Below are 121896 nucleotides of genomic sequence, written 5' to 3'. Positions count from 1 at the left end.
CAGAATAACCATTCTTGCTCTGCTACCTTTTGTTTTTAATATTCTCGGTAATCCTACTTTTTTCATAGTATTTCTTTATTGCAAGTTATTAAAGTTATAAACTGACCAATCACATTCCTCAATGAAAGTATGTGGTGCCCAATGACCACCACCTTGAAACGTTTCATTGATAGATTCTCCCGAGCTCACTTTCACTGGAAGGGATGTGGACTTCCAACAAGCTCACTACTGATTGGCGACAGTAGTTGCCATAGAAACGTTGACTCAGACCAATTCTGACAAATCACTACTTACTGACGTCATCAGCCTCCAAATGGGGCCGCCTATATTGCAGAGAAATGGGAACTGAATTGACTTCATTTCGTTGGAGCCAGAAGTAAGTAGTTTTCATGGGTGACACTCGTTCAGTCCAGCTCTCTTATAGGGTCAATGCTTCCAAATGAACAAAATGTTTGAGGAGTTGCAGTTCAAAACAGACTTGGATTGCACAGCATGTACAAGTAAATACTTTTCACCTCTTTGCACGAGTTCAAGTTATAGAAAGATAATAACTTGTGCTCACAGGAGGCATAACTTATGTGGACAACTTATTATGTTGTTTGCACAAGATCCATATTCCATAGCCTACGAACAAGATAAAAAATAATCATTTTGTTGAACTATTACTAGATACAAAAAAACACACCCTCACAGCTTTGATGCTAATGCCCTGCATGCTTCAACTTGTTTGCAGAAAAAAAAACCATTATCTGCCTCCATTGTTTTAAAATAATGTTTTTTTTACATCCTGGCCAAAGTTATCCTTGTACGCACAAGTTTGTCTTGTGTTTTTTTCAAATATGCTTTTTTAAGTCCATCCATGGGCTGCATTAAAGATAAATAAAACTTTAATTTATCCCGCAACGGGGACATTAATTTGTTACCATTGCTTAAAAAAAGAAGATAATAATTATAATTAAAAAAACAAAAACGGATAATAAATGGCACTAAAAAAAAAAAGTATAACGTAATGAAGTGTCCAGTTTCAATGCAGGCATTGTAGACATACTACAATGTATTTGCAATCCTTTAAGAGGTTAAGGTTATTTTGCATCATAAACCTGATAAAGTTTTCCTTTCAGACTTTAGACTGTCAGGGGCAAATCTTGCATAAAACACAGACTGAAGTGTTTGCGCTGTATTAAGTTTGCAAGCATGTAGAATTTGTTGTATCGAGTTTTATCTTGAAAATTTGCCAGGAGTTAGAAGTTTGTTTGTGGAAAAGTTTTTAAGCTTAGATTCAGGAATTTAGCTAATTTTCCTTCGAGAAGATTTAATACTTCTCCTATTGTGATTAATTTCCCCACAAATTTAGTGTCAGAAAGGGATTGAGTATGTGCGATCAGTAGAAAGTGGGGCATCAGCAGTCAGCTGCATTTGGATTATAAGTCAACATGCTTTTAGCTGCACTACCTGCTGAATCAGCTGTTTCTTGGAGAGGACAGTAAATGATCTTAATCCTGTATATCCAGGTAACCTTCTCTGCAGCAGGGATGAGAATGTTTTTCTCTTTTATCACTGTTGGATGCAACATTTATCTGCTCCCAGGTTGTGAGGAAAATCTTGTTTTAGTGTCGCAAAATTACATGTTTGGGAACATTCTGCAGAGTAGCCTCTCCTACCTATGGTTGTTCTGAATTAAGCTTTAGAAAAGGATGTGACAGCTTGCAGCACCGGTACTAGAGGAGGAGAAGACAAAGCACTCTGTACTCTGAAGCTGTGTGTGATTAATGACAGAGGTGTGTGTTGCACTGGGCACCCTCAGAGCAGCTACAGATCAGTCTTCCTGTAAGACAAATCTGACACTCACCAACCCGTAGCCTCACCTGCAACCCCCTCACCACCATGAAACCCTCAGCTCTTTACAGCCAAGTGCACCCAGCACGACATTGCACTCATAAATCATCTGAAACAAAGCATGTTTAATCTGTGACGCGCAGGCCTGACACGCAAATTTATTACTTGTTGTAGGGAAAAACTGCATGTGTCCCACTGAGTTGAGCCTCTGTTTACCTTTGAGAAACGGGGAAAATACTGGAGAGACAAAGTGTGCAACAAAGAAAGCTGATGATGGCAATGTCTTCCAGGGAAATTCAGGAGACAAAGGCGTGCTTTACTCAACCGTCTCGCTGCCTTTTCATGGGGGGATGACATGCTCGCGCAACTTTTCTCGACTGCCCTTGCCAAAAAAGATTTACGGATTTTTCTCAAGCCCATTTGTACAACATGAATACCAAATTGTATCTTGTGGATTAGAACTGGATAGCTGCTCTATGCCTGATGTGAGTCATAATGCTTAAGTAGAAGTGAGTGCCTACCACCTTCATCTGCAGGAAAGGGTAGGATTTTACAAATCAGCTCTGCATTGTTGGGGCTTTGTGAGGGTTTTGCATCTGTGCTCAGTGTTCACAGGCTGCAGCCCAATTGACTACAATGAACAACGTTTCAAAACATAACAGCAACAAAGAAAAAATAAAGATTTTTTATGGGTAAATGACTCATGCATTTACATCTCAAACATGCATTAATATTTAATGGGAAAACTGACGATGAATAGTTTGTGACTTCAAAAAAATCATTATCGAACTGGTTACATTTGTTAATTATTCCTGGAATTGTTTAATTGTATTCTTTTTGATTCACATTAATTTGTTTGAAAGAAGATTCTTCTTTGATTGTTTATATAAATGATAAGTAATCTTTCTATCTGATTTTCTCCATATTGTTTTATATTGTAATAGCCTAACAAAACTTTCACTGTCTTTTTAAATCCTAAATGCTAAATTAAATGCAAAATGTTGAAATATTGCCCAAGTGTTATAGAGCCATGTCCAACCCTGTCCCTGCTTGACATTTTCTCAGACTGTAACTTGAAGCTTTTACAAATATTTACCTTAACAAGGACTGTAGATGTAGTTCTTGCAGACTCTATGCTTTAATTTTATCCAAGCTTGGAAAAAATTCTGATGGAATTTAAAAAAAAAATAGCCCAATGGAGGAGGGATTTAAACGTGTTTGCCTTGTCAGCAATAACCAGTATTGTTCTGTAATTATTGATTTTGAACCAACCGGTCATTGTGACATAATAAAGAAAAGCAGTAAACTGCAACAAAATTGGTTGATAAATGCAATTTGAATGAAAAATAAAAGAATCTTGATTTAAGAGAATGTGTGTAGAAGTGCAGGCAAAATCATCACTTAAAGTTTAAAAAAGACATCACTTGTTTTTTTCAAATACTTTGGATATGTCATCAACATATAAATACAAATGATTATTTCATTTTGTGTATGTAACTCAAAAGTCAAAACTGTCATTGTCTGTTTTTAAGCCATATCAAGGGTTTTCTAAACATTGAATTGGTGCTTGAAAAAAATAAAACCTGAACAATGTTATGTTCCCATCTGCATATAGGTTAATGCAAAAGAGAACTTGGTAAACGGAAAATAACTGACTGATTTCTCTCGCACGTTCCCTTCCGCAGGCTCTCTTAAACCACTCTGTCCTCAGCATGTCTTTTCACTGTGAATGGTGAGAATGAGAAGTGGTGGCACCTGCTCAACCACTTTGGCAATGTCAGAAACTCACACGTACACAGACACATTCAGACACATTTTTGCATATGATGCAGCCATCATGTCAGAAGATCTGTGAAACTAGCCAAAAGTGAAAAGCCTAAGTGTAACATGATGGTTTAATATCAAATAACACCCAACAGGATCTAATGCAAAGCTAAAGAACTGCAGCTGAATGTTGATGCTTTTTGGTGTTGTAATAGATATAAGAAAAGAAACAAAAACATGCATTTATAAGACTTACTGCCACTTTGAAGAATTCACATTTAAGTTTTGGATTTTTGAAGATTTAAACATACTTACCTCATACAGAAACATCAGAAACTGAATCATTTTTGTCTTTCCGAGTAATTAATTCAATCATTCTTGAAATCCGGAAGAAAATGAATAATTGTGAGTGTGGTTGAATCCTGACCTTGTTCAATTTTTAATGAGCTCACTTCATCGGAAGCTACATTTATAAATGAAGTTACAGCACTGATAATTAAAGAACCTTTGTGGTGATCTGGAGCTCAGTACATCTGCTTGAAAAAAACAAAAAGACTCAGGCAAACAAGATTGCATGGATCTGTGGATGTTTGGGTGACTCCTCTTCACAGATGTAGACGTCTTCTAAACGCAGATAGCAACCTATAGGAGACTGTAATCTCAGGGGAGATTTTCACCATTAGGACTTTTGCCTTAGGAAGAACACAGATGCTCCGCAAAATCACAGCAAAAAAAGTTTTGGAGAAGCTTTATTCATGAAAAGAAAGTATCATGATCTGTCTGGCTTCTGGCTTTGTATTGATTTTCAACAAAATTCTGTGTCTGAAGTTGACTTTTAGTTTAGAACTATTCTGCATCACTATGCTTACCAAGGAAATGCTTATAACAAACTCTTTACCCAGGAAAAGGTTATGTTTTCACTATTAGAGAAGCAAGTCTATTGCATTTTCTAATATTCTTTTAAGTTCTCCAATTCCATTAATAAATACTTTTTTTGGTAATATATCTGCTTTATTCTGACTGCTACTAGTACATTTCCTTTTTAAATAAAATACTTGTTATCTAAAATTTCACACTGATAATTACCAGAGCTGATACAAGCTGCATGCATTCTCAGAGTACGGTATGTACAACAGATGGAGAATGAAATTAAGGCTTTTCTACTTTATTGAACATTTAATAATGAAATTTTATTTTAAATGTCAAATGGATCTCAGAAAAATTGGGCACCTTTTCTAATACATTTGTAATTTTCTTATTTTCATATTTTAAGTAATATTCTCCATTTTAGATTGAAACCTTATATTTAACTTGCCTATATGATAAAATTGAACTTATGGCATGTTTGTTTTTTTTAATTAGAGACGGAGAGTGTCTGGGTCTATTTATGGTGTGGTGCAAAGTTGGAAATGCCAGCTGTCAGCTCGGCTTCAAAGCCCTGCTGGAACAAATAATTATTTGGCACTTTCCTGTAGCTGGTTCAAACGCTTTTCTGTCTGTCTCAAACAAATCCGAACAGAGAACATCATTTTTAAACATTTCTTAAAAAGTTTTACCTTAAGACTATTTGTTTGAATCCGAAACCTTTTTCTTTGTATTGACAAAAAAAGAAATTATGAACTACTTTTTACCCTTTCGAGTGAGAAAAAAAAATCTTCAGCACCTTCTAGAGTTATGACTGACAGCTGTGGCTGGTCTGGAGAGCCCTGAGCCAAGTCACATACCCGACATGTCAATGTCCATCTGGGGTCCCACTCTTCAAATCACTGCCCCCCTTACTCCCCAGTCTCACCCTCCATTTTCTGCCCACACAAAGACCGAGGGATAAGAGCAGGGCAGGGTGAGAAGACAGGCCTCTTAAGGCTTGAGGGCAGCAAAGCCAGCTGGTCTGGCTTTGAAGTAACTCAATGGGCAAAGTGATGAGAGCAGAAGAAGAAACAGAAAGAATCACTGAAGGAGCTACAAGGTGTATTAAGGAAAGTTAATATAATTGAAGGTTTTCCAACTGGGGGAAAAGGTTAAGATCACACAAGCAGGTTCTTTGCAGGTATCGCTGCGACATCAGGTGAGACACACCCTTCATCACTTAACTCTGAGACTGAAAGATTATGTAAAAAAATGACATTACAGTTCTCGTATTTTTGTTCAACATGTTGTGGTTTTAAGTTGACCATCCATGTAATCAGTGTATTTGCAGCAACATTTTTTTTAAATTAAAGATTTGATCATTTCTGTAATTACATTTAAAGAAGGTTAAAAAGTAGATATTAACTAGTGTTTTCCTGTTATACAATTAGGCATTTTTTTTTACCCTCTTTTGTCTTTTGGGTTTCATGAAAACAATTTTCTGAATTTATTTAAGATTTTAAAATCTATGTGTATTAGCACCAATCGAAAATAAAGCACTGGCATGTAGAGGAGAGAATGGACAGAGCATTGTGAAAAATATGGGGTCATAAGGAATTTGTCATAGTGCACTTCTAAAAAGATTTTTTTTAGATGTTATTCTTTACTTTTTTGAGAAATGGTGGTACATTTCTCAAAAAAGGTGGTACATGTATTCACAATTTTAGTAAATGCTTTGAGATACTGCAGATGCAACAGTATGGTAGCAGTTGCATCAGTTGTGATAGTGATTTAAATTAATTGTGAATTAAAGTATACATTTTGAGTATTTTTTTAGGGTCAGGTAAATAAACAATAAAGGGTTGTGGACATATTCGGTGTGCAGAGCCATGAAGAAGAAGAGATGCCAAAGACTTTTTCTTTCAGGACTGGAGCAAACTGGTGAGAAAGATAGCACAGATCACTGGGGACAAAGCTGAGCTAGTCCCATACAAAATGATCTCACTGCTGCCTGTTTCATCACAAGTTATTTGAAAACAATACAATGACACAGGATGGCAGAACAGTAAGGTTCAGCAAACATCAGGTTTCCTTTAGACCTCGGGCAATAATTCTGTGTTCAGTAATTTTAAACTGTGGTGTCTTTTATTTGCGAAATAAATCTTAAAATAATGGTAAATAATCAAACCGAATGTGAAAAAATTACTCACCCTGAAAATCTGATATGGATTTTTATAAAAATGGTCCTTGAAGCATGTTTTGCATTTCATTTTTTTAAAAATAAATTTCATTGTTTAATGCCTTGAGGTGTCCCTATTTTTTAACAGAAGTTTTACAAATAAATTCATTTAGACTGAAAACATTTTGGACTAAACCAGACTTGTTAAAACGGTTGCTGAGATCTTAATTTTCCCACAGCCCTAGCAAAAATGTAGCACACATAAAATTGAATTTGTTAGTGTGGGAAGAAAGCTAATTGAATACTCTTTAAACTAAGTTGGAACATTTAAGTTACAATAAAAAGATAGTACATAAAATGTAAACTCTACGTACACTGCCTCACTTTTAGTTTAGACTAAGTATACTATTTATACACTTCAACCGACTACTGTTTGCCAAAAGCAAGCAACATCTTTACCTTTACCTAAGCAGTTAACTGTCATGATTCACAATGATTCTTATTTTTGTCAGACAAATATTATTGTATTCATTTTTTCACTGAATAAAAAAAATGAATGAATATTATTTTAAATTCATTAAATTACTTTAGTATATCTATTGACTAATATGCCTGCCTCAGGCAAATGGTATATGTCTGTTGTAAACATCTGGGGCTTCTTTTTATACTGCTGTCTTTAAACCTATTATCTGCACGTTGATTTACCAAACTGGGTAACACTGTATTGTAAAATGATTAAAGTTTCTCATAGTTTTAATTGAAATTAAAGGAAAGGGGCATGTCAGCTCAGTTTCAAACGTAGTCCCTTTAAAAAATAAAAAAAAGTTTATGAACAACCATTATATCCCTCCGTCTACCGCCACATGCCAGCCGAACCGACCAACCATCATTAGTCCCGTCTCTCTTCTCCAATTGGCTGCTTGACAGACGCTTTGGATTTTGATTGGTCGACTTGGCTGTCCTTCAAACCGAATTCCACTGGTGTTGTTCCTGGAGCTATGACGTCAGTCGCTGCTGTGAGTGAAGTGGCAGCAGCTATAGCTCCCAAGTGCGTTGAGAAAGTTGCGGGTGAAACGCAAAAGTTGGTTGCGAACGAAGTTAAAAAAAAAAGAGTCATCAGCGGATTTTTGTTAACTGTTTACGATGTTTATGAAGAGTTGCCGCACCGACGGCAGCTTTTATGGTGGCATGAACACAGTTACAGTTTCTTAAACCTCGCCTCTAATCCGTTTAAGTAAGTGTCTCTCGTCCGCTGCGTACCACTTTCTGTCATCCCCCCGTGTTGTTACAGCAAATATGAGATTTTCCTTGTGTGTGAGGCATGTTTTGACTGTGCGTGAGAGGAGGAGGAGGAGGAGGAGGAGGAGGATGAGGAGGAGAGGGAGGGGTGGAGTAGAAGGAGAGGCAGCTCGTCAGATTGGGGAGGAGTCTCACACTGACAAGAGGGAGATTGGCTTTTCTGAGTTTGTCAGCTCCCCCTAAAATAGCAGCCGGCGCGTAAATGTGATCCGAAATTACGTTTATCCACTGGAGTCACCGATATAGAGTGTCTATATTCAGCGACTGGCCCGGGAGTAAAGGTGAGTAACGGAAATAGCAACAATGTTGTGGAGTGCGGCAGCGGCACTGCTGTGTGTGTTAAGCTACAGTTACTGAGGGGAGGAAAGCACAAGAGGGAGACCCGGAGTGGATGTGGGGAGGCATCGTTTACCCTCCACACGAGGCTTTAGGAGTGCACCACGTTAAGCTCGCGTAGTCAGTGACATGAAAGTCGAGCGGCGGCGGCTTCTCAGTGAGCCGTCGGTGCCATAAAATGCCCCGGAGCCGGGTTAAAGGGTGCAGTCAGGGCAGGCGCGCGCTGTTGATATCTGTCAGTTGTGAAAGTTTTTCTCGGGATTTTTAGCGCTCGTGCCGGCTGTGAAGAAGTTGCACGCGGATTGTAAAGCCACCACCAGAAAAAAGTCCACAAAATAAAAGCTCAAGCTGTAAAACAGACGCGTCTTTGAGGCAAACCAGTAATCAGCGTTTATAAACACTGGAATCACTCTTGGCTCACTCTCGCTGTGACAGTATCATGCTGGTTGTCAGCTGTTCGAATTACCGTCAATTGCACGTTTTGGAGCTTCTTAAGTCTTTAAAAACACATTTTAAAAAGTGTGATAGAGCTAAAATAATAACATAATTGTAACCAGAACAAGAATATTTTTTCTGAATTGCCTTTTTTAAACCAACATTTTATTATTAAAACATGTTTAATGGCTTTAATAAGATAAACTAAGTGCAGTGAAGCGAGATGCTTTAGAAGTTACCCCCATCTTGTCTTCTGGCCGCATAGAAGATGGCTTAAACTTCTTGAGTTTTAATAATGAAAGCGTCTGGCAGCGTGACACTGCAAAGTAAAAGCTGAAAATATGGGTCTAAGCGCTTGGAAGAGAGGATCTTTACTGTCATGTGTGTGTGAGACCTTAAAGTGTGTTTGACCTTAAGGAGTAGGAATTGGTTGACAGTGAGCTGATTTGATTTAAAAAAAATTGAATTTTATTTTGATAGGCCAACTTTATTGGTATCACCAAAGACAACTTTCCCATTAACCTGAAAAAGGGGCCCATTTTAATTTCACATGTAAGCTAGAGCGTAAATGCAGTTATTACCATTTTCATGGATGTCTTTGATGTTGCAGTTTATAAAGTTTTGTCAGTTTGAAATTTGCTTTTTAATACCGAAAATATAAAAACATGTCCAGTCAGAAGAACATAAAATGTTGCGATCCCAGGCTCTTGCTGCATTATTAAAGCAAACTTTTCATTTTATCCTGCTTTATATCTCACCTTTTTTCCTTATGGCATGCGCTTTATTGTACCAGCTTGTTGCCAATGATTTCCAAAGCAAAGCATTAAAGCACCATCCAATCTGCAGTCATTAGCTCCTGTGCTGCCCCGGGCCTTGCCAGTAATGGCCCTTGTTGCTCATGATCTACATCACATGTCCAATGAGTAGATGAGACTTTTTTTTTGCTGCGCTGAAATGAATATCATGTTAACAATTTATTTTATATATTATTCATGATAATGAATATAAAGGCACTGATGGAAATTGTCAGAGGTGTCTTCCTCATTCATGCTGTGATCTGTTGTTCAAACCTCCAAGACCCCTTTTACAAAAAACGCACAGAGAGGTTTGATTATAGGACTGTTAGATTACATCCTGCATCATTTAATCAAGGATGAGATGACAACATAATATTGCATGATAGATCGCAGATGAGCGCTGCTGCTTATGAAGCATTTAGCCTTGTTAGAAGTAGTTCTTCTTTTATTTTTTGCCTCTGCAAACATGCTTGTTAATGTCGTGGCCCAAGTTCTGGGTGGAAAAGAGGGGAGCATGAAAAGGAGCACTGGTGTGAGGACTGGGCAGCTGCAGCATCTTTTGCTGCACTTCTCATCCCACTTCATTCTCAGCGTCTCAGCCTCTCCTTCCAGGAGAAATGTGGAGTGTGTGGGCGAGTCGGATCTGCAATTAACGCCGGTTGTCAGAAAGAGAATGCTGGCGTTTACACGATGCCTCTGAATCACAGAGCGAAAGTCTTTTTCCTCCACTCTCCTCCTCCCAGGACATCTTTTCCAAAGAGGACAAAACACCAGAGATCTGAAAGCCAAGGATGCTATGAGTGCACAATAGGAGATAGATGCAGAACATTCTGGTCCAATAAAGAGGATAGTGTTTCTGTGATTGTTTGGTAAGCCAAGAAGCTCTTTTATGCTCGACATTGACATAGCCGTAAAACAATTCCAGATCTTATCTTAGCGTACAAGACATTATGTTTGTTTAATATATTGGCATGTTTGACTTTCGCTGTTTTTTTCCCTGAAGCCTGTAGTGATATCAATGAAATTGAGCCGTCAATTGCTCCACATAAACAAAGTCATTTGAACTAAATTATAAACTTTAGTTAAAACGTCGTAGAATGCCACTTCAACCACATCCATTACACTGATTATAGCGTCCATCCATCCATTGTTTTGTTTTTCTTTTGTGATTATCATAATTAATATTGTCTGGAAAATCTCTGGCCTAAATCTCTTGCAAACTGTCAGAAGTGTGACGCTGGTCTTCACTGTTTGTTTAACTTGAGCGTCTTTGTAACATGAATCACTGTTTATTGGAGCTCCATCATCAACATGGAGATTTCATCGTTCCCCTGTGAGATCTAGAGGTTATGTGCAGAATCTCAAGCCTGGCAGATAATGCTTCAGACCACAGTTAACTGTAGACTGTTCCTTGTAAATGAAAGGGAAAATCGCCACTAATACGGTCCTCGACCAGCAATTACTGTTCTTTTTATTTATTTATGTTCATGTCCGATTTGCATGATTTCAAAATAAAATCCTTTTTCCCTCCTCTTGAGTTTAATAGGTTCGACAATTAAGATATCCTGAATGGTTCTCTTTTACTCGCCCTGTTTGTTTACTGCAAGGCGGCAATTGGTTAATTTCCCAACCTTTATTTGTTCTATATGTTGGACATTCATGAGCCCATTTTCAAATTGACATTAACTTGCAGAAAATTTAGCCTCACGGGGGGGGTTGGGGGGCAGTCCATACTTGAGTAAACTTAAAAAACTGAAATGTAATTTAGAATTAAAATAAACTATTCAAAAATACAATAATTCAAAAACAAGAACACCTGCTCAGTCAGAGCCCAAATCTCTTGTCCAAGTTATCAGTCATTTAAAAAAAAAATCTCTTTAACAGCTTGATATAACCTCAAAGGGTGAGAGCTTTGATAAGGCAGTGTTTGTATAGCAAAACAGCCAGCAGTGACCTTTCAACTGTCCTGCCCTTGACTGAGACCTATGGTGGTAAGCCACCGTGTTCGGCTCACTCAGCACATGTGCTGCTGAGCAGGGCAGAGCAGCTTAAAGCTGCTGCGTCTTTTCCTCTCTCATGCTCTTTCAGACAAGTGCCGTCGGGAGTTTTTTCTCCCACTCCTCAAAGCGGATCCTAAATCCTAAAAATTCATTCATTCTTATTCCTTTTCTTTGCTTTTGTAAAGTTTTGGTTCTGAAAGTTCAATTGGTATGCACATTGTGGGATTTTGTTGACATACACTATTAAGGATGCGTTTCATTTTACCAAGAGTTCGATTCACATCGTAATTTGGGGTGGCTGATAAAGTCGATATTGGTTCATTTTGAACCACCCGATTTGATCCGATTCACTGACCTAAACTGGATCCAGGACCTCTTTAGCCAAAAAGTCCACCAGTGTGACTCAGAGATACCTGCGTACTGAACAGTGCAGGTAAAGTTTTCCACATTCCTTGTAATCCTTGCAAGATAATCAAGTGCACTTAAATATGTGAACAAACAAACAAGTCAACAAGAATTAATGGCAAATCTGTTCACATTTTAGTATCATAAAGCTCAGCCCACTGTTGTTTTTCCACATTAAAATAATACAAACGGAACATTATTAGAAACGTTCTACCACACAGTATGGTCACACGTCATTGTAAAACTCAGTATTTCCACACACTGGACTTTAATGATGGCATGATCATTTTTTGCTGCCATCACAAGTGTGTTTTCCGCTGTGATGACACATTTACGTTATAACAAAATAAATCTACCATGCCTCAATCCAAATGGTATTTTCCAAGATTGATTATAATCCATTTATTTAATTCTGAAATGATTTTAGAATAATATGCATCAATTCAATTAACAACTTGCCTCAGACGGATCAATCTGGTTGGATCGTAGGAATATAAATTAAGTTGGTTAATCATTACACCCCATACACTATAGAAGCCTCCAATATAGCAAATATAGCGAGTTTCCAGGACTTTTATGTGGTCTTCTTCTCATTGTTTGGGCTGCTGGACTGTTAAACAGAGAAAAAGAGTAATGGAATTTAAAATAAAATAAAAAGTTATGTGTGACTTTGACTGAGGCTCACTGGCTTTTTCAGTGAATGTCACCAGAAGCGGACATTTCCTCAGGATTTCTGGTATTTTGCTGTACATTTTGGCTACCAGATTATGAAATTGAGTTTGGTTCAAAGCAAAGCAGAAGTTAAGAAAGATGTATCTTTGCTGAGTTGCACTTTAACTGCATTTTAATGAGACTTTGCAAAAAAAAAACATAAATCAAAGGAATATATTAGAATATAATTTAGAAGATCAAAAGATCCCTCATGATTGCTAATACACCTCCTTGTATTCAGTTCCCGATGCTTTACTCTTGATAAAAACAACAACTTCTCACTTGGAACTTTGTGTGGAGTCAATTATGTGGAAGCGTCGTGAAATAATAATTGAGCTGTGGGTTTCATAAACTTCACTGAGGCTATGTGTGTTCTGTGAGACAACTTTTGTATACTTTGTTGTTGCAAAATGCAAGAACGGATTGTGTGCAGTTGGTTGCGATTTGTTGCAACCTCGATCACCACTGGGTTTAACCTTCTCATTATACTGCTCAAGATAGCAAAAGGTTTATTGCATGTAAAAGTGGTTTTATCAGTAGCCCGTGTGGTAAATAACAGTAGTGAGACATGGGTGCCGCAGCTCATGCATCAAGCATATGGAGTAAAGCCACAGCAGCTCCTGAGAAAAACAGTTGAACCTCTTGCAACTGGAACGTCATTGTGGCTACATGACCTACAGGAAGGAGGCCTGGCCTGTGATATCCTTGTTTTTCGGTCGCGTCTGAGAAGCCTTGTGAATTAGCACAGCTGGGAGTTGGGTAGGGGGTGCGTGGGTGGGGGGTGATTTATGCTATTATTTCAAAGCGTGCATCGGTCCCATGAACTAGGAAGGGAAGTGACCCCAGCCTCGCTCAGCTCTCTGGTAGCCTCTCCGGTCCACATCAGAGCTATCACCAACAGCTGAAATTTGTTTTCCTGCCTTCTGTTTACGCCTCACTGTTGCAGCATGAGCACATCAACGCCTCACACACCAGTTTCTAAATAGTTTTTCAATAGTCACCATACAGTTACTTGTTTGTAGATAAAGAATGATAAGAGTTACTCTCTGACATTCCCCACTTCAGATTAAGTGTTGAATTTCTGTCCACTTATTTTTTCTTTCTTGCTGAATCATTATCTAAACTAATATTACTTTATTAAAGTTTCTGCTAAATGTAACCTATATGAACGCATACCCAAATCCTTGTCAGAGCTTCTGTCTCTGTAGCCTGACTGTGATTGCAATGGAGTCTGCACATCGTGCATGCGTTTGCCTTTCCGTCTTCTCATTCCTCGTTTTCCTCTGCATGCTGTAAGCTGCAGATCCTCAGTTAAAAGGCTGAAACGTTTCCACAGGTAAACTGTTGCTGTCCGACATTCACGTAAGGCTGTCCTTTACTGTGGTTCCCTCAACCTCTGCTTCAGCTATACCAGGGGTTCTCACAGTGGGATCATTAATCATCAACCAATGAACATGGGGCTCAGGACCGAAGGCTAAGAGCTATCAGAAGCTGGAATTCAGGCCAAGAGTCTATCCAAGAATCAAAAAACACAAAGGTTCTTACAGAGACACACAGCAGTAGCATATGTGGGGATTTTCTCTGATTTTCCTTTTCCCTGTCTGTCTTACTCTATCAGCGTTCATATGACAGCTAACAAAGCTAAAACAACAGCTCTGTAGTTATGGAGATGCACCAAGAATATTTTTACTCACTAAATTCCTTTCATTGATGCCAATCCAGTTCTAATAGAGTAAAACAATCTCTTTCTCTCTCAGATAAATCAATTTCCTTAAAAGAACTAACACATTTTTAGTGATAATCATCCTTTCAAAGACAATAAGGTTAAAATGCAGTTTCATTTAGTCTTTATTCATAAATGTGGCATTAACTGAATAAGCAAAGTGAAAAATAATTAAATTAGTTAGTAAAAATAATACTACCCTTGGTTTAAAAATAAGCCATAAAAGAAAATACATACAGTACCTGTAGGTTATGTATTTCCATTTTTTCCTGACGATTTTTTAAAGTTGCAGCATTCAAAGAGTGAAAAACATGAAGTCCTAACATTAAGCCTTGTGGAGTTCCATTATTTTTTTATATATATAGATGAAAAGTTAACAATGTCAAAAGTTTGGATCAAGTTACATTTGTAAAAAATGTTCTGCTGATTTAGAACATTTTAAACGTCTACAACATTATAGGATGTTTCTTAAATTTCCTTGTATAACAGGCAAAGAGATTTTTTTTTAAATGTTGTTGGACCTACATTTTTCTTTGCAGTCGTGCCTCTTTGTTGTGATTGGAACACTGATTGATAAAGTTAAAATGTTCAATAAAAGTTAAAGACACATTTCTTAATAGGGATTTATAAGGAGTGAAAAAAACAGCATTTTATTATTTTTTAAAGTGTATCCAATCTTCTTTTACAGGATTTTACATATTTGAAAGGACTTGAAATGGTTTTGAAATCACTTTCAATTTGGAAATCAAGTATCTCAGCTTCAATTAAACAGGATTAGTTTCTGCGTCAGAAACAGAGACGGCTATTTTCTTTTACTTTTGATTGTCATAAACCCTTTTTTGCCACCACAAACCTCCCTATCTATTTACATCCTCTTACTGTACTTCGTCTTTTAGTCTAAGGAAAAATGTGTAGATTATTCTAAACTTGAAGCAATGATTTTATAAAGAAGAAAACAAAATTGAGGCAAAAACATTGTCAGTAACAAAACAAGCAAGGCCTTTTTGCTGTTGTTATGACTCATGGCCATCCTCTTTGCTCAGATTGCATAAACCATTTATGTAATGGAACACTGTGCCAAAGAGGCATCGAGTGGAAGATAAAAATGGGAAGAAAAAAGAAAATCAAATATTTATTTTAAGCTTTTTAAAAAATGTTTACCCATAAAGCGGAGATGCGCTTGCTAACGGAAAGCATCTATACTCTTCAGCTGTATAGACCACTATGGTTTGTGTAGCAACAACTTTTTTAAATAAACGAGGAGAAAAAAAAAAGAGGAAGATATGAAATTCCAATCCGGGTTCTCAGTGTTTAGGATGGGTAAATGTGCTGCTGCTGAGACATTATGCATAACATCAATGATATCCTCGCACTCAGGATTCCCCCTGGAGGAAGATCTTGGTTCATCTTTGCTGTGTAGCATTTCTTATTTGCACTTAGTACAACATCAAAAGACTGCCACAACACTCAACACAGACTGTATGTTCCTCAGGGATAAAGGGACCACAGGTCTCCAAGGGGTTGGCATTAATATTGTTCCCTGGTGAAAGGTCCGCCTTGTGATCGACAACCATGCAAATGGACACGTGCCATCATCCCATCTTGCTGCACACTAATTTCATGTAAATGTATAAACCTCTAGGACCATGCATGCATTAGCTTATATTTGCACATGGTGCTTTGTGTTCCTGCAGACAGTTGGCAGGGAAAACTGAGAGAAACATGCTGGAGAAACTGATGAAATGGTAAAAAAGGAAGAAATTGTTTAGATGTTTCGAATACAGCAATTAGTTACAGCAAAAAGTGTGTCACAGGCAGTGTTCATTATGATTAAGAAAGCGTAACACATATGTTGTTCTGTGTCAAGATATGACCTGTTGAAGTGACACACTGTCAAGGAATTTCAGCAACCATGGCTTCTGCTTCTAGATGTACATTTATAAACCAATATGAGGCAAAGTTAGCTACAAGTCTGTGCTTTGCTGAAATAAAATGGCTGAAAGTAAATATCTTTAAAATCCAGACTTCAGTTTTAGAGGTTTGGTTTTTTAGGTTCATGTTGTGATGCAAAAAAGCACACCTGACGTTAGGATATACAATTGTTTATAATTCAAGCTCAGATTCCTCTGTAAAATCTTGCAAAATGTCAATGGTTAAGCACACAAATAATTTAACCCCCCCCCCCCCCCAGCTTTTTTGATTTTGTAAATAAAAAAAAAACTAACTTTTTCAACTAGAAACAAAAAGAAAATATCTAATTAATATTTAGATATTTGTCCTATACTAATTAGAGGTTAGATTTCTATCCAACAATGCCAACATTCCATTGTTTTGAAGGAAATAAGCTAATGGCAGATCGATTTAAAACTACGGGTATGTTAAAATGCCCTTTTTGTGGTTTGATGCAAATTTTAAATATGTGCATATTTGTTTTAAAAATAATCACCCTAATAAAAAACAGAAAAATAATGTATAAAACAAATTATTTAAGAAAACATTTTTACTCTGTCACTATTGAGTTTAGCTGACAACTTTATATAAAGTACATAATAAATAATAAAAATTAAAAATTTTAAGTTTTAATAACTGTATCTAGAACAGAAATAAACTAGCCAAAAATGCTAAAAGTAAAACGGATAAATTTGTTTCACACTTGAATTAAAAATAAAATAAAATATATATATATATATATATATATATATATATATATATATATATATATATATATATATATATATATATATATATATATATTAGACAGTGTCAGTGTTATTGTTTCTTTTTTTTCACCACCAGAGCACTCAAAGTTGCCCCAGAGAAAACATAATTTGCAGGTTAAGCAACAAGATGTTACATCTGCAACAAACCCGCTACCAAAAACAAGAGCTTGATGATAAAGATCGATATCCCTTCAGGGGTCTCCACAGCAAATCAGCTTTCACTGACAGGTGGTTTGGCACGCGAACGGAAATGGTGTTTTTTGGTATTTGTAATTTGTTTCTGATTATGGAGGACATCTATAAAGAAAACTATGGCTAAAACTGTTTGAGTATTTCTTGTATAAAATCGTGGTGCATAAGCAGATGAAAAAAATGTTGTTTGAATAAGCTTGTAGTTACGTAGAAACAAGAGTAGAGGAGAGAGTAGAGAATACTTTATTAATCTGCTTAAACTACTATGGACAGACAACAAGCTTCCTGCTCCACTCCATTCTGATGCATCCACGTGTAGACAAATATCCATGTACGTCTTCCTTTTCCTCGTCTGAGCTGGCATCTCGCTGAAAACTGTACGGCTGCAGAGCTCAAATATTGATTGCCAATTTTGTTGCAACACTGATGTTAGCTTGGGTTTGTGAGGGGTTGCAAGCTAGCAGGAGAGAATGTAAACATAGGGATGATGGGAAATTAGCGTAGACTTGATTCCCGCCAACAGTCCCTCCCACAACTCAGTGGGAAGTTTTTGACAAACTACTGTAACTATACTGAAACTATGTCCTAAAAAATGACCAATTTTTTTTATGATTTTTGCCTAAAAACGGCATAATCATAATTCAAAGACCACTGGAAACACTTTTAAAATAGATCAAAAGTTGATTGGAGAGGGACTTAAAAGAACATGCTTCCTAACTCTGCTTGGATGTTGGAGAAGTTCAAACTGTTTTATTTTTAAAAGTTTCACTTACTTACTTGAAGGGGATTTACCTTGAGGAAGAGAGTAGATCTTCTACATGAAATGGATATAACTGTTAGGTGAGGGTCATCTCTTTATCCTTGAGAAACCGAGAATCCATTCATTGGCTGGGCTTGAAAACCTGACTGACGCAAATGGATCATTGGGAATAGAAGTGTCCCAGCAGTAATTATGTTACAACTCTGCTACCGCACACTACCACAGAGGTGGAATGGGATGAGCACGAGGTGCTTCTTTTTAGTCTGGTTTCACTTATATTCTCCTACATAGTTAACACAATTACGCTACCTTGCGCCTTTAAGTGTCCTTCCCTTACTTTTCTGTCTCTCTTTGTATCTTTGGTACCTTAAATCGAAACAGCTGAATTGCGAAGGACAGTTTCTGATTCATCCTTCTCTGCTTGTCACATTCCTTTGGTGAATGACTCTTACAAAATAAGAGCAAGTTGGTAACGGACCAGGTTAACTATTTGTCACTATTGTCTCCCTGGCCTCTAGGTCTCCGCTGCTTTTACCTTGAAGGTAAAGCAAAAAAGTCTGTTTCTTTTTCTTTTTTTTTTGCTATCCAGGGCTCTGTGGCACTAAGTCAGTTTAAAAAGAGACATGAAATTAATGTAATGTCAATGGCGTTTTCTCGTGAAACCCCCAAGGCACTTAGTCAAAGTCACCTTGTATAGTCCTCTCATCCGCTGACAGTACTGTGAGAGTGAGAGGGAGGATGTCTGTCTGGTTAGGCTGTCAGCATACGATGGCTCCTCGGTTGTTGGTTGTTATATCCACTCATTGTCATTCATATTTTCAAGATTGAATACGGTTGTTATCTGAAGCAGCGACATCATTTCCTTTCAGTCCACTCCATTGTGTGCTCCATATTTTGTCAAACATTTCTTTTTCTGTGAGATTGAGTTCATCCTGTGGGGTTTTCTTTTCTTTTGATGTCATTTTGGAGGTGATAAGTAGCTTTCTGTCTCCTGGTCGCTGTCTTACACCCCCCCCCCCCCCCCACCCCCCACACACACACCACCACCCGTCCAAGCAAGGTGTTAGTAGCATGGAGGATTGTTTGAACTTGTACTGATCCAATGTGGGATTACAGCTGGGTCATTGGAGAGTTGGACTGAGCTTTCAGTCAACAAGGCAAATTAACCACTTGGTGTCTGCTTGGCTGCCGTTTCAGTCCAGTCTCTCCCTGCTGGCTTTACGGCTGTCCCTACTGTATAGATTGGCACTACTGTTTAAAAACAGTTGTTTTTTTTTTTTGTTACTGACTGATTTGTGTGTTGTTAATAACCTAATTTAAGAAACTCTAAATATTGCAGTCTGGAGGTCTTTATTATATTCATTGTTTTTTTATTATTATATTATTAATATTTTTTTAATTCACCTACATTTACATCATTGACTATGTAAGAGACCTCCCCCGCCGATATTCCAAATACTAATTACCTGCTGGTCCTAAAAGTCCAAAATCTCATTCCTTTTTTTTTTGTTTTCCAGCGAATGTTCAAAGGGTTTGATTGACATTCTCTCAAACCTGCTTTCAGTGGAAGGGGTGTGGTCTTCTAAGATGATCACTCCTGATTGGAGAAAGGGGTTGCTATAGAAATGTGGACTCGGACCGACTCGGACCAATTACTGTTACAGACAATTTGTGGTTCCAACATGGTGACAGCCATACTGTGAAAAAATGGTGACTGAATTTTCCTCATTTTGTTGGAACCTGAAGCAAGTCATTTTCTATGGTTGACTCACTTGGTCCAAATGTCTTGTACAGTCAGAAGTCCTCAGCTTCTTCTGTTTGGAAAGTGGCACTCCAAGCAATGTTTCACAAAAAAAAAAGAAGTGTCTCTAAATCTCCAGGTCTTGCAAGTTGCACCTTTTCATTCTCAAAGCCTCCCATTTCACTTTTTTGTTCACATACCCTTGGAATAGCTCTTATTAATTATGTCTCATTAGTTGCCTTGGAAACTGAGGTGAGGTAACCTCCATCATGAGTTCACAAATGTAAAAATAAAATAAATCTTGTATTAAAAAAAGCAGGCAAAAGCCTTAGAAAGAAGGTTGTGGGATAAAGAAAAAGAAAAGAAGAAAGTGGTTGTTGAGGGATCAGCCGTGTGTCAGATTAGCATCAGGAGACATGAACACTAGTGATTCTGCAAGGCCCCCAATCCTGCCTTTTACTGCTGGAGAGGGAGATAAGCGCACCCTCACAAAAGAGTAGAGGGAGAGAGCAGGAGATGGCTGGCTCTTCTCCACTCCCCTCAGGCCAAGAGCCCCATTTACAGGTACAGCACCTCCTGATCAAAGCAAGAACAAAGAAGTGAATGTTCTTTTCCTGCTGCAATGGTGTTAAAGCTCCACTGAAACAAATCTGCAAAGCTATGGATTATGACTGCATCATTTTATGTCTTTATTCAGCCAGGAGGCTAATCATGATGAAGCCTCAGCTGCGACACTTTAACTTTGAAACACATAAGAGTGCGGAAATGGCTGCTTGGTTGTCAAAGCACTTCAGATTTGTACAGTTTTGATGCATTTCAAATAAGTGCTTCAGCCATCATCACGTTACTTTTACAGTCTTTTAGTTACTTTTTAAGGACTGTGATTTAACATAAAGTATCTTGGCACATGCTGTCTGGCCTGCGCAATGACCCATACAGTAAACAAAGTCAGTAGACAGAGAAAGCCCGTTTGATTTGAGCTGTTGTTGTTTAGTCTCTGACTTGCATACAGGATGGTAATAAATGGACGGATCAGAGGGGAGGGGTGTCCCCTAGGTGGTTCCCTCCCTTTCTTCCTCTTCGCCAAGTCTCCCAGTCTCCTGCTGACTCCCCCCCGTAGAGGGCATACAGAAGGGTCCTGAATAACAGGAAGTGGGGGGCAGGAAGTTGAGTTTTGTCTGCCCACGGTCTGTGGTAGGATACTGAGGCACACTCTGTTATGCACAGGAAATGCAACTGTCACAACTGTGCTCAAGACCTTGGAAGCTGTCCGTTATGTTCAAAGAAGTTAAAGGCATGTTGTAGGAATTCTCAAGTCACTTCTCCGTTTTTTAATTTTTATAATAGAATCTTATTTTTTCTATTAGATGCTGACACAAAGGTATGCATTTACTGCCATAGTTTTAGATTTTGGATGAATAACAAACCTTTTTGCTCATTAAGTTACAGCACCAAAAGAAGTGCTTAAATCTATTATTATTGACACTGTCTATTTAGGCTGCAGTTGAGAGAGTTGTAGTTTAACCCTTGTTGTGCTATCTTAGATGACCCCATCCTTACATTGACGTGTTCTCCCTACCATGACAAAGGTGGATAAAGGTAAAAAGATTTCATGTAATCCATGGACACCAGTGAGGATCACAAATCATTGAAGAAAAAATGTTCAGCGCACTGTCTAGTGTGTCTAGATGACCCAACTCCCAAAGTTAAAGTGCCTAGGATATCACTAGGGTTAAATTGTGAAAGGACAGACATCAAAGGAGCGTCGAAGAGAATGTGGAGGAACCAGTAATTACCGTGGAATTGGGTATGCTCTATTGATTGTGAAAGCATCAGGCCTCCCTGTATCTCAGTGGTCCCTGTTAAAAGACGAGGCAAAGTGGCACCCCCTTTACTCCAACCTGTCCCTCATTTGGCCATGCAGGGTGAATGCGGCAAACTAATCTAAAGTCCAAGTGTGTTAAACAGCTGGTACACTCCAATAAGACCTGGGCTTCATGTGGTAGACATGTCTTATTGACTTTCTGTCAAGCAGATGTGACTGTTTCTTTGGTGACGTATTCTCTACATCGATCTGTGTTAAAAATGTTTGGTAAGCATTGTTCAGAAGTGTTGGAATGGTTAATTTGAAAGTGGGGCCGGTTTGTTGTATCAAGGTCTTTTAAATGTGAAACGCCATTGGGGCTGCTGTAGCTTAGTGAAAAGAGTATTTGTCCTTCAATCGGGGGATTGATGGGGTGATCCCCAACCAGTTTTTTTAAGTATCCTTGGGAAAAAAAAACAGTAATTCCCTTGTTCTTCTGGCAATAGGATACAGTGATCTTTCAAATTTTCAAGATACAGCTAAATGTATGCCACTCAACATCAATCTACAACCTAAAGCTTTTCTATGTGTGAACCAAACCTCCACATTTTGTTTCCAAATTTTTAGCCATTCCACAAGTACCAAATATTATTACAGCTCCTCAAATGGCCACTTGGGGCTGGCTTAAAAAAAGAAAATACATTTTTTATTAAAAAAGTTAATTTCTTTTTATTGCCTATAAAAGTTATACACACTAAGTACAGTTAGGAGTTAGAGGGAACTGAAGCTGTTTTTTTTACCAGCACCAGCAAGACCAGCCATAACCATTAGATCCTCTGCTTGGACGGTGTATGTTTTAACATTGAGACTAACCATCACTCTTTTAACACACACCCGTGGCCAATTTAGAGTCACCAATGAATCCAGCATGCATGATGTAAGGAGTAAAATACATTTAATGACAGACAGAAAAAGCGTAAAAAAGTTGTTTAAAAACCAAATTGGTAAATTTCCTTAATGCATGAAATGCGTGCTATATTCTGTATGAACAAGAAGCAGTGCTACAACCATAAACCGATAATTCATAAATTTTTAATTTTTGGCATTTTTTTGAAAATGTTAGTACCGTAGGTATACATTGTAATAAAAACAAAGAGCTCCTTCGAATTGGCTTCTTGACAAATTGTCTTCTCTGAAACTTAAAGGGCCTATGTCATACAAAATTCACATTTTTGTATACAAAATCACATTTTTGTATGATATACGAAAAGAAACCCTAAAGCGGTATTTTTAACCTGGTCACACCGTATTCCTCTAAAAATCTTCGCTCTGACCACCAGCCCCTCCCAACCCACGAAAACGACCGGATTACCACGAGCTGACGGAGAACAGCCCCTTCCAGGAAGAGTCTGCACTGCCAGTACCGCCCCCAGACTAACACAAACACCCTCTTTCTCCACTAAAATCCACTTTCATTTTATATGCACAAAATGCACATCCATCTTTACAAAAGTTTGGATGTCCTCCAGAATTTTTGCCAGACACAGGAATAGACACAGGGTGGTTGATCAGACTTGGCATAAAACCCATCTTGGGTTTTTATCTTCAGGTTTTGTCTCATCTAACATTATTCAAGTCTTAACTTTTGTTTGTTATAGGTTCTTCTCAGTTGAAATTTGTCTCAACGTCTCTGTAGAGTTTCAGTTATTTTGTTTTTGGACTGATATAAAAAAATGGTGTTATTATTCCCTTAATACTAAACAATTCTTAGTTCATTTTAGGTGCTATCTTGGCAGTAATTAAATATCTGCACTTTCTTCCCATCAACCTCTCTGTTTCTTATAAACGCATACACACTCACATGCACCAAAAGCACATGACTTGGGCCATTTAACTTAAACATGTCATGCCAAATATGTACCCTGTTACAGTGCAGACATTGTTCTCCTTTGTAATCTAAATTTTACTGATGTGTTTACCTGAGAAGAGTTGGTCAAATGAAATTTTCTGCACACTGAGAATGCATTACCATAACTCTGGAAAATCATACTACCAAGAATTGTGATATCAAAAGGATTGCTCAAGAGATTCTATTATGTTTTAACTCATGTCAGCAGATGGGGGATTTTCTTTCTTTGAATTAAACAAATTTGTTCACAAAAAAGATGAACAAACTGAAGACTATGTGCAAGTACTCTTTACAGTCGTGTTTGTCTGTCAAGTTTATCACCCGTCTGTTTAGCAGCAAACGGTGAATCAAAACTCTGAAACTGGCATTGTGTCATTACTTTTAGCTTGCAAAAATCCTTATTCCCCTATGAAAACCTATCTTTTTAAAAGTATATGCAGCTCTAAGGTAAAGCTACAAGAACACCAAAGTATGTCATCGGGTTATGAGATTTTCTTCCCCTTTAATTTGGGTTCAAACAGTTACTCTTTTGGCTTCAACGACTGCATGTGGGTACTTAGCAAGGTGATCTCAGTCGAGTTTGGCTGTTGCGGAGCCCCAATTCAGACAGCCAGACACCATAATGCCAGTCCATCTGTAACCCATAATAACTGTGTGCCACAGGAACTTGTCATTTTTGTTTCACTGCCAAACTCTGTCCCTGGCTTCCTGGCCCCATAACTGCTGACTGCATGTAATGGCCTGAGCTGTTAACCTTTTAACATTTGTTCTCATACTGTAAGGAAAATGCAGTTGTTTAGACATCTGCTGTTTGCTGGTAAGTGATGGATGTGCCTCAAGAGAGGGGTCTATATCTCTTTTAGCGCAGAAGCAGAGATAGCAAAATCAGAGTGAGATTTTCCCTGGGGCACCACTGGTGTGAACTACTGGTCGAGTTACACACCTATGAGTGAATTTTATCCCCAATTCTCTTTATCCTTCCTAAATTATGTTTCAGCCCAGAAGGCTGTGAGTAGCTAAGGCATTTTGTTGAATCATTTTAAAGCAAAGCTGCTCTATAACTATGTTTAATGTTTGGAGTTTTTGTATTTTTCAACATAGAGCTGATATGCCTTGCCAACCAAAAAGCTGCAGTTTTGTGTCAACGGTCCTAGGGACACTCTCCCAGCAGCTTTAGGTTATCAATATGACTTTTGGCAAATTCTAGTATTGTTTTTAATGTTTTGCTATTGAACTATTATCTCCCATAAAGTTCAAAACATTGTCACCTGATGGTGAAATCTGACACTGATGTACCGGTTCTTTGACCTTGGAGATCACCTTCATTGTCTTTGAGGTTGTTCTGGCCTCTTTTGTTACGATTTTATTTATTTTTTATCAGTTTTCTCTCTGCCGCTGCATCCAAAGAGGTTGGTTACAGTCATGTGGACAGTAAACCACTGAAAAAAATGTTAAACTGTCATAACAGGAACACCAAACCGCTTGGAGATGGTCCCATAGACTTTGTCAAGCTTGGCTGTGATTTTCTGTGATTCACCTGGGATGCTAATTAGAGGGAACACCTCAGTTTAACAAATCCTTGCACCTCAGTGATCATTTTTACTCATTTTCTTTGGATAAGACTTTTACTGGTGGACTTTTTGTACTTTTCTATTTACTACTTAATTTTTCAGTTTCTTGCTATTTGAGATTATAAATTATAATAACCACAATACATTATATAACAAAATGAGACTGCATCTATTAACCTCAAAAGTTTTGACATGTAATTTAATTCTTGCTTAACCAGTTGCCACCCAGGCCAGAAAAGTACAGTATATGCTTTTCATACCATCCGAAGTATTTGTCCTCCAAGATAGCCTGTAGTAGGTGAATTGATTTCTAAAATCTAAACTTAATTCTTTAAGTATCAAGCATGGTAATTGGATTATTTAACTTTCTGAATAGGAAAATATTCATACATGTGCACATTTGAAAATATGATATTCTTAGAATACAATGTTTACTTTATATCATTCTTAAAATTTATAATCTTCTCAATAATCCACAACTTGTTTTGAACAGGTTTTCTAGATGTAGCTCTTGCAGTGTTATATTTAGCATTTTTTTTTTTTTTGTATTTATTCATTCTGCTGTACATTAAAGCAGTGCAGATTACAGTTTTCATGCAAATTCTTTTCAGCGGGTGGTTGTGTAGTCTGTTTGCTTTGAATGTGGAATGAAATACTTATGCTGCACATGTTTACAAATGTATACGGTCTAAGTTGACCTTGCCATTCTTGCGTATGCCAGGCATTAATGCAAGCAGAAGTAAAACTGTAAATTGACTTAAGGCCTGTATAGCATTTGCTCTTTATAGAAAAATTTAAATCTGAGTGCTACGGACTTTAGCTGAGGGTCAAGCACAGCAGTAAATGAGATAATAGCATATGGGTCTCATAGTTTCTAAATGTGCTTGAGGACACAAAACAGAGGCGTTCTGTGATTTTAAAGTACTTACTTACTTGCCAAGTTGACGTTTCTTTTTCTCTTTTTTTCTTTCAGATTGTAGTGTGCTCTGGTGAACGGCAAAGACTGTACAGAGAGGACTCAAGGAAAGTACACGAGAAGAGAGACTGTTGCACAATGTGCTAGAGGAGTGGGTGAAGAAAACGTGTTGTTGTGATAAAGGAAAGGTGTCTGAGCGACAAGAAAAGACACAGCCATGGGGCGGAAGAAGATACAGATCACTAGGATCATGGATGAAAGGAACAGGCAGGTGAGTGGAACAAAAACTACGTCTCAGTTATATGTACAGTATTTTTCATTAGAAAAATTCCCTTCAAGTGAAATGTTAGCCTGATCTAATCAAGAAAACCATTAGTCTTCTTTCAAACAATGATGTTTAAACAAAAGGCAAGCAAAGTTTGACATCTTAGACCCTTAAAATTAGATTCTGTGTTCTGCAATGGATACATGGATAAACACCTTAGACCAAGATTACAGTCTGCTAAAACCGATTCAAGTAAAATAAAAAAATGTGGTCTAAAGAGAGCTGTTAAAGGTTCTTTGTGAAGGAGAACTGCAGCCTTTTTTAGACCGCCGACTCATTTAGGCTTCTCATTCAGAGATAGATGGGTTATGGGCATCTCATTCCAATCTTAAACGACGTCTACACTGTAATCTTTAATAGAGAGAATGCTGGTATATCAAATAAATTATTTTCACGATCAAACAATATTAATATGTCCCTTGCCCATGGTACTGTTTTAAGTGGCAGTTGAAAATAAAAACTTGTTTTTTTCTAAATATTTTGAAGGAGTAAGACGTTTAATAATGACTACAGCCAATGCTCCCAAATAGAGCCTATATTCCCATAAATTGTGTAACAATCGTCTTTAGCTGTGCTTAAGTCACAGTCATCCTCTGTTTTCTTTATTTTCTTGGACCAGAGTTCAGCAGATGTCACAGTGTGCATAGATCTAAACACCCAAACCTCCCCTCCCGGAGTTCCGTCCAGCTGAACAGAGACCGTGACATTTCATTGTCAGTGCGGTCATATTTACAGACATGATTCCCTTGCCACCCTGCAATTTCAACCAGAGAACTTGATGAGGCAGCAGGACCGGCACTGGGCTGCAGTGGGGGCCTCACGGTGTGGGAGGGAAATGTGGGTAACAGAGCTCAACTGGCTGTCTGGACCTCCCCACTCTGCTGGCCTGGCAGCATGGCTGTGCCCCTTTTTCTATATCCCCGCATGTTTGCAGCTGTTTAGTTGTAATTAGACGCAGCCACTCGGAGAAAGCAACCTCTCATTTGCAGGGTGGGTCAGAAGGACATGCAGCACCCTTGTTTGCCTTGGCTGCATTGGTCTTGGCTGGCCATGAAGACAAGTTTGAGACAAAAATAACACACTTGGATTTGTACAACATCATGGCTATGCTCTTGTGGTATATAGTAAGAATGACATTAATTGTGACCTATTGTTTTTTTAAGAATTATGCTAATTAGTAAATGTCTCTTGTTGGCAAAAACTCACATATTTAGCACAGCCTCAATCATTTAATGTATTTCATGGTAATGTACAGCCTGCACTCTGAGTGTGTTGCTGTGTGTTAATGTGAGGACAGCAGTTCAGTCAAGTGCAGAATGAAAATCCTCACTGTGACCCAATTATCAGTGTTACACCTAGCTCTGGTTGGCATCCAAATAGGGGGACAGGAGAGAAATCATTCTTGGCTCATTGCACCCAAGCTTTACATCGTGAATTGTGACATGATTAGGAAAAAAAAAGCAAAACTTTTTCAAATGTTCAATCTTTACATTGTAAGTGGTAAATGGGGGAGGAGAGGGCATTTTCTCAAATGGTTCCTTGATAAAGACAAAATGCAGTAAGGGACTTAGACTATTATTAATGCGTTCCTCAAAAGTGGTGTTTTCATCAGATTTTAAATATCTCACTGTAATTTGTGAGAAAGTTTATCAGCTGAATGCAGGCATTTCAAGCCTCATTGTTGGTTTTTCGCCGGCTCAGCAGAAAGTCTGCAGCGACAATAAGGTTGTGTGCCAAAGTAAAGCTTTGGTATAAAGTGATGCATATGTCTGTATCGTTCTCTCTGGGAGCTGTGAAGCATACAGTGGCATATCCCTGGGGCACACTAACCATGGGGGAATAGCCATTAGCATATGGTCTTCATTGTGTGAAGACAATTTGAGTCTTTGTGGCTTTGTGCCGTTAGCTTTCCATGCTTCAGCACTTAAATGAGTCCTTAAGTGGGCTAATTACATGGTATTGTTGTACAGGATGTTTTGGGGGGACAACAGGGGCTCCCTCATATTATCACTTCAAGTGTTTAGGAGGACTATTAACCTCTCAGAATTTAAAATAATGTGGCTTAAAGGCTCTGGATGTTTGTAGTTTATCAGTTTGTTGTGAAGGATTGACAGTCAACCGTGTAATCACTTTTTTTGTCTTAGGTGTTCTAGACACAACTAGAAAGATTGCTGTAAAAAATGCACGTTGTTATGCAGTTTTGTGTGGTGTTTTGGAGCTCATTTAATGGTGATGCTGAGAGTTAATACTTAAGTGCAGCAGAGGTCCTGTCATACATGCTGTAAGACCTTAAAGAGCCACTTACGCTGGGCATAAGTGACAGTCCTACGTCGCAGCATCAGTCATCAACCACAATGACCTTGCTGATTGCAAGTGAATGCTAAATTACAGCTGGAATACAGAGCAATGCACAGATCTCATAGTTTACTTCACTCACAGCAGTTATTACCTTCTGAGAGTCAGATACACAATTAACAGCCATACATGAAAGTGTGCTCAGTTTTCATCGTCTCAATGACATGCGGTACTATCAAACTTTGGTTGTTGGTTGGCTGTGTTTTTAAGAGCTTGTTTTGGCCTATGTCAGTCAAAAGTTCAGCAGGATTATCCATTTCTTGACCAAAGTATGTTGGGCTCCACTATAATAAGTGGCAATATGCCTCCTTTTAGACTACCAGTAGTGGGCTTTTTCCAAATTAACCTAATGCATTACGTACAGGTCCAAAGAATTGACATCCAGTTTAGCTGGAAGCAAATTGGTGCCTTGTCTTTTGTCAAATGGGAATGCAATTACAGCTCTGTTCATTTCCTGTTCTCTTTTTTGTCACACAACTCCTAACAGTTGGGTTTTGTTCTGGTAGTAAACATTTTGACAGTCCCTCTGGAAGGTCTTTTGTTCATTCTGGAATAAAGACCATGTAGTGCTTTGTCATACACCTGGGTTTCACTGCCAGATTCCTAAAGCGATTGTTTTTAGATGTAAAAGTCCATGAATAGATTTCATTTAGGATTTCATATGATTCCATTCATAATTGAAGAATTTTTCATGTTCCCATTCAAAGACAATTAAACCAAAAACCATTGGTTTGAAACTAAACAAATACAGAATTTTCATTGAAAACTTATTACATTGAAAACCATCAAGAGAAAGCTGTTTTAAGGCCCGTTCACACCGGGACGAGTTTAACGCCTCATGACTAAACAAAGGGCACCAATGAGAGCGTGCACACCGACGCGAAAAAACGCCACGCGTCAAAGCGTCAAAAAAAAAAAAACGCCTTGGGTTCGTTTTTTTTTTTTTTGACGCCTCGCGTCGAAATCTATTCGACCAATGAGAATGGCGCTTTTGCACACGTGTCTGGAGCTTCTGAAGTTACAGTAAAACACAACTTGGGGGCGCTCAAACACAAAACTGCCTTGCTGAGCACACATACCAGCGAAGAAGATAGACGCCAAGTAACGTCTACACTGCCGCGAAGAAATAATGACGGACATTCTAAAATATCCCCGAACCAAGTACCAGTTGGAGCTACTGGTGCTTGAAATATTCATGTTTTCTTTGTATTATTCTGACAAGCGCGTAAATACTTGCTCTCTTCTTCTGAGTGAAAAGCGACTTTAACAAGCGTAAAGTTGCGCAGCGCCACCTTGTGTACAGGAGTATTTCTGTTTACATTAAGCGCCATCTAATGTCAGGGAATGAAATTGCATGTTCACTCGGCTCATCGTCAGCGAAAATCGCCTGGGTGTGAACACAGAAACGTGGCGAAAAACGCTGGCAAATAACGCCTGGCGAATATTCGTCCCGGTGTGTACGGGCCTTTGGCCTAAAGACATGGCTACAAGGCAAAGGAAAATTGATCAATAGATAAAAAAAAAATAATAATGAATAAAAAAGAAAAAATTATATAGTGCATCGTGGAAAAAAAAAAAAGATTCCGATTGGATAATAACGTTTTTTAAACCCAGCCCTATGAGAACTTTACCTAGTTCAGATTTAGTTAAATAGTAGGAATTAAAGGATCATTATCTGAGCACTAGATGGACTTTTTGATGGGAGTTTTTTTGATAGGAATAAACTTTTGATCATTTTTTTGTGATTTTAGTGGGGATGCTGCACATTTTAAGAAATAATAAAACCAGGAAATTGGAAGAAGTGTTATTAGCTAAAAGGCTAAAAAATGTCTTGGGCCTAAAAGCGGCTTCTTAAAGATGTGAAGACACTCTTTAACATACGATAGTCCGATTTATGGACTAGCAGGACTAGTTGGGTTTTCCTTTATCTTTATTTCTTTTCTAGTCAGTGATTGATTTGGAAAATATTGCTCTCAGATGGAAAGCGGGTGTAACTGTGAAACACCTTTTGAACTGAGTCTGCAGGACTTTCCTACTGTGAACATGGATTTAGTTTGATTGTGCCTTTTGTGAAAAATAAAAGTTTTTATTTTTTTATTTTGACCTTTGACATTCAGAATCCTTTTAAAAATAAGTGAGAAGGGAGAGTACTAAGAACGAAGAGTCAAGGATGCACATTAGTCTTGTTAGTTAGTGTGGACTTGTGTAAAACCTAGTGAGCGGTGTCTAGTGATGTCCTGTGGATGCCATTAAGCTGCCACATGGGGGGTAATTGTCCAAGTCATTAAAAGTTTGACTATTTTGCTGCTGGTGGAAGGTTGCTCACTGTTGCTGTGCTTATTTTTTTGATTTTGCCTCACCGAGTCAGATGCCCGCAGGCACATGCAGAGCAGCTCCCTCTCACTCAATCTCCAGGGAGGAACAAGTCACATACGTCCCTCTTCTCAGCTTTTAGTCATTACACAAGGTATAAGTGGTTATTTCTGTAAAAAAACAACAACAAACAAACAAAAAAAAAAAGATATACGTTGTATGAAAGGTGACACCCACATCATTAATAGTCAATTACAGGCAATTATGCACCTTTACGGTAAATATATTTTATTCTATTAGTGAAGCTCAAGTCTCACTTATTTAAAGCCTATTTCTTATATCTTATTTGTCATTTCTCATTATCTTTCCCGATTATATAGGGAGTGGGAGATGTGAAAGAAGTGGGGGGTTGTGTACAGGGATGGGGGCTCTATTTTTATTGTTATTTATTTATTTTTGTGCTTGTTTATTTTAATTTTTATGCTTTTTTTATATTATTTTTTTTGCTTTGTTTTAATGTAAAGCACTTTGTGTTATACTTTTATGAGAAAAGTGCTTTATAAATAAAGTTTGATTGATTGATTGATAAAGTGAATGTACACAGCTCATTATTACTTGCATATTTTTCATTCAGCTGTTTCGATTGTGAGTCCATATTGTGTTTATGTGTGATATTGGATCATTTAGAATGTGGGTGCTTGCCTTTATTGGAAAAGAAAATGTTTGGATTTTTCAGGCCTTCTTTTCTGATCTGCTGCACTATTTCATCTAAGTCTGTTTTCTGTTTCCTCTGGAATATTTCCCAGATCCTGCTGCAGTATCGTAGTCTGGCATGCCACTCTCATTAGTAAACAGAATGGAGACAATAAGCAGTCCCAGCCATTGTAGGTTTCAAGGTCAATACCACCTGCTGGTCAGGGCCCCTGGGCCCCTTATTCACCCACATCAAGATCCCGAGGCTGTCCTCTCTCCAAGACAAAGCTGATCCGTGCAGACAGTCGTGGTGGCCCTAGCTTGTCTCTTACGCCAGTGTACCCTGGCTCTGCTGGAGCCAGGGCAGCAGCTACAGGGCCTGGGTCACTCTGCCAGCTGGTGCCAGATCTCACTGTCTCTCAAACCCACTCTCGTGTCTGCCACAGGGCCCATCAGAGGTGACACAGGGTTCTAATAAGGCTGCGAGGGCATCGCCCCCTCTGTAGGTGTAAGTGACTGAGGCATCTCCTTCCATGTCCCAGTCGCAGCTGCACTCTCCATCCCAGATGTCTTGTTTAACATCACGGCACTCTCGCTGGAGGATAGACATTGATAGACCTCTTTGATTGACGTGTCAACTTTGTGTCGCCATGTTTGTCTGGGTTTGTTGTAGCTTATGTTGTCATACGTGCACTCCATCTTTTTCTGCTGAAAGGAGGGTCTGTCCAACAGGTCGGACACAGGCTTGTGTGTCTGTGCAAAAGATGTAAGAAGGTTTATTTCAAGATGCATGGTGCAATTTTACAAAACCACAGAAGCTGGAATTTGATCCACCCAGTTTTCATGGAACAAAAACACTTTCAATTTTGCGTTGATATACCAGCACACATACTCTATGGTTATTTTATGTCCACGCGTTGCTGATTAGCCTGACATGTGTAGTCTAACTTATTTTTTAATACAAAGCTTAAGACTTCAACAATTTTTCCCCCGTGAAGTGACCTTTTTTATGTCAGTCCGTGACAAAACTGTCCTACATTAAACCGGTCCATGGCCTGAAAAAGGTTGGGGACCACTGGTCTAGAATGCATAGACGCAACCATTCATGAATTCAAAGGCAAAAGATCGATTGTGATTGGCTGAGAAGAAATGTAGCTATTGGTTCAAAGTGAGGGCTTAACTGGTAATGTTGCATAGTGACATAAAAACCCAGCGTACCTGTGGAAGTGAGGCAGATCTCCCTTTTTATACTACATTCTCACCGGGCATGTGTTGCCCGCTCAAGAATACGGCATATGTGGTTTCATGACCGCGCATTAAGCTCGTTGTGTTCACACCAGACAAGCAGGGAGCAGTAGGGAGGGGCTTCTTCTTCTTTTCCTTTTTCTACACTTTACTAGCGCTTGTCCGCCACCTACAGTTGGAGAAGGCTTGTGTGAAATGTGCAAATGGTGGAAATCTTGTGAATCTTGCTCCAGGCTTTTTCTTTCACAGCTCAATTCGGATATAGGAAAGGCTTGGTGTCAAAGAACTCCTGCTGGGTGGAAAAACCGCAGTTGATCACTTTTCAACCAGTTGTCACTTCCGTGTTTAGAAAGGACAACATGCATACATCACTACCACATCCGAGTCCCTGATTGGTCAAAGTTCAACTGTTTGACTTTCAAGAAGTCAAAAGTTCAGCTCGTTGAACTTTCAGCGTGCGTTTAATGAATGTGGGGTTTGTACGGACTTAGAAACTTGAACAGGGATGTATGAATGCAAGGGTTTTGAATGCGGAAGCCCGAAACACGGGTTCACTGGTGTTTACATAGACTTATTATTCAAAGTTGCAGCTTGAACGTGAGTTGCCGCGGCCGATGTGAGTCTAACTGGAAAACTGGGCCAAAGCTTTAATACCATTGGTTTTAAATTTACAAACACACAGAATTCATGCTGAATATTGTCACCGTGTACACATTCTAATGTTTTGACTTCAAATCACATGTAGTCATGAAGACAGACTTTACCTGTGGGATAGCTCAAGTTTTTAAAACCACACGTGTCTTTGTGGGTCTTTTTGGCTCTGTGAACTTTAAAAAAAAAAAAAAAAACGACACCCCCTACTTGACCTCAAGGATGTCTGTGGTTTTCTACTGTTGCCTCAGTCATCGTGGGTGAAATTTGCCCACGATGACTGAGGCAAAAGTATTTTATTTCATACATGATCTAAATCTGCTGAAATTCTTAAACCGAGGCACTAAATGGAGACAGATTAAGTCAAATTAGTATGCAAGTAAATAGAGTAAGTAAATGAATGGAAAAAAAAAAGCTTTTTAAAAAAAATTCGTTTTCACTTTTATTGTTGTCGTGAACAGAAGCTCTTTTTGCAGAGGTAGTTTGTCTAGATGAGGCAAGGAACAAGTCTCAGCGCTGCTGCTGAGGTTGGATTGAGGTGATGCCTGGGTCAGCAGATCTGTACTCAGCACTCTGCCACGCATCCAGGTGGATCAAAGTCCTCACTCAGCATCTCACCCCGGGCTTCCTGCTGAAAGGTGACATCTCCACGGCTTAACGTCAACATTCATCTGCTAAAGAGCATACAATTTGTTAATCGTTTCCTCCATAGTCTCTGCTTTCCAGCTGGTTAGGCAAACAAACAAATATGCGAGGTGAAAGAGGGAGTGGGGCCGCTTTTGTTTTCTGTCAGAAGAGTAGTGCTGTGAGTATACTACAGGTGAAGACGGACCATGAGTAGATCAAAAAAACTAATCTGGCATGCCACCATCAGAGAAAAAATAAATTAAAAAAACAGTTTTTTTTTCCTTTTTATGTTGTGTTTAAAAATCTAATTTTACAATTTAGTCAGTCACATATTTACAGTAAGAGCAGCAGTAATACTCCTTTGTATTTACCTACTGAAAGGAAGTTTTGAAATCCATTTATCGCTTCTAGATCGACCCCATTTGCTTTTGCAGTCACATGTACTACGAAAGGCATATGATTGTTCTTCCTTATAACTGTTGAAATGAGGGTATAGCCTCAAGCTGTGACCAATTAAAGTTGAACAAAGCCAGCTCATCTGCTCAACCTCTCTGTTAGTAGGTCAGTGAATCTGATGGAGAATACAGACCCACACTGATCCTTGTATTCCTCTGCAGAACAGCTCCCATAGACGCACTACTTTCCCCAGAAGTCATTTAAAAAAACCAAAGAAGAAAATAACTGTTTCCTCACCCTCGCTTTTCGTGAACTGTTTTGGGTTTGACAAATGAGTGTAGCTTACTGTAAGGAGGTGGTGTAACATAAGGACATATGTGAATGGGTTGGAGGCAACCACAGAGATCGAGCTGCAGAGATACAAGACAGGGAGTCACTTTGCAGAGAGGCTTGCTTTACCATTGGAGTGATGTATGACCTGTAGTCCCATCTGAGGGCTCATGTTACCCGGCTTATGCTGCACTACACTGATAGCTTTCCGCACATGGAGTCAGGGGCTACAATAATGTATGAACCCCTAATGTTGCCAAAGCTCTGAGTCAGCTCACTGAATCTCACCTCTCTTACCCTGACCTCTGGTCCGATAACTCGACGCTTCAGTCGTTCAGACGTGCACTCTGCTATTGGAAACTTAAAAAAAAAAGAGATGAGTGTGGTTTTGTTACCTTGCTGAAAGCTGTCATGTTGTTATTACAAATTTGGTCATCCAAAAGTCCAGTTTTGGATCCCTACATTGTTTTTTTTTAAATGCGGCTTGGATTCATACAAGACAAATTAAATTGGCATTGTTGCACACTAATCTTTTTTTTTAGTACGTGGTATTTCTATGACTCTACAGGGTTTGCTCCCTATACCATGGTTCACCTTACGCTGCCTCTGGGATTTTTTTACCTGCAATACTTGCTTGCTTTTTTTTCTTCCATTTTTTAGCACACCGTCTTCTACGTCCTGATTGGCTGTTGACTTTGCCAATCAATCTCCTCCAAGTTGTGTCTCCCGTACGGAATGCAGTTTGCCACATTTACAAGAATCTTACATCGCGAGCCAATCCCTGTTTTCATTCCATAATACTGGACTTATTTTTCTGCGACGGTTTGATCTTTGAGAGTTTTAAGAAGAGAAAAAAGTCAAAATGTTGTATAAATGTGAATAAAGTGTACAATGAGGTCTAGATAAATAACCCCACTTTGCAGATTTTACCTATGGTGGGTTATTTTTAGAACTTAACCCTTTGCGATATACAAAGGAACACTTTAGAGTATTTTTGATTGAAATGCTGAAACACTTTTTTTTGCTTTTGACAATACATAATTTCTGTGGAAAAATAAACATCGCATGCCACAATAAATTATCAAAAAAGTCAACGTAAACATTTAATAGTGGCTTTAATTCTGCATTAATTTAAAGTCACTCTAATGACCGAAGTGTTTTCCTCTGGTGAATGGTCTCGTTTTCTGTCTTCCTCAGGTTACCTTCACAAAGAGGAAGTTTGGTTTGATGAAAAAGGCCTATGAACTGAGCGTACTTTGCGACTGCGAGATAGCCCTCATCATTTTCAACAGCTCTAACAAACTGTTCCAGTACGCCAGCACAGACATGGACAAAGTGTTGCTGAAATACACAGAGTACAACGAGCCTCATGAGAGCAGAACCAACTCTGACATTGTAGAGGTGAGTGAGCCTTGCTTTTTTTTTAATGATTTATTACACAAAATCTAGAGTTTCTTCAAACCATTAGGATTTAGCCCCCTCCATTTATTTTAGTGCTGGAGTCAGGCCATTGAGTACACTCGTTTTGCAACAATGGCGAGCTTGCCTTGAAATTCTGAAAAAGTGAATGCAAAGTTGGGAAAAATTAACAGTTTCCCTCTTGTCAACACGCTGATAGGGCACAGGAGGTCTGCACTCTGTGATAAGTCCAACTTCTCCCCTCTTCATCAACTGCCATGGAAAACCTCTCTGTGGACAAACACACACACACAGTTGCTGCAAAACCCCCCCAGTACTGACCTTATTTCCCATAGATAGAGTACCTGCAGCTCAACCAAGTCTGGCTACCGGTACTCTGCAGCACACACAGTTAGCTTGGCTACTCCTGCAGTATTTTTCTCTGAGAATACAGTCTACATTCCATACAGCGCTATAAAAAGCTCAACAAGCACATGGGTTTTTCTGGCAGCTCCGGCTTACCCAGGGACTCGCAGAAGAGGGAGCCACTTGTTATGCCAGTGTTCAAATTTGTCTGCCAAAAGTGTAAAAGCCAAAGTAAATGAGAATGATTACGGATGCATCCCGTTCCAAACATCTTGCATGGCACATGTGTGGTTTCTTTTCTTTCTGGAAATAAACACACACTCTAAGAGGCTGGTGTCTTTATCTAGACCTAATTTATACATGTATGTCAATGTCTTTGATAAAATTGTGACAGTCGGAAAGAAATTCGGATTTAATCCTTTATGATTATATTAAATGCACTCAGATTATAGAGTAGGATACTTTCTTTTATACCACCCAAGCTGCTTCATTCTTCTCTCTTTTTTTTTTTATTGGCACCTGCCCACTACACTTCCATAATTTTTATTACCGCACCACAATTACAAGATGTTAAGAGCTTCAAATGGGTAAGACTGAGGAAATTCGACAGTCCTCGCTTTGAAAAATACTTTCACTTGGTGAAATTGCATGCAGCATAAAGGAGTCAGCTGTGGCCCATTATCTTTTATTTATGCTGTTTCAGCTTGTGAATAACCTGCTTGGCGGAGGTGCAGAAGAGTGTTCTGGCATCCTCATGCAGTCACTCCTCCATCAGGGGCCCTCAAAGCAGAGCAAGGGTTCACCTGCATAAAAGATACATGGATACATTCCTTACATAACGGTGACCACAAACTTTGTTTTTTGCTGCACCTCTGAAAAGATGTCTTATTTCAAACAAGACCAGCTGCACTGTCAGAGTGAGGGAGTCTTCCTCTGCCTGGATGACGACTTGAACTTGAGGCTCCTCTGTCACATATATGGCAAAGGATAGTCATTCCTGGTTTAAAAGAAGTCTTTCTGCTGGTGATGCAGTGGGAAAAAAAAGGTTTCAGTACTTCATCCAAAGAAAATATACTTTTCAGCTGTTAGTAGAGATGTCCCGATCCGATCACATGATTGGAAATTGACCCAGATTACTGGTACCTAGTTTCAGACTCCATTGGAATCAGGTGTTACATCCCGATCAGGAATCGGATATTTATTTTGTTATTACTTTGATCAGTGCTGTTTTTTTCCAAGTTTATATTTAGAGATTAAAAACTCGACTAGAAGTCTGCATATCATGAACGAATCATTACAATTTATTTGCCGTAAAACGCAAGAGAACACGGCCCTCGTTTAAGCTGGAGGTGCATAAAAACAGTTCCGAAAAGTTAACAAGATAATTCGGACTTGCGTAAATCCATAGCTCTTTTAATAAAAGTTCAAAACCAACAGCAAGTGTCTCTATTGGTTTGTCTTGAAATGCTGCCAACAGAGAGATGGCTGCTGTGGCACCGTCTACAAAGTGCAAGTTCTGGTAAAAAGGGATTAAAAAAATCCATTATTATTATTATTCTTTAAAAATTTTATTTCAAAAAACAAATTACAAAATGAAAATAAACACAAGAGTTAAAAATAGACAGATTAATCAAAACAATGTGCTTGAAAAGGAGTGGGGAGAAGAAAAATCTTCCCACCCCTTTTTTACAACACCTTAAGTTGTGCATATTATGGTTTCTGAGACATATATTATGGCTCTAAAACAAGCCAAACTAATAAATGATTACAGTGATATGAGCTAGTCATGAATACTCATCATCATAATTATGCTGGAACAATGGTTTTAAAAGAAAGTCATCAATAATTTTTAGGAATTTTAAATGGAGATATGAATTATACCCGAACAAAAAGTTGTGAATAACTACAGTCACCAGACTTTCTCACATGACTATCATCTGTTTTAACTATTTTTTTGTTGCTGATAGTTTCACTATTTAAGCTACTAAAGTTAGTAAAATAAAAACAACCTGGATATAATAGTTCTTATTTTTTAAATGTGTTACTAAAGTATCAGATTGGAACTACTACACACAATCCGTTGTCTTGGATTCAGATCGGGGTTAAAAAAATAAAAAACCCCGATCTGGACATGCCTAGCTGTTAGGTAAATGGAAGGGATCCATTATTAAATATGTGTTGATATCCAATTCACAGATAATATTTTACTTGTAAAGGATGTGCTGCATCAATGAAATACCAGAAATATCACACATCTGTACACTAATGACCGGAAGGTTGTGGCCTCTGGACTTCTGAGGATAAATACGCTTTGAAGTCCAAATTAGACGACTTTAAAGCGTAGGAGCAAAAGGGTTTGCCATGGCCCTAATTTCACAAAAAAATATATTAAAAAATAAAATAAATAAAAATCAAAGGCTAGACCTCTAATAAACAGTAAAAGCATATGACCACAAGATATCAGTGGAACTACAAAGGCAGGACTCTGACAAAAATATTTCCGTTAGTAAGCTTTTACTGTACCAAGATCTAAATATGTAAAGGAAGCTTATTTCTTTTAGGTTTGCCTCCTATCCTTTTATTAGTTGAAACACGCTATTATAAAAGCAATATTTGATCTGTACTTAGGTCCTTGTTGGAAATAAAAATGAATATCACCTAAAAAACATTTTATCAATTTACTTTTGTCTGTGAACCACGTAGTACCATGTCAGGTCAGTGGCCTCCAGCTTATTTCCCCTTCAATGCTATGGGCTGCAGTAGCAGAACAACATGTACAAACCGCTCAAATAACAATGTTGTCCCAAATCACTTGACCAGCATCCTTGCAAATATGACAAACACTCCTCTGTCTGCTAGGTATGTGGTCAAGGTTCAGAAAAGGATAAACACTCAACGCAGTGCGCTTTAGTGATCCCTGTGATAATCTGTAGAAGCTATGATTGCCTTCTCTAGGTAGAAGTTTATAGTCTTGGTTACCTATTTTGACAATTAGTTCTTAAATCTATTTGCTCTTCCAAAGCTCTACAGATCTGTGCATACTTTAACAAGGAGCAGATGTATCATGGGAAGAACCCACTTCTCCCTCATTTCTTTCGTGAAATGAGCCTCACATGAGGTCACTTATGCTGGACACTTATCTAAATTTTTAAATTGTGTTAAACCAATCTCATTCGTAAAAAAAAAAAAAAAGTAAAAAAATCTATCCCACTTTTCATTGGTAACCCCTTTCCATGTGAGGAACTGAATCAAAGGTCACATTCCTGCTCAGTTCTACCATGTGTAGATAAAGGCTGAGCAGTGCTGTGTGGGAGAACAATCTCCATGTTTTCCACAGATGGATGCATGCTTTGGCCACAGTTTGATAACCCAGTGGAGGGGCTGTGGACTTTGTCTCAAACTTGGCTTGCAGTCCTGAGCAGAGCAGTGGGCTGATCGCTCTACCATTGGCCGGTTGGCGTGTTAGCTTATACCTGTCATTAGTTTACTATAACCAGGAAGCAGAAAAAGAATCCAGTCAATATTCATAAAATGTTTTTCTTTCAATTCACAGTATATGTCTCTTATGATGCAGATTTGTTAGATGTGTCTGTGAACTGAGCAGTTGTCATGACCTAAAGCTGTCCGGGGATGATTCTATTGTAATACTTATTTGATTCGGTTTATACCACAAATGAAAATGCTGCTGTTAGTCATTAGATTAATCTAATAATATTTAGTCTCACTCTCCTCTCTGCTTGCACTTAATAAGATTTTGCTCAGTGCTTGACCACTGTTTGCATGCTGCACACAGAGAGATCCCTGTGACAGACACACAAATGAGACCGTAGTCTTCCAAAACACCATTTGGCATCTCTGTGTCTTCCCTTTGAGCAATTATGCGCAATTAAGGTACGCTTAAAGGGTTTGGATTAATAACGTTTACAGGCACATGAAATTAACATTAGGGAAAAACTTTATCCTAATCTTATTTAACCAAAGTTGTGAATTGCTGTAACTCATTCATGTTGAAATTGTTCCCAAAAAAAATAAAGTTTGGCCTTTGTTGTTCTGATAGGACAGAAAGAGACAGTTAGTTTTTTTATTCTTTAAATGGAGCTCCCCCTGTGTATAAGATACAAATTGACAAAAAATGTCCATAAATTGTATTCATAATTTTTTTAATAGGTTGCTTTCATGCCATCAACAAATTATTTTTAGAGCAAGGACTGCATTTATAAGATATGTATATGGCCACTATGCTTTGAATCCATTTAAAATAGACAAATAAACATCACAATATGTTATGTAATGAATTAAATAAAAAATACTTGTGGCTGAATGGTCACCGTGAGTTTCAGACAGGTGGCATTTGTGTTCGTCAATCAAAAGCTGAGCAGTGATTAAGGCTCATTTCGATCTTAATGAATGCAAATTGGCACATCTGCTGTGGTGGTCTCCCTGTCCAGACTCTTCAATTAGCGTGATTGATCAATTATCCTCATGCTGGTGCTTATTAAAAGTGGAGGTTTGAAATAACACAGGGAGTGGGTACGTTAGACAAAGAAAAGAGCATTGTCTGGAGGAAAAAAAAAAGAGTGAAAAAACTACTCTTACTAGCTGCGTTTAAAAGTAATCTGAATGAACGCCTGATCGGAAGAAAAATGCATCATGTAAACACGCCGTTCGGAATAGTCTGCCCCGATCAGACTCGTTTAAATTTCTTTCCGAGCGACACCGAGCGAGTCTTCTGAGTCTGGGGTACCTAGGGAAGCATAACATAAAAAGTAAGGTTGTGGCTACTGAATTTAAATTAACACACACACCAAACAAATGTCTCCATAAAAATATAACAAATTTATTTACAAATAAATAAACAACAATCAGTAATAATTACAACTAAAAGTGAAGCAAAAAAGCTTCAGCGTGAACCAAGGCCAAAATAACAAAGAAAACTGAAACATGTAATCTTACCTGTAAATGAAAGAAAAGGGAAATCAATGACAAAACACTAACCTCCCTAAACTAACAAAAACAGGAGAAAACAAGTACTAAAGAAAATGGCAGTTCACCCCTACAGCTTCACTTAACATAACTACAAACCAAAAGACTATACAGAGTGGGCACACCATACACACCATACAGTACAGACCAAAAGTTTGGACACACTTTCCCATTCATTTGAATGAGAAGGTGTGTCCAAACTTTTGGTCTGTAATGTAGGTGGGTTAGGCCGATTGTTGATCTGACCGTGGTGCATGTAAACAGTTTATTCCGATCATGTGTCTCCTGATAGAACTGTGTCTCCGAGCAGAACTCGGACCGCTAAGGACTGAGCGGCATTTCTGCTTTGAAAAGCTCACACACCCCCAAAGCTGGTGTGCGAACTTTTCAAAGCAGAAATGCCGCTCAGTTCTTAAAAACCGTTCAAACAATCTACGTGGATTTGTGTTTCCAGTCCTGTCCCGACAAAATATGCAGATAGCGGCATTTCCCGCATGGATTTTATGTTCATCCAAGGCTAAATATTGTTAGCCCGTGTTAGCCTTCTCTTAACCTTTCTTACGGCTCCGTTCCGCCACAAAAAAAGCACTGACCACACAGAATAAAACATAAATGATGAGCAAACAGGCGCATCATAACAACCATAACAATAATAAAACCATGTTTAGAAGATCATCTCGTATATTACCGAGCTGCCACATATCTATGTATATGGCAGCTTGGCATGTTTACAGTAGGACTCATTTCCTCTTTCGGTATTTTAGAGAGTACTGCACATCTCCAAAGGATTTATTCCAACCGAAAGTGTGGCGCATGTAAACTTTAGTTATAATCGGAAAAGGTTTTTCTGAGCCCATGTACATGGATGAATTCTAATCCGATCTTTGATCCAATCAAGATATTTTGCACATGTAACTGCGGCTATTGGGTTTTTAACATCTGATCAAATATTTGCAACAAAGGACACCATCCCTGCAAATATTAAACGGGTCATAGCTCAGTCTGTCTCCAGGATACTCCTAATAGTATATTTGGCAGTGATCTATTTACACAAGTAAACAGATCTCAAGTACTAGAGTAATAAAAGTAGAGGTAGATTAAACTGAATGGTTTGATGCAAGTGCTAGAAATCTTCATTTACATTAGACTCAAAACTTTTTTTTGAGGCTTTATGTTTTCTTTACTGCCTTTTATGTTTTTATTTCTCTGCTTTCTGTCTTTGCCTGTTTTTGTCATATAAATTAAATGGCTGTTACCAGAAGCAGCACTGACACCTCCTCCTTTCAGAGTAAGAGTTTTTTCTTGGAAAGACCAAAAATGCTGACCACTTATGTGGCCACTTGAGTGTGCTGATGTTCAAGAGCCCCAATTTATTCAGGGATACTGTTTAGCCTCTTTGTCTCAATGTTGGGAAACACAAAATGAAATCGTTTGTCCATGTTTAAAAAGGTTTGGTTAGTGTGTGCAGGTCTTCTCATTATCGAAATGTTCAATATCAATGAGATGTTGTTATTATTCCATTTGGAAACATACTCACTAGATTTTGGTAAGCTTTTCCGTCTCCCTTCCCTAACTACTTCATTAGGTTATCAAATGACTAGTAAAGACGTTGAAAGTGGTATCTTTTTCTTTCTCATGTGCACAAAGGCTCGGACTTCAAGTCCCACTCCGATCATCTTTTAATCTATTTCAAAAGTGATCCCAGTGGTTTTTTAATAATGCTTATGGGATTTTTAGACAAAATAAAAAACTGTATCCAAGAACATACTTTCTGCAGAGTGGCTGGGGTTAGTCATAAATTAACCTTCGAGTTGTTCCCTTTTCACCATTGTCCTTTTATTTATACTCTCTCCCGGTACCTTGCAGGCCCTTACAACCCTAATTTAACATTAGCGGTGCAGCAAAAATGGCCAACATTATCAGAGTAATCCAGCCATACAGGTTTGAGCCAGACGCCAGTTTGGATGAGGAAAACGAGGACGGACATGGATCTGTTTGTCTACAGGTGAAAGCATTGGAATGGAGCAGAACAGGGGGCTTGTGGTCCGCCGATTGTAGTTTGTTTGTAACAACTATAACCTTTTTACAACATTTTTACCTCTGGTCCTGATTCACTATGATATGAACAAAGAAATACTCAGAAATACAGATTTAATCTTAATTTTCTTCATATATGACCTCATGAGAACAATGCTACAAGAACATGTGAAATAAAAAGCACAATTTTAGAGAAGAGAGAAGAACTTCCAGTCTATAAACAAAGCTCAGATTTATATAGAACAACATGAGATCTGTCTCAGCTATGAAACACTAGACCGGTTCTGTACTTTTGCTTCAAGGGATTTGAAAGTTTGCATTTCAAGTCTGTGTGTTTTTTGGATCTTTAGAAGGCATTCAACCATGTCGCACAGAATGAGGATGGTATCCCAGAATGGAATTTATGGCTTGCTGTTGGGTGGAATAGTTTGATCCCTTCATAAACAAAGAAGAATCTTGGTTTGCATAGCAGAAAACACATTTGATTCCAGTGTGATTTGGACTCTGCCAGGGTCGCCAGTTGTCACTGATGATGCTCACAACTGTGATGGACAACATTTTCCTGATGCAGCCAAATGGCAGAACAACTGGAGTTTTGGAGCTTTGGAACCCAGTTTCTGCTGTTTGCAGATGATGTAGCCATTTTGGCCTTTTTAGATCATGACCCCCAGCTATTGCTAAAGCAGCTTGCAATGTAAACCGGTTGAGTTGAGAAGTCTTAGGCCGTAATTCTTTGCTTGAAGAGGTGGAATGACCCCTCCAGGTTAGAAATAAGTCACTTTCTGGGGAAATGAATTATTCACTTGGTCACAACCCCTAAAGCCTTAGAAAATGAGTCCAAGTTGAACAAACTAACAAACAAACAACAAAAAAAAGATAATAAATTAATTTTGTTGGACAAGGACTTTTTTTCGTCTGGGTTTTTTGTTGGAAAAACAAAATCTCACCATTCGACTTTGAAGTTTTCCTCCAAGTAATAGGTTATTTGAGGTGATTTTCATCGTTAGCTTATTGCTATACTCTGTTACATGTCTGTTCTCCTGTAAGATCCGACCTTTTAAGGGTTTGGTCATCAGAGACAGACCCACCTTAACCAGTACCCACACTGTTTTTTTCTGCATTTCGAATCCTTCACCCACAGTTTGGTGTGTGTTTGTGTGTGAGAGATGCTTGTTACCAGGTTACTGCTAAGAGATTTTTGCTTTTGGCACATGTCGTGCTTCATTGACGTCAGAGCCTTTTTCCACCCTCTCAACTATGTTACATATGTCTCATTTCAAACTGAGGATCTCTCAGAGAGCCCACAATGAAAAGAGACACATCCACAAAGAATGAAAAGAGACAAAATAACAAAAACCGTAAGCCACAATAGAGTCCTTTAAACTGTACTTTTCTAGTGACATTTATGAGCTAATGGACATGGGAACAAAAAACATGGGTTTGTTCATCATGGAGCAAAAGCTCTAAAAGTTGTACCGGTACTTTAAACAAAAAAAAAATGTTTTTTTCCCTGGAATTAAATGAACACTATTTTTCCCCCCACTACTTTCTGATTGCTGTTATTTGTGAAAAGTTTAGGAAAACAAAAAAACATTGTAATCAGAAGTTAGAGGGTCTTTATTGTTACTTTAAGCGTCACCTTTGTGGACATAAAGCTTGCTAAAATAGGGATAGCCCTTGTACCCTTTCAAAAACAGGTTTGAACACAAAAAGGTCTGTTGTTGTTAAATCTGTTGACAGTCATTTTAATGACATTTTTGGACACTGCTAATTTGAAAAATACATTTTTAAACCGTTGGTTGTGGTGCATGTTGTTGCATAGGCAGGCATGATTAATTTCTAAAACGTAGCTTAAACCACACAAAGCATATAACAAACTAAAATAAGAAATGACGCCTTTGCCTAATTCAGGTCAATCTAGTTATACACTGATTGTGGCACTAGTTGTAGGTTATTGTTCTAGCCACAAGCCCCAGGCAGGTCTGAATTCAGTGACATTTCTTTGTGGGCAAAGTAAGTCCTTGCTCATTTGAGATAGGTTTTGCAACAATGATCCTGTTGCCCTTGCATTTTTGGGGCAGTGGGGCCAGCCCCCTGCATCCAGATGAAAGGACAGAGCAAAGCCGGATGGCAGAATGGCACTTTACCACATTCTCATGAGCACCTGGCTTGACTCGGGGTGAAAAGACGGGCTGTCAGGCCACAGATTGATGAAGACGGGTCTGTGTTGAGGGTATAGAGTGTTGGTGAAAAGAAGTAACATCCTGCCTTCTTGGCCACGTGCCCCCGAGTCCTCCATACTCATCTTATCGGAACTCCTAATTGTCCTCATGAATATTTTAGAGGGAAGCAGGAATGGGAGTTCAGGGTTGAGGGTACGGTTTCAATGGCCCCGACAACTAATGATCCACTCAGTGACCAGGGAGACACAAAACAGGGAGACAGAGCAGAAGATTTGAAATATGCTGTTGGGTCATATGTAAATCTTTTTATGTGTAGTTGTTTGTTTATGTTAAATATTTAGATTAGAATCCCTCAAAAACTACACTTTCGTTAGCAGTTTGGACACCTTAAGTTTCTTTTAAAAATGTAACACAAGTTTAACAAAAAATGACAAAATTAACAGCAATTAGGAAAAAGCTAAATTAATTTTAGCCTTTCGATAATGTGTGAGAATTCCACAAAGCAAAACTATAAAAACACCCCACTGATGCAAAAAGAAAACACAGTACCTATTTTTCCCACTATAGGGCGCACCGGTTCATAAGCCGTACCGTCAATTAATGTTGTATTTTCAAACTTATGTCATTTATTAGGTGTGCTGAGCTACAAGGTACACTAAGTGATACAAAAGAATCAGAGATAAGTCCATCAGTCAGATGAATCATGATGATTATTGGATTCAGAGTAGTCATAAAACTTGTTACGAACATGTTACACATCAGGCATAGTCACAATATCTGTAACTCCCAACCTTGTTTGCAACATAAGGAAAAAACAGACAAATACTGTAAAAACAAAAGTTACTGTGACTATGCTAAGTCCCAACGGATAACATAAAAAAACACAATCTGACACAGCTACACATCAGCGTATTCATAATAACACTCAACCAAACATTTGGACGGAGCACCGTGTACCTCTCAAAATCACTTCAACATCAGTAAACACAACCAGAATTAATTCATATAAAAGGCGCTCAGGATTATAAACTGGTCTTTCGTTTTAAAAAAGTGCACCGGAAAAAGTGGTCATTATGATTATAATTAATAAGAAAAACACTTTTTAACCTAATAAGTCACATGCTTTGGAAAAAAATAAAATAAAATGAATGTGCATGGAGGATAGCTTTACATGCAACCTGGAAGTACTTCATTGGTGGACAGAAAATAGATTTAAATTGAAGTCCCAAACGTAACATTATCTGTAAAAGTGGTGTGAAAAAGAATTTTAATCTAAAGCACAAGATTTAAAAAAATCTAGAAAAATGACAAAGCGAATCACCACACTGTTATGACAACATTAAAATAATACACTTTTACTGATGAATTCAGTGGCCTTGTGGGAGTGTATCTGCCTTGACATTGGAAGGTTATGAGTTCAAATTCACAGTGGAGTCATACCAAAGAGTTTCTAATGGGACTCAGTGCCTCCCTGCTTGATACTCAACATGAAGGGGTTGGATAAGGGGGTTAAACTACCAAATGGTTCTGGAGCGTGGCTTTGTCACCGCTCCCTCAGTGGAGAACAAATTTCACACACACAGATGTATGACAACTAATGGGAGTTTAATAACAGGGAACATCAATTTCCATATTTAGACCAAACATATTTAATCTTAAACATGATCTGCCTTTTTCTGAATTCACAAATATAGGTACAGATGTTTAGGCCAAAAGCAAATAAATTATTGGAGGCCACTGTATGTTGGGTCTTTGGCAGCTGCAAGAAAACAATGCTGAAACATAATGCAACAGTCGAGCTGTCAGCTTTTCTCTTTTCTGCTGCTTTTTCTGTCAGTGACTCAATAGAGTTATCTAAAGAAAGAACATTAATCCAGCCTCATATCCTGATATCAACCCTTTTTTGCAATGTGTAATTATCACGGGGTTAAAGGAAAAATGTGAATTACACAGTCCTCCTTATCTAATATTCATTTTCTCACACATCACAATGTGTGGTGACAAATGGCTAGAGAAGGATTCCTTTAATACAGTAACCTAGTGTTGGACTGAATCAGATTCAGAACAGAAACCAAACCAAAAAAAAAAAGAGCTTGTTTTTTCCCCCTCAAGTGCAGAGTACTACACCACAGGGGAAAGGGAACATGATGGTAGGGGAAGTCTTGTTAGGTGTTATGTAACAGTAAATATCCCTTAGTAGATAAAAGCCTTCCTATCAGCTAGCCCTCTATGCTGATTTCTTGGTGCGATCGGGTTCAAAGAAGTTCTTTGAGAAGTGCATTATGTGGAACGGCTCGGACACAATAGCAACGTCATAAGGATTATCATGCAATCTTGCCTGGTGTAGCAGCAGGTACCAGTGGTGGTTCACAGCAGTGCAACGTGAGAGGCGCTGGTGTTCCAGCTAAAATGAGGTGAGGGGTGGCCGCAGTACAGCAACTGGTTAAACTATAGCTTCTGTGTACTTAGGGGAAGGCTTGAGGAGAAACTCAATGGATTAAACATTCATGATGTACTTCACTTTATTTCTCTACAGGCTATTTTCCCATAAATGGCTTTGTATCTGAGCGTTGGTGAACCAGGCAGTAGGTTCTTTTCCTATAACCAATGCTATTTTAAAGCTCCTTTTTGACTCCAAATCACAAAGCTGCTTCGAGTGGTTCAGAACTTGTGGTAAAGTCATGCGCTCTTGTCTCCCCCACAAATGTGAATAGAGACTTTTAACCACTACATGCCTTCTTTTCCCCACCATTTACTTGTACGCTGTTGTACACTTTATAAACAAGTTACATAAATGATTTACATAGATGAGTTATTGCAGCACTAATTGTTCAGACTTATTTCTCTGACGATTCTTAAGAAGCAGAGAGGTTCTGTTGGTGGTTTATGCCAATTTTTATGGCTTAATTTGTAAAATAATAAAGACATAACTAATAAATGATAAATATCAAAGCAAATCTGGTATTTTAAACCCAGCATAAAACTTTTTACTGTTAATATTTTGTACATTTTCTTCTCACTGCTTTTTCAGCCTCCTGCACTGAACATGTACTACAAACTTGAGGAGGCACTTACTTTGCCCAACGGTTGCTCATGGTAACAGCAAGGTTAATAACAATGGTCAATAACAAAGCTTTAAAGCTTTCCGCTGTGGAAAACATTTCTAAGTGAAGTTGATGTATCACATAAGCACCCTGATGGACATGAAGAGACACACTCAAAGAGGGGTTTGTCCAAAAGAGATACTGTAATCAATTACTCCGTGCTTATATTTGATTTTTTTACCAATAATTCTTCAAACTTGTTTGACAAAATAGTTTGTTCCTATCCCTTTATTGCATGTCTATTAAAACGATTTTAATCAGAATATTATTACAACAATTGGTAAATTATAGTTTTTTTGCGGTTTCACTGTATTAGTGAGTCAGAGTGGGAAATTCTCTTGTGTCTGTCATAGAAATACATGGGAACATAGCGGATCTGTTGGTTGGGTGCCCTCTGGGGCTACCCCCTGCCATGGTCATGAATTTGCTGGATGGCTTCTGATTGGCCAGTATGTGAATCTATGTCTCGACAGGTGTTTGGAAGACTTGCACCTGTTTGGCCATGTGCTTACTTAGTGATCCATTAACTAGAAGCTGTTGGGAGTCTCTTTGGGGCATCCAAAACTCTCAGAGTCAACGAATAAAGAATTGCATTTATGTTCTCTGACTTGAACGTTTAATTAGCATTAACCATGTCCATACATAACATTCTTCATAAACATTTTTGAGAAGTATAATGCAGTACACCTAGTTTTTTTTATTGCTTTGGACTAGGTCTGAGTTGTGTCTGCTCCCAAGTGCTCCAGTTTGGTTCTGCTCACCCACAGTGCTTTACAACCCCTCCCTACATGGCTCAGGCCAATGGGTGTGTCCCGCTGAAGACTGGCCAATCTTGTTGTGAAAGTAGCACAACATTGCCCATCTTGCGCAGCTGTGCCCGACCAGTCCAACCACAATATTTCCCATAATAAGCAGGTTCAAACTTAAATTTGCAGGTTGAGATCAGATCTTTGACTCCCTCATGGAGAAAGTGCATAGTTTAACTCCAGTAAACACAGGCCTTTCAGGACCCTAACTAAAGAGGGTGCCTTAGTAAACAGGAAATGAACCAGCAAGGCGTTTTCTCAGAATGAGAAGAATGTCTCTGCTCTGTACCACACCAAGCAGTAATGTATCTGTGGTGCGGCAACAGTCATTCATTATCCAGTTCTTTCTCTCGGTCTCCTTCGGGCATTGTGGACACTCCGTATGTGTGGGTATTTTTTCCCAACTTCCTTCTTTCCATCTTCACTGTTGACACAGTCCTGTCTGTATGGTGCTGATTAACATTGTTGTTATGCCTAAAAAATAGCACCTCAGACAATTTCATGCTATGAATAATTAGTAAAGAGGTGGAGCCTGAAGCAAATTTACATCAACTGATATTAAAGAGCAGAAGCGCAATGCAGGAGCTTTGTAGTGCCAAGCCACAGGTTTTAGGAGATGTAGCTTATATTGAGGTTGTGGTGAGTGACAATGGGTTAGTCACATTGTCTGAAAAGACCTAAGTGTGCTGTCAGATCACTGTCAGAGGATGCAGCAGCTGTAGCACTAACCCCCACCCCTTTGCTTGCCTCACACAACATACAGTCATTGCACATATGCGCTACGCACTCCCACTCATATAGTTTCTGTTACTCTCATGCGCACACAGACACATTTTCCACACTACCATTTGATAGGGACCAGATGCAGAGAGTGAGGTCTCATTAGTGAGTATAGGTTCTTCTTCTCCGGCTCACATTCTGACCCTCGCATCCACAGAAGCCACTGACCTTCCTGTAAAGACGAGGCCCCCCAAGGCAATCCATAGAGAGGGCAGGGAGCCGGTGTGGACCTGCAGCAGCCCGATAGAGGAGGCTTCAGAGCTTCACATAAATCATGTTTTGATGTACACTTCCTTGATATCACAAGCTGTCACATGCTGTCAGCAAGTCTTGTTAACACAGCTATTCAGAGCTGTAATGAGGAGCAGAGAACAGTCAGAAAGAAAGTGTTTAGTTGTCTGATATATTTTCCCCCCTCAGAAGTTAGAGTATTCTCTTCATAAATCCACAGCACACTACCCTTACTAGCTCTTTGCTTTTATTCTAATTGCTCAATTTCATGCTCAGATAAGCACATTTAACCACATTTGATAATCACTTCTATTCATGCATTAACTGTGAGAAAGATCCCACTAGTGACAGCCGTACCGAGGAACAGCCTGGATGTGCCATCCTCCAGATGGATGGATTATGGGAACTGAAATGAAATGAAAAATGAACACACGCATAAAGAAAAAAAAATCACACATAGAGGGAGAAGACGGTACTCAAAAAGAAGAAAAGGAAAAATTGAGGACTTTCATTCCTATTATGTATGACAAAATGAAGCAACATCTCACCTTTTTTTCTTTTATCACTCTGAGGTAAAGCAGTTTAACAGCCCGTCATTGCTGCATCATGTGTTTATGTTCAACGTCAGGATACTTTTTTTTTTAATGAACACATTATGCAAAACTTAAACAATTGGCTGTTCAATTGTTCTTAAACATTTTGACCAAAATTTGGCTAAGACGGCACCTTCATACAGACCCAGAGCAGCTCCATAATATGACGAAGATAGTTGAGACTTCTATAGGTGACGCACCATCTGCTGCAGGACTCATTCTTTTTTTTTAGTTACTCCCATTTTTTCTTTGCCACAAATTATATATTCATGCAGTAACATTTCTCTTTTATTGTATTGTTGCTTCCAAAATAAGTCCAAAATATTGTCACAGCACTGTGGGAGAAAAGTAGCAAAACGTAGAGCCACATTTTTGTATTATTTTTTTTTTTTTGTCATTTTAAATGTGCAATTTCATTTCAGAAATTGAGAAACAAAGGCCATAATGACTGTGCTAGTCCTGATCCCGATGACTGTTTCGGGCACAGCCCCCTCATGGACGACCATTTCGGCAAACTAAGCGAAGAGAGTGATTTAATGTACAAGCGCTGTGGTGTAAGTACTTTTCCTGCCCTCTGCTATTTTGTGTTCATTCCTGTCTTTATGTTGATGTTCACTACAGGCGCTAAACAAGAAAGAACACAGAGGTTGTGATAGCCCGGACCCTGATGCCTCATATGTCCTCACTCCTCACACAGAAGAAAAGTATAAAAAAATTAATGAAGAGTTTGATAATATGATGAGAAATCATAAAATCGTAAGTACTGTATATGGAATGTTCTTGCTTAACAAAGGATATTCTTTCTTCCTTTTTTTTTCTTTTTTGCTCACTTAACTCTTCTCTCTTGGTGTTATCCCTCCAGAAACTTTTTTTTTTTTTTTAACTTCTTTCACAACTACTGTACCTTTAGAAAAATGCATCCATAACTGGGTGTGCACTCCTGTTGATTTGTTCTGGCACACCCTGATAAGATCACACGTAATTAAAAGGTTCAAATGTTGCATGTTTCTGTTAGAAATATTGCACGCTATTTTTGCACTTATGGCTTTTTAAAAATAAAGCCCCGTGTGTATTAATATGATAAGAACAGGCAGGACATATACTAAGTATATTATTTTATTTTTCCTAAAAATACTTTTTTTTTGGAGTCATGGACTTGTATAACAAAAAAAATATTTTTCTGTTACATTTTTTTGCCTTAACTTTTTCCTCACAGTGTAGTAACTTAAAAAAAAAAGTTCAAAAATAATTCTTTTTGAAAAATAACAGAGTGTATCTGCTCTGCTTCAAGGAGCACATCAGCGGACGATCGAAAATGTCACAGGTCTTTTGTGATCTTATCATGCATGACAGTTTTAGACTTGTGCAACATCATATGCTACTTAGCAGCTGTTTTCTTTTCTTTCCTGACATGAAGAACACCACTTTGCCATTAACAAACTAATTACAACGCCAGCCTGGCTGACTGGATAACTCTGTGGTGAAGCGCTTTCACCGGCACCTGTTGTTCTCACTTAACTCTTTTAGCACAGTCAGCACTGTGGAGGCAGATGCGAATGAGTTGGGATTCTCGTAGCTGTAGATCTCACCATTGTCTGCTTTGGAGGGAAACAAACTCCAGCTTGTTGTTGTAAATGGTGGAAGCTGTGTCTTAAGTGCTGACTGTTGCAATGCTGAAGTGATCAGCTGTATGCATGTCATGTGGTTATTTGCTCTCTGTGTTTTGTGTATGCTCTTTATTATTGACATTCTGTATTTTCTGTATTTATTTTGTAATAAAGCTTTTTAAAGTGTTTACAGTTGAAAAGTAGTATATCCTGTTTTTTGTTTTTTTTAATGTACTGCATTTAAAATGGTTTTGACTTCATGACATCATTAAAAGTAACCCCTCTGGGAAACTTGGCGGTTTATGATCCCACAATAGCTACTGACCCATCCATCACAGTCATCAGAGCTTGTGTTTCGGCATGCGCTGCGTGTTAATATTTGTGTTTGTCTGTTTCTTTTAGCCCACAGCGTTGCCCCAGCAGAACTTTTCCATGCATGTGGCCGTGCCGGTTTCCAATCCAAATGCCATGTACCAGGCGGGAGGGAATCAGGGCAGCCAAGCCCTTGCAGCAGCCACTGCCTCGCTGAGTGAGAGTGGGATGCTCTCCCCACCACAGACCTCCGTGCACAGGAATGCTGGATCCGGTGGAGGATCTCAGAGGCCCACCAGTACAGGTGGTGCAGGTTAGTGAGCAACAAGCTCAATCAGTTTGTTCACTTGCTTTTTTTTTTGTATTACAATTTTTTGGATGAGTGCCTGTGTGGATGTGTGTTGTGGCAGCAAGTTGTCCCGGATGTTCTGGTTCTAATTGATTGAGAAGATTAATATACTGTAACTCCCATGTCTGTGTTAAATGTTTAGCTTTGTGAAAACAACAAAGACATGAGAAAAATTACTTCTTCCTTGGTTTAAAAAAAAAAAAAAAGTTGCTAGTGATGTGCGGCCAGACGCATTTATTTCCAAAGACTAGCTCTTGCCTCTCACCTAGCCCACACCAATGGGGCTGCTTTCACACTTTCTGTCTCATTATTTGGACAAATGCTAGTGATGGATGGATGTCTACCACAATGGCCCTGAAGACTTGTGATCTCAAGCCATTTTAAACTGACACGGTTTAACTAATTTTTTTGAGGTCTTTTTTCCCACTGCCCTAAAATGCTCATTATCACACCATTAACCATACAAGTGTTTTGGTAAAGTGATCTCATTCTGACTTGTTTGGTTGCTTTGGCTTACACAGTCCAAATGGCTTTTTTGCTCAGCATTCGATGGAAGCCCAAGCTGTAGGTGTGAAATACCTCTTTCAATTTTAACCACACATCGAAACTGCTTAGTATCTACCCACTTGCAGGGTGGGTTTACTGAATGCCTGTTCCTGAAAATAACTCCTTTTTAATGTGCAGTCATCCACACGTCTCTCTTTGTTTTTCTTCATTGGCACAGGTCACATCAGATAAGCATGTTTCAAAAACTGAAAAAAGAAATTCAACTTTACGCTGACTTTTAGTTTTATGTGCAAAAACATCAGCTTGGTGGCACTCAGAAAAAACATCCCGCTGTCCAATACCATGATACTTGCATGCTGAAAATGCAAACTTAAATTGGAAAGCTGCAACCATGAGCTCCTTCTTATAAGCATGCTAAGCATAAACAACACGCTGATGCTGCTCTTCTGAATAATATATTTAACAATTTTCCCACCGTGATGACACTGATGGAACACAAGCCACTCTTTTTTGTGCTTGAGAGGATAGATCTGTGTGACAGTTTCATGTCCGGTCTGGCATCTCCATCACACACTTCTGCTATCTTTCAAAAGGATGCAGATGGGTAATCATGTCACTCTGTGCATCTCATTAGGTGGCATGCTGGATACCACAGACCTTTCAGTGCCAAGTGGCTCGGGCTCCAGCCCAGCGGGTAAGTTCTTTAGAAGAGGTTCGTTAACTTTCTGTACCTCTGCCCAATAGGCCTCATGCTTAGCATGAGAAGTCTATCTGTTAGTAAGAACTTACAGACCACTTACCAGATATCTATTACAGACCCAAAGTTAATAGTCACCATGTATATTAGTGCTGTCCAAACTTTTTGCAAAGAGGGTCAGTTTTGGTGAGTTGAAAATGTGTGAGGGCCAACGATTCTTTAAATCCTTATAATAACAATAAATGCAAATGAACTAGTCAATGAACATTTTTTTTGCAATTGCAACTTTTTATTCCTTCACATAGAACAGTATTATATCTACAGTAAATACATTTTTACCAAACTTACTCTGAATTTCTTATTTAAAGCCTCAAAATAAAAATAAAAAACCTTTTGGAAACAATAAATATGGGTTCAATCATGTGAACAGGAAAATAATACAAACGGTTATCTTATTCAAAAGTACAAACCACTGTGGTTTTGATCACAGAAACCAACATTATGTTTTCATTCGGCCCTTAAGGCTCTGATGGTCAAGTAGCCACGAGTTCTTGCCACAGATTTACAAAGGCTTATAACATAAATTAGCCAATCACAATCAAGAAATTGTAGTTCTTAGAACGAGCTGGAGTAGCATTTTATGACCCTGAAATCCATTGGAAATTTAAATGCTGGATTAGGCCCATGCCGGACTTTGGACATGCCTGATGTATACACTATATTACCAAAAGTATTGACTCACCTGCCATGACTCACATATGAACTGAAGTGCCATCCCATTCCTAACCCATAGAGTTCAATATGATGTTGGCCCCCCTTTTGCAGCTATTACAGCTTCAACTCTTCTGGGAGGGTTGTCTACAAGGTTGAAGAGTGTGTTTATCGGAATTTTGGTCGCGGGGCCCGCTCCAAACTGTTCCCACAAGTTGGGGGGGATTGGTTTTGTCCAAAATGTTTTCGTATACTGAAGCAGTCAGTTCCTTTTACTGGAACTAAATGGCCAACCCCAAGTATTGAAAAACAACCCCACACCATAATACCTCCTCCACCAAATTTCACACCCGACACAATACAGTCCAAAATGTACCATTCTCCTAGCAACCTCCAAATCTAGACTCGTCCATCAGATTGCCAGATGGAAAAGCGTGATTCGTCACTACAGAGAATGATTCTCCACTTCTCTAGAGTCCAGTGGCTGCATGCTTTACACCATTGCATCCAACGCTTTGCATTGCACTTGGTGATGTGTGGCTTGGATGCAGCTGCTCGGCCAAGGAAACCCATTCCATGAAGCTCCCTGCATACTGTACTTGGGTTAATCTGAAGTCACATGAAGTTTGGAGCTTGGTAGCAATTGACCACAGGTCAACCACCTCTTTACACTATGCGCTTCAGCATCCGCTGACCCCTCTCCGTCAGTTTACATGGGCTACAGCTTGGTGGCTGAGTTGCTGTTGTTCCCAAACTCATAAATTTTGTTCTGAAAGAGCTGACAGTTGACTGTGGAATATTTAGGAGTGAGGAAATTTCATGATGGGAGTTGTTGCACAGGTGGCATCCGATGACAGTTCCACCCTGGAATTCACTGAGCTCCTGAAAGTGGCTCATTCTTTCACAAATGTTTGTAAAAACAGTCTGCATGCCTGAGTGCTTGATTTTATACAACTGTGGCCAGGCCAAGTGATTAGGACACTTGATTCTGACCACTTCGATTGGTGAGCGAATACCTTTGGTAATATAGTTGATCGGATGCCATAGGTGTAATTTATTCCTTTAACTCTGGAGATGTTGCCAGTGACATCTTAATAACACACATTCTTTGATATACTGTAACACTTCGACCGTTTACTTGATCAACGTGAATCAGATCGTTCTGATAAAGAGGAGTGCAGCTTTTCATATCCGCTTTGCACGGATATGCTACAAAACGTAAAGTTTCTTAAGTGAAAAGCACAAGGCTGCTTTTCTCTTTAGACTCTGTTGGGAATATGTTAATTGCATGAACAGTTGAAAAGTTACGCTAGTCAACACTGGAGCTAAATCTTCGGTGTTAAAGGAGTAATAGATCTTTATTTCAATGAAGGGAACTCCAGCTGCATTTGTGGGAGTTTTACTAAAAAAGTGATAGCAAGTAGGTTAATGCATTACAGCTATTATCTTGTCCCCTGCTATTGACAGGTGAACGACCACAGTGCTTTCTTTAAACTTGTCACCTCAACGTAGTTTTCCCTCCTTCTGTTTCTGTCAATCTATTGACAGGTGCATCTGTTTCCCCCCCACTACCCAGGGCAGCCCTTAGAAGGCCATAGAGGCACAGTCAGTTGCCTACACCAGCATAACCCTGACGGTATTCATGCCATGTCATCCCACTAAGTCCTAGGTACACAATGACCAGAGTGGGCTGTCATCGCTAAAATGTAGTATGAGAGTTCTGCAGGCAGGTGCAGTTTGACTCTTTCTGACTCACTCCCTGTCCTTCAAGCAGTATTTCTGCTGTAAAGCAGCATGAACTAAATGACTTTCAACAAATATCAACTTTTTCACATGAAGATATATCAGATCTTACTGTCCCAACAAGATCCATTGGCAACCAATGACAGCATTTTAAAATGATTCACTTAAGTTTGGTTATCGAACCATAGGCAGGGTAGTGTCCGAGCCTGGAGGCATCAGTATTTGGCAAAGCGCGAGCATGTTGCACCTGTTGTTTGTACCAAGTATGTAGAAAATTAGAGACTACAAGGAGGGCGAACCTCCCTGGGACTAATGTCAGATGACCATTCCTGACATATTTATGCTTTTTCACAAGTTGCAACTCTGCCCAGAGTGCAGCCGTTTCAAAGGGGGCAGATGGAAGATATGTTACGTGATAGCTCCTCACTAGCTTGGCAGTGTTATCACTAAGTGATGAAATTAAATAAGTGTAAAATGGAGGGAAAACTTGATGTACAGTCTTTTCCATCAAATTGTTGTTGTTTTCTTACTGTGTCCTCTAATATAAACCATCTGCTGGTTTTCTTGTCACTAAACACACCAGGTTTTTAGAAACATTTAAAAAAATCATGAATAGTAGATTTATGTGTGAATTGCAAAATAAAAGAAGAAAATTACTTTATGTCTTTGTTGTTGTTTTTTTTTTTTGCTTTCGCTGAACTTTAAATGCAACACAAGGTCTTGCATAATGCCCTTCTCTAGACCATATGATTAATTTAGGACAATGAACAGAATCTGCAGACACAACCACTCTCTCAAAGTGTGAAAACAGAGCAATGGGGAGAGGGGGGGATCAGGAAAACAAGGGGATCCGTCCCTGCTCCGTGTCAACTTGTGGTTGTCATCTTTGCTCAAACTAACTTTGTGGCTCAAATTTGATCTTTTGCTTAGTCTCTGTTTCATAAATGTACTTATCAAAATATTTCAGTCACACTGAAGCTCTGCTTCTTACATGTTTTAATTTGTTTTTTTGACTTAGGCAGTTAAATGTGGATTTAAAATCATCAGTTTAATTGTTTAAGACCATGTCCTAATAATGCAGTAAAATAAAGTCATGTGAGGTCCAATATTATAGTAATCAGGCTAGATTTAACTGCAGTGCTTGGAGCCTTCTTTTCTCAAAAGTATAAATGTAGAAATGGCACGAAAGGAAAAGTGAACAGATGAATAAATAAAGGTTTGAATGGTAAAAGTGGGTTTTTTGTTCTGACCAAGATCAGTCCTCACTCTATGACAGTCTGACCTCCAGACTACATTAATGAAACAGTCCTGCATATTTGACTGAAACAAGCTTCTGCTTTTAGTCCATTAAAGCACATTTTTTGTTGTCTTTTTTTAGCACATAAAAGTTTAGTTAAATATCTTGGAAAAATAAAAAGAAGAACTATTTGAACCTGTTAATTTGGCTCACAAACCTCACTACAGTAACTGTTTTTAATGAATATTAGTCTGAATGTCTCACAATTGTTGCAGGCACAGTTCATTAGCTTTGTGTTAAAAGTAATCCAGTGTGTTTTGAGATTAAAGTCCCACTCCGATCATCATTTGATCAATTTTAAAAGCGCTCCCAATGGTCTTTAAACTATGATTATGCCGTTTTTAGCCAAAATCGAAAAACCTGTGTCGTTTTATAGGACATAGTTTCTGCAGAGCTGCAGTAGTTCATCAGAAATATGCCTCAGAGTTCTAGGCGGGACATCCATCAGTTTACCCGCTCTCCTGCTAGCTTACAGCCCCTCACACCCCCAACCTAACATTAGCAATGCAACAAAAATGGCCAGCGATCCAGCCGTACAGTTTGGAGTCGGATGCCTGTGCAGATGAGGAAAATGAAGATAAACATGGATGTATTTGTGGATGCATCAGAATGGAATGGAGCAGGGAGCTTGTGACCCGCCCAGTTTATTTACTATGTAACAAGTAAGCTGTTTTTATTATGCCCTATTCACAACAATTTGTTTAAAGAAATACTCAGAATTGAAATTTTAAATTTAATGTAGGTTCTCCATCATGAGAAAAATGCCACAAGATTATATTAAAAACACAATTTTAATTTGAGTGGGTCTTTAAGCGTTTGCATTACTCGACATTTGAAACACTATGTTGTCCTTTTAAATGTTAGTGGCCTGGATAAAGAGAGCCCGACCAGAGAACTAACTAACGTGACATACTGGGCATGAATCATTCAAAGCGTGAGTAACCCAGAGTTTGGAATCACAACAACAACGTGGGATAGTTGCGGCTAAGCACACAGAACAGATCATTCACTAATGATAGGGTTGCTGGTTCCCTCTTTTAAGTCAATATGTTGTGAAAAACAACCTGTTTGTCATTCCCTCCAACAATAGCGTCGTGTTCTGGGCAGATTTCTGTTCAAGTAAAATAACTCTGATCATCGTCTGTCGTCAGACCAGCCTTTATTTGCCAATTTGCCACATTACAGTCCATTCCTTCGCGCAAAATCCTATTTTCGCTAACTTCTCGCTGGATGACATCCTCACTGCTTTTAATCAGGCTTGCTATTTTAGGGGCTCCGGACATTTACTGTACTAATTCTGTAAACACTGTTTTCTTGCAGCAGCCAAGTCCGGTGCGATCAAAGCCAGGGTTGACGGCGATGGCTGCTTGTACACACTGTTGATTCAGCTGTGAGATACTATTGTGGGCTTCATAACTGTTTATTGGACCATGAATTGTTGCCCTCCTTATCTGTAGTCACTGGGGCTATTGTTCTATTATGTGCATACGCAACAGTCTCCTTGGTGTGCACACACTTTTTGTTTTGCAGGGGTACACTGAGCACAATAGAGAAGTCAGCAACTTGTTGAAGTGTTACTGATCCGCTGATGTTGTAAAAGATACAGTTAATCCTTTTTTCCCCCCCCTCTTAAAAACCAAACAGTTGTTTTTTTGTATCAAAGGGAGATTCTACTCGCATAAAGCACTGGTGGTTCTCAGAACTATTCACTGCCATATGTTTCAAAGTGTGTTTGCACAAGCTAACAAATCACACTGCAGACCTGTGAGCTATACAGACTACCACACCTGTTTCGTTTCCCTTTTGTGAGTTATTTTGTTGTAGATCTGAAATACTCTACGTGCAATGTGTCCAGCCTTCACACAAAAAAGCAGCATCTGAAGTCGGTAACACTTAAAAATGTTGTGAAAATTATTTCTCAAGTAGGCTTTGGAACTGCATTTTAATGATCTGTCCGCACCCAGTGATAACAGTTACCCTTTCACAAATTCATTGGTTGTGGAATAGAGTAGGAGTTATAATGAGATGCTAAGAATCATCCTATCTTGAAAATATTAGAAGAGGGTAAAAAAGGTAGAAAGAAAAAGGAAATGACTTATGACTATGAGCATGAATGTGTGAAAGTTGAAATACAAATCTAACAACATGCTGCTGTGTTCGTGACTAAAGCTACAAGCAAAATAAGACAGTGTTTTACTGTATTTATTCAACTGTTATGGCCCCACGTCTTTCTTATAAGCAGTCACAGTACATTTGTCAGTGAACTTCACCATCCCAAGATGCCCAAAAAAAGCCTTTGATGTGATCACTCTCAATAAAAAATAAAAGGCTCATCAATTTTGAAATGGACGTTTTATTTTTGTAAATGTGCAGGATAATTATCTGAGTCGATTAAAACTTCCCAGAGGGTCGGAAACACTTAACGCCGCGCTCTGCAGCAAGCTGCAGAGCAACACAGAGCCAAGGGTTTGCTTGATGACTGCAAGTGTTGTCAGTCACAGTCCATAATTTCATGATGCGTTTCTGTTACCATTTCCCGCTGCAGGGAACGGCTTCGTTAACTCCAGGGGCTCGCCGGGCCTCCTCAGCACGGCCAGCGGCAATGGCTTGGGTAAAGTCATGCCCGCCAAGTCTCCACCACCCCCCGGAGGGAACATGGGAATGGGAAGCCGCAAGCCAGACCTTAGGGTTGTTATCCCTCCATCAAGCAAAGGGATGATGCCCCCGCTGGTGAGTGCAGAGCACACTGCTGCACGTCAGAATCTGAGGCTTGAGGGCTTTGGAGTGTGACTGCTGCAAGGCAGACGGGAGCCTCCTTCTGAAGACTTTCAGATCACGTGTCAAGCTTCACTGGTGTCACATCATTGTAGCAGCATGAGGTTGTCACCTTGCCAAGAACTTTGTTAACCTGGAAAAGGAAAGCTGGTCATTTGAGCAGCGCATGTGCTCAAATGACACCACATTTGAAATGTTTGCAAACCAGAATGGTATAGAATCTTACTGATGTTTGAAGAAAAGTGCCGTTCTTGCCACTAACCGATTTTGCTGTAAATGGATCCAAAATACCATCCGTATTTATCAGCGCCTGGTTGATTTACTTTCAATATATACCTAGGAACCTGTTCTTAAGCATTAGTTTCTCGTAGGAAGGGTCAGAGGCGGAGCAACATCCCATTTTTGGATGCAAAGTCCATCGCGCGCTGGATCACTTTTTTTCTGCAAACAATCCTGCAAAAATCTTCCAATCTAAGGTGAGTTATGCAAAGATAAAACTATGTGAATACTTATTGACTACTTGTCTCACTACCACAAAGCAGGAAATTACCTATGGTCAATATTTTAAAGATGTTTGTATTTGTCGCGAAAGCAAAACTGCAGGCTACAAAGAAAATGTTACGCCTGTAAAAATGGCGCCAAAACGGCATTCAGCTACTATTCCACAGATTATTTATAGAGATTTCAGTAAAATTGTGGAGATGTAAATGAGATTACTGTCCATTATTGTTCTTTAGATCTGTTCTAAAAATGAATGTGACTTCATTCTATAGAGAGCACCTTATGGACCATGGCGCAGCGCTCCACCTGAGGACAGTGAGGACAGATGTCTCTGTGACCGTGATGAAGAATCTCCTCCTGGACCAGCAAGTGATTAAAGAATCATGTTGTGCAGAGTTTCAGCTTGTTTGTGATCTTTATGAATGGAACTGTGTGAAAAGGTAAAAATGCTGCTCTTTTCGAAATTGATTTCGTTTTTCTAAATCGGCAACAGTGATGGAAGACTGATGAGACGCATCATAAACATCTAAGAACCAGAGCTGCAGCTGCAGGAGGGAGGCCAGCAGTCCCTATCTCTTGAACAGCAGTTTAAGAGGAAGAACCGCTGAGGTCCAGACAAAGCCATTCCTGCACAGGAAGTCCATGCAGATGCTGAGGGATACTGACCAGTGGTGGTAAATGAGCGTCAACGCTGAAGATTTCCACAATGAAAGGGCCAGACTCAGATGTGGAAGGATGCCCACACAAAAACATTAATTGCTTTACTACAATTCACAATTAGACTGAAGCAACAAACACTTTCTGAATGAAAGGACAAATCCACTGAATTTTGAATGTGTTTTTTAGTCCATGGTAGAGGTTTCTGTCAGTCATTGGAGTGAATCTACTGGAAATAACTGTGTTGCATAAATAAAAGTCTCTTTATTCTGGAAATGGGAACAGGTGTTTTCTTTTTTTGTGGATGCCTATGTTGTCGATTAGTGACAAACCTAAATTTATATCTCATTTTATGCGTTATTGTCAGATTTAGTATCTCAACTTAATTTAGCACCTACTTGAATACAAAAAGATGATTGACATTTTTTTTGTCATAGTTCAAAATAAATTCTAGCACTAAGGGGTTAAGATCTCATCAGAGTGAAAATATGTCAGCATCCACGGAAGAGATAAACATTCCAGCAGCTTGTTGTCTGTGTATGTGGACTCCCTGGTCATGGAGGATGTTCCTTCTTTGCACAAATGAAGCTTAGCGTGGTGTTTCAACCGTTGACTGTAAATGAGACCTGGACTGAGTGAATGTGACATCACCCATAGATAACGGCTTACTTCTGGCTCCAACAAAATACAGTCAATTCAGTTGTTATATTTTTGCATTACAGATGCCGCCATGTTGGAGCCAGACAGTGTCAGTAGCCTAAGCTACTTGTCCAAGTCGGTCTGAGTGATCGTTTCTATAGCAACCACTCTCGCCAGTCAAGAGTGAGAGAGAAAAAAAAATAGGATCAACTAGGGCTGCACGATATGAGGAAAACTTGCGATATGCGATATTAGTGATCAATATTGCGATAACGATAAATTTGCGGTAAATAAACAAATAGAAAAATAAACAAAAACATCATTCCCATTTCATTGCAACAGTTTAAAAATTATACTCCAAATGACCTTCATCGACATGGGGGACAAACGTCAGGGTGGCTAACCCTGGTCCTCAAGAGCCTCAACCCTGTCTGTTTTCCAATTCTCCCTAGACTGCTCGATAATGATAACCAAAATCAGGTGTGTTCAGTTAATCAGGATGTGAAATCACTTGAGTCAGCCAATCAACAGCAAGCTGGTTAAGGAGAGCTGGAAAACAGGCAGGGTTGAGGCTCTTCAGGACCAGGGTTAACATAATAGGCCTCCATCTGATTGGTCAACAATGGGAAGGCGTCCATCTGATTGGTCAAAGCATAAAGGGATTTATTTGATTCGTTAAATGCTTCAAGCTGCTAGAAGATTGTTTTAACACATTTTGGGTTTGCGATTTATTGCGATATTCGCCGTCTTTTGCGATATGCATATTGCAGAGCTGGATATTGCGATAACGATAAATTTGCGGTATATTGTGCAGGCCTAGGATCAACAAGAAAATGTTATAAAAAGGCACCAGAGCAAGAATGGTTTTTCTGACAAATACATGTTTATTTCTCAATAGAGAAATAGAAGTCTGTTGATACGGTTCCTTGGCTCCAGCCTGTACTTCCTGTTTGGAGCGTCAAGGGGGAGGGGTCACTCAGTCCAGCTCTCATCCACCGTAAATGCCTTAACACATGTCACCCTGTGGGGTCGTAGAATGTACACAGCACCTCTTGTGCTGCAGAAGCAAAGCAGGTAAGGAGCCGGATGAAGCGTTGGTTCTTTCCTGTCCGACCCAGCGTCACATTTTAGGATGGTGGAGGCGGTGGAGGGTGCAGGCTGTGGCAGGTCTGCAGACAGCCTGTCATTAGGCCATAATGGTATTAAATTAATCACATCTCACTGTGACAGAGTGTAGATGAAGACTTAATCAGGGGCCCAGGGTATGAGCCAGATAATATCTTGTCGCCCTTGTCGTGTCTTCCTTCTGCTATTGATTGAGTGTGGGTATTAAGAGCGCTGGCCTGGTCACAGTATGTTCCACCGCACCAGAGGAAGACGGGCTTTTTGTCGCTCCTCCTCCTCCACAGAAGCTCTTTGCTCGGAAAGCCGGCTTTTCTGAAGTTACTGGAGATTGGGGTGATGCCGATTCAAATCCCACTTACCCTGAAAGTTTTTTATAATACACTAGAACTTTAGTTGGAATGTCTTTCTCTTTACAGACTACTCAAACTTTTTAGCTTTATTGTCTCTACTGGACGGTGGAACACTAAGAATTCATTCTTTAATTCATGTAATGTTATTAGTGCCTCTACTTTTCAGGATTTTAAAGTCAACTTCTTTATATTATTGTTCTGTTTACAGTGAAACCTTGATCTCCGGCACCATTTCCCTAAAATGTTTTACAGTTGTTCCACTTTTTCTCTGTCACTCTCTTCTTTCTTCTGCTGAGAGCAGTCAGAGTTGGAGGAAATGGATTTGGTGAGTGTCGACAAATTTGCGAGGAAAGAGTTGACGTGTTAACCTGCTTCTGGTGATCGGAGATGCTGCACTGTTTGCAGAGAAGGCAGCCAGACAGCAGAAATTCAAGCAGCATAATATTTTAACACTGCATGCTTTGGGTTTTGCTTGTGATTATTGCAGTTTTAGCTTCACGTTTGTCTTACACCACCTCTCCGGTGTCTGCGTGTTCGAGTGTGAAAGCAAGAAGGCCGTATCTGGGCTTAAGAAGTAAAGTGACTCCGTTTGTTTTAACATATAGAAAATTCTTGAGTAATAACTAAGGGAGAGGACGTTACATCATACATGAAATCATTGTGTGAGATACCGGAGCTCGATGAAGTCATTTGGCTGGATGATGCTGGAACAATTCAAGGAAGCCATCAACAATGTGATGCAATGTGGGACTCAGACGTCGGCGTGGACAGCTGCACATATGTTTGCTAGTAGCAGTTGCGACCCGGTATATCTGCTTTTGATCATTAAGCTTCGGAAGCACCGGTTGCTCACAGCACAGTTTGCTGCATGACCACACTAAGCTGTGTAGGTGTGTTTGTGTGGCCCGAATGTCAGCAGTCACTGCACTAAAAAACCACCGCTGTGCGTCACGCTGGGAATTCAAGTGCGTCATTTATGTTATCCTCATGCACCACCTTGATTGGGTTTTATGTGAGTGTGTAACATGATTTTGTTCTTTTTAAAGGGGTTCTTTTCTCGGATGAATTGTTTCGGAGAGCCCACTAACGTGTTTACAGATACTCTCCTTGAATGTTTTTAGACATATTTTAAAGTTCTAAATATACATATCAGGTTTTAACACAGGTCAACTCACAAGAACCCATGGTGACATCAGTATGATGGAAAAATATTAGAAATGTGCTCTGTGGTCCACCAATAACATTAAATTCCACATGATGTTATTTTTTAAAGAAATTAGGTCTGGGCTCTAAAGGGTTAAAATCCTATTGCTTTCAGTAAATTATTTGTCATTGCTTTGGTAGCCATTTAACTTTTTTTTAGAATAAATGTTGCATAATTTGCCATTTTTTTTAAAATAAGTAAGCAAAGATGATCAAATGTATAGTTAGCTATATTTTTTTTTGCTGGTAGATTTAAAATGATTGCTGAGGAAAGTCCTGCAATTCCTTGACATAGATCTACACTGCCACCTTGTGGTTCATTTTGGCCAAACAGAAAGTAAACTATGAATCAAATTCCTAATTATTATAAAAATAAAAGTGTATGGTAGTTGCATGTTTAAAAAAATCCATCTTAACAGGCTTTTAAGGCTTCTTCTTTGTGTTTTTGTGTGTGTGTTTGTTTTCCAGCACACCCAGAGGATCCACAGTTCCCAGTCCAACCAGCCTCTCGCAACTCCTGTTGTGTCTGTTACCACCCCCAGCCTCCCCCCTCAGGGCCTGATCTACTCAGGCATGCCCACCTCCTACAACCCGGCTGGTGAGTCGTTTTCCCACTCCCTGCCTCAGCTTCCTCTGTGGGGAATGCTTGTAGGACACGCTGCTGATTGCTCCATGTTTCTCAGTGACTCACAGTGTTCAATGTAAAATCTTTCTGCTTTTGTTTTTCAGAGTTCTCCATGGGCGGCGCAGAGCTCTCCTCCCTGCAGAGCTTCAGCTCTCATGGGCTCTCGCTCGGCTCCATGTCGGCATGGCAGCAGCATCAACTGGGCCAGGCAGCTCTTAATTCTTTGGTGTAAGTAGCACACTTAACAAACAAAGGCACGCTCTCTAGATGCCCCCAACATAAAAGCAACGCCCACGATGCTTGTGATTTCACTCTGAAGGCCCGTACACACAGGGACGAATATTCGCCAGCCGTTTTTTGCCACGTTTTTTGTGTTCACAACCAGGTGATTTTCGCTGACGATGAGCCGAGTGAACATGCAATTTAATTCCCTGACATTAGATGGCGCTTAATGTAAATCAGAAATACCCCTGTACACAAGGTGGCGCTGCGCAACTTTACGCTTCTTAAAGTCGCTTTTCACTTAGAAGAAGAGAGCAAGTATTTACGCGATTGTCAGAATCAAACAAAGAAAACATGAATATTTCCAGCACCAGTAGCTCCAGCTCCAGCTCCAGCGATGAAGAAATTATTGTTCTGTTGAATGATGAAAGACGCCGGAAAAGACGCCGATTTTGAGTACATCCCATAGTTACGAGAAGAGAAGAACATGGGGAGTTTTATCGACTGGTACAAGAGCTGAAAATGTATCATGAGCGTTTTTGGGGATATTTTAGAATGTCCGTCATTATTTCTTCGCGGCAGTGTAGACGCTACTTGGCGTATATCTTCTTCGTTGGTATATGTGCTCAGAAAGGCAGTTTTGTGTTTGAGCGCCCCCAAGTTGTGTTTTACTGTAACTTCAGAAGCTCCAGACACGTGTGCAAAAGCGCCATTCTCATTGGTCGTATAGTTTTTGACGCGGCGCGTCAAACCAAAAAAACGAACCCGAGGCGTTTTTTAAAAAGTGACGCTGTGACGCGTGGCGTTTTTTCGCGTCACTGTGCACACCCACATTGGTGCCCTTTGTTTAGTCACGAGGCGTTAAACGTCGGCGAATATCGCGCGCGCGAAAATTCGTCCCGGTGTGTACGGGCCTTGAGTCATCCGTATTTCCACTTTTTTTTCATACAATTGCTCCTCACATTGATTTTATTGTTATTTTTAACGTGGTGCAACATGTCTTGCATGTCTCCGCTGTAGTGGTGGAGGCCACCTACCTCAGGGCTCCAACCTTTCCATCAGCACCAACCAGAGCATAAACATCAAGTCCGAGCCCATTTCTCCACCGCGGGAGCGAATCACCCCCTCTGGTTTCCCCCCACAACAGCCGCAGCAAGGCTCCAGCCGACAGGAGGGTTTGGGACGGTCGCCTGCTGACAGCCTCAGCTCATCTTGCAGCTCGTACGACGGCAGCGACCGTGAAGACCATAGGCCGGATTTCCACTCCCCACTGGGTCTCGGCAGGCCCCCTGCCGGCTCGGAGGACAGGGAGAACCCATCGGTCAAGCGCTTGCGCATGGACACGTGGGTGACATAGAAAGCCCTCATCCTGCCTTCAACTAGCTGCTAGCTAGAGAGAAGAATGGTTAGTTATGGGTATGGAAGAAGGAAAACACAGCTACCATTATACTATTATTCAACTCACATCAATTTGTAAGGCTGAGGTGTAACGTTTTATGTGGAGGCTTAGGTAAATTCTGATAAAGTAGAATGAAAAAAATGAAGAGTAGGTGGCTGGACTGAATTCTGTGCACAAGCAGGTGGTACCAGGTACTTGGTGCAACTCAGATCTGCAGAAGAGTTATGTTCATGAAAGATTATTAAACAATAAGCAGTAGAATATTGTAGTTACTGGTCTAGATTTACCTGTAGTTGCTTTTTTACTGTTGTACTCGCAAGTTTGCAAACAATCAGGCAGAAATGTGTTGCTTTCAGGTTAAAAGCGGTCAATGTGAACAGTGTTCACTGCAAGGTCGATCTTGAAAACAACGTAACCACACACAACCTTTATCTCAAGTGGCGTCTTCTGTTGATTGATTGATTGATTCCGCTGACCAGTTGACATGCAGAGTAATGATAAAATCTCATCCCAGAAGTCCTAAAAACAAGTGAGACTACTTGAGCGCACACGAAACAAAAACGTAAGAGGCTAAAACAATAGAAAAAAAAACATTGCAATAATGGTGCAACTATTCTGTTATGATTTAGAAGTCAGATAATTACACAATTAAAATGATGCAAACGTGTCCAGTTGAGCTGCTGCGATAGTCAACATGTGGACATATGTGTAACAGTTCATCAGTAACATAAGCCAAAGTTTTTTTTTTTGCTTTGTTAGCTTCTATGATTTCCTAACAGTTCAGTTGAAGCCCCCCCCCCCCCGTCTCTCAAACAGGTTTTATTGTTTTCTACTTTTGTTGTGATTCGTGTCAACCGAATCTTAAATTGATATCTGAAGCCATGAACATTTTGTTTTTACCACAGAAAATTTGAGCCAGACATCTTTGGTTGTGTAAATAGGGACTTTATTATACAGAAGCAGGATGTGAGTACACGCTTAATGTACTGTATAGTGGCAGATTTCAAGGAAAGGTATATTTTTGTGGTTTACAGCCAAGTTCACTAGAGTGAACCCTTCAGAAAGAAACAAGTCACTGGTCAATATCTGCATTTTTATGTTTGTTCTTTTGGTCTCTTCTCAATTGAATCATCAAGATGACATGTTGTGTTTTGGTTGCAGTTGGTTTAATTTGTCTTCGTTGTGGTGATTTGTTTGTCTTGAAGACAAGGTAACAACAAATGCGGTGAGGTTGAAGATCATCTAATATTTTTGAGCAAAAAAGGAAATCCCCAACATCCTGACTCCTAATTGGAAAAATGAGTCGTGTTTTATCTCCTGTGCACATGAAGTTCAGATCAATTCTTCACCTTTTAAAATAATTATTATTCCATAAATAGACTTGTAATTTCAAGTCTCACTTTTGGTCTATCTTAAAAGCGTTCCCAGTGGGCATTTAATTATGATGTTTTAGCCAAAATAAAATTTTCTAGGACTTAATTCCTGCAGAGCAACAACAGTTCATTAGAAATTTCCCTCTGAGTCATGGACAGGACCTTTAGCGAAGAGCAACCCCAGCCCCTCTTCCCGTCATCCATAACTTTGCTATCTGTTTACACGCTTTCCAGCTAGTTTAAAGCCAGCCCAGCATATTATCTATTTAACAAATACGATCTTTTTCAAATAGAAATGTTTGGTCTGGTCCTGATTCAAAATAATTTGAATAAAGAAATACTCAGAAATGCAAAATGAAGCTTTAATTTCTTTATGTATGTCCTCCATCATTAGAAAAATGCCACAAGAACATGTTCAGAACACCAAAAACAAGATTTTTATCGGTGTGGGTTTTTAAGGTTCTTTCAGTTAGTGGTTTAGTCGTTCATATCAAACCCTAAAAAAGGTGATTAAAAAAACAGTTTGTATCTATTAAAACCACTCTCATCTCATTTGGAGCCACAACCTAGCACAATGACTTCAATCTCACTGCTGAGAGGCACACATTTGTCAAAAATAAAGTTTGCTGCACAAGAGAGATATCGCTGTGCATTTGCCATGGCACGCCTTGTGTGTCTCTGTGACATACTCCGTCCCATCATTAGTCCCATACTATAAGACCATACAGATCTATGCAGTTTAAACCCTGATTCACTTTAAAATGTTCTCAATAGATTCATTGCAGTTCGCTTAGTTTACAATCCACCAGGACAAAGAATATTAGACTGTTATCCGCCTATTCTGAAGTGCCACTGAATCAATGTCTTTGGGAAACCTCTTCACACTCATGCATTAGTAAGCATGCATATTTGAACCAAAAGGAAATTGAATGAAGCTCATTGTAATTCAGTTTAACGCAGCAGGGGAACGTAGCAATAAGAAATCAGTGCAACACAAATGTTCCTGCCTCTTCTCGCAGCATCACCTCATAGCTAAATGTGTATTTTAGCACTTGATAAACATATCAGGGTGTTTTGTAGTTACTCTATTGATATGCACAGATAGGAAATGCCTTATCCCAATGAGAAACTGCACCATTTTTTTTGTTTTTTTTGAAGATGATGCAGATTTCTCTCAGACTTGACCAAGCCTGCCTCTTCTCAAAACGGACTCACACAAGAGATCGCATGGCGAATGCACTGTGATATACGTGGCTCTTTAGGTTGTATGTCCGAGTTGTGCTCAAGTGGTGAATGTGAAAGGAAAAGGGTAATCATAGAACCTCTGCAGAGGATTGTCTTCACTTTGCTGTGCAAGAGTACACTGCTTTGCTTCATGGCTTTTATAAGCAGAACGTCGTGTTTGATAAGTGTTTGTAGTTTAATGCTCACTTAAATAAAGAAGCTGTTTTCGGTTTGAAGGCTCAGACCGTTTGGCGGCACAAGCTGGACTTTGTTGCCAACAATGAAATTATTTGTTAAAACAAAAAAAATTCTAAATAGATTTTAAGTTAATCTGCATTTTGTTTCCCTTTTGGTTGTGTTATTTTATTTTCAGCATACAATAAATGTTCAAGTGAACTTTTTATGAAACGATGAAGATACTATGCTAGACGTCATTGTACAAGATTTGTATTCTACACAAAACTGCAAATATTGGCTTTTAATGTGTAATCTTAATTCATGTCTTTCATTCTGTTAAAAACGGAACTCTTTCATAGAATTTGTTCTCCTGTGAAGTCACGAACAGTAGAAACTGTTAACGTTATTAAACACCTCAGTGTACGCACTCTCCGATCTCTGTCTTTTCTATCGACTGTATTTTTTCATCTTGGAATGTGTGAAGATAAGCAGGCCAAGCAATGCTGGTTATATAAGAAAAAAACATCAGTGTTAAACCAGTTTAGGATTTGATGTGGTGTATTTTTGTGTTTAGATTAAACGTCAGTTAGTTTTTTTATATATAAATCTCATGAAATTAAAATACGAATAGGTAAAAGTTAATATAATAATAAGGTAATTTCCCCTTTGTGGGATCAAGAACGTTTTATTCTCTTCCACGCTGCGAATTTAGTGAAGAAAATATCAGAAAACATTTGAGATTTTATTGAAACAAACTTACTCGCTATGAAAAAGTGCTGTGACTTTAATAGTATTTTAAGAAAAGCATCTTTTCTTTTTTCTTTTTTAATAGTAATTTAAGAAAAGCATCTTTTCTTTTTTATTGAAATAACTGGTTCTAAAATAACTGTGAGGTTTTTAGGTCAATTTGTCCTTGAAAGAAGACATATTGTAAAAATCTGATTGAACTGCATGCATTTGGGTTTAAATGGTGTATACTTGTATAGCACTTTTCTACCTACAAGGACAAAACGCTTTTACGGTCACCGACCCACTCACTCACCCAGTCACACACACATTCACACACACATTCACATACTGGTGGCTGCTCCGGTGCCAAACACATGCGCCAACCTACCACCAGAGGCAAGGTGGGGTTCAGTGTCTTGCCCAATGACACTTCGACTCATTGGCGTTCAAGGGGGGAATCAAACCCGCAACCTTACGATCATGGGTCGACTGCCCTACCACTGCACCACGGCCGCCCACTGTAAAGTAAAGACCCTTTTTATCAAGAAATGTCTTATTTTCTTTTTTGCAAGAAAAAAAAAGTTTCTCATTAAGAAAGTTTTTCAATAGCAAAATAATTAATAAAGTATGTCTTAGTGACTAGAATTCTTCTTGACCAGGAATTCTTGCTAAGACCATTTTTCTTTCCCCATTGGCAATTTTTTTGCTTGATTAATTGAATATGTTCAGTTTTTTTTTTTTTTTTTACTTATTTCTAGGGGAACTGTTTTTATAGTGAGGGAGAAAAAGGGCGTAAGGTGTTCGACCTCTGTTTGGAAGAGTGCAGGTTCCACCCATGTGTGGAAAGTGTCCTTGGGCAAGACACTAAACCCCACCTTGCCTCTGGTGGAAGGTTGACACCAGTGTTCGGCAGCGTGTGAATGGTGAATGGGTTTGTGACTGTAAAGTGCTATGGCTCTTTGAGAAAGGTAGAAAAGCGCTATACAAGTATACGCCATTTAAAATGTACAATCTTAAATAAAAAAATAAATACCCTATGGAAATAAATGAAAAAATCAAAATTCATGGGAGTTGATGACAGGAGATCTTGTTCAGCCCTACTGAAGGTGGTGAGGTATGTTGTCATTATTAAAATGTGAAGCCGCGCATATTGCAATGGCCAAGTCATGGTGTGTTTATTTGATAACTAGTGAAAATATTCTCAGATATCGATGCATTACCGCCCTCTCACCAGCAGGAGTCACTGCAGCTCAATGAAAATGTGCAATGAAAAGTTGCCACACAGTTGGGTTCTTTCCGTTGTTGGTGTTTACAAGAAACATATCCTGTAAAACCAGTTATTCTTGTGCTTGTCGGAAGTTATTTGAAAACATAAAGGCTTTTAAACAAATTTTACTAAGCTATTTGAAGTTATGGTTGGAAAATATGTTTTTAATGAAAATTCCTTATATCTGAGGTTAAAAAGGAAGACCCTAACCAATAGCTTTGAAAAAAGTAAAAAACAGAAGCATATATTCAGATTTGAAAATCAATAAGTAATATTTAATAAAACAGTTGTAAATGTAACCTCATACTCTGTCCTCACAATTTGGTGAGCTTCCTTTATTTTCTTAAAATTATGCACACTTCACAGCTACTCTCAAACATGAGTGGTCGCAAACTAAACCGCAGCACCAAACACTTTAGTGTGAAGTGTTTTTCACATGTACCCTTCTTTACTTCAGACACATTGACTGATATGGTTTCCTTGAGAGCTATTGCTTTTCTGCTGGTTCTTTGTAGGTATAATAAGGTGAATCTGAAGGAATCTGATAATAAAGTGAATCTAAAGGAGTCTGGAATAGTGTCTGCTCTGAAAAGCAATAATGACTATCACAGCAGGCAGAGTCTTCTCTACACTTGTGCTTCACAAATCTGTACCAGACGTTGAAAGAATCTGGTAAATAAAAGATAAAGGAGATTTAAAAACACAGTTGAAATTTTTAAATATAAAAAATAAATACAGTTCTTCTGCTTCTTACTTACTTTGGCGATCTTAGTTTGATCCCAGCACCATAAGACTAGACAAAAAAAACCTTATTAAAATCTGCCTTTTAGGATTTTTAAAGTAGTCATCAGGAACACCTCAAATAAAGAGGTTATTTTCAATAAAAAGAAATGTACCACCCAAAGGAGGAACTTGCCTTGATCAGCATCAAGATGGAGTTTACAGCAACATGCCAGAAGAAAAAAAAAAACTAAATAAAACAATATGGAGAGCATGTTTGTTATGCATCTGTAGAATAATCCCACTGTTGTATTACTGTTGTGCTTTCTCCTGTTTCCCTGCTTTTAACCTGACCTTTATCCCAAAAGAGCATATATTATTTCACTTGTGGCTATCTGTAATCTACATGGATAGAATGTTGACACTATATTGAATATTTGTGAAAGAAATCTAAACATAACGAGCAGTTTGGCTGATGCTGTTATTTTAAGAACTCTGGTCAAAAAGTATTTTAATGTGATTTGTATAACTACTGACTAACAGTACAGTAAACCATTGTGGTGCTGTTCCATGGAAATTTACATATGTTCGCATCCAACCATATGAAAACTGGGATGAAATATGTTTCAAAATTAAGTTGCAAGCTGAAGAAAGGAGATACATACATGTGTTATAATTAGATTAATATTATTTATTATCATGAATAATATTTTTTAGTTGTGCTTACAAGGGTTTTTGACAGACACTAGATGGCAGTATTGACCTTAATAGACACAATTTACACCAACAACAAAATATTTTGATTACACTACAGTATTGAAGGTTATACATAATAATTGTTTTGTCTTTTAATGTTTTTTGACGTTTGCCGTGTGCAAAATAAGTTTGTGGACTGTGTGTGATTTAATAAAAGAGGGGAAATAGCTCTATTTTAAATAAAAGCAGTAGGCTGTTCTTCTAAAACCTTAACTTTGCTATTTCTATTGATATTCATTTTATATCATGACAATTGTTTGTTTCTTTCTAAACAAAAAGTAACAATGGTGTTAAGTTACGCAATGAAAAAAAAAACAACCTATATCACCGTCTCATATCTATGAATCATGTCCAAGTATGAGAGGCGCAGGTACAACATTAAGGACAACATTCCTCAGAGGGGAGGTCCTGTTAGGTTTTGTAAGTTACAATTGCAGAATATATTATGTGTGTAACCCTTGTGCGATCCTAGGCACTTTAACATTGGGAGTTGGGTCATCTAGACCCACTAGACAGTGCACTGAACCTTTTTTCTCCAATGATTTGTGATCTTCACTGGTGTCCATGGGTTACATGAAATCTTTCCACCTTTATCCACCTTTGTCATGGCAGGGAGAACACTTTAATGTAAGAGTGGGGTCATCTAAGATAGTACAAGGGCTTAAAACAACTTGTCTGAGCTCGAAAAAAGTGTTTTTTAATTTGCGAATAGACTGTGAGCTTGAAAGTGAAATTGTTGCCAAATCCTTTCACCTAGTCAGATGATAAACAGGTTCAACCAGACACTGTGTTTTATTTTAAAAACATTTTTGCATTTGCACCTTGACCAAACAGAAAAAACAACAACATTTCTTACGAGCTTTTAAGGCGGCTCTTAATGGAAGATTCCAAAAAACACTTGTGGATACTAAAGTATTTAATAAAAGTTGAACCCTTTAAAACAGATTTTCCAAAACAAGTAAATAAATAAACAAATAGAGAAATATTTAGAATCAATTCTACCACTAAATAAAATTGTTTTATTCATGTTTACATAATATTTATTAGCATGAGTGGCGTCTCTAGAGAGGCTGCTGTACATTTGACCTAGTCTCTCCATGTCACACAGCCACCCCTCACATTTTTCCACAAAGGAAATTTTGGTCTTTTGTGATACATGCGTGATATACATAATGTTTCTTGCAATCATTGATGTGCGCAGTTGTCTATTGAGGATCTCGGCTAACCGGTCTTTATGTGAATTCGGTTTTGAGAATTACACCGCTTATGAGTATTTTACGTATATAAGATTATTTTGTAAATTATTATGTGCAGGATTTTTGCGAGATGCATATGGAAATTTGTGGCTTTCCCAACCATTCCACATAAGTCTAACAGACTTTTCACTCACGTACCAACAATGTATAACTTTCATGTCGTATATATGGCGCACATATCACATTAAAATTATGTAAATCGCGCACAAATCACTAATGAATTTTGGCTTTACGTTGATTTACATGTTTTTGTGTGGATTATTCGTACTTCTTATGTGATTTTAACCCTTGTGCTACCCTAGGCCCTTTACCATTGGAAGTTGGGTCATCTAGACCCACTAGACAGTGCTCTGAACCTTTTTTCTTCAATGATTTGTGATCTTCACTGGTGTCCATGGATTACATGAAATCTTTCCACCTTTATCCACCTTTGTCATGGTAGGGAGAACACGTCAATGCAAGGGTGGGGTCATCTAAGATAGCACAAGGGTTAACGTGGTTCATTTGTGAAACATCTGTGAAATTTTCACGTAAAGACCATACCTTTATGACCAATTGTGATCTGTGCAATAAGCACCTTAATAAAGCAGGCCTATAGCTAGCTTAATACTGCATGCTTTCTTTGAAAATGGTCCTTTTTCAATGATTGACATCTAATGTTTTAATAAGATGAATCCACTGATGACAGCAAAATTAAGGTCCATAAGGATTTACAAGTGATAAAAGTTTTATAATCTCCTCAGCATCACTTGACATCAAAAAATGAAACAAAAACTCTTGTGTATACAAATCAAAACTAATTATTTACCGAAATGTTAAATTCTTTTCTTTTTTTTATTTTCCTTTGTGTTTTTCTCAGAATTCCTCATCTCGAAATGAATTAAATTTTGCATGCTGCATTAACACACAAAATACATTTGGGACAAATCGAGGTTTGCTGTGTACTCTGCCTCCTTGCTGTTTCACAGCTGCATTCAGTTGGTGGACTTTCATGTCTCTGGGTGCATGCTCTTGGCTTTCAGACCATGAGCCCAGCTGTGCCGTGTGCTGGACAAGGTCCAGTGTTCATGTGTAGAGTAATCAAGAAAGGTTTTGGGTTGTTTGAGTTGTGTGAGATCCAGGCCAGAAGGCCCCCTGCCACAGGGGCTTGCCTTGTGCCGGATAACCAAATCCGCCTTTTAACTTGAAGCCAAGTTATGGTTCTTTCATGTGGGCTTGATCTCCTTAAGACATCAGCAAATATTGATCAAGACTGAGCCCAGACACAAACACATCTGTTGTCATCGAGTCCCCGTTTTTCGGCACAGATAGGGAGAACGCGGGTCTGTTGCATTTGCTTGAGTGTGGACAGAAATTTGTAGTTTATACTTTTGCAAATACAAATGCTTGATTTCAACAAGCCCAGACTAACCATGTTCCTTTGTAAACACGTATGGGGATGTGTGAACCGATGGCCAGATCTGTTCTGACATTTTTTATCCACCAAAAGTACTTTGGGACCGTCTTGGACAGTTGTGTTGCAGAATTAAGGCAGATTAAGACATTATATTTTCAGGAATTTGGACCTCAAGGGAACCAATATGAGAGGAATGTATGCAAATCATAAAGCAGATAAATTGCTCCTCCAATGCAAATAAACAGTCTAATATCCAAATCAACAACAAAGAGACTTATAAAACCGGGTGCTGTATTGAGAACAAACATTTCACAGTTTAACAGTTTCAGTGTTTAAGATCCCTTTTTGCATGTTTAGTTTATAAATATTTTTTCAATATTTGAAGTCAGATATTTTCTGATCTTACTACTGGAATGTTTTGTAGCTCGGTTTGTCATGAGAAACTTGAGAACGAGTCTTTGGTGATTAGTGACGTTTTCATAGACATTGAAACCCGACTTGTGTGACTGGAATGTTGAGTTTCACCTGGTGCAGCTGCTCCACCAAAGACACATCCTCTTTTGCTTCATAGGATGGCCAAGGTGTCAGCTGGAAAGTTTTACTCTTAACCTTTCGGAAACTGAATCACTGTATAGTTCTGCCTGACTGTGTCTCCTGAAGTCAACTGAACAGGTAAATTGTTTTTCTTTTTTAGAACATTATTACACTTTTGATTTGACATTAAAGCTAAGACTGAGTAGGCTATCTCTTGTAACATAGATTTGGTTGAAGCCAGCTTTGTTTTTTAGGTTTATGATCCAGTGTTTGTGGCTTTTGTTCTGAGTCACTCAAGCAGGTCTGTTTAGTTTTCACACAAAACAAATAAAAAAGATTTGTAGACAGATTTTAATTAGTGTTTCAAACTGATTTTATTTTTGGTCAAGAGTGGACTTTTAAGATCCCTGTAAATTTCTCTTTTTTAGGCTGTAAAATAAGTTTACATATATAATAAATCCCCCAAAACTGCTCGGATCATAGGTGATAGGATACTTGAACATTTTCATGTTGTAAAAGTAAATGTTTTTTTTTCCTATTAAGTAGGGTGACATTTTTCTAAGTTGTCTTTCAGACCATTTTCTATCACCATTCTTCATATTAGAGTATGTACAGCTTTTAAAAATACTTTTTTAAAATACTTTCGTTTTTCTTGTCTTTTATCAGGTGTTGCTCAACATGGAGGGCAACAAGTTGACTTTTTTTGAGAAGTTGCGTCTCAAAACAAAACTGCCCAACACAAAAAAGCCACGCAAAAAACCTCTTGCCAAGCAAGGAAGGAATATGCTTAATCGGCGAAGTATGTCTGTACCAGACCTAACTTTAGTGCCAGGTCTAGCCCTTGCTACAGAAAGCTCTCTCACATCCAAGGCCTCTGATGCAATCTCCTTTAGTATCTCTTCTGGTCAAAGTGATACCGATTCAGTGGCGAGCTGGTCAAACACTGATGGGCCTCTGAACACAGACAAAATCAATGAACCGGTGCCAGAAATTACATTTAGAACTCATCCAAATCCTTCAGCTGCAGCTCTGAAAAGACTGAGTGCACCAGTGGAGGTATTCAGTTACGAAGAACCAAAAATCACAACAAATTCAGATTTAGACAACAAAATGGCTTCAATTCCAGAAAACTTGTACACACAAGTGAACAAAAAGAGGAACATACCTATTCCTATTGACTCCAGTTTTTTACCAAGGAATACTTCTGGGACTCTTGCACAGTCAGACCTTTCAGAGGGACTGAGTCTGTCCGGTGAAACAGAGAAAGAGCTTTCAGACAACGTTGCATCAGCCTTGCCTAGAGTCAGTTCGCAGGGGAAAGAGATGACTCCATTTCTAGATAAGAGCACCCCACTCTTTGAGCCAAAAAAGTTCACATTTCAACTGACTCCTCCAGTAAAAAGAAAGAACGCTTCTGCAGAGAGATTAGCTCTACAGATTCCCCTGGGAAGTGGCGACGGTAATTCCGTGGACTCTCCATGCACTTCTCCCACTGAGGAGAGAACCAGCATATCGTGGGCAAAAGAAATTGAGGTACTGATGGGTGATACAAGCAACCCTTTGCTGATGTCACAGACGTCCATGGAAGACAGCATATTGGAGCCTGATGAGTCTCTAGACGAGGTCAGTGTAGTAATACATCATTTTTTGTGTTTTTTAAACTAACCTTATTGATAATTTAATAAAAAGGAAGTAAAGAAAAGTACAATGCTTTTGCGATGTACCACAAAGCTGGGATAATGATCAATACTAACAAATCTTCACAAAAATATATTAAAGGTGAATAGAGAAAAAGATGTAGATACAGTGCTTGAATCAAATCATTTAACATAATAATGTTTTGAAGTTTCTTTATAATCTTCTCTTATCCAGACAGCTGCTGAAGCTGGAGATAACTTTGATGAAAGTTCTCTATATCCTTCAGAAAGTTCTGTAAGTTCCCACTGTTCTAATGCTGCCTCTGCTGAGGAATATGAAGAAACTATGTAATTATGTAATGTCTCCTCACAGGACTTTGTGTCAACTGGCCCTGACATCCAGTCGCCTGCCCCATTTCAGAGGTACCTCCTAAATATCAACCTAAAGTGGGGAAAAAACCTGGTTATCAGAGACAAGCGCTCAGGTAGGTCAGCAAATAATTTACCGAAGGTCACTATATTTCGAATCCAATCATGTTTTAAATCCCAGGATTAAAATTCTAAAATTTCACAACAAAAGATAAACTGGAAGTCTTTTGTTTTACTGATGAGAATAGGGTGTGTTCAGGCCATTGTGTGCATTATCTTGGAAGGATACCATCTCCCCTTAAGGGTGAAGTGCAAAGCAAAAAGAAACAAAAAGGAAAATATGCAGTTAGACATGCAGTCAGACTCGTGTGGCCAAAAGCACACAGAGATCCTGCACACACTTGCTACTCGACAAGCCCTCATTATGCATGAAAGTCTGCATTCAAACAGCTGTTGATAATTTTTAAAACCCCTTTTTTGACTTTTTGTCTCAATCATTCTTAGTATCTAAAGTTTTTTTTAATTTTTCAAATGGTCACACCAAAAATTCCCCAAAAGTCTGAGTTTAAATCCTCATCTAGAGACTCCAAATTTTTGGTTGTACTTCAAAAGAATAACCTGAAAACATGTTTATATAGTTATATGATTTTTTGCTCAGTCAATTAGACGGTTAGATGAAGGTGAATGATTTGCTGTGACCACTCTTAAAGGGAGCAGCCAAAAGGCTGAGAAGCCTGTGATCCCTCCCACAGACACTGGATGTAGTGTAATGTTTACTTTGGGACAGCAGTAGCCTCTAGTGGCCAAAAATGGAATTACAACAATATGAGATCATGTGTGGTCTCAACAAATATCATGTCTTCCTGACTCGTAGCAATTTGACGTCGAAATGGGACTATAAACAGTGATGGATACATTTAAGTGTAGAACCGATAAGAAAGCATTTCAAAGTCCCATCTGTTGTATTTGATTTGTTCTATAAAGCCCTTTCGTTACTCAGCAGTGTCAGATCATCTTCTTTGCCGCAGGTTTGGTAATCACCTTGACGAACCTTCTTAGATGCATGTCATTTTGTATTATTCATGTATTTATTGTTTATTTATTTATTCATGCTTGGTGGAAGAAGAGCCTCCAAGCATGGTGAACCTTTCTGCTTGAGACCTCACTTCTCCTGACAAGATGGCACCGGGATGATGCAGTGCTCACACATGCCCCTTGCCTCTCCCCTGTTTGCCCAACAATAAACACAGTGCCAAAGGCCCACCAGTGGCATACATCCTCATTACATATTCAGAAAGGACAATCACCACCAGCCCCCCACTCTTTGAGTTTTTGTTCTCCCCCCCATTAATTTCCAGCGTCACCATTCTCAGTCATGCCAGAGCTTTTCTCCTTGCTAGCTGCCACATTCTCCTCCTGTCAAGTTGCCTGGAGGTTTCCCTGTCACAGGCTGGCAGGGTGGAGCTGCTGTGGGTCCTGCCCGCCTTTGCGAGATGTTCATTTGGAGTGGGGAGCTGACAGGCCTGACAGCCCATCCCCACAGGGCCTTTATCATGTGATTCAAGCCTCCCTGCAGGCTCTCTCAACAACCTCTTTATTCCCCTATACAAATGAAGGCATGGGGCTGGCTCTCATTTTTTGGCCAATCTGCGTGCAATTGCAGAAACAAAGAAGTCCCACACCCCCATCCCACTTGCAGACAGACTTTCTTCACAGGCTTGGGAGATTAACACTGGTTGCATCTAGATTTTTGGTTTCTGGTTTGCCTCATCATTACCAGTGTTTCACCTTTTTAAAAAGTAAACAGCTACATTTTTCCCCTTTGCCATGTGTGGTACACCTCCCTCACCATCAACTTACAGAGGATTTATGTACATATTTCCTTTTTTCCCACAGGATATTTTGAAGCTGCTATGTCTTTTTTAATCAAATATTTCCATATCCAGAAAAAAATAAGATTAGTTGTCTTGCATTTTTTCCCTGTAACATGTAACATCTTCTCTCACTCAGTAACAGCTGACGGATGTTCTTTATCCTGTCCTTTATTTCAGGCTCCAGTGATCCTTATGTGAAATTCAAACTTGAAGGGAAACAGTTCTATAAAAGCAAAGTTGTCTATAAAAGCTTGAATCCTCGGTGGAACGAGTCCTTCTCTCATGCTATTCGAGACCGAGAGCACAATGTGGAGCTTCGAGTAGGTTCATGAAGGTTGTTTTGGCTTTTAGCCCTTAGCCTTTGACTTAACAAAAAATCTTGAGACATTTGTGTTATTTTTGCAGGTTTACGATAAAAATCGTACCGCTGATGAGTTCATGGGATCAACCTGTATTCCTCTGACTAATCTGGAGTTGTACAAGTAAGTGCTAAGACTAATTTTTATTTTGTTAATAAAAATACAGAACAAGTGAACCGAAGAGGCAGTCATCATCATGTTCAATTTTTTTCTCCACTCTCCTCTGCAGAACCTATGAAATGGACCTCGCCCTGGAAGATTCAAAAAGCAAAGAGGATGACATGGGAATTATTGGTGTTGAAGTGTGTTTGATGCATAGAGATGCAACCATCAAAAAAGGCCCTGTAAGAAGAAAGGCCTCTTCTACTTTGTACTTTTTTGCTCTGAAAATAAAAAAAGCAATAATTTGCTCTTTCTTTTTCTTTTATAGAGATTTCGTCAAAAAAAGAACAAGGTAATATTTTTTGAAAAAACAAAAACATTTTTATAAACATTATTTATTATTATTATTACAGTGTTGCATTTTTTGTGTTGTGTTTAAGTGTGATCTGTGGCACTAGGGGGCAGTAGCTTACTGTGCTATGGCATGATAAAGGTTTGTGAAAGTAATATACACTCTGGCTTTTGTTTAATTGTATTGTTGTTAATATAGCCTACATGATCCTGTAGATTCACATTTAACCTCATTCTGGTTGTGTTTTCCCCAATTTCTTTTCAAGCAAAAAAAACATTCTATTGATGGAATATGTTTCCTATGAAAAAGATCCTTTGGATGAGGATCTTGAGGCAGTGTTTGGTTTTATAGTAAACAAAGTTCTATTTCTCCTCAAGTGGTTTCCAATACTGCAGCTATAATTAGATTCAGAGTGAAATTGGAAGGTTGCATTTTGGGACTCGCATTGCGGCGAGTGGGTTTATCTTCGCACCTTTGCTGTCACTACATCTGCCACTGTTAAGTCTCTTGATGGTCCAGTACACAATCTCAATTTAAAATTAGATGACAAAGGAATGGATGCCATTTTCATACGCGTTGCAGGTTATCCGCTACAGATGGTTAAAGATACTCAAAGGGAGACAGAAATGTGTGGTGGGACTATACCCAATCTTCTGCTGCCGAAATCACAGTGCCAATTTAACAATTTAACAACCCCCCCCCCCCCCCCCATTTCTTTTTTGACAAACGCACAATAACTTATTGCATTTAACACCTATCCTGGAAGTGCGGAATACCCAGCTTTTACAGCTCTACTCCCCCTCCATTCGAACATTGTTTTCTCCCTCCATGATACCACCAGAGGGAAAGGGAATGGCAAGTGCCTCAGTAAAACTCTGCTGTGTGATAGTGTTTCAAACAGGAGGGGGCGTGTGGATGAAGAGGAAGAGGAAGAGGGGGGAGGGGGGCTCGGCTGTTTGAGGCATCTTGCCAATATGGAATGCCCAAGATCGGCAAGGCTGATAATTCCCGGGCATAGTGGGCAATAACCCAGATGTTAGGATGTAATATCACAGCTGTGGATGGACAGTGCTGAGGTACCAGCCAAATGGACCTGGGTCTGAGCTCATCATTCTTGTCCCCATGCTGTCCCACCATATGGAAGCAATCGCACAGCCCTTTTAGGACCAGGAATAGATTCTCTTTAGGGGCCACTTACAGTTAAGTGGAATTGTTTTATTGGCCGCTGAGTTAGAAATGTGTCCAAGATAAACACTTGGGATGACTTGGCTGAGGCCTGTTTTATATCGCTCCTCTACTCCCTCTGTTCCTCTTCGTTTGAAGGGCCTGATATTTATAGGGCTGTGCCTGTGGTATTCCATGTTAATTCAGGTCCCTGAGATGTGCTTTGATCCCCTCTGGATTGGGTGGCAATGTGGGTTGTGACCCTGTAGTGATGAGGAGGGGCTGGAGTAGCAGGGGAGTTGCAGCGGGGGCCGTTTGAAGCAGCGTCGCCAGGGCAGCTGAAGGAGTTGGGCAATCAAAGAGGCTGGAGAAGATTACGCTCCTGCTCTTTAATTACAGTCGGCCCTACAAAACCTCTGTGCTGTTTGTTTTTGCAGCCCTGGCCTATCGCTGCAAGGCCTCATGGAAGCTGAAGCATGGAAACATATCAAGGCCTCTCTTCCACTCCCTCTGTGGCACCATGCAGGGGAAGCGGATTGCTAGTTGGACTGATTCTAAAGAGTTCCTGATACCACGTGCCTTTGTTTTATATCTAAAAAAAATAAAAGTTAGTAAATTGGTTATATTCAAATCTGTCAGATTAGCCAAAACGCTGTCAACTCGGAAGCTGGCCATACATTGTGCATGTATGCATAATTTGCTGATGAGAGAGCTGTGCAGTTTGCATCATTACTCACTGCTGCCTGCTGTCTGTGGCGCAGTATGCCAAGTGTCCTGCCTCCCCACACTCAATCTGGGAGCCAGTGATGAGTGGGACTGTCACAGCCAGGGACATCTGGCTGCTCACTGATGGCCCTCTCTTTCCTGGAGCCTCCATGGTGTGGCTTTGCTTGTCAGTAGAGATGTGCTAATTTGCTCCAGCACAGAAACCCTGTACAGTTTAGACCTTTGTCCTACTTTTGTGCAATAAGTGAACATGATGAGGCGTGGGGTTGAGGCAGGAGCGGATTTGAGGGAGGTCAGGGCTTTCACGAAGCAAAGAAGGTGCAACTGTCTGTGCGCATCTGTGTCCCGCAGCAGAACCAGGCCTTGCAGAACAACCGCTCAGCCGACGCTTCGAAGAATCAGGCGAAGAACCAGATGTGGAGCGGCGTGTTCCGCATCACCCTGGTGGAAGGCCAGGACCTGCCACCGTCCAGCAATGGAGACGTTTACGTCCGCTTTCGCCTCGGGGATCAGAAGTACAAGAGCAAGGTTGATCCATTTTTTTGAAAAGACTTTCCAAGCCTCTCTTCTCTCTCTCTCTCTCTCTGTCTGCTCGGAATGCTTCAGTTTCCAGCTCTTCTTTCCCAGCAGGTGTCTGTCAGTGACTCACCTCCACCTTGGCTCACTGGGCCATGGCAGAGGCAGCTCATTAGGCTGGGCGAGCCTGCCACTCACGTCTCAGTGTGTTGCTGATGCTGGGCTTCATTGCCTTCATTTACATACCCAGCATGCCCTGTTCATCTACCTGTACTCGCTGGCCTCCCCCCTGATGATTGTGCGTTGCACTTGTCTTGTGTTGTCATGTCATTTCTTTGTAAAGCACTCTGCTTTCCTCTCTACTTGTTTGTTTGTTAAACAAAGCTGATTCTAATTGGAAGCTGTCAGTGTTTACAATCCCAGAGTGGCAGCTAAGGTGTACACAGCACAAGCTCACACTGACGCGTGCACGTGCACGGCACACCACTCACTCTCCTGTCCTGCTGCTGCTGAACAGAAATCCACGCAGGAGTTATTGAATCTGATAATGCGTTAAACTTGACATCACGTCTAAATCTAAACATGTGAGTGTTTGTTTTTGATGAGCTAAAACTGTGTTCTTACTGCCCTCAGAACCTTTGCATTCAAGAGAATCCCCAGTGGAGGGAAGAGTTTGACTTCAATAAATTTGAAGATAACCAGGAACTGCAGGTGGAGGTGTTCTCAAAGAAGGGGAGGAAGGGGGAAGAATCATGGGGGATGTGAGTATTTTGTGCTCAGTATTTTTTGACTCTCCTCTCTTTTGTTAGATTTCTGTTTTCAATGTGGTGATTGTCTTTTTTTATTTTGATCTCTCAGTTTTGAGATTGACCTATCGAAGCTTGCCCTTAATGAGAGCCAGCTCTACACCCACATGCTAAATCCAGGAAAAGGCAAGCTGGTCTTCCTCGTGATACTCTTGCCCTGCTGGGGAGTCTCCATCTCTGACGTGGAATCATCTACTTTGGCGAACCCAGAAGAGAAAGATGCAATCATTGAAAAATTTGTATGTTTTTGTAATTTTTTTTTTTAAAATAATTTCTGCCTTTATTTTAAACAAATGGGGTGAGAAAATAAACTAAAATAATTTGTTTGTTCTCTGATTGTTCCTAATTACTTCAGAGTTTGAGAAACTGTCACCATTGTGTTGGAGAGGTCGGCTTCCTTCAGGTCAACATCATAAGAGCGAATGAGCTTCCCTCCACAGACATAAATGGTAATCTGTCATTCGGTTTTGCAACAATCCCTGCTTTAGTCTCTTATTTAAAAAAAAAAAAAAAACAGCAATGCTTCTGTGTGATTTACAGGGAAAACAAACCCCCTGTGTGTTGTTGAGCTTGGAAACTGCAAACTTCAAACCACCACAAGCTACAAAACCGGTAACCCAGAGTGGAATCAAGCCTTTACGTTGTAAGAAGTAGCTCCTCCAACGCCTTTTTTTTTGGTCTTTTTATGTCAAATGATGTATTTTGAATAGATTTTGTATGACTCTTAATTAAAGCCCAATCAAGGACATTAATGATGTGGTGGAGTTGACTGTGCTTGATGAAAATGGAGACAAATCCCCCAACTTTTTGGGCAAAGTGGCCATCCCTTTACTGAGCGTGAGTCGAAGTTTTACAACAAATTTTCAGTTGATGGCGGTGATATAAACGATGTGTCAGGCTTAAGAATATAAGATTCTCTAAATGCTACAGGTCCAGAATGGCCAGCAGATGTGTTTGTACCTGAAGAAAGAAAACCTGGAGAGAACTGCCAAAGGGACCATCACACTACAGATGGACGTTATCTACAACAAAGTAAGGATGAGTCTGAATGTGGCTCACATTTTTACAATGAGTATAGAAAAAAAAAGGCCTACTTTGGTATGAATTTTTCATTACTCATCAGGTCAGAGCTGGGATCAGAACCTTCCAACCAAAGGAGTCCAAATTAATTGAAGAAAATCTGAAGATCAACAAAAAGGTAAAGACTCAAAAGCGTGTCAGTTTTCCACTTATTCAGCAGAAAACAAGCAAGAAGAGATTTACACGCTACTACTTTTAATTGGCTGTAATCTGACGAGTAGTGAGTAAGGAAAATGTGAAGCTGATTCAGCCTCAGTGCAAAGCCTTAAACATTATGTCCAGCATAAAATTACACTAACCTGAATTTTGTTCCAATTATTTTCCATTAGGTTCTTGCCAGGAATATATATCGGGTTCGAAAAATCAGCACAGCAGTCCTTTACACGTTACAGTACATTAAAAGCTGTTTTCAGTGGCAGAGCACGCAACGGAGTCTAATAGCCTTTCTGGTAAGTCATTGCCTCACATTAATGAACTCTCTTTGAGCCTTGGGGCGAACAGGTTTTGTCCCATTTCACTGCAGTCCAGTTTTAACTCTCTCATTTAGCTTAAACTCATTTAGTGTGAATGGGATGTTAAGGAAAGTCTTCAGTTTAGCCATTCTCTCTTTCTGCTGGTCTTTTTCCCATGAAAAACAATGACTTTTTTTTTTTTGTTTTTGATCCCACGCGCATGCAATGGATGGGATTTATCCTTTGAATCAAACCCCACTTGGCTTTCCTTCAGTTCTGATGACATTAGAGTGTGTTTGAAAGGGTGGGGTTTGGCCGTTTGTACAGCTAACTTCTTAGCAAAGCCTCCTAACCCTGGGGATGGTGTAAGAAGGATCAGAGTTTCAGCTTCCTTGGGTGGAGCTGTGACTGTCTGCCTCTGAGATTCGAACCTTGTTTAAATGTCTCTGTTTAGCCGCTTTTAATGATGGTATGTGATCTTAGGGTCCTAAGCTAAAATAATCTTAAAGCACCGAGTGAATCTCTCACAGCACACCGCATGTAATGTAATGATTAAGACTGTATACTTGGCATGAAAGCGCTGCCAGCACTGTGTCAGGGTGAGGAAGCGGTCACAGACAGGGTGTGTGAATAACTATCCTTTCACCGCCTTTTCTTCTGTCTGTTCTGTCTCAGGATGACATGCAATTCATACCTGGTGTATTCTATAAGCCCTTCTTACTGATCCTGAGGTGCAAATCCCCCCAGGCAATGGCCAGGCTCAGTGTATCACAGCCTTTAGAAAAGCGCAGCATGCAGACAGACAGGCACACACTTAGACAGGAAGACGGAGAACAATGCCTGCATTTGTATAAGGATAGAGTGGGAGGCAGACTGCTATCTGGGAAAGAAAGTTGGAGCACAAGAAGGCAGACAGTTCAGCGAGAGTGGAGGCTGATAGTGAGGCAGGCATGGGTGCGGGCAGGAGAGCAGAAGGAAAGGCAGGCTGACAGGTGACAGGTCAGCAGGATGGGGGCCTTCTTCTTCCACCTATAATTAGATCCTCTGCAGGCGATGATACTGTGAGATGATGCACTCTAATCTTTCATTTTCACTTCTACTACACCTGCACAAAACCAGTTTACAATGAAAGCAGCACAGCTTGGGATTTTTACCCTGCTTTCTATGGAATGGAGCGTACAAGTCACGTTTTAAGAGAGGTGAATCCTAAAACCACCAACCACTTATCCTTTTTAGGACCAAAAATCTGATACATTTAAAGCCACGTTCACATCAGTCATATAACACATCACGTTTATGGTGTTCCCTATGGACAAGGAGGGAGGGGATTCTTTTTCTTTTTCTCTTGTTTGCTAGCGCATGTTTGCCACCAACAGTTAGTAGTAGAAGAGGCTTGGTGCGAAATATTGAAGCGGTGCAAATCATGTGAATCTTGCTTCAGGTTTTTTCTTTCGCCGCTCTATTCCGATATATGAAAGACTTGATGTCATAGAATTCCAGCCACAATTAGAAATTTCTCCTCCATGATCAATTTTCAAATGGTTGGGACTTCCATGAGTTAAAAGGGACATCATCCATACATCACCAGCAAATGCCAGTCCCTGACTGGTCAAAGTTCGACCTGGTTTAACTTTCACCGTACGTTCAATGGCTTTTTGTACGTAGGGCCTGATAATTGACGATGCGTAGCGATGAGTGACTGCAAACGTATTGAACTCAGAAGTCAAAACGTGCCTAAACGTGCGCTTACAGACTTTTCATTAAAAGTGGTTGCTTGAACGCTTGGGGCAGTGTGAACATATCCTATATTTTTTACATGATGAATTAGCCACTTTGAGTCTGGCAATTATCATAAACCTATTTAAAAAAAAGGAGATGAAATAAACATTTTCCTGGTGAATGATTTTTTGTGCAAACAGCACGCAAAACAATCAAAATATTGCACAAACATGGTGTTTTCTGCTTATTATGAGAGGCCTATAGTGCTGTGTCACTTTCAACACTTGTGCCCCCGCCCACTCCGAGGTCCTCCACTGTATAGTCTCTTGCTCTCCTCCTCCAAGTCATCATTTCCAATTAAGTTAGTTTGGTGCTGTCTCAGGCAGCATGCCACCATGTGCTCAATGAAAGCAGCTCCCACTCCTATCTTTATATCTTTAGGCAGTGGTAATAAGGTAACTGATTCAGACATTGACAGATGGCCTCTGCTTGCCTCTCATGTGCATAATTATACCAGCAGTGTCTGCTTTTTTCCACTGTGTCAGGCAGCGCAGGGCTTGTCAGAGTACTGCAGTGGTGGGTCTAGCTTTAATATACATTACAATACATTATTTATCATGCATGCAGGCCAGTGCTACCCTTTTACACTAAATATACATCCTGTAATGCATTACCACTGCTGTGGGTTTTTTCCCGGGACTGTGGGATGCTAACGTAGTGCTTTACCAGGAATACTTAGCTATTATATCAGAGCACTTTTCTGACCTCCTCGCAGCAGGCGTTTCACATCGCTGTTCTGTTTATGCAGATTCTTTCATCCCCCTACGAAGTGGTTGTAAGTGTGTGAAGCGTTCACATTTTACATGAGGGATTGCTGCCACAGTTCAAGTTAAGTGACGATTTAAGACATAAATATCAAGATTCTCTCACCAGAATCTGAGCGCTGCTCCCGTTTGCTCCGCCACAGTGTTTTCACATATTTATTTATTTACTGTCCTGAAATGGAAAATCTCGTTGTGTTGTTATTCTTTGCGGTTGCCAGAGTTCACTGGTATTGATTGTGCTACCGCGTCAGGCTGTTGGGAGCTGTTTTCAACTTTCAACCCAAAGGTTGCAGTTTTCTCTTTAAATTTGTCTAATTAGTTAACGTTACAAAGCCAACAAACAACAACAAAGCAAAGACGCAGGGACAAAGTTTTGGCAAATCCTCAGAATAATTTCAAGAAGTACAAACAAAAAAATGTGAATGTTGTTTTTCTACTCCTCTTGTAAGCAACAGTAATGAGCTGAATATGGGCGCTTTCAAGAGTTTGACAACAGCATGTTGTTTTTTTTTCCCCGAAAGAGAGAAAAATGTGACAGCTGAAATTTCCATAAAATAACTGCTTTCACATGAACGTGCTGTACATCAGCAGTGACTGCGAAGGGGTCACTCAGAGTTCTTTGCTGCTCCCCAGCTCCCTTCCTGTAGATGGAGCTACAGCACTGCAGGAAACATGAACTGAGGCACCGGGAAGATCAGGTCGGTTACTTCTCCCAATAGGAGACTTTCATGGGAACAAGCTGGAGTGAAATCCTCCATTCTTTGAATTGAACCAAGAGTTTTCCCCATTATCCCAAAAGATTAAAAAAAAGAGGTTATGTCAGCAGTACAAATTTATCTGTTTCAGAAGTTTCAAGTTGGCAAAAAGTTTGATTGAGATGAAATGGATCAGAGATAAAAATAAAAAAAAAGTAGGATCCTTCCCACTTGAAAGGTCTTTTCGAGCCTTGCTATCATTAGGGTGCTTTAAGTTTTTAAATAGAATTAATATTTTAACAAATGAGTCACCTCATCTGTCAGGAGCTAAAGAGCCTGTGTTCCTCCTGTGATTATTCAAACTGTTTTCTCCCTGACACAGCCAGGTAGCAACTAGTTTAGACAGCGTTTGACAGCCTGTGAAATGCTGATTGCTTCATATAACAGACTATAAAGATGGCATTTGATGAAAGTTTGATGCAGCGCAGCTGTAAACACTCTTGGCAGCTGCAGCAGACACTTTTTTTTCCTTTTTTTTTTGGAGGCTGATAGAATCACCGTCTCCCCAGATGAGGGCAGGACGGGGTCAGATTTGACTTCAGAGGTCTCGGGAGACCACCTGTGTAGAAACCGCAGGAGTCAGGGCTGTTAACTAGAACACCAGCTCGGCCAAGATCAAGGTCGTAATCAGAGTTGTCATAATTGTTCTTGCTAACACTGTCCCTGAAACTGAGAAGCTTTGTGAGTTTTGGGTCTGCTCTTTTGTGGTTTTCTGCACTGCAGCGTGGCTGAGGCTTTTGTGAGAACAGCGAGAGGACTGTGCGAGCCTGTGAATTGTCTCCTTGTTTCTGCCCTGCATCTGTTTTCTCTCTGTTTGAAAAAGTTGGAGGCCATAAAGGAGTGTGTTTCTTCAATCTCATGGGGGTTGCACTCTTCATCTCCACGACTGTGGGAGTTCTCACAGACAGTGCAGTGGGAAAGCGTCTAAGAGGAAGACAAAATGATGACGGTGATAAAGATGTCTGTGCACTTTTTTTTTTGTGGTCTATTAATTATTAAATGGTATAGTCTGAGATTAGTTGTAAACTTGTCAGCAGATTTAAAAGAGTGTTTTTATTATCGGCTCTTAAAATACAGCTCTTGAAACTGGCTATTTAAAAACATTACATGTTCTTGGAATTTATCTATATATTTTTTTATAGACCCAATCCAATGAAAATCTTCTTTATTTGTTTTCAACATGTTCTTTGTAACGTTTTTCTGAAGTACATATATAAAGAAAATTAAGCTTAAAGTTGTATTTCTTAGTGCTTCTTTGTTCAAACTGTGGTAAATCAGGAGCAGATGAAAAAATATAGTTTGAAGAAAGAGCTTATTTGTAATGTAGAAAATATGCTTGGCAGGCCAAAGTCTCACATCTCCACTCCATTCTGATGTTTCTACTTGTAGACAAATAGATAAAATAATAATGGTTAATAATCTGCACTTTTCCAGACGCTCACAGACTTACAATGTGTGTCCATTATTCATTCATACTTGGTGATGGTGAGCTACTGATGTAGCCACGGCTGCCCTTGGGCAGACTGACAGAGGCGGGGCTGCCTGTACGCGCCTACAGCCCCTCTGACCATCACTGGGACGTTCATGCACATTCACACACCAGTGAAGCCACACTGGAGGCAAGGAGAGTAAAGAGTCTTGCCCAAGGACTCAACAACAGTTGGCTGGAGGTAGCGGGCATCGAACCGCTGATCCTTCGTCCACTGACCGACATGCTCAACCATCTAAACCTAAACCCATCTTTGTTTTCTTTGTCGGAGCTGTACAGCTGGATAGCTCCAATATTGCTCACCATTTTTTGTTGCACCGATAATGTTATGTTGGGGTTGTTAGGGGCTGTAAGCTAGCAGAAGGGAGTGTAAACAAAGAGATAATGGGAAATGAGGCAAACTTCTGATGAACTACTGCCGCTCTGCAGAAACTATGTCCTGGAAAAAGACACAGGTTTCTTGATCTTAGCTTTAAACAACGTCATCATATTTAAAAAAACCACTGGGGATACTTTTTTACAATTGGTCAAATGATGATTGGAGTGAGAATTGGAAAATGTATTGTTATTTTTAAAAAGGGGAAAAATTCATTTAAACCTCATGAGCACATTGAAATAATCTGCTTAAAGTCGCCATTCATTCCCTTTGAGTATTTTTACCTGTAAAGGGCACTGGAAATCAGTCTATAACAATAATTTAGGATGGTAGAAAATTGACAACATTTTGAAACTTTTTTAAAGCCAGTTTTATTATTAGATTGATCATATTTTGCCATGTAAAGCCAAGAACGGGCAGAAGAGTGTCCATATTTGAAAGGGTTTTACTAAGTAGAGTTTTCTGCCTTATTTCAGTCAAACTGAAGTGTGCACTGAGTTTGACCCCATTGTGTACGCTGGGAAATAATGACTGCCTTTAACATCCTCACCACCTCCTGCACACAGAGGACATCTCTCTCTGCGCGGCTCTGCCAGCGACCTGTCCACTTCTGTATGTGGCGTTTCAAGGCCGGTCTTGGCCCCGGCGTGCTAAAGTGTGTGAGCTCAGTTGACAGGGAGAGAGAGTCCCCCCCCCCCCCCCCCCCCCCCCAACACACACTCACCACCACCAGCCCCCTTTCCCAGCCTGCCCAGGGGAAAAAGGCTCGCATGGCAGATCTGTCACCCAGGAGGTCGCTCAGTGTTAACGCTACCGACACGGATTAAACACTAGTGGCCAATGCCGCAGTGTGGGGTCAGTGTAGCCACCACTGACAGGCACCACGGGGCCTCTGCTGCCTGCCCCGCTCCAGCCCTGCACCAACTCTACTCATGTGTCAGACAGACGGGGAGACAACAGGCAGAGCTGGCCCTGTGAGCAAATGCTAATGCTTTGCCTCGTAAAACTGCTCTTCCTTAGTGCTTCAATAAAGAGCTATCACTGTTTCACCGACTGAGCAGAAGGGCTTAGAAGCTGTGGCATTTGCTTATCATTTAGCCACCGCAAGCCTCCTTCATGGCTTTGAAAAGCAAACATTTGAAAAGAAGGTCTAATATGTATTCTAAAATCATCCAGGGAAGCAAAAAAAAATCTGAAACATGCTTGGGATTCATCATAAAAATTGATATTTTTGTTGTTCAAATGTGCATGTTTTAAATTTTCAATTCAAAGTAAAATCGAAAACACTCTAATTTGGTTATTTGTAAACATTTTTAGTTGTAAATCTTTTTATTGTTACTGTGCAGAAAGTAAACCCGCTGAAGAGGCTCTCTTTCGAAGGAAGCCTCTCTTTTACTGGTCTTCCTCAGTGTGTGTGTCTCTTCACAGTTGATAAGACCTGAGCTGAGCGTATGTGAAATATTTATTCAGCTTTAGCTTAGAGCACTGTGGCTGCCCACACACATCCTACCTGCCCTGGAGAGAAATCTTATCTGCGCTTCCTCTGCCTCTGACACCCCCTGAAAGCCTGTCCCCACACTGGCCTGAGCTCAACACATATTACATGTCTCATTGCTCTGCATTTACAACTATTTTAGAGCCTGCTGCTCCTGTCCCCAGCATCAATCCTTACATCCTGACTCTGTTTCATCCTGAGCAAAAACAGACATACCTAACTGGAGCCCCTACTTGTACCTTTAAGCCCTTAAGCTCTCTTCACCATCATAAAAATGTTCTTTCTAAAGATCAGAAGTTATTAATATTTTGTCATTTTAACACAATGTTTGCAGAGATTTGTTTTCTCTGATTTGCTTCATCTTAATATTTATTTAACCATGTCTTCTTCTACTCTTACTTGTCTTCCCATCTAATGCACACACGGACAAGCACACAAATGCAGACACAAAGCCTGCAGCCTATATAGCCAGTCTGAAACTCTTTCAGTGCATGTTCATGACATCTGGCATCCTTCCATAACCCCCATGACTGACCCTCATAATGCTGGCTGGCACTCTTCTCGCTTTGTTTAACTTTCCAAGTGGAGTGCAACTGAAGATAGAGCCAAGATTAAATCTTGTGTATTTTTGGATGGTACATACTTTAAAAATGAGGGTATTTTTGAAATGTACCAGACAAAAAAAAAAAAAAAAAAAGGAGTGGAATAAAATATTTTTGAGCACAAAGAGTAACGATACTGTCTGGCTCTGTGTTCTGTGACATTACGTTAATTTGGCTCATCAACTGTGGTATTTTAGTGATCTGATGCTTGTGTTTATCTCCGGCTGTCTGGTGTAAAAGGAGACAACCTATGACTAACAATTTACCAGTCAGGTTTAGAAGCTGGGGCACCTCTTGTTAATCAATTTATAGAATATATATTGAAAAAAAAAACTTTTACAGAGAAGGTGTCTGTGTCCCTCCAGTCTTGTGACATCCTTTCTCTGTCTCCTGGGAGAACGTGGGTGGCAGGAGTTACCATGCTTGCTCAGCTTTAAGTTATTTTATTCACACTTTTAATCACTGAGTGCTTTATTATTAGTAGCTGGATTCTGCTGGCCAGGGGATCTGCACGATAGGGAGCAAGATGCATTTAGTGGAATCATATTAATAGTGCCATAAAACAAATCTGTCAGGCTGTTCTTAACCCTCCTGGCAGAATTGCTCTGCCCAGGGTTGCCCTCTTCTCCAAACGCTTACAGGTGGCTGTGGAAAGTACATCTCCATCATCTACTACTCCACCGCGCGCTAATAGTTATATTAATTCGTTCCCTTTTCCTCCCCAGGCACCCTGTGCATAATCATACAGACATTTTTCAGCTAAATGGTGTTTGTCAAGGGAGGTTTCCTATAAAGAGTCACTTCTCGCAAACACATAAGGCTTGTTCAACTGCAAATAGCTTGTTATCCAGTCCTCTTGGCTGAGTACTCAGATATGCGTATTTTTTCAATCTGTTTGTCTCAATAAATGACATAAAATGAAAATTTGGAAGTGTGTTATTGAAGTTTCATGATTAACGTAAAGAATTAAATTTAAAAAATGACAATACCTTTTCTTTGCTGGCATATGTCTTTTTAGATTTTTTAGATTTATTAAGGACACTTCATGTGTGGATGCGGTAGAATCCAACAGCATTGTCTGTGAACCAAAGAGAAGGAAATCAGGTCTGCAAAGATATTTTGTATCTTTTTTTTTTTTGTTTTGTTAAAAAGGCATGTAAAATCCAAGCATATGGGTTGACATACCATGAGGGAGGAACTACAACGATATTTCTGACAGTTTTGGTTTATACCCTCATTTAAGCGCTCAGTTTAGACACAAGGCATTGTATTTCTGTAGGCTTTTATCTTGTCCACCGAGCCAGAACCCAGTGAGCAGAAATTTGCATTAGTGGGCGATTATGAATACCTGTGACAGATTCTCTCTGCTGGCTCCCTGGGCGGAAATGAATTGGCTCCCTCTGTTGACTTCCACAGGAAGACAGAGACCAAGCAATTAGACTTTAGTGGTTAATGTAGAAGCTTTGCAGCAAGGGCAAGGAGGTTCAACATTCCTGCTGGGCTCATGTCAGTTCCCAGGCACATTTTTCCCCGTTTCTTTCCCTTTTTTTTTCTGAAAATACCGAGCGTATGACAAGCTACCTGTCCAGCAGCCAAAAGAATTCCTCTGGGGTGAGGGGAGAGTCGTGCTAGAGTTCCCTCTTGGGAACTGAGGTGACAACTTGTGACGTAAGTTATTCATAACAGAGAGGAAATGTACTACAGCTAGCTCTGCGCATCATGCATATTCATTGTTTACCTTTTCTCTGTTTCACCAGCTCGGGTTTGTTGCTGCAGCCAGTATTTCAAATGAACCTCCTGTTCTGCAACATATTGTTTGCTTTCATTGCATTGGTGATCCCACTGTGTTCCTGCATTACACTTTGGCTCGGCCACCCCCTTCTCAGGGTGGTAAGCTAATAAGCAGAGCAGTGGTGAAGCTAAGGGCACTGTGCCACGGTGTTGTCTGCATTACTCACGGTACACATTTTCCTGGTGGCTGTTTGAACCTAGGCCTGGTGTGGCACTAGGTACACTGCCCCCCGAGCGCCACGCATGGACTCAGTGTTGTTGCTATGACAGGAGCAGTATGCCGTTTACAGGTCTGCTATTCAGACCCGAAGGGGTTCAAGCTTCACATCCTGTCTGGGGTTTAAGTCAAACATATTGTCCGTACGCTGAACACCCTCAAGCTCTTTCAGCTCAGACTGCACTGGGCTACCGACGGTAAAACAAGATTTTTTATTTGAAGAAATTGCATTTCAAACATTGCAAGTGTTGCATTGATCAGAGAAAGTTCTTATACCTGAATGTCTTTTACACAATTTCCTTGTTAAATAAAGGAGGACCATATGTTGGACATGTAATGCATGGTCCCACTAAAATAGATTTTAAGCTTTAGGCGACATTTTCATCTCATCCTTGTCACACCACTGATGTGATCTTGCTTGCACATTCCTTATAATTTCAGTTGCAAACAGACTCATTAGGCTGTCACTAAATGGGTTTAAATGCAGCAGTCCAATTAGTGATGTGCTGTGAAATGCTGTGGGTGTTGTGCAATGTGCTTAGCACCACGCCTCTACAGAATTATGAAGGATTATTCATTCAGCGCGATCCATCTTATTTCTACGAGGGGTCTTGACTTTTCTCCGTATCATCGCCACAGAGGGGGTAAATGTTGCAAATGCTTCTCCAGCTGCCACATGCGCCGTGCAGAATATTGCTGCCTCTAAGTCTGAGACGACTTGATGTGCAAGTTAAAAGACAGCACTCCCTGCCCGTCATACTTTCCGTTTTGCAGGAAGGCACTCTGCCAGAGTAATACTACTTAACGTGGGATTTCATGATATTAAAGGTTCAATGTCTTTTACTTTTAAACCACCAGGAGTTGAATCTGTTGCCACTAACTGTAAGTCTTTACAAGCTTTAAAAGCTTTAAAGTGCCTCTGAGCTTCTCGTAAAATTTAGGATGTGGTTAAATCCATTATGCAGTTTATTTAGAAGCAGGTTTGCAGAGCTGGGTGAAGAGGCTGCGGCAAAGATGTGCTGTGCGTGAAACTGTCATGTCCTGTCTCGTCAGATCTTCCTTGTGACAGTGTGGCACTGGGATCTCTTCATGCTGCCACTCTTCCTGCTTCTGCTCATCGGCTGGAACTACTATCAGCTCTCGACAGGAAAGGCCAGCTCCAACCAGGACCTGGTGAGTAATGAGAATTTGTCAGGTCCATGCAGACCTTCAATTGCATACATTCACAATGCATACATAAAATAGCTGTATCAGCTCTCAGCATTCAGACCAGATTTGATCTGTTTTATCGTCCAACAGTTGATAAGAGAAGCTCAGAGTGACTGTATTACATTAGGAATTAGCCTCTGAGTTCTGGAGGGGACTGTTTTGGTTCCCATGATCCATTTGTTTACATGCTCTCCCGCTAGCTTACAGCCCCTCACAACTTTAACTTCACAATGCCAGTGCAACAAAAATAGCAAGTGATATCTGAGCTATCCAGCCGTACAGTTTTGAGCCAGATGTCAGTTAGAACAAAGAAAACAAAGACGTCCACGGATCTATTTGTCTGCAAGTGGATGCATCAGAATAGAGCGGAGCAGGGAGCTTGTGACTTGCTGCAGTAACTTGTATGTCACACTTACAAGCTTTTTCAAATGGCATTTTCTTTCTGCTTCTGTCCTGATTCACAACGATTTGAATAAAGAAATACTCAGAAATACAAGTTTAAGTTTAATTTTCTAACTATATGTCGTGCATCATGAGAAAAATGCCACAAGAACATGTTAAAAAACACAAAAACACCACTTTCATTGGACTAGGTCTTTAAATGTTTCTTTCTTCTTCAAAGGATCATAAATCAAGATTTTTTATTTGTGATTTTTAAGTTGCGTTAGGTTGTTTTTCAATCACTGATAACATTCAAATACTTAAGGAAGAGTATTGCAGTAATGTAAATCACGTGTGTTTTACCTTTATTACACTGTTAGTAAAAGTGATCAAATACTCCTGGCAATGCAGTAATTTGTGGTATCATTCTCACCTGGATTACATCTGATTACAGTTGTTTCTAAAGATCAAATTAATCATCAAAACAAAACAAAACAGCTTAAATGAAAAAGCTGGAGGTGTCTGTAGCTTGTGTCGTGTTGGTAGTTGAATCATCACATTTGTAAACGCGCTGTTGTAGATCTTTCTACAACATCATACTATCTTCTACCTCCACTGTTGTGTAAATTATACCTGCCCTCCACATGCCTGTGAAGGTTAATGCTGTTCACACTTTTGACTGGCCCCCAATTTCACTGCGTTGTAAGCCTTCGCACTGGCCAGCCACAGGCCAGGCCTGCACACGCCACCCCTCAAAGCAACATCCCTGCTCCAGTCAGAGTGTTTATAGTTGCAAGCTAAGATGCTGTCTCTGGGCAATGTTAAAGTCAGGGCTCATCCTCATATCCAGTGTGCCTGCCCCCCACCCCGTGACACTGTAGCCCGCAATGACACAACTCTGCACCCAGGCAATGTCACAGCATGCGCCACGCTGAGGTCTGGATGACTTGATATAAAGTGATCTACGCAACAACATCTAAATTAAATGTACTTTTTTTTCTTCCTCTTTCTGTTTTTCTTTGAGCTTGTGTTGTGGAGAAAAGAGATTGCTTTGGTGTGATAGTGCTCTTCCGAGGAAGGCCCTTTCTCACCTCTCTTTTTGTGTGAGGTCACCCCTGTGATGCGGTCTCTATGGAAACAAGCCTCTCCCAATAGGGGTGAATGTGCTCAAAGAAAATTTCATTACTAGGTATTTGTTAAAAATGCTCCAGTGCCCACATGTCCCATTCATTGGGACTCACCCTGTACCCTTTATTTTCTTGTAGGTGAACATGACCATGGGTGACGACGAAGAGGAAGACGAGAAGGTATTTTATTTAGTCTCTTTCTTACACACAAATAGAAAAACCATTAGTACTTTTCAGTTTTCACTACATGCTATAGTATTTTATACTCTAATCTCTGGATATGAAATAAATGTGTTTGGATGTTTTTTTCTGAATTAAAAGAAACAGAAATTCAACTTTAACCGACAATGAGAATGCCTGGTTTTGGAAATGGCTTTTATTTTAGAAAATGTTACATTAAATCTATAAGCCATCCACAGTGCACCAACAAGTCTGACAGTGGTTCTTGCTCTGCTAGGCCATCTAATAAGACTGGTGTCCTGTTTGTATTGTACAAGCATGAGAGGTGGACCAATTTAGTGACCGATTCTGCTGCGGTAGACGACAAAGTGCCCTCATCCAGTTTTATCACCTATAGTTAGATATCAGTTCTACTAAGTTGCTCCCATGTAATATTTATTTAAATTTAAACTAACGTTTGAGGTTTTTTCACACCACAGGGACAGCTATGAGGCAGTTTTGTTTCTAATATTTCAGAAAGTCATGGACTGACTAAGAATAGAAATGTTTTCGTGCTTTGTAAATGAGGGTGACATCTATGGATACTTTGTAGTACACTGCTCTTTGTTCTGCTCCTCTGGGTGTTCGGTGTCTCTGTACGTTTCACAGTCAAACTATATTTAAACCACCCTGCGAATTCGATTGTGTACCACAGATGTGGATTAAAGAGAAAGGTTTTTCATAGTTTGTCCCTCTAACCACTTTAACAGCTTTATGCGCCACTCCTGCCGATATTAGTTATCCTAAATTTGCTGATAATTTTGCTAATTATGACAACTTTCCTGTATTTCTGATTCACAAGCAGTTGGAATATTAGACTTCCCAAAGCACACAACATTCAACTTAACAGTGAGAGTGTTTTCTGCAAACAAGAAAAAGTTACCAGGGATGTGTATTATCACTTTATGGCGATGAAGTGTGGAACTAACTCAAAGCCTTGGAGCAATGACCCTGGTGCAGCATGTCTAGGCTCAGGATTCATATCCATAATGCGCTCGATATATGCAGTTGCAATGACCAGGGGCTACTGTAGAGCTGGCGTATTGTAAAAAACACAGGCCCACCCACCAAATCATGTCTGAAAGGGTGGGCTAATTCACATATGAAACTTACATGACACGTCTGTGCAGTGGAAAGCCACACTTTTAATGGTATTGCTTAGAGGATCAGTGGTTAAGCAAGATTGAAGGGTTAAACTTTCCTTCATATTTCAATATTCTTTTAAAAAAGATGGTTTCTTTGCTTCACCATCTTTCTCCTGTGTTTGCAGACTCTGCCTTCCCCTCTGTTTGAAAGGTTTTCCATGAGCCTTTTGCACTTGCAGGAAATGAAATATATCCTTTCATTTACTAATTAAGCACTCACCCGTGTTTGTTTTAAGCTGTCAGCTTTAATTTAAAGTAGCTTATTTGAAAGTCCTGTTATGGTCTTGCTGTCACTTGAATGTGATATCATGCAGTCAGATCAAACAGTGTCACTTTACACACCCTATCAAAGTCTTCTTTAAAACTATTTGGGGTTAAAGAGTGATCAGTGTTGGATTTGATGACTTCAAAGCTCCGTGTTTCTCCGCTCACCTCTCCTCCAAAATTCGAATGAAGGCTTTTCCCTCTGAGAAGGTTATGATTACCACTCAAATATATTCTTATCCCCCCCTTTTCCCCCTTGAGGAAGAAAATATGTAAACCTCAGGCAGAGCGATAGAATGTGAACGTATGATGTTAAGGAGAGACGAAAGGCAAGGCAGAGTTACAGCAGGATAACACGGAACAGACTCTCTGCCTGTGAACAAATCTGTCCTCAGGGAAGGAAGGCAGCTAACAAATTATGTGTGGGCAAAGTGACTTCCCCTTGGCCTTGGGTATCAATGCAGCAGATAGACAATATTTAATCATAACATAAAGAAGCAGACATGCAAGTCCAAAGATCTCCAACAGAAACAAACAGAGAAGATGAAACAACTCTTTTATTGCCTCGCAGCGGCAGTTCTGCTCCGGTGTTGATTTGTTCATGAATTAGCTCATGGGAGTCAGGGGGAGGGCGAAGAACTAGTTAGTGGGGGGAACTGGGCTTCGGGGTTACCCCCTTCCCTCAAACAACCTCTTAAGTTCGCCGATAAACGCTGGCTTTACCAGTCAAACGTCATACCCATGTCCTAATTTGCACCATGCGTTTTAGAAAATGTAAGCCTCGCCACTCAAATTGCCAGTTAGTTTGTTTAGTTCCGCATCAAATCAACTGCTTGGAACACAGGTGTTTTTCATTTAGACAAACTTTGTATTTTTGCCTAAAAAGTCGGAAAATAAATATTCAGTCTGAGAATTCAAATTTGGCACAGTTCTGTCTAATTAAAATGATGCTAAATGAGCTTTTATTTCCAGCCTGTGATAGCAGCACACATGGCTGTGAGAGTATGTTTACCTTTCTGCAGGACATCAAATTGGTTCCCCATTACCGCCCCTTAAAAGGAAGCTTTTACAATTTGCTCTAAAATGAGAATATGATTTCACTCAGGTTTTCTAATCAGTAGAAAATTTGGGAGCCATTTAATGCATCCCTAGTTTACCAGTCCTTTTCCATTTAGGCGGGAGATCTTTTATTTATTTTTGCTTTGCTCTCCACTCGTGTAGAAGCTGCAAAGCAAAGGGGAACAAAGAACAGGCTCCCATGATAAATGTAGGGAGGATTTCTGGAATCTTAAAGCAGATGAATGATGATAATCATGAGACCCCTTCCTTTTGATGCATACTTCAGAGTACATCTATTTGTCTGTTTTTCCTTTTAGAAACGAAAGCCAGTTTTTTTTCCCTGTCAGAACTGCAGTGTGGGCTAGGTTTACCTTGCATGTCCATTACAGTCAAATAAACCTCCATCATTTTGGATTAAACTATAGTCTAAATGGAAATAGAAAAAGTAGTGTGTAGATATCAATACCCAGCGAGTGTAATTACCAGCCTGTATGATGTTTGATGCAGTGGAGTTAAGTGATGATTCATAAACACAGATAGCTTTCTTCTTCTGAGATGTTCATCAGGAAAAAAAGGGCATGTTTGTGATAGTTCTCCCTTTTTTGGAGTGCACTGTGAGCGCCCTTGTGTCTGTCCAGATCAGAGCCCAGTGAGGGAGGCCCGGCTATTGTGGGAATAGCTCTATTCCTGCACCTTTGGTGAAGCGGAGTGGGCCCAGCAGTGGGGAGACTCCGTGCTGGCAGACAGTGTACTCCCAGGGGCCGCCTCATGGGGCTCTGATGAAGGCATTCTGTCTGGGCCCCGTCAGCGCACACAGGCTGCGGCTTCAGCTGACTTGTAATACAAACATATAGACATCCTCAAGCCTTCTGTTAGGGTCCATTAGAGTGCCCTCCCCCAACGCTCCCTCTTCCACTCTCCCACTCTCCTCTCTGTCATCATTCCTGTCATTATTTCCGCCTTTTGATGTGAAGCTTCCCAGCTCTTTTTAGCTTGTATTACTCGAGTCATCATCTCACTCCCTTGCTCTGGAAGGCATCAAAGTTGTCATTATTTCCAAGCCTGATGTGATCGCATTTATTTCTTTTCGAGACAAACACTCCTACACTCCAAGACATTGACTCATTGCTTTGGAAAAGTCATTATTTTCTCTGTGCTTTACAAGCAAATGATACTTCACATGCAGTGCCTGTGAGAAGAATTGTGCTTAAAAAAGGCAAACAAGTACATTTACGGCAGGAATTCAAAGCAAGTGTTTTTCCATGAGTAGAAAAAAAGTGTAGATGGGCTAGAAAGGCAGAACTGACATATTTGTTAAAAAAACATGTTCAAACTCGTCCTGTGCAGGCAGCTTAAATGGAATCTCTCCGAAATTTTGAGGCCCCTGCATGACTCGTCTGGTTTGACTAGTCTCCCTGATTGCAGAAGGCCATTTTGTGTACTTTTCATCTACCGGAGAGTCTTGATTGTGCTGCACTTGTGCAACAGCTCTATTGTGTGTGTCTGACAAAAGATGAAATCTCTCAGCCATCCACATAACAGCTTCTGAGCGCAGTGTCTGTGTCATCTTCAAAAGCATAGTCTGAAGATATACAGTGTTTGCTCATTATGGGCCATTCAATAGATAAATCATATGTAATAGCACCACAGAGATAAACTGGTCTTTGTCTGCTCTGCCCAACAATTGACATGAAGTGAACCTCATCAGTGTCTGTACATATTTTTTGCCTTGTTTTTTTTATTTTTTTGTAGGAACCAGGAAAGAAGGGCTTGATGGACAAAATTCATATGGTCCAGGAAGTGGTGCTGGTTGTTCAGACCAGTTTGGAGGAAGTGGCAAACATGGGGGAGCGAATCAAGAAGTACAACCTATAATCAATGATTAAATCCTTAAAATCAAATATATAGGACAAGTATATAGTTTGATGAATTGTAAAATGTTTTATGTGATCGTACTTCCTCCTGGACTAACAGAGGTTTTGTTTTGCAGCATATTCAACTGGTCTGTTCCATTCTTGTCTTCTTTGGCTTGTCTGGTCCTGTTTGTGGCAACGGTGCTGTTATACTACATCCCTCTGCGATACATTGTGCTGATATGGGGTATGTTAAATGAATTGATAAAATAAGTTGAATTACATTTTACAAATATTTAGATTTATCACAATAGGCAGTTCTTCAGTCAAATATAGCACAGCAGTTACAGAACATTGTCATATCTCCACCTTTGCAAGTGCAAAGAGATTACTCGCCTTCTTCTGCCCAGGATGAGCTGATGCAGCAGAGCCCAGCTGAGGCATGACCGAGGGTTTGTGTGAAAACAAAGCAGAGGTAGAATAGCAGGATTTATATAATACATGATGTCCTTGGGCAGTCTGTAGGCCCCTGGTCTAGCCTCTCATTATCTGCTCTAGTCATACAGAACAGACTGTCGTCTCAGTGGTCAGGGAGCTGTAGTGCCCTTAGCAGGCTTTCCTCCTCCAGCTGTAAGCCCACAACCACAGCACTTCCACGCTGCCTTCAACACAATCAATACCAAAAAACCCACCATATCAAACAAAAGACTCACAGTGGAGACACTGTTCTGCCTCCCCAGTTAACCCCCATCTCTGTGGTTGCAAGGCAAGTCTTTCAAGTTCTGTGCACATGTTTGAGTCCTTAGGTTCTTTGTCTGCATGTTGGGGTCCAAGCAGCACCAAACAGCAAACATAAGTCTGTTTAAGATGTGTAATACTGTGCAAAATATACACACGTTCAAAATCTTTCCAAAAAAAAGAAGAAATCAAGATTGAACAATTTCTTTATTGTTGTTCAAATCAAAGCAAATAAAGTTGTAAAACGTTCTTCTTCTCAGTCTCAGAAGTATTTGCAGGACTTAAATTAATTTAGGCTGAAAGGGAACATTTGACAAGCATGCATAGATAAACTGATTTACTTTTGGTTTTTATTTGTCGGGCGTAACTTTACACAAATATTCTAGTTCATTTTTTTTTTTCCTGTGGTCCTGTTTTTGCAGGCATTAACAAGTTTACCAAGAAGCTGCGCAAGCCGTATTCCATTGACGGTAATGAAATGCTAGATTTCCTCGTGAGGGTGCCGTCTGATGTTCAAAAGGTAAGGGTCCAATTTTACATACAGATAGGGTGGAAATCCCTGAAGATGTCTGCATTATTTGCTGTACCAGTATTCCCAGGTGCTGAGGAAATATATCCTCTGGCTTTGTTAGATTATTAATGGACTCTCCTTTAAAGCAGCTCTGTCCCAATTATTCCTCAGTGTAAATCCATCCCATAGTCGCTGTAGCTGCTAAACATCCTCAGATCCATCCTCAGCCATATTGTAGTGGCCTTGTCTTTTATGAACAATTTTGCGAGTTTGATTGAAACTCTGTCATGGAAGCCTGCGAAACAGCCGAGAGCTGGCAGGCGACTCCGGACGTTTCTGAGTGTCTCACAGAAACCCTGATGTGGCCCCAGTCACTTCAGGGTGGTAGAGTCAATTAATATATTTGTGGGCCCCAGTCATCTTGCAAGGTGCCATATGTGATTACATATTAGCCACGGCTGATGTGTCATTTGCATTTACATCTCAGAGCTGAGAAGAGCTGTCAGGTTGTTATAAGTGGTGCCGTTGCTCGCAGTCCTCTGGCTGAGGATTTTGTGCAGACAGGAAATGAAGTGCCACACAATGTCTCCATCTCACAGGTAACTCACCAGGCATATTTCAACAAAAAAAGAGAAAAAAAAAATCCTGACAGTCTGGATCTGGCAAGGCACTCTCACCCCAGTCTTTTTTTCAACCGTGCCCTTGATGTTCTCCTGCAGCAAGGCAGTGCTGACTCCTCTGTGATGTTGGAGGGAGCCTGTGTTGTTTGAGATTTGGCTGACTGAGTTGGCAAAACAAGGTGGCGAGTACATTTTGATTCACAATCCTTTGTATGCCTTCTTCCCACTGGGATGCGATGTTTGAGCTTTGAAAATGACTCACTTTCAAATCCCATGGAAACAATACTTTTTTTTAGTCTGGTTTAAAAGAAGAACCCCATCTAGAAAATAGCTCCAATCATAGAAGAAAAAAACAAAACACCCTTAAGATTCATCCCAAATAGATTTCATTTCATACTGTGAAAAAAATAAATAACCTCAAAACCATGTACACAGGAGACCCAAAACAATAGACGGACATATTTTGTTTTGTTGCTTTACGACTTCAATCATCAGATAGGTGTGGACACCAAACACCACGAGGACTGAAAATTGACTCCTGTCTTTCTTGCAAATGTGACTTGGCAATTAGTGCCTGCGTGCATCAACAAAGTATGCCTCAAACAGAGACTTCTGACAACACGGTGTCTGTCTGGAAATAAGAAGCATCTGTCAGTTCTGAGGACAGTTTCATGTTCTGATGCAGGAGGCAGTCACTTTGTTCCCACATTCTATCTCCCATTCTAATAATGGAGACCAGCTAATTAGCATAGAGCTCTTACCTTTATTCCAGAGAATCACTGTATTGAACTCAAGAAGCTAACTTCAAAGCTTGTTTTTTTAAATTCATCCCTTTTTGTCAGCTCAGCCTATGATCATTTCTCTTTGAATTAGGATTGCACTTTTTGGTCGCATGTCGGGAAAGAAAATGATGCAGATTTCAGGGTGTGAGATTTAGAATGCACAAGTTTCACTTTTTTTTTTAAGTGTGCTTAATTATTATGTAATACGCAAAAGGAAAATCTGTAAACAAAGTCTACCAATGGGTCTGGCAGCAAAAAACAAGTGTTAGATTTGTGTATGATTTCTGTTTTCAGCCTAATAAACAGAAGTTACTTCAGGGGTTTGTAAAGTAGTCAGTAAAAAAAGTTTCCTGTTAACTAACTTTTTAACCTGAGCAACCCTCAATAGTAGCACAGTTTTCTTTAGGTTACACGACTCACAGATAGTGATTATGCAGCTTTCAGCGGCCTCCCTGGCCTGGCAGGTCATCTTAAGAGTTGATGTCTGTTTCTGATATTCTGGTGCAGGATGACGGAGAAGGGGGGTTGCTGGTACAGAACCCCTTGACTTCTCAAATCCTTCCTCTCTGTGATTAATCCCCTCTGCTCCTGTGTTTAAAAAATGATTCATTACATGCGAGCCTGCCTCACTTTCCCCTGCACCAGCTCTCCTCAGGGGAGCCATTATGGTGCGCTCTGCAGAGCTCGAATTACCTGCCTCTGACCAAACTCCTGTTTGTTTTTACAGGTGCAGTACAGTGCACAGAGAGCGCCCACCAGCCAGAACCAGAAGAAGAAGAGATAAAACTCTGTGGAATCGGCGGATGAAAGGCTGGGCTCTTTTTACATGTGATGCAGTCCACCTGACAGCAACGCTCCAGTGCCAGCCCGACCTTTGACTCCGCGTACCCCACAACGCCACCCAAACTCTGCCCCCTGCTGCTGAGGGGCAGCCAGCCGCTCTCTGGATTGTGTGTTTGCCACCCCCCTGACAGGGGCTGTGAACTGCAGGAACCAGGAGGGCAGCACATGGCGCTGTCAATCACAAACTTGGAAGTAAAGAAAAGAGAACGTTAAGCAGCTCAGCCTTCATCTATGGAAATCATTTGGAAGAGAACCGGGACATGTCTGGTTTGGCTTACCTCCCCCGTTTTTCTCTCTTTTTTTTTTTACGAGTGAGTTAAATTAGATATTTCTGTCAAATGAAAGATGGCACAATCAAAACACTGTAGTGGAAAGTCTTTATTGTTTATTAAAGAGAAATTGCAATGTAGCACATTTAGAAATATTTAACTGTCAAAATAAATTGTGATGTATTTTTTCAAAAGCATTATATTAACATGATTATTTCTCTCAACAAGCTAATGTCAATACAGTTATGCCTTTAAAACCTTTTAACTCCAGCTTCCTGTTTGCAATTTTATCTGAAATTTTAAATTAATTTAAAATAAAAATTACATCTCATATTTATATTTAACTGTTTTTTTTTTCCCCACAAAAATTCTGATAAGGATGGATTACACCACTTCTTTTGAATGCACAGTAAACACATCTGATTACACAACACGGCCACTGAAACTGAGCTTGCACACTGTCCACCGCTGTGCCTCGGTTACCGGGCTCACATCAAAGCGCCGTGGCTCCAGAGCGCTTCCGAAAGCATTGCTTTGTTTCTCTCTCACAATAACATGGTCCAGATGAGAGAGAAAAATCTTATCTCACACAGAGTGCTCTCCCCATCCTCACCACTTAGTGCTTTATGGTTCGTCTAGAGTCACCTGAGCTGTTTAATGGCTACATGTAGGCACAATCACAGTTTTTCTGTCTGTCTTCAAAATGTGAAGGAGGCTGTATGCAGGTCACTCGTTTGATTATTTTAATTTGATTTGATTTATCGGTTCATTTCAAACATTAATTCCAGACAATACAACAACAAAAAATCACACAGATAAATCAAACTCATTTCAGAAATACAGAAATTAATGAATTTAAATACAAGAATAATAACAGTGTAAATACTCACAATCATCAATAGAAAATTTTGCAGGGAGGCATACATTAAACCATTAAATATAGGGATTTTTAACTAAAGTCAAGCTGAGTTTGATTTATTGTATTAAAAGGAGTGGGAAGAAGCCAACTTATTCAAGCCCATTTCTAGCCCATGTACTTGGAAAAATGATTATTGGTTTGGATTTTTTTTTTATTCATTAAACTTTATATGACAGAGCACATTTGCATAAAAACAGCTTTTAGCTGTATGTGTCCTTCAGGCAGAAGAATGGGCACCTATAATAGCGAGGGGTGTAGCCAAAGTGGGGCTGGACTAAAGAGGGGAGCTCTGCGACGGGAGTTTCTTCTAGCCGGTTGGGGGACTGAGCTTCACGGCCGGGTGCCCCCTCCTCAGGAGTAGCACGCTGGTGAAAGAGCATCCATCTGTGCTTTGTGAAGAGTTTGATTGGCTCAGGGGGACCTGGTGGAGCCCCGGGCTATCTCTTTTGACAGGCTGATAGAGACATCACTGGGATCTCCCAGGAGCAGCCACCAGGGTTCTGTTTCAAAGTGAAAGGGTGTGGAGGTGACCCAGAGCTTCTGAGGAGCTAAATCCCACAAACCTTACTTCTTCTTTCTGCCATTGGGGCTGGGGAGGGGGGTTGGCTGTGGAAAGAGGGTTGACAGTTGTTGTTCTTTTTTTTTAGGGGTGGGGGTGGGGGGTGGGGGGTGCAGCAGATCATTGGCAGGACACAATGAAGTGTCCCAAAGAGGTGAAACCAATTAAGCAGATCTCCCTGTGTACTTTTAAGCAAAATTTAAATAAGGCTACTCAGTTTTTTAGAATATGCAAACCCATGACTTGCAAGTTTAAAATTTGCAAAAGTTTTGGAAAGAATGTACATATCCAGACTTTGTACAACACATGGAAAAACATTACAAAGGTCCCATGGGACTGCACTACCTGCTTCCAGGCTGTCAAGTTTTTAAATCTGCAACTCTGAGCTTGTAAACTTGGATGTTTCTGAGTTCTTAATATCATTCATATTCAATTCAGAGCATGTACAGACCCCTCTGACAGGGATTCAACAATTGCTGATTTGATTTTATGCACCAGTATGCACGTATGCGGCACACATTACCAGTACGCACACACAAGCCGGTCTTCGAAGTAGTGTAATCATATTTAAGGAATTATTTATCAGTATGTTTCCTCCTGGGACTGTTATGCATCTCACCAGAGGAAGTCACTGTGCAATATGGTCCCCAAATGTGGTGAGGAAAATCCCTGGATGTTTTACAAGCCTGCTAATGAACATTTCAGCCACACAGCAGTTAACATTGTCTGATCATATTTTTTTCTCCACAAGTTGTTGTTGTTGTGCATGCTATGGCAGTGATGTCTTCATCAGGCTGTCAAAAAGGAAGTGCCTGCAGCTGTGGCGGATCCCCCCCCCAGAGCCTGTCACACTCCTTGTTTCCATGGCAGTCCTTCAGGCAGCACCACAGGCAGGCTGTGTGCAAGGACCCATACAACCTGTTTTTTCAGCAGCCGCTCCTCTGATGTTCAGCCCCGGAGCGGGCGCCAAACCACCCAGCACACACACAAACACGCACTTGGAGCACTGCAGTCTGTCAGTTTTGTCTAGATTTGCAAGTAGATGCATAGAAGAAAGTTTCCCATTTAAATAAGCCATTATTCTCAAAACCTCCTTAGTAATTGCTACATGTGCATTTCTGTTACGGCTCCCTGACCTACTCTCTCCAGGACATAAAGCACACAAAGTAAGACAAAGTCACAAAAGCACCAGTCATAGCTAGCTTACATGTGTTAAAGCTCTTACGCATGTGTTATTTGGTCCGCATGTACCACCTGAGAAGCAGGTCATGGAGATCAGTGGCTGCGTTTTTTTAACTCCCCACTGACCTAAGTTAATGGCCCGGAGGTTATGGTCTGCCTCCAAACCCGAACATGGACACCAGGTGAGAGCAGGATTTTCTAAGGATCAGCAAGAGATGTAACAACAATGCTAACTAAGTCTCTGCTGTTACATCTTTGATGTGTAAATGAATAGAGAAAAAAATGCACATCCATAATAAAAGGAACAGTCATCAGGAATGATGTTGTCTCTGGGAGCAAGAGTGAGAATATGACTGAGATAACAACTCACTAATAAGTGCTGTTCGCAGTGGCTCCAGTTTACTAGTAATTCGTTTTGCGGCCCACAGTACACAGCGGTGTTAAGATATGGCAATAGATGTAATTCTTTATAGTATCAAGAGCAGAAGATGGCCTTTAAGAGCTGAAATTAAATCATTGGCCTTTAAAAGCGTCTCTCTGAGGGGCAAATGTATTAATAAATTCATCTGATTCTGTTTTAATATTATTCAGAGTGCATTAAAATGGAAACAACAGCTGGGATCATGCCCAGTCTCGAGAGTATTGCTGGGGCCAGTGTGTGCCGAAGTGATGCAAAGCATGTCTGCGTGCAACCTCCGCTGTGGACGGGAGGTGACACCGGGTCCCTGTGTTACAGGTGCAGGTGTGACAGTTGCTGTTCCCAGATCAAAGGTGGTTTGGTACTGACACCGGCCACAGGACAGCTACTGTCGGCATCAAAAAAATAAATAAAAAAAACAGCTCTGTGACACCCGGCCACCTATAGCCAATCAGGCCGGTTACTGCCAGAATCGTGACAGCACTGCTTATGAGAACACACGAACCCTTAGACTATTTAAAGCTTTGTATTTTATCACCACTTTAGGGAATAGTTATGGCCTGCTGGAGAATTAAATGTAATAGTGGGAGAAAACAATAGATCCGCTTTGCAAAAAAAAGAGGAAATAAAGTGTTAAGCTTTCTAACATTTGGTGTTACATGAGTGCTCTATTGTTAGCACGGACATGCGCGTAAGGAACAATACAAAGAATAACTGAACTGCATATTTCATTCTAATTAACAGTGATATGATGCATCGTGACTCTCTGCCTCCTGAGGAAAGAGCATCGCATTTTGTTTGATGAATCTGCTAAAGCCTCAGCTAGGCTCACCAGTAACCCCAGGGGAATCAGGTATCATTAGAGATATGAGCAGATCTGCTTTTTGTCTCAGTGAGAGAATGGGAAAACACACTTTCCCTGTCCTGGCGCATGGGTGACTGCAAAAGTATTCAATATTAATAGGCTTTCATCAAGGACACAATTAGGACACCTCTATTTGACATATTCTATAGGTTCGGAATGAATATGGATATGCAGTCTAAAGAATGAGGCCACTGTCTGAATTACAAAGCGAAATCATCAGCAAAGCCAGCAGGACGACGAATGCACAACATGACAACTGGTCGGCTGAAATGTTTTGATTCAATGTGAATTTAAAGGAAGCTCGGGGAAGTGTAACACCATTAGCCTTATTTAGAATTCACTGCCCAGGGCAAGTTATGTATTTATCTAAATTAGCATACATTCTACACTATAAACACATAAAAGCTACTGAGAAACCTCGATCTCATACATTTGAATCTTTTCAAATTTCCGAGGCTAACAAGTCTATTTTCAATGCAGCAAAAAAGACGAGAGAAAAACCCCAGCACCAGCTGCAGATCGGTTGGAGATTCGCACAGAACAGATTTGATTAGTGAGATCAGTTTAATATATGTAATTTTCCACACCACAGATTTGCGGTGCTGACGGTAAAGCTAAGGTGTGAAGAGGGCAGTGGGGAAGTGAGGAGACTAATCACAAATGCATCACCCTTGAGCGCAGTCTCCTGCAAGCTCTGCCACATTATGACACTGTACAGTCATGTACAACACAAACCCAGTTAGGCCCATTAACCACGGCGGCTAATTATCGGCTCCTACAAGGTCTTCGAGCTCGCGGGCAATATATGCTTCTGTTTCTGATTAAAAGCAAAAATGCATTTGGAAAAAAGGGATCAATTACAGTGAGGCAGAAAAGATAACAGCCCTCTACCAGAGTAATTAGGCTGGGTGTTTCATAGGAAGCGTGTACTCTGTGATGAAGGTTTAAAGAGTGCAGTGGCAGAAACAACTGTGTTTGTTTTATTTATGACACTGCCGTGTCACCAACCAGGGTCCAATTAGCCCACGACTGATGCTGTGGAAAGCTTCTCTTAGCTCCTCTTTGACAGGAAATGAAAGCGCCACTTGCTTGTGTCCTTCTAGTGACCTGTGGGCTCCAATCTTCAGACTGACCAGAAGATGGACTTGCCACACTGACCTCTTTCATTCACTTTACCTTTTGCCCTGCATGTCATTTAATTTTGTCAACAAAATAAGAATAATTCACCAAAAATGTTTAGTTTCCATTCTGGCTTGCATGACATCCTCTCACGCCTCATTTGACCATCTTGTCTGGCAATGTACAGCCGTCTCAGCGCTACCTACCCACTTGAGGGAGCAACACAATAAGGAATGGGACTGATTGCAATGTTGGCTTGGGCTCCTGCAGGAGCTTCAAACCATTTGTCAAAGTAATTTTCTTAATTAACAGTGATGTGTGCTGATTAAGATGGCATTCACCAATTTATATCATATCAGGCAGCATCGGCTTCAAATTGGCTTTCATGGATGTAATGCATATGTTTGAGGACCAGAGAGACATGGAGCTGTAAATGATCTAGTCAGGCTTTGATTTGATATTAAGACCAGGCTGGTCTGATAAAGGACGTGCATTTTAGCTGCATCTGCTTCACATGTTTACCAATATGGCCACCTCCAAAAATGGGTGTAATTGGAGTCCTTGACATTTTTCCTCTTTTCTCCACAAGGAAAAACACAATGCTCATAAAATCCTTGAAGTTTTGTGCTCAATGTCAGGAACACACACGCGCATAAGCGGCTATAGTTTTATTCTTTTCAGTAGACAAAAGGAAAATAAGAATTTCTATGGTCCTTTAAGAAAGAAGCAAGAGACCAATTAGCAAATATCTTTATTCAATTTCTCTAAATCTCTACTTAGTGAGTGTGAGGAAAGTGCAAGGTCTGGTAGGAGGAGTTTGAGCCACGCAGACAGGAAGAAAACAAAGCCATCATCTCCCAGAGCTTGCCCCGACTCCCCTCTCCTCTGCAGCTCCAATTACTGGCTTCTCTCCCTGCCATCAGTATGCAGCAGGGCCGCTCCTCTTCCCCACTCGCCCCAGGCCATTGAATACGTTACCTCCGCTATGGGGCTCGGGGCTCAGGGGCACTGTGCCCCCTAACCCCCTGGATAATTTGGGATTCTTGCTTCTGCCTTGGAGAGCTGAAAACAAATAAAACACCCAGATAAATAAAGGAATAAGGTTGCCTCACAAATATCCAGAGATCTACTGATTTATTGATTTGTTCATTCCTCAACTTATTATTTGTAAATCATTACTGATCTGCAGCCACCCACTCCTTTATTCCAAACTGACTTGTGTGGAGGAGAAAGGCACTCCAGCCAGGAAGAAGTTTTAAACAATAAAGTTGATTAAAAAAAAATCCTCTGGTAATCCAAGAATAATATACACTACAGCAATGTTGTCTCCAACCGTCAAGGTATTTCACCAAACATAAAAATAAGAATGTAATCCGGAATGAACAATAACGTTCGAGCTGTGAACTACAGCTACAGTGTCCTGTGTCTGCCACTGCTCTCTCCACCTCTCTGTCAGCAGATTTGCCTTTTTCTGTAGTCTGGACTCATTCTGAATTGTTTTGGGGATATAGTAGCTGTAAAAAAACAAAGTGGTCCTATAAAAAAATGAAAGATATTCCACTTTGTTGCTGCCCCCAGGAAGTAATCAAGTGCAAAACCCCGTCTGAGTTCTCTCGTTGCACCCAAACCCTTGCGCTCTTCTCAAAGTGACATCGATGCCTGTTTAATGTGCATCTCTAAAAACAGTAGGAGTAAATGATTACTACATTACTTAATGTAGCGCTGCATCGATTCTCAAATATGTCGGTCCCGGCTTTAAAGAGCCAGTGGGTGGAAGAGGAACGAGAGACGGCGAGCATGATAGAGCCATAGGGGAAATTATGAGACTATTAAAGAGATGCTTTTGTTACTCTTGGACTATTGCCTGTGGATGTATCTGCTGGCAGCAACAGGTCACGCATTGTTGAAGCTGCATGATTCTAAACCGCAGTACTGTCACAAAACCTGCCATGACGTATTGCTGGGTGAAGTAATCCACTTACAATGGTTAGGAGACCTTGTTTTCATCTCTCTTTTGTCATTGCGCCCCAGAAAATTTAACTTCAAGGCTTGTTGAATGTAATGAAGCGGAGCTATATAATGGCCCATGCATAGAAAATGCTGCATTTGAAACAAACCACATACAAGTGGAAATTTGACAAGCTCATAAAGTATCATCTGCTTAAATGCCTCATGACAATGCAAGATTAATGACCGTCCATTCGGTGCTAAGCAGCAGAGGTAGAGGAGGCACCTGCTCCTCAAAGGCCAGCTCTAATCGTTCTCATCTGGACTCCCTGCTGACAGACTAACCCGCTGCACCCAAGGAAAGGAGATCCTCAAACACTTTCTGCGACGTTGTATTACTTTCCTAACTCTGCGCAGATGTGAAGTCCCCACTCTGCCATCATAGTTTTTTTCCACCCTGCTCTGCTTCATCTCATTCCCACCTGCTAGCTAACCCGGAGACCCAGAGCCCAGGTTCTCATTTGGTTTTCCTCTCCAAGCGAAGTCTTTGAATTGCAGGAATTGCCTCAGCCTGGAGGCTCTAGTGAAGTCAGTGTTCTGTGGAGAGCACAGGAATCTTCCTGATGTCACTGTTATTTTATAAGAATTGCTGTGTTCGGCCCGAAGTGGTGCGTGTTCCCCGCAGATATAATGACTGTTGTTACCCACATTGTAACTGGAGTTTGTTAGGATTTGTGTTTGCTGCAACTGTACTGTACTGCATTTTTTTCTTGTAGAATAAGCAAAAGTTTTGTTTCTTTGATGCCTAAAAAGAGCAAAGATTGTTGAAAATTTGAAACTTTCTACATCACACAGTATAAAATAATTCATTTAGATCCAAGGTTTTTTTATCGGTGAATAAAAACACATCAGGTGAGTACTGATTCCCTTGGAAGACATTAAACATTAATTGGATTACTTGGTCTACCAAAGTGATGGACATGCCTATCTTCTTAAGTGTCTCCGTCAATTGGATGAGCCCCAGTAAATAATCTTTTCCTCTAAATGCTTACTGTTAATTGCCCCCCCCCCACCCCCACCCCACTTGTCAAGCTGTGATGTTAGGGTGTTGGGATAATTGAGACAATGCCTCTGTGCATCACTTTATGGCAAAGATCCCACCAGGGCCAATTCAGGTTCCTAGACTCTCCGACAAAGAGCTGCCAATCAGGCTGGTAAAGCTCTCAGTTTCAAAGCCGCCCCATTCCCTTCGGTCTGTTTATTCAGACTGCAATTTTAAAAATGCTGGGGATTAAGCAGGCAGCAAGCAGGTCTAATCTGTCTGAGGGAATTGGTGTTCACCAGCTTTTTGTGAATATCATCTATATCAGACCATCTACAGCTGAACTCCAGGTGGAAGGTTTTATCTTAGAATTTATTAAATAGGTCAAGCTTGTAAGCGGCAAAAGTGGGGGGAAAATGGAAGAAAATTACATTTTTTTTGTGTGTTTCTGTCATTTTCAGCGCTCTTCTTCATAAATGAAGACCAATTCTATATTTTCCGTGATGTTTTTCTGTATTTCCCGCTGAGCAACACAAATATATAAAAAAAAAACAAGGTCTTTGAAAACCACAAAAAAGAAGCCTACTTTTCGTTGCTGCTTTATCTGACCCAAAGCTCTTTGTGTACAGCAGGACAGATATAGCATACAGTATAATAACATAATCAAGGCAAAAATGTAATGGTACTGAAAAAAAAATGCTGTTCCTCTTTAAACTTGCACCTCATCTATTAGACAGGCTGGAGAGAGGTGCCAGCAGCTATTCATGATGGAGCGGGAAAGCAGGTCACGGAGTCACGGCCACTAAGAGCTGCTGTGCTATAGAGTGCCACTGACAGGCTTGTACAAGGCCACGGCCTCATCTAGCTGCAATGCCAGAATTTAGGTACTGAGTGTGCTTTGCGGGTGAGACATAGAAGTAATATTCTCACACACAAAAACATGAATATCCACCACACAAAATCCGGCATGGCCGCACAAACAAACACAAAAGTGTTTTTGAAACAGTCAATTAGAACATATGATGAAGCATGTAAAAATAGTGCTCATTCTTCTATAACATTACATGATTTATGTTTTTGAAAGATGGATAGCCGCACACTTTGTGCTAAATGTGATATGGGAGTTAAGTAAATGGGAGAGTGGGTCTGAATTCCCCAGCAACCAGCGCCACTCGTCACACACAGACAGGAAATGGACAACCACTTTGGGGAAATTCAATTCAGTTGTCGTCCACTGTGAAAAAAATTGAATCATACAGACATTTGAGGTGATTTAATGCCGTTAACATAGGCACAGTGGAATCCAAGGCTTGCGCTGCACAGGGTTTGGATTATTAAGTTCAGTGTAAAATCAGTCACTTCTCCAGAGTCTATTTGACTAGGAGAAATGGATGAACATTAGCAGGAATTCTGAAAGTTGTCCATTTTTAAAAAAATGTGTTTTGTTAAGTGATGGATTTCTCCTTAAGGCCCGTACACACCGGGACGAATATTCGCCAGGCGTTATTCGCCAGCGTTTTTCGCCACGTTTTTTGTGTTCACACCCAGGCGATTTTCGCTGACGATGAGTGGAGTGAACATGCAATTTCATTCCCTGACATTAGATGGCGCTTAATGTAAAACAGAAATACTCCTGTACACAAGGTGGCGCTGCGCAACTTTACGCTTCTTAAAGTCGCTTTTCACTCAGAAGAAGAGAGCAAGTATTTACACGCTTGTCAGAATCAAACAAAGAAAACATGAATATTTCAAGCACCAGTAGCTCCAACTGGTACTTGGTTCGGGGATGTTTTAGAATGTCCGTCATTATTGCTTCGCGGCTGTGTAGACGCTACTTGGCGTCTATCTTCTTCGCTGGTATGTGTGCTCAGCAAGGCAGTTTTGTGTTTGAGCGCCCCCAAGTTGTGTTTTACTGTAACTTCAGAAGCTCCAGACACGTGAGCAAAAGCGCCATTCTCATTGGTCGAGTAGATTTTGACGCGACGCGTCGAAAAAAAAAAACGAACCCGAGGCGTTTTTTTTTTGACGCGTGGCGTTTTTACGCGTCGGTGTGCACACTCTCATTGGTGCCCTTTGTTTAGTCACGAGGCGTTAAACGTCGGCGAAAATCGCCGGCGAAATTCGTCCCGGTGTGAACAGGCCTTTAAGGCCCGTACACACCGGGACGAATATTCGCCAGGCGTTATTCGCCAGCGTTTTTCGCCACGTTTTTTGTGTTCACACCCAGGCGATTTTCGCTGACGATGAGCCGAGCGAACATGCAATTTCATTCCCTGACATTAGATGGCGCTTAATGTAAACAGAAATACTCCTGTACACAAGGTGGCGCTGCGCAACTTTACGCTTCTTAAAGTCGCTTTTCACTCAGAAGAAGAGAGCAAGTATTTACGCGCTTGTCAGAATCAAACAAAGAAAACATGAATATTTCAAACACAAGTAGCTCCAACTGGTGCTTGGTTCGGGGATATTTTAGAATGTCCGTCATTATTTCTTCGCGGCAGTGTAGACGCTACTTGGCGTCTATCTTCTTCGCTGGTATGTGTGCTCAGCAAGGCAGTTTTGTGTTTGAGCGCCCCCAAGTTGTGTTTTACTGTAACTTCAGAAGCTCCAGACACGTGAGCAAAAGCACCGTTCTCATTGGTCGAGTAGATTTCGACGCGACGCGTCGAAAAAAAAAACGAACCCGAGGCGTTTTTTTTTTTTTGACGCTTTAACGCCTGGCGTTTTTTCGCGTCGGTGTGCACACTCTCGTTGGTGCCCTTTGTTTAGTCACGAGGCGTTAAACGTCGGCGAAAATCGCCGGCGAAATTCGTCCCGGTGTGAACAGGCCTTTAGGCTCTGTTTAAATCAAACTTCACCTTTCAGATAAGGAATATTGTACATCAACAGTTCTAAATATCCTTTTTTGAACGCCACATGTTTGGACTTTTGGTGTATTAAAATATAGTACATTCTGCTTTATGGAACGGAACAGCTTTTTTCATTTTGGATGTGAAAGACCTGAAAAGTCTACGTAGCAAGATGGTTGACAAAAAAAAAAAAGATCTAAAATAAATAAATTAAAGAGTGATGTCACCCAAGGTTTTGATGTTGTTATTAGGAGTTATGCCTTTTCTGCTGCCATTACTCTGCATAAATCATCATTACGTATCTTTGCCAGAAAAATTATAGCCCTAGGTTTCTTGGCTTAAAATGGAGATGATAAATTTTCGTTTCATCAGTATAGCAGTTCCACCGCAGCCCTGCGTACTTCGGGTTAAACAGGGCTTTGGCAAAGACTAGAAATGTCTGTTGGTTGGTTTATTACTCTTTGTTTATGTACAGCTCTGGCATTTTCTTTGGCTCTGCTTTGAAATTGTCCCTTCATTAAATGTCTGCAGAATTTAAACCGTGGAAACTATTAAAGTCCAAGAAGACTGCCAAGAAAAAATTTTATGCCGTACAAATTGTTACATTCCGATGCTTTTCCTATAAATAGAATGCTAGCCGTTGTTTCTTTGGCCTTAAGAATATGAAGGAATAGTTAGAAATGCGTAGAGCCAACAAAATCCAAATTTATTTGCTTTTAAGGTCCAAACAGTTTAGGACATGGCAGCTTTTTATGGAGAAACACTGCAGATGCAGAATCATTTGGGTTTGCAAAATGAAGGTAAATTATACACTAATGAGAGATGCAACATCAGACTTGATGATATAACATCACATTTTTGTGTTTTTCGTTTCCCTCTGGCTGCTTCTTTTAGGAGTGGCCACAAATCCTCTGCACAACTGTACCCTCCCCATTCTCTTACCAGGTATGAACCACACGACTACAGAAGCTGTTCTGTTTTAATAAACGCATCTGATTGTATTCAAACCACCTGTCTAATCTTTAGTGTCAAAAAATGACCAGAAGAACATAAATTATACAACATGAGTCACAAGATTCTCAGAGAACAAACTGTCCACTGCAGTGTTCTTCCACTGTTTAGACTTCAAACATCAGTATGACAATAAAAAAAGTTCCATCTCCCTTAATTATTGTCAATTCAATGTTCTCAAGTGTTTACCATTCAAAGTTTTGTCATCCTCACTAGCAGAGATATAAACAATGTTTGGTGCATTCCTAGAGACTTCCTCATTAACTGTGCAGAGCGTGGGAGTGCGGGTATCTGGAAACAAGCTTCGGCTGACTTTTTTCAGACTTCACAACATCCTCCTCCCTTTGCACCATGCACATGTCCTCTCGATCTGTGCATTACAACCCAGATGAGCTGACCACATCCTTGGAACACTTCACAAGATAAATAATTGAACTCTCAATAGCCCTTGATGGACAAAAATTGCTCCTCCAGCTGCCACTTCTTCTTCTGCTTTGTTCTCAAGAGCAACAACAACAAATGGGCCTTTGCAGGATCCCACACTAAGAAAACACATCTCACAGTGATAACACATAAGAGCTGGGGTTGCATTACTCTCGCGCTCAGATGATTTGTGCCATTAGAGGTAGACCATGTGTTGTACAAACAGTAATAAAGCAGCCTTCAAAAGAGATATGTGATCTTAAAAGAGTGTTTTATGCCGCCATGTGACTGATGTTGCTATCATCAGTTATCTATTACCAGCTAACTTGTCTTTTGAGTGATCAAGAGAGCAGAGGAAGACAATGCTTTTGGAGGGAAAGCGATTCGAACAATAGGTGGCAGTGTGCTACCACAGAAGTCAGCTACAGTATCCTCAAGTTGTCTGAATCCAGTCTTGGCAGAGGACGGCTGGAGGCTCTTCTGTGGATTTAATTAGACAGAAACAGATACTCACATGTTCATTTCTCAGCTGCCTCCCATCCATTTCTTTACAGTCTGTTGGGGAAAAACGCTTTATGGTCCAATTGTTACTTTAACTGTGAGCGAAGACAGAACCCCACATTCATAGTGCAAAGCCAAGTGTTAGGACCTTGTTTCACACTTCCCAGAGGCAACCATTACAGCAGGTAGAGCTTCAGGAACACCAGGCCAACTGTGGGAAAAGACAAAGGAAGAGGGCCAAGAATTGGTGTTCTGGTCAAAAAGAGTAATATCAAAAAAGGAGTACTATAAAAAAACGGAAGCATTTTTAAAACTGTTGAGCACATATGAAAAGTATACAAACATCTACATTTGCAAAGATTTTTGTTTTACTTTTATTACAAAAGTTTATAACAGACGAAAAAAAACATCTAAATATACATTTTTAGAATCTTAAAGTATTTTATTATCATTTCATTGATACAGCGCACATTACATGCTGACCAACAAAAGTTGCTTGAATCACAGGGAAAACCTGAAAGTGTTGGTGAAATATGGAAGTGTTGGGGCTCCAAAGAGCTGCAAGAACAACATTGATGGTTGAGAAAGTGCCATGACCTACCACTAACCTTCACATCCATATTAAAAGCAAGGTGTCAGTGGATGCAAATTAGAAGTAGCCAGGGTAAAGCAGTGTTAATGAACCCAGCCATTGAACTCCATACACACGACCTATCATTAGATAGGTGTGCCATAAATAGTCGTTTTGGCAGGCAGCCAGGGGGAGAAGCTAAGGCAGAGTTAGCAGCAGTAGGATAAGGCCTTTATTGTGTTATGACAGACAGAGAGGACGATCAGACAGGATAGAGATATGGGCTTTCCTTTCCAGATTAATTAAAGAAAGGATCAATTAACAGTGATGAAAACCATGGCAGCATACTGACTAGCTGATAGGCCAATCAAGCCTTGAAATGCAGAGTAGTTGGCATGTTTTATCTCTCCAAACTTAATTGCAATTTTCCAGAGGGAATGACGTGATCAAAATGGAGGGTTGAAATTAGCTCCACATGAATAAAGTATTTATTTGATGCATTTGTTCTGTGATTTTAGGCACATGCAAGTATCCCGCTTTTATTCATGTGGGGGAGTCATTTCATTGGGCACGAAGAAGTTTCACTTTCCACGATGTACCTTTCCCCCGCTCACCTTTATCATGGTAATTGTGAGCACATTTCCACCCATCAATATTAGCTTTTGCTGAGCTGCAAAATGCCGGGGCTGTGGACTATTTGTCCCACATTGCCCAATCATGCCAGATGCATGTGGTTATACAATATGGGGAATTCATGAATTAATTTGCATATTAGGACATGAATTTCATACGCCCTCACCGCTACCGCTTCATGCCAGATTCAAGGCAATAATGACCTTACAACAGATGAAAAGCACAGAGATTTGATGGCTCACTTGTGGGGCCGGACTAAATGCAGGGTGAGCAAGGAATTAAAGATAGGGTGGGGATTGCGAACATTGTTTGGGGGGGGGGGGGGGGGGGTATGCGGGGGGGCAGAGTGAGGACAAATTTAGCGAAAGTACAATACTAATGACCTCTTACTCCATCTTCAGTGTCCTCATCTTTAAAAATCCCAAAACAGAGCTAACATTTGGACAAAAATATTCTAAAATTTGAAGCAATAAAGCTTAACTTTGTTGCAAAAAGTTGTGAAACAACACAATAAAGGCAAATCCTATTGGTGGTCTTTAAAATGCTACTATTTGCTTGTTTTTTTTTAATAATTTATCCAGTTATTATAACAATATTAGCTGAGATTAAACACACACACAC

General features: G+C 40.0%; 2 protein-coding genes across 23 annotated transcripts; both read left to right on the top strand.

The window, feature by feature from the left end:
* The first annotated feature begins 5393 nt into the window (after positions 1 to 5393).
* mef2a (myocyte enhancer factor 2A) lies at positions 5394 to 69342 on the top strand. Of its 22 annotated transcripts, none has more exons than XM_023955835.1 (13): positions 5398 to 5665; positions 26002 to 26215; positions 36077 to 36280; positions 51783 to 51914; positions 51982 to 52116; positions 52652 to 52684; positions 53370 to 53592; positions 54770 to 54829; positions 61129 to 61313; positions 64932 to 64955; positions 66302 to 66431; positions 66563 to 66686; positions 67701 to 69342. In XM_023955835.1, the coding sequence occupies exons 2-13, from the start codon at positions 26162 to 26164 to the stop codon at positions 68035 to 68037; spliced, it is 1641 nt and encodes a 546-aa protein (XP_023811603.1). In that variant the 5' UTR covers positions 5398 to 5665; positions 26002 to 26161; the 3' UTR covers positions 68038 to 69342. The 22 variants fall into 22 exon arrangements, with proteins under 22 accessions (XP_023811622.1, XP_023811624.1, XP_023811625.1 ...); XM_023955836.1 differs by lacking the exon at positions 5398 to 5665 and adding an exon at positions 8037 to 8205; XM_023955837.1 differs by lacking the exon at positions 5398 to 5665 and adding an exon at positions 10215 to 10361.
* An 8190-nt stretch (positions 69343 to 77532) lies between these two features.
* LOC101161399 (multiple C2 and transmembrane domain-containing protein 2) lies at positions 77533 to 107573 on the top strand. The gene is made up of 23 exons (XM_023955834.1): positions 77533 to 77649; positions 78178 to 79134; positions 79384 to 79443; positions 79522 to 79633; positions 81569 to 81711; positions 81797 to 81873; positions 81980 to 82094; positions 82181 to 82204; positions 84446 to 84622; positions 85244 to 85371; positions 85469 to 85655; positions 85772 to 85865; positions 85957 to 86059; positions 86151 to 86253; positions 86347 to 86448; positions 86540 to 86614; positions 86826 to 86945; positions 97270 to 97389; positions 99072 to 99113; positions 103373 to 103482; positions 103611 to 103720; positions 104634 to 104731; positions 106852 to 107573. The coding sequence occupies exons 2-23, from the start codon at positions 78190 to 78192 to the stop codon at positions 106906 to 106908; spliced, it is 3102 nt and encodes a 1033-aa protein (XP_023811602.1). The 5' UTR covers positions 77533 to 77649; positions 78178 to 78189; the 3' UTR covers positions 106909 to 107573.
* Positions 107574 to 121896: the final 14323 nt, after the last annotated feature.

Source organism: Oryzias latipes, chromosome 6 (genome assembly GCF_002234675.1).
Source record: "Oryzias latipes chromosome 6, ASM223467v1".
NCBI lineage: Eukaryota > Metazoa > Chordata > Actinopteri > Beloniformes > Adrianichthyidae > Oryzias > Oryzias latipes.
The sequence above is the reverse complement of the archived record's forward strand: the minus strand, read 5'-3'. Positions and strand labels throughout refer to the sequence as shown.

Coding starts and splice junctions, on each gene's coding strand:
- LOC101161399 (XM_023955834.1), top strand. CDS start 78,190: ATGGAGGGCAACAAGTTGACTTTTTTTGAGAAGTTGCGTCTCAAAACA. Junction 86,060..86,150: donor TGGAATCAAGCCTTTACGTT/GTAAGAAGTAGC, acceptor TCTTAATTAAAG/CCCAATCAAGGACATTAATG. Junction 103,483..103,610: donor ATGGGGGAGCGAATCAAGAA/GTACAACCTATA, acceptor TTTGTTTTGCAG/CATATTCAACTGGTCTGTTC.
- mef2a (XM_023955835.1), top strand. CDS start 26,162: ATGGGGCGGAAGAAGATACAGATCACTAGGATCATGGATGAAAGGAAC. Junction 52,685..53,369: donor GACGATCGAAAATGTCACAG/GTCTTTTGTGAT, acceptor TGTTTCTTTTAG/CCCACAGCGTTGCCCCAGCA. Junction 66,687..67,700: donor GCAGCTCTTAATTCTTTGGT/GTAAGTAGCACA, acceptor TCTCCGCTGTAG/TGGTGGAGGCCACCTACCTC.